This window comes from Nycticebus coucang, chromosome Y (genome assembly GCF_027406575.1).
Source record: "Nycticebus coucang isolate mNycCou1 chromosome Y, mNycCou1.pri, whole genome shotgun sequence".
Lineage (NCBI taxonomy): Eukaryota > Metazoa > Chordata > Mammalia > Primates > Lorisidae > Nycticebus > Nycticebus coucang.
The window spans coordinates 22,457,953-22,602,131 of record NC_069805.1 but is presented as its reverse complement, the minus strand read 5'-3'; the positions used below and the strand labels follow the sequence as shown (position 1 = coordinate 22,602,131).

General features: G+C 38.8%; 1 pseudogene; it reads right to left on the bottom strand.

Moving 5' to 3' along the window:
* Positions 1 to 31,828: 31,828 nt before the first annotated feature.
* LOC128579031 (40S ribosomal protein SA-like) lies at positions 31,829 to 127,956 on the bottom strand (annotated as a pseudogene).
* Positions 127,957 to 144,179: the final 16,223 nt, after the last annotated feature.

The following is a 144,179-nucleotide window of genomic DNA, read 5'->3' as shown; positions in this document are numbered from 1 at the left end:
GCAGTGTACCTATAGACAATATGTTGTTAACATATGTCAACCCACTGGCCCGTATCTCTGAGAAAGGGCCGCATACCCTTGGATCTCAGGCTTCACGGGGTGTACTACTTCAGAGAAAAGGCCTAAGGAATTTTACAATTCCAAAAAAGCCTAACTCTGTGAGTAACCCAGGGGGGTCCAGGTCTCTTAAGCCTCTGGAAGAAAAGCAAGACATTTTAAACTCACACTGAATTTACTTTGTGTGATTGATGTAGGATAAGTTTATTTCTAAATATTATCCTACATAGATCAGGAATCAGGCCAGGATGCCCACTGTCTCCAGGATGCCCACTTTCAGGCCAGGATGCCCACTGTCTCAACATAGTAATGAAAGTCTCAGCTATTGCAATCAGGAAAGAGAATGCCATCAGGGGTACCAAATAGGATCAGAGGAGATCAAACTCTCACTCTTCAGTGGTGATATGATCCTCTACCTGGAAAATCCCAGGAACACAACATCAAAACTCTTAGAACTGACCAAGGAATACAGCAGCATCTCAGGATACAAAATTAATACTTACAAGTCAGTAGCTTTTGCATATGCCAACAAAAGTCAAGCTGAAAATATAGTCATGGATTCTACTGCCAAAGAAGACGAAATACCTGGGAATTTACCTGACAAAGGACGTGAAAGATCTCTAAAAAGAGAACTATGAGACTCTGAGAAAATAAATAGCTGAAGATGTTAACAAATGGAAAAATATACCATGCTCATGGCTGCGAAGAATCAACATTGTTAAAATGTTCATACTACCCAAAGCAATCTACAGATTTAATGCAATCCCTAATAAATCATCACTGTCATACTTTAAAGAACTTAAAAAATAGTACTTTATTTCATATGTCATGAGAAAAAAACCTCGAATAGCAAATATATTTCTCAGAAATAAGAACAAATCAGGATGTATCACTTTATCAGACTTCAAGATATACTATAAATCTATAGTGATAAAAAAACCGCATGGTACTGACACAAAAACAGGGAGATAGATTTATGGAACAAAATAGAGAACCAAGAGATGAAAATAGGTACTTATCATCATTTGATCTTCAACAAGCCTATGAAAAATATTCAGTGGGGGAAAGACTCCATATTTAACAAATGGTGCTGCATGAACTGGCTGGAGACCTGTAGAAGACCAAAACTGGACCCCACCCCCTTTCACCATTAACAAAAATTGATTCTCACTGGATAAAAAATTTAAACTTAAGACATGAAACCATAAAAAGGCTAGAAGAGCGTGCAGGAAAAACACTTGGAGAAATTGGCATGGGAGAATATTTATGAGGAGGACCCCCCAGGCAATTGAAGTAACACCAAAAATACATTACTGGGATCTGATCAAGCTAAGAAGCTTTTGCACAGACAGGACCACGGTAAGTAAAGCAAACAGACAACTTTCAGAATTGGGGAAGATTTTTGCAAGTTATGCTTCTGACAAAGGTCTGATAACTAGAATCTACAGAGAACTCAAACTAATCAATAAGAAAATAATAAATAACCCCATTTCTACATGGACAAGAGACTTGAACAGAAACTTCTCTGATAAAGATAAGAACATGACCTACAAACACATGAAAAAGTGCTCATCATCCTGAATCATCAGAGAAATGCAAATCAAAACCACTTTGAGATCTCATCTATCACCAGTAAGATTAGCCCATATCACAAAATCTCAAAAGTACAGATGTGGGCATGGATGTGGAAAGAAGGGAATGCTTCTACTGTGCTGGTGGGAATGCAAGTTAATAGGACCTTTATGGAAAGAAGTTGGGAGAACAATGAAGGAACTAAAAGTTGGCCTACCATTCGATCTTGCAATTCCTCTACTAGGTATATACCCAGATCATCAAAAATTATTTTACAACAAAGACACTTGCACCAGAATGTTTATTGCAGCCCAATTCATAATAACCAAGACATAGAAACAACCCAAGTGCCCATCAACCCATAAATGGACTAACCAATCATGGTATATGTACAACATGGAATCCTATACAAACATAAAAATGTTGGAGACTTCACATCTTTTATGTTTACCTGGATGGAGTTGGAACATATTATTTTTAGTAAAGTATCTTAAAAATGGAAAATAAAGTATCCAATGTACTCAATACTACTATGATATCAATATATAATCACCTACATATTCATATGAATGGCAAAACAACTATACTCCAGAAAGTAGAAGGGAAGAGGACAGACTGGTGTGGAGGGGGTATATGGGAGGAGGAAGAGTAGCTGGGAGGACCTCACCTAATGTGCATGATGCAATGGTACATTTTAAAACTATTAAGAAATTAGTATAATTGTGATGGATGTGTTACTTAGTTCAATGTAAGCATTTCACAGTGTATATTGAAGCAGTACCCTGAAATCCATAAATGCATCAATGTACAAAGTTATGATTTAATAAAAATCAATCAATCAATAAAATAGAAAAGTAGCCAAATGTGGCATGTGACTGTAGTTCCAGCTACACAAGAGGCGGAGGCAAGAGGCTCCCTTCAACGCAAGACTTGAATGTTGCTGTGTGGTAGGCTGAGGCCATGACACTCTAGCCTGGGCAGCAGAGTGAGAGTCTCATGAAACAAAAATGAATAAAAGGAAAAAAAAGGAAGGAAGGAAGGAAAGAAGAAAAGAAAGGAAAGGAAAGAAAGAAAATTTGCTGGGCACAGTTTTTAAGAGCAAAATTACGTGGACAGCTCAGTAGGCATATGGAATAGGGGACTACAAAAAGGAGGAGATTTATTGTGGGGTGTAGGGAAGAAGAAGTGAGTCAGGACAAGGGGGGTTGGGATTAGTTTGTTGGGATATTGTCAGTTGATCTTATGGGTAGGAGTTGTCCAGTGATGTCTGGTGCCTGACTTCGGAGTGATTAGGGCAAGAGAATACTGGTTTGTGTTAAAAGAGACAAACAAAGGAGGTGGAGGGTATACTCTGGATTCTTCAGTATACATATGAAAAGCCTGATGTGAGTCAGGAATTCACTGTGGAGGCAGTTTCCAGGGACTACAAGAATCTAGGATATCAAAGGGTCAGAGTTACGTAAAATAAAAAGGCTTGACTAATACAGATATTAGGAAAACAATTTTCCTATGAGAAAAAAATATCTCTAATTAACATCTAAGTGAGGGGTAAAATGTCAAAATAATATCCGTGGTAAAAAGTGAAAATGAGGGGTAAGTTCCCTAAAAATGGTTTTCTCAATTTAAGTATTAAGAAGGAGTCTCGTTTTGTTGCCCTCGGTAGAGTGCCCTGCTATCATAGCTCACAGCAATCTTCAAGTGTTGTCATCAAGCAAACCTATTCCCTCAGCTGGACCTCCAGGCACCTGCACAACATCTGATCTTTTTTTATTCTTCAGAGATGGGGATCTCACTCTTGCTCAGGCTGGACTCCAGTTCTGAAGCTCAGACAATCCAATTGACTGGGTCTACGAAACTGCAAAGAAAACAGGCATGCAGCATCACCGCTGGCCCCAAAACATAGTTTCAAAAATATCCCAACTTCAAGATCTGGAGTGGTGGCTCACACCAGTAATCCTAACACTCTGGGAGGCAGAAGTGGGGTGTCGAAAGTGACTGGGCACTGTGGGTAGGCACCTGTAATCCCAGATGCTCTGGAGGCTGAGGCAGTAGTATCTATTGAGCCCAGGAGATTTAGATTGTGGTTAGCTATGATGACATCAGGCCACTCTATTCAGGGGGACGTAGTTAGACTATATGTCAAAGAAAAAGAAAACAAAAATGTCATTAGGATGGAACAATGTGCCTTCCATGTCAATTAATGGTAGCCTGTGTGTGAGTAGGGAGATAGGGTTGACTGTCTTTCAGGCATTCTCAAGACCTGGGTACTTCATTTTGAGCACCTCAAGTTTTGGAAAACATCGTTAAGTAGCTTCATTGAAATAAGTAGTTCACCCTTTGAAAGTGTAAAATTCTGTATTTCTTAGTATAGTCACAGAATTTTACAGATATCATTACAGTCTAATTTTGGAACTCTATCTTTTCCCCACACACAAAGAATGTCGATACCTACTAGCAGTCACTTTCATCTTCCCCACCATCCTCCCCCACCTTCCCCCTACTCCTAGCAAACAATTGGCCTCATCTTGATGTTTTCTTCTAAGTTCAGTCATATTCTGCATGGTCTTTTGTAACTGCCTTGTCCCCTTATCGTAATCATTTTAATGTTCAATCCTATTGTAACGTAAATGTGCTCTTCATTCCTTTTGATTGTTGAAAATGTTCTATCATGTGAATATAGCACATTACATGTATTCCATCATCAGTAAATCCCCTTAATAGTATTGAAGAAGTTCCATTCTCATCTAAGAATTTTAAAACATTTTATCAACAAGATATCTTGCATTTGTATAAAGCCTTTTCTGTGTCTGTTGAGATGACCATGTGGTTTTTCTTATTGATTCCATTAATGTATTGTATTCTATTAGTTTATTTTTCCCCATATTGAGCCAGACTGGCAATCCTGATAATAAATCACATTTGGGATACATTTATAAAGTATTTTGTAGGTGACAGGACTTTTCCTGTACCTATACAGTATATGTATTAAAGATTTGAGACTGTGTTTCTCCTTTTTCCCAAGAAAATTACAGTGGTACTATCATAGCTCAAGGCAACGCAAGCTGCTGGCCTCAGTAGATCTTCCTGACTTTATCCTTCTCATCAGCTGAGAGTACAGGCCCATGCCACCACTGCTGAGGTCATTTTGCAGTTATTTGGTGTATAAGTGGGGTCTCATTTTCTTGCTTAGTTTGGTCTGAAACACCTGGCTTCAAGTGATTTTTCTGTCTTGGCCTCTGAAGGTATAGAAGAGAGAAATAGAGGAAAGAAAGGGATAAAGGAAAGAAAAGATTGGAGAGAGAAAGTAAATGAAAGAGAGAGAAACAATTGGATCAAGGTATAATAAAGGGAGTAAGGGGTGAAAGGAGGAAGAGAGGAAAGGAAACAAAGAAAGAGAAAATGACACAACTTGGTGGCTAAAACCTATAATCCTAGCCCTGTGGCAGGCTGAGATGAGTGGAGTTCTTGAATGAGGGAGTTCTGAGAATGGACTGAGCAAGTGTCAGACCCTGTCTCTACTAGAAGGTGAAAAATTATCTAGACATAAATGTGTACTTCATTCCTTTTGATTGTTGAAAAATATTCTATCATGTGAATATAGTACGCTTTATGTATCCAGTCATCTGTAAACCAATTAGTAGTCCTGAAGACGTTCCCTTCCCATTTATGAATTTTAAAAGATTTTTATCAACAAGATGTGTTGCCTCTGTCAAAAGCCTTTTCTGTGTCTGTTGAGGTGAACTTGTGGTTTTTCTTATTGACTCTATTAATATTGTATATTATATTAGTTGATTTTCCCATATTGAACAATAATTACAATCTTTGTAAGAAATTCTATTTCAGATACATTTATAAAGTATCTTGTAATCCTACCAGAGTTTTCTTGCACCTATACAGTATATATCATATAGATTTGAGACTGTTTCCCTCATTGCCTGAAAAAAATACAGTAGTACCTTCATAGCTCAAGGAAATGCAAAATGCTGAAAACAAGTGATCCTTCTGACTTTATTCATCTCAGCAACTGACAAGTTTCCATGAAGGTGTAGAAGAAAGAGAGATAGAGGTAAGAAAAGGATGAAGGATAGAAAAGAATGGAGAGAGCAAGTGAATGAGAGAGGGAGAATTGGAGGAAGGAAGAAAAAATGTGGGAGGGGTGAAGAGAGGAATAGAGGGAAGCAAAGAAAGAGAAAATGGCCATACTTTGTAGGTGACCAATAATCCTAGCCCTCTGGCAGACTGAAATGAGTGGATTTCTTGAACAAGAGAATGCTGAGAATGGACTGAACAAGAGTCAGACCCTGTCTCTACTAAAAAGTGAAAAATTCTAGGCATTGTGACAGGCACTTCTTGACCTAGTCATATGGGAGTCTCAGGCATGAGGATTACCTGAATCTTGTAATTTGTGTTTGCTATGATCTAGACTGATGCAATGAAAGAATAGCCTGAGCAACATATGGCAATCGTATCTTAAAAATATCCATACACATATACATGCACAGCCAAACCAACAAATAAACCAAGAAACATATTAATCATCCAAAAAGACCAGAATCACCTTGATGGTTGTAGGACAGTAGGCATGCTTAAGACCTATGAAGATTTGACCACATTGAGGCTGCAGCCATATATAGTAAATTGCTAAGCGTCAGTAAAATGGATGTCTGGGGGTAGGACTAAAACAGGTCCTTGAAATAGCATTCCACTTAAGTGACTCCATCCAGTTTTGTCAGCTGTGATGCCTCTTGAATCACACTGCTGTACAAACTCTCAACCTAGTGCCAGGAAACTCAACCATCAATAGGATCAATAAGGCACAAATGGGAGAACACTTCTCTCTCTGTGGATGGAGGGCTGAGAAGTTGCCTGGTCCAAACACTTGAGGGACACCAGCTCAAGTGAGCAAAAAAGGCCACTTAGTATCTTTCACCAGAAGCATGGATCCTAGAACATTACATGATGAAGTCACTACATGTCACCATTGATGACATCACAATGGATGTTTCCCTGAGTTACCATCTTCAATCTTAGTCTTATTCCTGCTAAGCATGTGTAGTGGCTGTCCGGGTTCATCTTTGGGTTCAAACTAATACAAAAGTGTGGGATTCTATTCTCTGCCCCAATTCCTTCTTTCTAAATTTTCTTTGTATTTGTGGCCAAGGGATTAAACAATCCTTCCTTTCCCATTCAAGTCATGGATTTGTAGTCAAATGGAAGAATGTGTTTTACACCTACTCCTGCCCTGGGATGTTGTAGACCAAGAATCTGAGCTCAAAAATCAGAGATTGATTTCACAGACATTACAGGTATATCACATATTTCTGAGTTCTACTTTTTATGATGATTTACTTCCTTCTCTAGAAATGGCTTCTTTTGGAAGCTGGTGTCTCACAGAAGGTCTGCTATCGAAATCTGGTTAGGTACTGTGTGCATTAGTGTAATCCATAGCTGCAGTTATTTATGACGGAAATGCTGGAAAATTCCAACATTCCTGGCATCTGTGCCAGTGGTGTCCAAACTTTTGGCTTTTTGGCCACTGAGGAAGTCTAAGAGCTATGGTGGGACACAAGTTCAATACACAAACACTAATGAAACCTGATAAGCAATAAAGAGATCTAATATAATTGTGGTGATATCTGCCACCAGCAATATGCAAAACAGTCCTGACATAATCCCTATGTATCAATGAGGCCTGGGGATTGGACACTCCTTAAAGGCTCTCATAAGGTTATTTCTTAAGTGGAACTCAATGACTTTTGTCACATATGACTAAATATTTTGATGATCTGGGAGGCCAAGGTCAGCTGATCCCCTGAGCTCAGGTGTTGGAGACAAAGCTGAGCAATAGCAAGACATCCTCTGTCCCAATCTCCCACCTGGTTTCTACTAGGACAGAAAAGGTGGCCAAGCACTGTGGCCCTTGCCTGTAGTTCCAGCTACTCCAGAGGCTGAGACAAAAGGATCCCTTCAACCCAAGAGTTGGATGCTGCTGTTTGCTAGGCTGAGGCCATAACAGTCTAGCCTGAGCAGCAGAGTGAGAGTCTGTCTCATGAAAAATAATAAAAGAAAAAGAAAGAAAGAAAATTTGCTAAGCACAGTTTCTAAGAGCAAAAGTACAAGGACAGGTCAGTAGGCAGAGGGAATATGGGACTACTGGAGAAGATTTATTGTGGCCTCTGTGGGGAGGAACAATGAGTCAGGACAAAGCGGGTTTGGGATTGGTTTGTTAGGATATTGCCAGTTGATCTGATGGGTAGGGGTTGTATAGACATGTCTGGTCCCTGGCCTCAGACTGATTGGGGCAAGGAAATATTGGCCCCTAATGAAGGACCCCTAGTGAAGAGGTGGAGGGTGTACTCTGAATATTTATTTTTTGAACCTGCCACCCTGGGTATATGGTGTTGGTGCTATTTCCACTGAGCCACAGGTGCTGCCCTATTCTGGATTTTTTAGTGTGCATAAAGAAGCCTGATTTTAGGCAAGAATTCACAATGGAGAAAGTTTCCAGTGACTACAAGAAACTAAGATATCAAAGGGCCAGACTTACATAAAATCCAAAGGCTTCACTAACACAGGTTTTAGGAAAATAACTTTCCCATGAGAGAATGATTTCTCCTAGTTGAAATCTAATCTAGGGTAAATTTTCAAAACTAGATCCATGGTCAAAAGTAAAAATGAAGGGTAAGTCCCCTAACAATGCTTTTCTCCATTTATGTGTTCTGAAAGACTCTTGTTTTGTTGCCCTTGGTAGAGTCCCCTAGTATCAAAGCTCACAGAAATCTTCAAGTGTTGTCATCAAGTGAACCTGTTTCCTCATCTGGGACTCCAAGCCCCTACACAACATCCAGACATTATTTATACTTCAGAGATGGGAATCTTACTCATGCTCAGGTTGCTCTACAATTCAGAAGCTCCGACAATCCAATTGACTGGGCCTCCCAAAGTACTAAGATGACAGGCATGAAGTAACACCACTGGCCACAAAGCATAGTTTGAATAACATATCAACTTCAAAGTCTGGAGTGGTGGCTCATGCCTGTAATCCTAACACTCTGGGAGGCAGAAGCCAGTGGTCCAAAGTAACTGGGTACTGTGGGGGGACACCTGTAATTTCAGATGCTCAGGAGGCTGGGGCAGTAGGATATGTTGAGCCCAAGAGTTTGAGATTGTGGTTAGTTATGATGTTGGGACACTCTACCCAGGGGGAAGGAGTCAGACTCTGTCTTAATGAAAAAGAAAATGACAACTTTGTTAGGATAGATCAATGTGCCCTTCATGTCCATTCATGGTAGCCTGTGCAAGAGCAGGGAGCAGGGAAATAGAATTGACGGTCTCTCAGGTACTCTCACTACCTGGGTACTTCTTATGCTGTGAGTCTTTTGAGAACCTTAATCTTTGGAAACCTTTGATAAGTAGCTTCATTGGAATAAGTAGTTAACCCTTTGAAAGTGTGTAATTCTGTATTTCTCATTATAGTCACAGACTTGTACAGCTATCATCACAATCTACTTTTAGAACTTTTTTCTACCCCCACACAAATAACATCAATACATAATAGCGGTCACTTTTATCTTCCCCACATGCTGGCCCACCTGCCCCCCACTCCTAGCAGACAATTGGTGTTGCCTTGATGTTTTCTTTTTAAGTTCAGTCATGCTCTGTGTTTTCTTTTCTATCTGGCCTTATAAGGATTTTAAGTTTCATTCCTATTGTATCATAAAAGTGCACTTTATTCCTTTTGATTGTTGAAAATTATTCAATCGTGTGATTATAGCACATTATATGTATCCAATCATCTGTAAATCCCATTAGTAGTCCTGAAGACGTTCCCTTCTCATCTAAGATTTTCAAAAGATTTTATCAACAAGATATGTTGCGTTTGTCTAAAGCCTTTTATGTGTCTTTTGAGGTGACCATGTTGTTTTTCTTATTGATTGTATTCATTTACTGTATTCTATTAGTTGATTTTCCCATATTGATCTAGACTGAAAATCCTGGTAATAAATCCCTTTTGGGAAACATGTATAAATATTTTGTACACCACCAAACTTTTCCTGCACATATACAGTATATGTTTTATAGATATGAGCCTGTGTTTCCCCCTTTGCTCCAGAAAAACAGAGTGGTACCAACATAGCTCAAGGCAATGCAAGCTTCTGACCTCAAATGAACCTACTGACTTTATCCTTTTCAGCAGCTAAGAGTGTAGGCCTGTGCCACCACTGCTGGGGAAGTTTTGCACTTATTTCTTAGACAAGTTGGGTCTCATTATGTTGCTAATTCTGCTTTTGAACCCCTTAGTTTCCAGTGATGTTTCTGCCTCGGCCTCTGAGATTGCTGGGATTATAGGTGTGAGCTAGAGTGCTCATACATGCTTATGCTTTGGTGAAGGTTTTTCTCTATTTTCCTCGTAGATAACAGCACACAGATTAAAAAATAACATCTCAATTCAGATATAATTAATACAATTCACAATTCACCCATAGCAAGTATAAAGATCAAGACTAGGCTCATCGCCTGTGGCTCAAGCGGCTAAGACTCCAGCCACATACACCTGAGCTGGCAGGTTCAAATCCAGCCCTGGTCTGCCAAAACAACAATGATGGCTGCAACCAAAAGTAGCTGGGCATTGTGGCAGACACCTGTAGTCCAAGATCCTTTGGAGGCAGATGCAGGAGATTTACTTGAGCCCAGGAGTTGGTGGTTGCTGTGAGCTGTGATGCCACAGCACTCTACCCAGGGTGACATCTTGAGGCTTTTTCTCAAAAAAAAAAAAAAAATTAGGCAGAGCAAGATGGCAGCCGAGTAACAGCTTCCTTGCATCTGGGCACCGTGAGTCTGGGGATATAGGACGCCAGGCATCTCTGGCTGGTGGGATCTGCCTACCATCACTCCTGAGAGGATACAGGGAGTCAGCGAGAGACTTCTGGACCCCAAGAGGAGGACTAAAACAGTGGAAAACCGGCAAGTGGTCGCGTGTGTTCAATCCTCTAAACCCGCCCGCAACTGTAAGTTCAGTAGCAGCGAGACTGCAAACCAGAAAGGCCTTACCTGTGAACTGTTTTGGTGTCTTTGGACTTGGCACTCAGCTGAACTGCCTTGGGGAGAGCCTGAGCGGGAGTGCGGAGAACTTTGGCCTTTGTCTAGGGCCCCAGTCTGAGCCACTGAGCCAGACGGAGCTAATAGTGTTTGGCTCTGGGTCACAGGCAGACATTGTGAGTGATCTGCCCCGGCAAGCCCCGCCCTCAGGGTCGCAGAGCTGGAATTGGGTGGTAGCTGGTAACCCAGTGACCAAGTAGCCTAAGGGCGGGGTCTGAGCCGCCTTGCAGCCCTAACCCTCGGGGGCAGAGGGAGACCAGTTTTGACACACAGGGTAAGTGGATAGCCACTTCAGCAGTGATTCCAGCGACAAGCACTTCCCTGAGAAAGCTTCTGCTCAGTAAGTGAACAAGTTCAAAGTGCCTTTCAAGTGGGCTGAAGAGAGATTTAGGGTGTCTACCTGCTGGGGTTTGAGAAACTAGCAGCCTCCAGTCGTATCAGAACTGTGATTAACATCTCATACCCCAGAAGACCACGTGTTGCCCAGACAATATTCAATAACATATACATACTGCTTTGTTTTTGGTTGTGTGTTTTTTTTTTTTTTTTTTTGGTTTGGTTGTTTTTTTTGTTTATTTTGATGTTGTGGATTGTTGTTTTGTTTTTTAAGTTCAACCTTTTCCATACAGATCCTTTTTCTTTCTCAATTTTTCTACTTTAATTATAATTTCCCATTGCTGCCTATTTCAATAATTAGAACTTCATTTTTGTTAATGTTTCTACCGCTATTATTTGGTTTTTCCAGCCAATTATATCCCGTAAAGTTTTCTGTTTGCTTGTTTTGGTTTGATTTATAGCATTTTTGTCTTTCCTCTCTGCTTGGTGGAGGTGGGGTACTGAGTCTGATCAGGTTAGCAAAGAGCTGCTGACCTCAAGGGAACCACCCAATTGGGCACCCCCAGAAGGTGTTTTTTTTTTGTAAGGTTGTATCAAATTACCCTACTGTACACCTATATTGCTCTGTCTCCCTCTTTCTGTGCCTCTCTTACTTTTGTCAATATTCCCTTTACCCACCCCCTCTCCTTTCTCTAATTTTTTTTTTTTTCCTTATCACTCGGTCCTCTTTTCTTTCATCCCTTTTTTGCTCTTAAACTTTCTCACCCTTCTGGTCCTGTAACCCTTAGTCCACAGGCACGAGAACTTAAAGAGTAAGAGGAAGTGAAAAGAAAATTAGGGCAAGGAAACAGATAAAAGAAATCACCCATGAGGAAAAATCAGCAGAAAACTCCAGGCAACATGAAGAACCAGTCCAGAACAACCCCGCCAAGGGACCATGAGGTAGCTACTGCAGATGATTCCACCTATACAGAAATGTTAGGAATGACAGAAAGGGAATTTAGAATACACATGTTGAAAACAATGAAAGAAATGATGGAAACAATGAAGGAAACTGCTTATAAAGTGGAAAATAACCAAAAGGAAATCCAAAAACAGAATCAAATCAGAGATGAACGATATGAAGAATATGAAAATGATATAGCAGAGCTGAAGGAAATGAAACAGTCAATCAGGGAACTTAAAGATGCAATGGAAAGTATCAGCAACAGGTTAGACCATGCAGAAGAAAGAATTTCAGAGGTAGAAGACAAAGTTTTTGAGATAACTCAGATAGTAAAAGAGGCAGAAAAGAAGAGAGAGAAAGGAGAACGTTCCCTGTCAGAATTATGGGACTTTAGGAAGCGTTCCAACATAAGAGTTATAGGAATTCCAGAAGGGGAAGAAGAATGCCCCAGAGGAATGGAAGCCATACTAGAGAATATTATAAAAGAAAATTTCCCAAATATCACCAAAGATTCTGACATACTGCTTTCAGAGGGCTATCGGACCACAGGTTGCCTCAACTCTAACCGAACTTCTACAAGACACATTGTGATGAACCTGTCCAAAGTCAAGTCAAAAGAAAAGATTCTGCAAGCTGCCAGGAGTAAGCGCCAGTTGACCTACAGGGGCAAATCCATCAGAGTGACGGCATATTTCTCTAATGAAACTTTCCAAGCAAGAAGACAATGGTCATCTACCTTTAATCTACTTAAACAGAACAATTTCCAGCCCAGAATTCTGTACCCTGCTAAGCTAAGCTTCAAAATTGACGGAGAAATCAAATCATTTACGGATATACAAATATTGAGGAAATTCACCACAACAAGACCAGCTCTACAGGAAATACTTCAACCTGTTCTGCACACTGACCACCACAACGGATCAGCAGTAAAGTAAGAACTCAGAAATTAAAGGACAGAACCTAACCTCCACACTGATGCAAAAGATAAAACTAAGCAATGGACTCTCACAAAATAAGATGAATAGAATACTACTACACTTATCAATTATCTCAATAAATGTTAATGGGTTGAATACCCCACTGAAGAGACATAGATTGGTTGACTGGATAAAAAAACACAAGCCATCCATTTGCTGCCTGCAAGAAACACACCTGGCTTCAAAAGACAAATTAAAGCTCTGAGTTAAGGGTTGGAAGACAATTTTTCAGGCAAATGGAATTCAGAAGAAAAGAGGAGTTGCAATCTTATTTTCAGATACATGTGGATTTAAAGCAACTAATGTCAAAAAAGACAAAGATGGTCACTTTATATTGGTCAAGGGAAAAATACAACAAGAAGACATTTCAATTCTAAATATCTATGCACCCAATTGAAATGCTCCCAGATTCTTGAAACGGACCTTACTCAGTCTGAGCAATATGATATCTGATAATACCATAATAACAGGGGACCTTAACACTCCTCTTACAGAGCTGGACAGATCCTCTAAACAGAAATTAAACTAGGATATAAGAGACTTAAATGAGACCCTAGAACATCTGTGCTTGATAGACACATATAGAACACTCCATCCCAAAGATAAAGAATATAAATTCTTCTCATCTCCCCATGGAACATTCTCCAAAATTGATCATATCCTGGGACACAAAACAAATATCAACAGAATCAAAAGAATTGAAATTTTACCTTGTATCTTCTCAGACCATAAGGCACTAAAGGTGGAACTCAACTCTAACAAAAATGCTCGACCCCACACAAAGGCATGGAAATTAAACAATCTTCTGTTGAATAACAGATGGGTGCAGGAAGAAATAAAACAGGAAATCATTAACTTCCTTGAGAATAACAACAATGAAGACACAAGCTACCAAAACCTGTGGGATACTGCAAAAGCAGTTTTGAGAGGAAAATTCATCGCTTTAGATGCCTACATTTGAAAAACAGAAAGAGAACACATCAATAATCTCACAAGGGATCTTATGGAATTGGAAAAAGAAGAACAATCTAAGCCTAAACTCAGTAGAAGAAAAGAAATATCCAAAATCAAATCAGAGATCAATGAAATTGAAAACAAAAGAATCATTCAGAAAATTAATGAAACAAGGAGCTGGTTTTTGGAAAAAATAAATAAAATAGATAAACCATTTTCCAGACTAACGAGGAACAGAAAAGTAAAATCTCTAGTAACCTCAATCATAAATGATAAAGGGGAAATAACAACTGATCCCACAGAGATACAAGAGATCATCTCTGAATACTACCAGAAACTCTATGCCCAGAAATTTGACAATGTGAAAGAAATGGATCAATATTTGGAATCACACCCTCTCCCTAGACTCAGCCAGGAAGAAATAGAGCTCCTGAACCGACCAATTTCAAGCACTGAGATCAAAGAAACAATAAAAAATCTTCAAACCAAAAAATGCCCTGGTCCAGATGGCTTCACTCCAGAATTCTATCAAACCTTCAAGGAAGAGCTTATTTCTGTACTGCAGAAATTATTCCAAAAAATTGAGGAAGAAGGAATCTTCCCCAACACATTCTATGAAGCAAACATCACCCTGATACCAAAACCAGGAAAAGACCCAAACAAAAAGGAGAATTTCAGACCAATCTCACTCATGAACATAGACGCAAAAATTCTCAACAAAATCCTAGCCAATAGATTACAGCTTATCATCAAAAAAGTCATTCATCATGACCAAATAGGCTTCATCCCAGGGATGCAAGGCTGGTTTAACATACGCAAGTCCATAAATGTTATCCAGCATATTAACAGAGGCAAAAATAAAGATCACATGATCCTCTCAATAGATGCAGAGGATCTGCATTTGATAAAATCCAGCATCCTTTTCTAATTAGAACACTGAAGAGTATACGCATAGGTGGCACATTTCTAAAACTGATTGAAGCTATCTATGACAAACCCACAGCCAATAATTTACTGAATGTAGTAAAACTGAAAGCTTTTCCTCTTAGAACGGGAACCAGACAAGGTTGTCCTCTGTCACCTTTACTATTCAACGTAGTGCTGGAAGTTCTAGCCAATACAATTAGGTAAGACAAGGAAATAAAGGGAATCCAAATGGGAGCAGAGGAGGTCAAACTCTCCCTCTTTGCTGACGACATGATCTTATACTTAGAGAACCCCAAAGACTCAACCACAAGACTCCTAGAAGTCATCAAAGAATACAGTAATGTTTCAGGATATAAAATCAATGTCCACAAGTCAGTAGCCTTTGTGTACACCAATAACAGTCAAGATGAGAAGCTAATTAAGGACACAACTCCCTTCACCATAGTGTCAAAGAAAATGAAATACCTAGGAATATACCTAACGAAGGAGGTGAAGGACCTCTATAAAGAAAACTATGAAATCCTCAGAAAGGAAATAGCAGAGGATATTAACAAATGGAAGAACATACCATGCACATGGATGGGAAGAATCAACATTGTTAAAATGTCTATACTTCCCAAAGCTATCTACCTATTCAATGCCATTCCTATCAAAATACCAACATCGTACTTTCAAGATTTGGAAAAAATGTTTCTGCGTTTTGTATGGAACCGGAAAAAACCCCGTATAGCTAAGGCAGTTCTCTGTAACAAAAATAAAGCTGGGGGCGTCAGCATACCAGATTTTAGTCTGTACTACAAAGCCATAGTGCTCAAGACAGCATGGTACTGGCACAAAAACAGAGACACAGACACTTGGAATCGAATTGAAAACCAAGAAATGAAGCTAACATTTTACCACCACCTAATCTTTGATAAACCAAACAAGAACATTCCTTGGGTGAAAGACTCCCTATTCAATAGATGGTGTTGGAAGAACTGGATGTCTACATGTAAAAGACTGAAACTGGACCCACACCTTTCCCCACTCACAAAAATTGATTCAAGATGGATAAAGGACTTAAACTTAAGGCATGAAACAATAAAAATCCTCCAAGAAAGCATAGGAAAAACACTGGAAGATATTGGCCTGGGGAAAGACTTCATGAAGAAGACTGCCATGGCAATTGCAACAACAACAAAAATAAACAAATGGGACTTCATTAAACTGAAAAGCTTCTGTACAGCTAAGGAGACAATAACCAAAGCGAAGAGACAACCTACACCATGGGAAAGGATATTTGCATATTTTCAATCAGACAAAAGCTTGATGACTAGGATCTATACAGAACTCAAATTAATCCACATGAAAAAAGCCAACAATCCCTTATATCAATGGGCAAGAGACATGAATAGAACTTTCTCTAAAGACGACAGACGAATGGCTAACAAACACATGAAAAAATGTTCATCATCTCTATATATTAGAGAAATGCAAATCAAAACATCCCTGAGATATCATCTAACCCCAGTAAGAATGGCCCACATCACAAAATCTCAAAACTGCAGATGCTGGCATGGATGTGTAGAGAAGGGAACACTTTTACACTGCTGGTGGGACTGCAAACTAGTACAACCTTTCTGGAAGGAAGTATGGAGAAACCTCAAAGCACTCAAGCTAGCCCTCCCATTTGATCCTGCAATCCCATTACTGGGCATCTACCCAGAAGGAAAGAAATCCTTTTATCATAAGGACACTTGTACTAGACTGTTTATTGCAGCTCAATTTACAATCGCCAAAAGGTGGAAACAGCCTAAATGCCCACCAACCCAGGAATGGATTAACAAGCTGTGGTATATGTATACCATGGAATACTATTCAGCCATTAAAAAAAAAATGGAGACTTTACATCCTTCCTATTAACCTGGATGGACGTGGAAGACATTATTCTTAGTAAAGCATCAGAAGAATGGAAAAGCATGAATCCTATGTACTCAATTTTGATATGAGGACAATTAATTACAATTATGGTTATGGGGGGGAAAAGAAAGAGGGAAGGAGGGAGTTGGGTGGGGCCTTGGTGTGTGTCACACTTTATGGGGGCAAGACATGATTGCAAGAGGGACTTTACCTAACAATTGCAATCAGTGTAACCTGGCTTATTGTACCCTCAATGAATCCCCAACAATAAAAAAAAAAAAAATCTCACGGCATGCATGAGCCTATAGTTAAACTTAAATTATGTTGATAAAAAAAGATTTAAAAATAAAAAAAAAATCAGGACTGCGCTTTCAGGGATCACTTGTATACTTTGTTTTTTACTAGACACATTTCCCTTAAGGTGTAGAAGAGAGAGAGATAGAGGAAAGAAAGGGATGAAGGAAAGAAAAGAATGGAGAGAGCACATGAATGAGAGAGACAGAATTGGAGGAAGGAAGGATAAAGTGACGGATGGGCAGATAGAGGGAGGGAGCGTTTGAAACCAAGAAAGAGAAAATGACCTAATTTGGCAGCTCCCAAGTATAAACCTAGCCCTCTGTCAGGCTGAGATGAATGGAGTTCTTGAATGAGGGTATCCTGAGTACGTACTGAGCATGTGTCAGATCCTGTCTCTATTAAAAAGTGAAAAACTAACTGGCATTGCAAGAGGCCCCTGTAGTCCTAGAGACATGGGAGTCTCAGGCACTAACATTGAATCCTAGAGTTTGAGATTGCTATGATCTAGCTGAGACCACGAAAGACTAGCCTTGACCACATAAGTAAACTGTACTTCAAAAATACATACACAAGCACATAGATAGACAAACCAACAAACCAACCAACAAACATTTTCATTATCTAAAAACACAAGAATTTTCTTGATGGCTCAAGCAAAGTAGACATGCTTAAAACCTGTGAAAATTTTACCAAAATGAGGTTGTAGATAGGCATAGTAAATTTGTAAGCTTCTCTCAAATGGATGTTTTGTGGTAAATGTCAAAACAGGTCCTTGAAATGCATCCCAATTAAGTGACTCCATCCAGTTTTGTCAGCTGTGATGCAGCTTGAATCACACTACTGTACAAAATCTCACCTATTGTGTTATCCTAGTGCCAGGAAACTCAACCATCAAAAGAATCAATAAGGCATAAATGGGACAACACTTCTGTGTCTTTGAATGGAGGGCTAAGAAATGTCCTGGTCCAAACACTTGATGGACACCAGCTAAAGTTAGCAGAAAAGGCCACTTAGTATCTTTGACCAAAACCCTGGATCCCAGGAATTACAGGACAAAGTCACTACATGGTCACTGTGGATGATATCACATTGGGTGTTTCCCTGGGTTACCTACCATCTTCAAGCTTAACCTTTTTTCTGCTATGCATGTGTAGTGGCTATCCAAGTTTGTTGTTGGGTTCAAACTGTTACAAAAGAGTGAGTTTCTTTTCTCCACACTCAATTCATGCTTCCTAAAGTTTCTTTGCATCTGTGGCCAAGGGAATCAATAACCCTTACTTTCCTTTTCAAGTTATGGATGTGTAAGGAAATGGAAGAGTGTAGTTTGAACCAACTGCTGCCCTGGGATGTTGTAGGCCAATAACCCAAGCCCAAAGATCAGACAATGATTTCACAGACCTGACAGGTACATCACAAAATTGTCATTTATACTTTCTGTGATGTTTTACTTATTCGTCTAGCCTAAGCTTGTTTGGGAATGTAGATGTCTCACTTAAGGTCCTCTCTCAACATCTGGTTAGGCAATGTATCCAGTTCTATACTCCATAGCTGCAGTAACTTATGATGATCATGGGAAATAGCCTATCTAGAAAATTCCAACATTCTTGATGTCAGTGCCAGAGCTGTCTAAACTTTTGTCTTCTTGGCCAAAAGAATGTAGATGTACATTCTTGGCCAAGATGTAGAAGAGTTATATTGGGCAACACGTTAAATACACAAATACTATTACAACCTGATAAGCAAAAAAGAGATGCATGCATAATTGTGCTGATATCTGCCACTACAGATATGCAATAGAGTTCTGACATATTCCCTATGTTTCACAGTGACCTGAAAATTGGACATTACTTAAATCCCCAGATAAGGTCATTTCTTAAGTAGAGCTCAGTAACATTTACCACACATTGACCCGGCCCACGGGTCAGTCGACAGGGATACCTGGAGGAGGGGGTGAGGATGAGAAGGGGCAAGGGGCACGAAGAATGGAGACAAGACAGGAGTCTGATCAAGTCTCATTTATTGCAAAGTTCTTCCAGGGTATATAAGGGTAGGTGAAGGAGGAGGTTTACGTCACCAGGTATCCAAGTAACCTGGCCTTGGTGGAGATAAGTTCCAAATGGCAAGCTTCCAAGTTTTGCTCACGTGATTTTCGAGAAGAGGCCTGGCGTTTGCAGGGAAATAGAAACTTAAGTCTGTTAGTACCGGAAATAGCACTTGGCCTACAAAATAGATGCTGTGGTGTCAGCCTTCCACAGGTCCCCCTTTTTATAATATTTTTAAATGTACATTTTACCCTTAAAGTTTTGCCAGCTCTCAACCGAGAGGGCAGGGTGACTGTCTGTCTTAGGTTGGGACCGCCTTACCATCTCAGCTGATCCTCCTTACCCGTCATGGGATACACGGTAGCTATCTGACTGGGCTCCTGTCTTAGGTTGGTAGGATAAGCAAAGTCTGAGATGAGGGTCCTCGTTACCCATCCTTGACTAGCCAGTCCCCTAAGTAGTTATGGTTATGCATTCATTTTCCATAGCAAGTCTGTGATAATGAAACTGGAGGGGCTGCATTTTAATAGCATCATTTTGTTGTTTTATAAAGGCCATGTCTTTGTTAAAAAGAAAAGGTCCTAGCGACAGTAATATTAGTAAGCCAAGAAGGGGCCCTAAAAATGGAAGGAGATAAGGCAGAAAGCCATCTAGCCCACTCCAAAATGTGTTGTCAATAATTTTTCTTTTTCTTTCTTCTAGATTATCTTGTAATTTCTTTATTTTGTCTCAAACAATTCCTGATTTATTTGCATAAAAGCAGCATTTTTCCTGTAATGCTAAGCAGATGCCTCCTTGGTTAGCCGTTAGAAGATCTAAACCCCTTCTATTCTGCAGTATTACTTCAGCTAAGGAATCTAATTGATCTTTAAGATCTTTAAGTGTGCCTGATAGGGCTTGTAGATCTTCTGCCATAATTTGAGATAGTTCAGTATATTTATATACAGCAATGCCCATACCGGCGGTACCAGTGGCCATGCCAGCAGTGATTCCCAGAGTGGCCAAGAGAGGGAGAAATTGGACAGCCCTTCTAGAATGGCCAGATACATAATCAAAGGATGGTATAGGTAAAGATTCATTTCCATTGACTCTATCTATATCACGTAGCAAAAGGGCGATAGTACATAATCCTGCCCAATTAGTGGGCAGAACAGTATATGCCAAGTTATTGCCATAAACAAATACCATATCATTGGGAGCACACAGGGAATAAGTAATATTGATGATGTCAGTGCAATTGGTCAAAGAGAGTATGCCAATATCAATAGCATAACTGTCATCTTTATAACGGGAGACAATACAGGGTGCTTCAGAAAAGATACGTTGTACTGGTAAAGGCATGATGGGCATGTAGTTATTAGATGATAATTCAATGGAATTAACATTGATAGCAATAGGCATAGATAGTCCTAAATGAAGGCATAACCAGCAATTTTGAGCCAAAGAAGGGTTGGATTGAAGGGTCTAGATTCGCATCCCTATTTTTGGGTAAAGCTATTGGATGGTAGTTAAATTTAGGAGATATGTGGTTTACAATGTTTTCCAGTTGCTTTTGGACTATATTCTGTCTTACCTGATCTTGGGGTCCACCTCCATCAGAAACGTGCACAGGTGGAGTCTTATTCCAGCCAACTGTTTTTCCTACTGTATCGGGACAGCCAGATTGGGCATATTTATTTGAGGTCCCCTGAACCTGAGGGACTGTGTCCCACTCGCCTCCAAATGTCCCCGAAAAATGTCTGGTCAAGATTGCTGTAAAATAGGTATTATTATCTATACCAGTGCATAGTTGAACCTGCTCATAACAGGTATTATGTACAGATGGATGGAATTCTATACAAGGGCATGGTCCAGGCTTGTTATTAAAGGTGGGCATAATTTTAGCCTTTTTGCTACAGATCCATGCCTGTGCTCCATGAATATTTTGTCTCATTATTAAGTATGCTGTTTTATCACCACAATCTACATTTATTAGAGGGGTTGTCTCACTGTTCCAGGTGCCACCACGGTACTCGCAAGGAGTACCAGTTAATTTTTGTAAGAGTGCCCGAGCGTCATGGGGATTACCGAAACCACCTTCATTTTTTCGTATCAGGAGATTCCCAGCAGTAGCCACATCCAGGTGCTCATAGTTACCTGCAAAGGAAAGAAAAGAAAGACTTCTCAGGGGGCCTCTTGCTCCCTGGATTTAGAGGTGATGATGTTATCTACTTGTTTGAACAGTCGTTCAGGTAACCATCGTGCTGCTTCCATCTTCTGTGAATATATGCATACTGCACCTCTACCAAAATTAAAACTGGATCGGGGCCGTACCACTTATTATCTAATGGATGTTTCCATAGGGCAGTGGCAAAATCCCGTTGAGTATCTGGGTGCCAGAAGCGGTCTGCTGCAGACCGGCTGTCTTGGTCCAGTGTAAAAAAAAATTAAATGAGTAATGAATGGGATAAGAGATTTCTTGGGGAACCCTTAACAGGGTAGCATTCCCCTTCTTTATTTTTTTCTAGAGTGTTTTTAAGAGATAAGTGGGCACGTTCTACTATGCCCTGCCCTTGTGGGTTAAATGGCATACCAGTGACATGTTTGATACCGAGGTGTTTACAGAAGGTGTTAAATGCATGTCCTGTGTATCCTGGACCATTATCAGTTTTAATTTGTTTAGGGGTGCCTAGTACAGCCATGGTGGCTAGTACATGGGCAAAGACATGTTTGCCAGCCTCCCCTGACTGGCCAGTGGTATAAATAAATCCACTGAAGGTATCTATGTTTACATGAACATACTTGAGTTTTCCAAATTCAGGTAGGTGAGTAACATCTGTTTGCCAGATGGCATTAGGTATGAGACCTCGAGGATTTACTCCTAGATGAGGAGTAGGGAGCAGAATTACGCAAGAAGGGCATTGCTTTACGATGTGGTGGGCTTGTTCCTGGGTAATTTGAAACATTAGTCTAAGGGTGTGAGCGTTTAGATGATGTAATTGGTGAGCAGCGGAGGCTAATGCAATCTGATCAGGCTCTGTGGTGGTTTGGGCAGTATAGACTGAGTGGCTTTGTCTGCTCTGTGGTTACCATCAGTTAGGGGGCCAGGTAAATTGGAATGAGCTCTAAGGTGTCCAATGAAAAATGGGAGGGTCCCCTTTTTGGAGTTGCAAGAAAAAGGTAGCAGTTTCTGATACATGTTTTATTTGCACTGCTGTCCCTAATAAGGGAACTGAATGAGCTAAATAAGCACTATCAGTATAAATATTTAAAGCTCGATTGGGAAATGCGGAGAAAACTGTGATAACTGCTTGAAGTTCTACAATTTGTGCAGAATTTGATTTTACCTGAAATTGCACAGTCTCTGTATTAAAGGTGTAAGCTGCATGACCAGAAGAGGAGCCATCTGTGAAAACTAATAAGGCATTGGGCAATGGGGAATTGGAGGTTCTTGTGGGAAATACAAACTCTTGTGTACTAATAAAGTGTAATAATTTATTGGGTGGATAATGATTGTCAAGTTTACCTGAATAAGAAGCACAAGCAATAGGCCAATGTTCTGTAGTTTGAAATAACCAATTAATTTGTGCCTGAGAATAAGGCTGTATAATGATATCTGGTTCTTTACCAAAGAATTTTTTACTATTTGCCCTTCCAATAATGATGATATCTGCGACAGCCTTATAATAGGGATAAATAACTTTCGAGGGAGAAGCAGGTAAGTGAATCCACATTATGGGGGCAATTTTCCAAAATACTGCTGTGGGTATAAGAGAAGTTTTACAAATGATGTAACTCAGGGGCTGAGTGTAATCTATGGTTGTAACAAATTGTGAATGAATAGCTTGTTGTACTAATACTAAAGCCTGACGGCCTTCTTTTGTTAATGTTCTAGGAGACTTGGGGTTGCTATCGCCTTGTAAAATAGCAGATAAAGATTTTAAATCACCTGTGGTTAGTTTTAAGTAAGGTCTAAGCCAGTTTGTATCCCCTAAGAGCTTTTTAAAATCATTTAGTGTTTTTTTTTTTAATTTTTTTTTTTTTTGTAGAGACAGAGTTTCACTTTATGGCCCTCGGTAGAGTGCCGTGGCGTCACACAGCTCACAGCAACCTCCAACTCCTGGGCTTAGGCGATTCTCCTGCCTCAGCCTCCCGAGTAGCTGGGACTACAGGCGCCCACCACAACGCCCAGCTATTTTTTTGTTGCAGTTTGGCCGGGGCTGGGTTTGAACCCGCTACCCTCGGTATATGGGGCCGGTGCTCTGCTCACTGAGCCACAGGCGCCGCCCCATTTAGTGTTTTTAATTTGTCCAATCTGAGGGCAGCTTGAGTATTAGTAATTCTGGGTCCAGTTAGGTGGAAACCAAGATAAAGGTAGAAATCTTTTAGCTGAACTTTTTCTGGGGCTACTTGAAGTCCCTGGTTTATGAGGGAGGATGATAAATCACTGTAACATGATAAAACCTGCTGAGCATTCTGTCCAGCAATAAGAATATCATCCATATAATGAATGATGTACATGGAGTTCCAGCGAAGCCTAGTTTCCTGAATAGCTGCAGCAACAAATTTTTGGCATAAGGAGGGCCTTTGGCCATGCCCTGTGGTAAAACTTTCCATTGGAATTTTTTCATAGGTTCCTTGAAGTTGATAGAGGGGAGACTGAATGCAAATCTTTTTTGATCTAATGGATGGAGTGGTATAGTGAAAAAACAGTCTTTAAGATCAATGATAATTTTATAGTAACCAAGAGGGATGGTCACAGGAGTGGGTAGTCCTGGTTGCAACACCCCCATGAGGACCATACTGGAGTTACAGCTCTTAAATCTTGTAACAGTCTCCATCGCCCTGATTTCCTTTTTATGACAAAGATTGGAGTGTTCCATGGGGAGTTGCTTTCCTCTATATACCCAGATTTTAATTGTTCCTGCACTAACTGCTGAGCGGCTTCTAATTTTTCTTTTGAGAGGGGCCATTGATCAACCCATACAGGCTCGTCACTTTTTCAAGTGATCCAATCTGCATGGCATGCAGGAATGTCAATAGCCCTTAAGATAAATTTTCTACCCTTTTTTGTCTGTTTTTCTGGTAATGTATAGAGGGCTGGGAATACCTGATTCCTCTTTGTTTGATTCCTCATCACTCTCTAGTGAGATAAGTTCTTCTTGCTCATTAAGCCGACAGTTAGGAGGAGTGCCTCCAGCAGCCCCAAAATCCTGGGACAGATCTTGGGATTTAATATCCTTTTCTTTTTTTTTTTTTTTTAAAGCAGTTAAAACAGATTTTATTCAGAAACTATGGCATCAGTAGAAAAGAGACCTCAGTGTAGAACTGGGATCAATTCAGAGAAGGCTGAATGAAGTCCGGTCAGGGAGAGAGTTTGTCAGTCACAGGTGTAGGCACTACGGCAAGCAGTAAGGAAGCAATTGCCTTCAATGTTAGAAACACATTAAGACGGCTCCCACTGAAAGGTTGCAGGTAAAGGAAATTTTTTAGGCATAATAACAGTGGAAAGAATTTGGGTTAATTGGAAAGTCAAATCGAAGGAGGTGGCATAAGATCTATTAAAGTCTGACCTCACAGATGAAATGGCCAAAGGCTTACCCGTGTCAGTGAAAAGAAAGTTTTCCTGGTTTTGATGGTTTATGGTTTCAAGAAGATATCTAAGTGCTGTTAAAAGATAAGCTTTGATAAATTAAAATTTTAAAGAACTTATCTGAGCAGACCACAATTTGTGAATCAGGGAGCTCCATACCACAAGGGTTCAGAATAGGGAGTACCAGGATTTTTTTTTTTTTTTTACTGTTGGGGATTCATTGAGGGTACAATAACCCAGGTTACAATGATTGCAATTGTTAGGTAAAGTCCCTCTTGCAATCATGTCTTGCCCCCATAAAGTGTGACACACACCAAGGCCCCAACCGCTCCCTCTATCCCTCTTTCTGCTTCCCCCCAATAACCTAAATTGTCATTAATTCACCTCATATCAAAATTGAGTACATAGGATTCATGCTTCTCTATACTTGTGATGCTTTACTAAGAATAATGTTTTGCAATTCCATCCAGGTTAATACCAACGATGTAAAGTCTCTATTTTTTTAATGGCTGAATAATATTCCATGCTGTACATATACCACAGCTTGTTAATCCATTCCTGGATTGGTGGGCATTTAGGCTGTTTCCACATTTTGGCGATTGTAAATTGAGCTGCAATAAACAGTCTAGTACAAGTGTCCTTATGATAAAAGGATTTTTTTCCTACTGAGTAGATGCCCAGTAATGGGATTGCAGGATCAAATGGGAGGGCTAGCTTGAGTGCTTTGAGGTTTCTCCATACTTCCTTCCAGAAAGGTTGTACTAGTTTGCAGTCCCACCAGCAGTGTAAAAGTGTTCCCTTCTCTCCACATCCACGCCAGCATCTGCAGTTTTGAGATTTTGTGATGTGGGCCATTCTCACTGGGGTTAGATGATATCTCAGGGTTGTTTTGATTTGCATTTCTCTAATATATAGAGATGATGAACATTTTTTCATGTGTTTCTTAGCCATTCGTCTGTCATCTTTAGAAAAAGTTCTATTCATGTCTCTTGAACTTGATATATGAGATTGTTGGCTTTTTTCATGTGGATTAAATTGAGTTCTCTATAGATCCTAGTTATCAAGCTTTTGTCTGATTGAAAATATGCAAATATACTTTCCCATTAGGAAAAGGGAAAGTATAGGTTGTCTCTTTGCTTTGGTTATTGTCTCCTGAAAAGCTGTACAGAAGCTTTTCAGTTTAATGAAGTCCCATTTCTTTATTTTTGTTGTTGTTGCAATTGCCATGGCAGTCTTCTTCATGAAGTCTTTCCCCAGGCCAATATCTTCCAGTGTTTTTATTATGCTTTCTTGGAGGATTTTTATTGTTTCATGCCTTAAATTTAAGTCCTTTATCCATCTTGAATCAATTTTTGTGAGTTGGGAAAGGTGTGGGTCCAGTTTCACTCTTTTACATGTAGACATTCAGTAATCATAACATCATTTATTGAATAGGGAGTCTTTCCCCCAAGGTATGTTCTTGTTTGGTTTATCGAAGATTAGGTGGTTGTAAGATGTTACTTTCATTTCTTGGTTTTCATTTCCATTACAATTGTCTATATGTCTGTTTTTGTGCCACTGCCATGCTGTCTTGACCACTATGGCTTTGTAGTACATACCAAAATCTGGTATGCTGATGCCCCCAGCTTTATTTTTGTTACAAAGAACTACCTTAGCTATACAGGGTTTTTTCCGGTTCCATACAAAACGCAGGATCATTTTTTCCAAATCTTGAAAGTACGATGTTGGTTTTTTGATAAGAATGGCATTGAATAGTTATGTTGTTTGGGAAGTATAGACATTTTAACAATGTTGATTCTTCCCATCCATGAACATGGTATGTTCTTCCATTTGTTAATATCCTCTGCTATTTCCTTTCTGAGGATGTCATAGTTTTCCTTACAGAGGTCCTTCACCTCCTTCATTAGGTATATTCCTAGGTTTTTCATTTTCTTTGAGACTATGATGAAGGGAGTTGTGTCCTTAATTACCTTCTCATCTTGACTGTTATTGGTGTATACAAAGGGTACTGACTTGTGGACATTGATTTTATATCCTGAAACATTACTGTATTTTTTGATGACTTCTAGGAGTCATGTGGTTGAGTCTCTGGGGTTCTCTATGTATAAGATCATGTTGTCAGCAGAGGGAGAGTTTGACCTCCTCTGCTCCCATTTTTATTCACTTTATTTCCTTGTCTTGCCTAATTGTATTGGCTAGAACTTCCAGCACTACGTTGAATAGTAAAGGTGACAGAGGACAACCTTGTCTGGTTCCAGTTCTAAGAGGAAAAGCTTTCAGTTTTACTCCATTCAGTAAAATATTGGCTGTGGGGTGTCATAGATAGCTTCAATCAGTTTTAGAAATGTGCCACCTATGCCTATACTCTCCAGTGTTCTAATTAGAAAAGGATGCTGGATTTTATCAAATGTTTTACCTGCATCCACTGAGAGGATCATGTGATCTTTATTTTTGCCTCTGTTAATATGCTGGATAATGTTTATGGACTTGCATATGTTAAACCAGCCTTGCATCCCTGGGATGAAGCCTACTTGATCATGATGAATGACTTTTTTGATGATAAGCTGTAATCTATTGGCTAGGATTTTGTTGAGAATTTTTGCATCTATATTCATGAGTGAGATTGGTCTGAAATTCTCCTTTTTGTTTGGGTCTTTTCCTGGTTTTGGTATCAGGGTGATGTTTGCTTCATAGAATGTGTTGGGGAAGATTCCTTCTTCCTCAATTTTTTGGAATAATTTCTGCATTACAGGAATAAGGTCTTCCTTGAAGGTTTTATAGAATTCTGGAGTGAAGCCATCCTGACCAGGGCATTTTTTGGTTGGAAGATTTTTTATTGTTTCTTTGATCTCAGTGCTTGAAATTGGTCTGTTCAGGAGCTCTATTTCTTCCTGGTTGAGTCTAGGGAGATGGTGTGATTCCAAATATTGATCCATTTCCTTCACATTGTGAAATTTCTGGGCGTAGTGTTTCTTGTAGTATTCAGAGATGATCTCTTGTATCTCTGTGGGATCAGTTGTTATTTCCCCTTTATCATTTCTGATTGAGGTTTCTAGAGATTTTACTTTTCTATTCCTTGTTAGTCTGGCCAATGGTTTATCTATTTAATTTATTTTTTCAAAAAACCAACTCCTTGTTTCGTTAATTTTCTGAATGATTCTTTTGTTTTCAATTTCATTGATCTCTGATTTGATTTTGGATATTTCTTTTCTTCTACTGAGTTTAGGCTTAGATTGTTCTTCTTTTTCCAATTCCATAACATCTCTTGTGAGATTGTTGATGTGTTCTCTTTCTGTTTTTCGAATGTAGGCATCTAAAGCGATGAATTTTCCTCTCAAAACTGCTTTTGCAGTATCCCACATGTTTTTATAGCTTGTGTCTTTGTTGTTGTTATGCTCAAGAAAGTTAATGATTTCCTGTTTTATTTCTTCCTGCACCCATCTGATATTCAACAGAAGATTGTTTAATTTCCATGCCTTTGGGTGGTGTTGAGCATTTTTTTAGAGTTAAGTTCCACCTTTAGTGCCTTATGGTGTGAGAAGATACAAGGTAAAATTTCAATTCTTTTGATTCTGTTGATATTTGTTTTGTGTCCCAGGATATGATCAATTTTGGAGAATGTTCCATGGGGTGATGAGAAGAATGTATACTCCTTCTCTTTGGGATGGAGTGTTCTATATGCGTCTATCAAGCACAGTTGTTCTAAGGTCTCATATTAATCTCTTATATCTTTGTTTAATTTCTGTTTAGAGGATCTGTCCAACGCTGTAAGAGGAGTGTTAAAGTCCACTGTTATTATGGTATTTTCAGATATCATATTGCTCAGACTGAGTAAGGTCTGTTTCAAGAATCTGGGAGCATTTAAATTGGGTGCATAAATATTTAGAATTGAAATGTCTTCTTGTTGTATTTTTCCCTTGACCAATATAAAGTGACCATCTTTGTCTTTTTTGACTTTAGGTGCTTTAAATCCACATGTATCTGAAAATAAGATTGCAACTCCTCTTTTCTTCTGAATTCCATTTTTCTGAAAAATTGTCTTCCAACCCTTGACTCAGAGCTTTAATTTGTCTTTTGAAGCCAAGTGTGTTTCTTACAGAAGCAAATGGATGGCTTGTGTTTTTTAATCCAGTCAACCAATCTATGTCTCTTCAGTGGGGAATTCAAGCCACTAACATTTATTGAGATAATTGATAAGAGTGCTAGTATTCTATTCATCTTATTTTGTGAGAGTCCATTGCTTAGTTTTATCTTTCACATCAATGTGGAGGTTAGGTTCTGTCCTTTTATTTCTGAGTTCTTACTTTGCTGCTGATCCATTGTGGTGGTCAGTGTGCAGAACAGGTTGAAGTATTTCCTGTAGAGCTGGTCTTGTTGTGGCGAATTTCCTCAATGTTTGTATATCCGTAATTGATTTGATTTCTCCGTCAATTTTGAAGCTTAGCTTAGCAGGGTTCAGAATTCTGGGCTGAAAATTGTTCTGTTTAAGTAGATTAAAGGTAGATGACCATTGTCTTCTTGCTTGGAAAGTTTCATTAGACAAGTCTGCGGTCACTCTGATGGATTTGCCCCTGTATTTCAACTGACGCTTACTCTTGGCAGCTTGCAGAATCTTTTCTTTTGTCTTGACTTTGGACAGGTTCATCACAATGTGTCTTGGAGAAGCTCGGTTAGAGTTGAGGCGACCTGTGGTCCGATATCCCTCTGAAAGCAGTGTGTCAGAATCTTTGGTGATATTTGGGAAATTTTCTTTTATAATATTCTCTAGTATGGCTTCCATTCCTCTGGGGCATTCTTCTTCCCCTTCTGGAATTCCCATAACTCGTATGTCAGAATGCTTTATAAAGTCCCATAATTTTGACAGTGAACCTTCTGCTTTCTCTCTCTTCTTTTCTGCCTCTTTTACTATGTGAGTTTTCTCAAGAACTTTGTCTTCTACCTCTGAAATTCTTTCTTCTTCATGGTCTAACCTGTTACTAATACTTTCCATTGCATCTTTAAGTACCCTGATTGAATTTTTCAGTTCCTTCAGCTCAGCTATATCCTTTTTATATTCTTCATATCGTTCATCTCTTATTTGATTCTGTTTTTGGATTTCCTTTTGGTTATTTTCCACTTTATTAGCAATTTCCTTCATTGTTTCCATCATTTCTTTCATTGTTTTCAACATGTGTATTCTAAGTTCTCTTTCTGTCATTCCTAACATTTCTTTACAGGTGGAATCATCTGCATTAGCTACCTCATGGTCCCTTGGCAGGGTTGTTCTGGACTGGTTCTTCATGTTGCCTGGAGTTTTCTGCTGGTTCTTCCTCATGGGTGATTTCTTTTATTTGTTTCCTTGCTCTAATTTTCCTTTCACTTCTTCTTGCTCTTTAAGTTCTCGTGCCTGTGGACTAAGGGTTACAGGACCAGAAGTGTGAGAATGTTGAAGAGCAAAAAAAGGGATGAAAGAAAAGAGGACCGAGTGGTAAGAAAAACAGAGAAAAATGAAGAAAGGAGAGGGGGTGGGTAAAAAGAATATTGACAAAAAGAAGAGAGGTAAAGAAAGAGGGTGACAGAGCAATATAGGTGTACACTAGGGTACTTTGACACAACCTTAAAAAAAACCCACCTTCCGTGGGTGCCAGTTGGATGGTTCCCTTGAGGTCAGCAGCTCTTTGCTAACCTGATTAGACACAGTACCCCACCTCCACCAAGTAGAGAGGAAAGACAAAAATGCTATCAATCAAACCAAAACAAGAAAACAGAAAACTTTATGGGATAAAATTGGGTGGAAAACTAAATAATAGCCATAGAAACACTAGCAAAAATTAAGTTCTGATTATTAAAAAATACAGCAATGGGAAATTATAATTAAACTAGAAAAATTGAGAAAGAAAAAGGATCTGCATGGAAATAGTTGAAGTTAAAAAACAAAACAATATCAACAACATCAAAATAAACATAAAAAACAACCAAACCAAAAAAACCACAACCAAAAACAAAGCAGTATGTATATGTTATTGAATATTGTCTGGGCAACACGTGGTCTTCTTGGGTATGAGATGTTAATCACAGTTCTGATACGACTGGAGGCTGCTGATTTCTCAAACCCCAGCAGGTAGACACCCTAAATCTCTCTTCAGCCCACTGAAAAGGCACTTTGAACTTGTTCACTTGCTGAGTACAAGCTTTCCCAGGAAAGTGCTTGTCGCTGGAATCACTGCTGAAGTTGCTATCCACTTACCCAGTGTGCCAAAACCGGTCTCACTCTGCCCCTGAGGGTTAGGGCTGCAAGGCGGCTCAGACCCCGCCCTTAGGCTACTTGGTCGCTGGTTTATCAGCTCCCGCCCGATTCTAGCTCTGCGACCCTGAGGGCGGAGCTTGCCGGGGAAGATCGCTCACAATGTCTGCCTGTGACCCAGAGCCAAACACTATTAGCTCCGTCTGGCTCAGCGGCTCTATCTGGGGCCCTAGTCAACGGCCAAAGTTCTCCGCACTCCCGCTCAGGCTCTCCCCAAGGCAGCTCATCTGAGTGCCAAGTCCAAAGACACCAAAACAGTTCACAGGTAAGGCCTTTCTGGTTTGCAGTCTCGCTGCTACTGAACTTACAGTTGTGGGCGGGTTTGATGGATTGAACACACATGACCACTTGCCGGTTTTCCACTGTTTTAGTCCTCCTCTTGGGGTCCAGAAGTCTCTCGCTGACTCCCTGTATCCTCGCAGGGGTGATGATAGGCAGATTCCACCAGCCAGAGATTCCTGGAGTCCTATCTCTCCAGACTCACGGTGCCCAGATGTAAGGAGACTGTTACTCGGCCGCCATCTTGCTCCCTAGTTCCTTTTCTTTGTGGTGATGTAACAGTTCTTCTCCCTTTTTATGACATCCACAACCACGGGACAAACAGTACGATAGCTAATAATATCATTAATGAGATTCCAGTACGAGGAAGCAGTGACTGGTATTTTTTCAGGTCCAAATATCTGATAAAAATCATTTAAAGCATCACCTACTCTTTTCCATCCTTTCTCATGTATTTTTCCTTCTTTAGGAAACCAAGGACAGACTTCTTTTAAGAAGTCAAAAAATTGAAATAGCTGTTTAATTTTGACCTTTACTCCTCGCGTCTTGAGTGCATCTCTTAACTGTTCCACAAATAACTCATGCAGACTAACTTCTTGCCCCATGATCACTACTACTCACCGAGATCCTTGTTCCAGCGCAGCAGGCTACTACGTGGCCAGATTCTGATGTTTCTCTGAGCTGGCTGGCTGCCTCCCGTAGCTTCTTCACCTTTTCCCTTGTATCCAGATCCCTGGTCAGGCGCCATGTGACCCGGCCCGTGGGACAGTCGACAGGGATACCTGAAGGAAGGGGTGATAATGGGAAGGGGTGTGAAGAATGGAGACAAGACAGGAGCCTAATCAAGTCTCGTTTATTGCAAAGTTCTTCCAGGGTATATAAGGGTAGGTGAAGGAGGAGGTTTATGTCACCAGGTATCCAAGCAACCTGGCCTTGGTGGAGATAAGTTCCAAATGGCAAGCTTCCAAGTTTCACTCACGTGATTTACGAGAAGAGGCCTGGCGTTTGCCGAGAAAGAGAAACTTAAGCCTAGCGTTTGCAGGGAAAGAGAAACTTAAGTCTGTTAGTGCAAGAAATAGCACTTGGCCTACAAAATAGATGCTGTGGTGTCAGCCTTCCACAACAAATGACTGGGATATTTGGATGCTCTGTGAGGCCAATGTAGGCTGATCCCCTGAGCTCAGGTGTTAGAGACAAGGCTGAGCAACAGCAAAACACTCTCTGCCCTGATCTCCCACCCATTTTGTACTAAAATAGAAATGTAGCCAAGTGTTGAGGCACTTGTCTGTACTTCCAGCTATTCCAGAGGCTTAGGCTAGAGGATCACTTCAACCCAAGAGTTGGATATCACTGTGTGCTAGGCTGAGGCCTTGATACTGTAGCCTGAGCAACAGACTGAGAGTCTGTCTTATGAAAAATAATTAAAGAAATAAAGAAAAAGAAAGAAAGATAGAAAGAGAGATTGAGAGAGAAGAAAGAGGAAAGAAGGAAAAGGGGAAAAAAGAAAAGAAGGAAGGAAGGAAGGAAGGGAAAGGAAAGAAAGAAAGAAAGAAAGAAAGAAAGAAAGAAAGAAAAAGAAAGAAAGAAAGAAAGAAAGAAAGAAAGAAAGAAAGAAAGAAAGAAAGAAAGAAAGAAAGAAAGAAAGAAAGAAAGAAAGAAAGAAAGAAAGAAAGAAAGAAAGAAAGAAAAAGAAAGTTTTCTAGGCACAGTACAAGGACAGTTCATTAGCAGATGGATTATGGGACTACATAAAGGAGGAGATTTATTGTGGCCTCTGTGGGGAGGAACAATTGAGTCTGGTCAAGTGGCTTTTGGATTGCTGCATTGGGATATTATCAGTTGATCTGATGGGTAGTTGTTGTCTTGAGATGTCTGGTCCCTAGCCTCGGAGTGATTGGAGTAAGGGAATATTGGCCTCGATTTAATGAGCCCAACAGGGAAGGTAGAGAATATACTCTGGATTTTTAAGTGGGCATATGAAAAGCTTGATTTGAATCAAGAATTTAATGTGGGGGAAGTTTCTAGGGACTACCAGAATCTAGGATATCAAAGGGTCAGAGTTACATAAAACCCAAAGGCTTGACTAATACAGGTTTTAGCAATACAATTTCCTATGAGAGAATAATTACTCTAGTTGACATCTAATTTGGGGTAAAATTTCAAAACTAGATCTGTGTTTAAAAGTAAAAATGAGGGATAAGTCCTCTGACAATGTTTTTCTCTATTTATGTATTGACACAGAGTCTCATTTTGTTGCCCTTGGTAGAGTGTCCTGATATCATAGCTCACAGCAATCTTCAAGTGGTGTCATCAAGTGAACCTATGCCCTCAAATGGGCCTCCAGGCACCTGCAGAACATCCGACAGGTTTTTATTCTTCAGAGATGGGGATCTCACTCTTGCTCAGGCTGGTCTCCAATTCAGGAGCTCACACAATCCAACTGACTGGGCCTCCCAAAGTACCAAGATGACAGGCATGATGCACCACCTCTGGCCACAAACCATAGTTTGAATAACATCCCAACATCAAGGTCTGCAGTGGTGGATCACAATTGTAATCCTAACACTCTGAGATGCAGAAGCGGGTGGTCAAATGTAACTGGGCACTGTTGGGGTGCACCTATACTCCTAGATGCTCAGGAGGCTGAGGCAATAGGGTCTGTTGAGCCCAGGAGTTTGAGATTGCAGTTAGCTATGATGACATATGGGCACTCCACCCAGGGGGAAGGAATCAGACTCTGTCTAAACGAAATAGAAAATGACAACTTCAGTAGGATGGAACAATGTTCCTTCCATATCAATTCTCATGGTAGCCTTGTGTAATCAGGGAAATAGGTTTGATGGTCTGTCATGCACTCTCACAACCTGGGTACTTCTTATGCTGTGAGTCATTTGAGCACCTCAAGCTTTGGAAAACATCGTTAAGTAGCTTCATTGAAATAAGTAGTTCACCCTTTGAAAGTGTACAATTCTGTGTTTCTTAGTATAGTCACAGAATTTTACAGCTAGCATCACAATCTAATTTTAGAACTTTGCTTCTACTCCACATGAAGAAGGTCAATACCTACTAGCAGTCACTTACATCCTCCCCACCATCTCCCCCACCTATTCCCTACTCCTAGTAAACAATTGGCCTTGTCTTGATGTTTTCTTCTAAGTTAAGTCATACTTTGTGGGGTCTTTTGTAACTGGCCTTGTTCCCTTATCATAATGATTTTAACATTCAGTCCTATTGTAACATAAATGTGCACTTCATTCCTTTAGATTGTTGAAAAATATTCCATTGTGTGAATATAGCATATTATATGTATCCAATCATCTGTAAATCTCATTAGTAGTCCTGAAGATATTTCCTTCTCATCTATGAATTTTAAAAGTTTTTATCAAGAAGATATGTTGCCTCTGTCAAAACCTTTTCTGTGTCTGTTGAGGTGAACATTTGGATATTCATATTGATTCTGTTAATATAGCGTATTGTATAAGTTGCTTTTCCCATACTGAGCTAGAATGGCAATCCTGATAATAGATCCCATTTCACATACATGTGTACAATATTTTGTAATTCTACCAGACTTTTCCTGCACTTATACAATATATCTCTTATATATTGGAGACTGCATTTCCCCCTTTGCCTGAGAAAACTACAGTAGTTCCATCATAGTTCAAGGCAAAGCAAGCTGTTCACTTCAAGTGAATTTTTTGACTTTATCCTTTTCAGCAGCTGAGAGTACAAGCTGATGCCACAACTTCTGGGGAAGTTTTGCACTTATTTCTTGGACAAGTAGCGTCTTACTATGTTGATCAGTCTTGTCTGAAACCCCTTAGATTCCAGTAACGTTTCTGCCTTGGCCTCTGAAAGTGCTAGGATTATAGGTATAAGCTATGGTGATTATCCATGCTTGTTTTGGTGACGGCTTTTGTCTGATTTCACCATAGATATCAGCCCGTAGATTAAAAAATAACAAGTCTCTCACATGAAAGCTATAACCCAGTTACAACCTAACAATAGGGGGAAGTGGGAAAGGGAGGGGAGGGAGGGGGGTGGTGGGTAGAGGGAGGGGGATTGGTGGGATCATACCTGTGGTGCATCTTAAAGGGGTATTTGCGAAACTTGGTAAATGTAGAATGTAAATGTTTTGGCACAGCAACTGAGATAATGCCAGGAAGGCTATGTTAACCATTGTGATGAAAATGTGTCAAATGGTCTATGAAGCGAGTGTATGATGCGCCATGATCAAATCAATGTATACAGTTATGATTTAATAAAAAAAGACCAGAAAAAAGTAACAACTCTATTCAGATATAATTCACACACTCCACAATTTACCTATTAGTGGGTTAAAGTAGGTTAGAAAATGGAAAACAGAGTATAGATATTTTTCATATGAATTATAATATGTATTGAAAAGTGCATAGGAAGTAAATGTACAGTTTAATGTATTGTGACAAAGTCATTACAAACAAATTCATAACCACCACCCAGGGCCTCATCAGCACCTCAGATATTCCTCCATGCCTTCTCCCAATTATTACCTCTTTCTTCTTCACCAAAGACCAGTATCATCCTTTTTTTAAAATTTCAGAATATTAGGAATACACATTTTGTTTACATACTTAGTTTTTGCACCAATTGAATCAAGGTTATAAGCTTCCCTCCACCAACCATGTTCATCTTTTCCTTCAAACTCAGAGATTAGTTTCATTTGAATTGAATCAAACAGGATCTGCTCTTTTTCTGTCTTGTTTCTTTTGTTTCACTTTGTAATGGTGAAATTCGTTCATATAGTTATATGCATAATACTTGTGCATACTATGCTATTCTGAAGATTGCACATTGATTTTTTCATTCTACTATTCATAGAACTTTGGATGTCTTTCATTTTGACATATTACAGATACTGCACTGAATATTCTTGGTGCACATATACATACATATCTGTTCAGTATATGCTTAAGTGTAAAATCACTAGATCACAGGGTATATATATATATCCATATATGCTCAATTTTATTAGATAATGCCAACTTGTATTCTAAAGTGTTTGTACGAAAATGCCTTTTCACAAGCAGTGTTTGTGACTTCCTATTGTCCTTCATCCTTTACCAACACTTGGTATTGCACATCTTTTTAGTTTTAGCTATTATGAGGAGTATGTAGTAGTATTGCATTGTTTTAATTTGCATATTCCTAATTACAAATGAGGTTGAGCACTTGTTCATATACATTATTTGCCATTTGGGTATCTTCTTTGGTGAAACACATGTGTATCACTTGCCCAATTTCCATTTTTTCCTAAATTTTCACTCTTTTGTTTTATCTCCTCAAGCATATGGAGGATGGTTACTTTGAAGTTCAATTATGATATCTCTGTTATATGGAATGCTTATGAGACTATTTCTATTGTCCATTACTTTTCTTAGCTTTTGTTTACAGCATTTTGTGTTTTCTTGTATGTGGTTATTTCTGAGTGAGTGATGAACATTGTATATGAACAAAGCAAAAATAATTAGAGGACTATAATGAGTTTGCCTTACTCAGATAGTCTTCTTGCAAGTGCCTAGAGCCCCTAGCAATCTGTAATTATCTTAACTCAATTTCAATGACTGAGATTATGAGAAACAGGACATTAATTCCTATGAGATATTACTTTGAATAATATTCAAAATACTAGGATCAATACTACTATGAAATCAGTGTATAATCACCTACACATTCACAGGAATGGTAAAACATAACTATAATCAAGAACAAAGGAGGGAAGAAGGAAGAGAGGGGAGGGGTAGGGGGAGATTGGGAAGAGGGAGGATATTAAGGGGGATCCAAACTAATATGTATAATGCAATGATACATTTATATGCTATTAACAATAGAGTATGAATGTTTTTGCCACAAAAAAAAGTATGCAAGCAGATGGATTGATTATGCAAAAAAAAAGTATGCAAGCAGATGCAGTGATTATGTTAATCACTTAGATGTAAGAATTCCACATTGTATATGAAATCAGCACATTGTACCCCATAAATGCATTAATGTACACAATCATGATTTAATAAAGAATTAAAAAAAGAAATTCTAGACTTTATATGATTTCATCCATAAATATTCCAATACGTATCTCTAGAATATAAACTCTTAACACATTAAAGCTAACCACAACAACATTATCACACCTAGAAAAATTAATAATTCTTTAATATTTAAGATCATTGAATCTCTGGTGCTCCCATTTTTCCTGATTTTTCAACAAATTGTTTAAATCAGGACTCAAGTCCTGTATATTGAATTTAGTTAATGTTTCTCATCTACCTTTTAATTGATAGGCTTACCCATCCATCTTGCTTCCTTTGAAATTTTTTTGGTTGAATTTATTTGTCTTGTTGAGTTTCATGGAGTATGGACTTTGCAAATTGCATCTTTTTGGTTTCATTTTATTCAATCTCCACAAAACTAGCTATGTATAATCCTGAAAAAAAACAAAACGTGTAAAACAGGACATCAAAATTTATGCTTATTTTTCATTCAGAGGTAAACAAGGATGGCATCCTCTCCATCAAATGTGAAGTGCTGAGAGTCAGGTATCCTTTGTGCTCACTTAATGTTTCTTTATGTGTTTTATTAGTTTAGATATACCAAACATTGACTTAACTTACAACTTTTATTTATTTATTTTATTAATATTAAATCATAGTTGTGTACATTAATGTGATCATGGGTCACCATACACTGGTTTTATAAACAGTTTGACACATTTTCATCACACTGGTTAACATAGCCTTCCTAGCATTTTCTTTGTTATTGTATTAAGACCAATATATTGGGGCGGCGCCTGTGGCTCAAGGAGTAGGGCGCCGGTCCCATATGCCGGAGGTGGTGGGTTCAAACCCAGCCCCGGCCAAAAAAAAAGGAATCAGATTATAAAAAATATTTAAAAAAAAGACCAATATATTGTACATTTACTAAGTTTCACATGTTCCCTTGTAAGATGCACCGCAGGTGTGATCCCACCAGTCACCCTTCCTCTGCCCATCCTTCCTCCTCCCTCCCCTCCCTCTAACCCTTTCTCCATATTCTTAGGTTATATCTGGGTTATAGCTTTAATATGAAAGCCATAAATTAGTTTCATAGTAGGGCTGAGTACATTGGATACTTTTTCTTCCATTCTTGAGATACTTTACTAAGAAGAATATGTTCCAGCTCCAACCATGTAAACATGAAAGAGGTAAAATCTCCATCTTTTTTAAGGCTGCATAATATTCTATGGTGTACATGGAAAAAGGCCCATTGCCCATCAATCCATGAATGGATTAATAAATTGTGGTATATGTACACTTACATCTTTTAAAATAAAAATTTCAGGTATCAGAACAGACGGGCAATTTAACTAAAAAGTGTGAATAACATTAAATATTGTGAGAAATGTGTTAACATGGGGAAGGGTAGATAAGAATTTGAAATATTTCATTGAAACATAATTCTCTCAGAAATTGAGGAAAAGTAAATTCTTGAATTCCATTGCTAAAAATGGTAGTTTTTTAAATGATATCATGAAGTACTTAATCTGAATTTTCTTAGGCTTTTAAAAGGTCATATTCCCAGTGAAAAAACTCTTTTAGTAACAGTCTTAGACATACTAATAGCATACTGATTTCAAGGCAATTTTCTGAATGCACATGAGATAAATGGAGTTAATACCACCAAGTATACAAAATATTTTTGTTATATTGTGATCATAAATGAATGACAAGGTAAAACAGTTAATCACAAATCAATATTAGTAGGCCCACTTAAAGGCTATTCTTCCCTTTCAAGGCAGTTAGAAGGTCTAAATTTTTAAGGTAATGAATTTATTGTAAGCTATAAGCAGATACAGGCATGAGAGTGTAGGATAAAATTATGGAGAAATAGACAAAAGTGATGACCCCTTACACACATTTTGGCACATCTTTATCCTATGGGTATTGTGCAAATATTCAAAATGATCATGTATTCCAGATACATTTTGGATAATGTAATACTAAGAGAAATTGAATTTGTATACACATCAGTGATACATTTAAATATCATAAATTGTTTTTATTTCATCAGCCTTTAAATAGCTTCCCTTTGTTTTGCAATGACTAGAACATGGAACTTTATCTTTTTTTTTCAAAGGCAGAGTCTCACTATGTCACCTTAGGTAGAGTGCCATGGTGTCAGAGCTTACAGCAACCTCAAACTCTTGGACTCTAGTGATTCTCTTGCTTCAGCCTCCCAAGTAGCCAGGAGTACAGGAGCCCGCAACAATGTCCGGATATTATTTGTTATAGTTGTTGTTTTCACAGGCTATTGTGCCAAGGTTGCACTTCCTCCCAAGCTTTTGGCCAGAGGCCTCCCTTGGATCATTGCCTATGTCCTTCTCTACAGACCATCTCACAGCATAGCATCTTGCTTTCTTGGAGTGAGCACCAAGAAGCTGGACGAGAGTGCCAGCCAATGAGAACATAAGCAAATCAACAGTCATCACCTTCTGTAATATAAATAAAAAAGTGATACCCTGTAACTTTTGCTGTATTTTATTGATTAGAAGCATTTAGTTAGGTCCACCCCTTTCCCAAGGGAGAAGGATTACACAAGGGCATAAATTTCCATGATCATTGGGAGCCACATCAGAAACTGCACACCACAAATGGTGAGTAGATGGGTTAGTTTGAATGCAAGGTAAATGCAGAATTGCACTGATGATGAAACTGGGTAATATAATGGGGCCAGACTGACCATGGAGGCTCCTTGTTCTGATCCTTACTCCCACTTTAAGTGTGTTTCATGGATAGACAGCATACCTTTCATCATTTGCTACCCTGGATACAGAATCTGGGGTCTTACCACAGACATACTGGACCAGAATCTGCATTTTGACTAGAGCTTATGTACATTAAAGTTTAAGAAGTGGTGCTCTAGATCTTGAGGTGGAGAAAACAGCTTTGGTGAAAAGATCGAACATAAAGGGTAAAGGAGGGGCAAGAATGAATCAAAGATGGCTAAATTCTTTGAGGATACAAGAATTTGATCTGATCATAGAATTAGGAGATCTACAAAAAAGGACAGTCCAACCTCACTATTAGTGGTTCCCACGTTTTCTAAATGAGAATCACCTGAGCAGTTTTTCAAAAGTGGTGCTCAGCTTCTTGTAGAAATAGCTATTTATAGGGCTGGAGCATCATGTAGTACCAAAAAGTAAAGAAGTGCTCCAAATGCATAAAGATGAGGATAGGGCATAGGGACACTGGAGCCAAAGTTTATGAGCTCCCAATTTCCAAGGATGGAAAAATGTAAGGAAGAAAATAAATAACAGAATTGTGTTATAACCCAAAGTACAAAGTAACTGTCCATGAATCTATCCTGATATTAATGAGTGAATAAATAGAAGAGATAAATATTCAAAGCATAAGAACTCGAAATAATGTGTGTACATATACCACTCTTTACTAAGTACAGCCTAAATACCCCTCTATTTTTTGTGTGTGGCCTGGATCCAGTGACTTGCTTCTAGATCAAAAAGTATGGTAATGGAAATCCAGTAACTTCAGAGAAGGCGGACAAACACTACTTTAGCCAGGGGATCAAAGTCAGCATGACAAATACTGAGAAACATTGATAGCATATACCCTCTTTTAATTAAATCAGAACTGTGCACATTCATTCATTAATGGGGTAAAATGTGCTGATTTTATGTACACTTTGGAATGCTTACATCAAATTGGTTAACATAGCCTTCACCTCACATACTTGTTGGGTTAAGACATTTATACTCTACTCTTAATAGATTCGATATGTACCTTATTTTTCCTTTTTTTTTTTTTCTTTTTTTCTGTTTTTGGCTGGGGCTGGGTTTGCACAAGCCACCTCTGGCATATGAGACTGGTAAAGTACCCCTTTGAGCCACAGGTGCTGCCTGACATGGACCCTTTCAATGTACACAATAAATGAGGTCCAGCTGATTACTCTTCCCCAACCTGGCCTCCTTCCTCACTTACCCTCACCCTCCATGATGTGATGAAAATGACACTTCATCTTTGTAGTAATCTTTCCGAAACTCATAAGTTCCAATCTAAGCATGAGAAAAACATCAAAGAAACAAAAGATGACTGATGACATTCCCAGAAGACCTGACCAAATCTATTTATCAAGATCATAAAAAAATAAGGACCAGGATTTTCTAAAATAGATAGATAAATTGAAAAAATATTTAGATTTCGAGATGCAAGCATGATGGCGGCCAGGTAACAGCTTCCTTGCAACTGGGCACATTGAGTCTGGGGAGATAAGACTCCAGGCATCTCTGGATGGTGATATCTGCCTATAATCATCCGTTTGAGAACAGACAGAGTCAGCAAGAGACTTCTGGAATCCAAAACAGGACATAAGCAGTGGAAAACTGGCATGACAAGTTAAAGAGTAAGAGGAAGTGAAAGAAAAATTAGGGCAAGGAAACTGATAAAAGATATCACTCATGAGGAAGGATCAGCAGAAAACTCCTGGCAACATGAAGAACCATTCCAGAGCAACCCCTACAAGGGACTATAAGGTAGCTACTGCAGAGGATTCCACCTATAAATAAATGTTAGGAATGACAGAAAGGGAATTTAGAATACACATGATGAAAACAATGAAGGAAACGATGGAAATAATGAAGGAAACCACTAATAAAGTGGAAAATAAACAAAAGGAAATAAAAAAGCAGAATCAAATAAGAGAAGAACAATATGAATATAGAAAGGATTTACTAGAGCTGAAGGAAATGAAGCAGTTAATTAGGGAACTTAAATATGTAATAGAAAGTATCAGCAACAGATTAGACCATGCAGAAGAAAGAATTTAGGAGGTAGAGGACAAAGTTCTTGAGATAACTCAGATAGTAAAAGAGGCAGAAAAGAAGAAAGAGAAAGCAGAATATTCAATGACAGAATTATGAGACTTTATGAAGCATTCCAACACACAAGTTATAGGAATCCCAAAAGGGGAAGAAGAATGCCCCAGGGGAATGGAAGCCATACTAGAGAATATTATGAATGAAAATTTCCCAAATACCACCAAAGATTCTGACACACTCCTTTCAGAGAGATATCAGACCCCAGGTCGCTTCAACTCTTCTCCAAGACACATTGTCATGAACCTGTCCAAAGTCAACAAAACAAAAGATTCTGCAAGCTGCCAGGAGTAAGCGCCAGTTGACCTACTGGGGCAAATCCATCAGAATGACTGCAGACTTCTCTAATGAAACTTTCCAAGCAAGAAGATAATGGTCATCTACATTTAATCTACTTAAAAAGAAAAATTTCCATCCCAGAATTCTATATCCTGCTAAGCTAAACTTTAAAATTGATGGAGAAATCAAATAATTTACTGATATACAAACATTGAGGAAATTCTCCACAAGACCAGCTCTACAGGAAATACTTCAACCTGTTCTACACACTGACCATCACTAAGGATCAGCAGCAAATTAAGAACTCAGAAACTAAAGAACAAAACCTAACTTCCACAATGATGCAAAAGATAAAACTAAGCAATGGACTCTCACAAAATATGATGAATAGAACACTACCACACTTATCAATATCTCAATAAATGTTAAAGGCTTGAATTCCCCACTGAAAAGGCATACATTGGCTGACGGATAAAAATACACAAGCCATCCATTTGCGGTCTGCAAGAAACACACCTGGCTTCAAAAGACAAATCAAATCTCTGAGTCAAGGGTTGGAAGACAATGTTTCAGGCAAATGGAATTCAGAAGAAAAGAGGAGTTGCAATCTTATTCTCATATACATGTGGATTTAAAGCAACTAAAGTCAAAAAAGATAAAGGTGGTCATTTTATATTGGTCAAGGGAAAAATACAACAAGAAGACGTTTCAAATCTATATATTTATATACCCAATTTAAATGTTCTCTGATTCTTCAAACAGACCTTACTCTGTCTGAGCAATATGATATCCGATAATACAATAATAACAGGGAACTTTAACTTTAACTCTTATAGAGCTACACAGATCCTCTAAAGAGAAATTAAATGAAGATATAAGAGATTTAAATGAGACCCTAGAACAACTGTGCTTGAAAGACACAGATAGAACACTCCATATCAAAGATAAAGAATATACAATATTCTCATCACCCCATGGAATATTCTCCAAAATTGATCATATATTAGGCCACAAAACAAACCTCAAAAGAATCAAAAGAATTGAAATTTTACCTTGTATCTTCACAGACCATAAGGCACTAAATGTAGAACTCAACTCTAACAAAAACGTTCAACCCCACACAAAGGCAAAGAAATTAAACAACCTTCGGTTGAATAAAAGATGGGTGCAGGAAGAAATAAAACAGGAAATCATTAACTTCCTTGAGCATAACAACAATGAAGACACAAGCTACCAAAACCTGTGGGATACTGCAAAAGCAGTTTTGAGAGGATAATTTTTCACTTTAGATGCCTACATTCAAAAAACAGAAAGAGAGCACATCAAAAAACTCACAACCATCTTAAGGAATTGGAAAAAGAAGAACAATCTAAGCCCAAACCCAGTAGAAGAAAAGAAATATCCAAAATCAAATCAGAGATTAATGAAATTGAAAACAAAACAATCATTCTGAAAATTAATTAAAGGAGTTGGTTTTTTTAAAAAATAAATAAAAGAGTTAAAACTTTGGACAAAATAACTAGAAATCGAAAAGTAAAATCTCAAGTAACCTCAACCAGAAATGATAGAGGGGAAATAACAACTGATGTCACCGAGATACAAGAGATCATCTCTGAATACTACCAGAAACTCCATGCCTAGAAATTGGACAATGTGAAGGAAATGGATCAATATTCGGAACCGCACCTTCTCCCTAGACTTAGCCAGGAAGAAATAGAGCTCCTGAACAGACCAATTTCAAGCACTGAGATTAAAGAATCAATAAAAAAGCTTCCAAAAACAACAACAACAAAAAAAATGCCCTGGTCCAGATGGCTTCACACCAGAATTCTCTCAAACCTTGAAGGAAGAGCTTATTTTTGTACTGCAGAAATTATTCAAAAATATTGAGGGGAAAGGAATCTTCCCCAACACGTTCTATGAAGCAAACATCACCGTAATACAAAACCAAGAAAAGACCCAGGTAAAAAGGAGAATTTCACTCATGAATATAGATGCAAAAATTCTCAAAAAAATCTTATCCAACAGATAACAGCTTATCATCAAAAAAGTCATACATGTTGATCAAGTAGGTTTCATCCCAGGGATGCAAGGCTGGTTTAAGTTACACAAGTCTATACATGTTATTCACTGTATTAACAGAAGTAAAACCAAAGACTATATGATCATCTCAACAGATGAAGAAAAAATATTCAATAAAATCCAGCATCCTTTTCTAATTAGAACACTGACTAGTATAGGTATTGGTGGCACATTTCTTAAACTGATTGAAGCTATCTATGACAAACCCACAGCTAATATTTTACTGAATGGAGTAAAACAGAAAGATTTTCCTCTTCGAAATGGAACCATACAAGGCTGTCCTCTGTCACCTTTACTATTCAACATAGTGCTAGAAGTTCTAGCCAATACAATTAGGCAAGACAAGTAAATAAAGGGAATCCAAATGGGAGCACAGGAGGTCAAACCCTCTCTGTTTGATGATGACATGATCTTATACTTAGAGAATCCAAGAGATTCAATGACAAGAATCCTGGAAGTCATCAAAAAATACAGTAATGTCTCAAAATATAAAATCAATGTCCGCAAGTCAGCAGCCTTTGTATACTCCAATAACAGTCAAGATGAGAAGCTAATTAGACACAACTCCCTTCACCATAGTTTCAAAGAAAATGAAATACCTAGGAATGCACCTAACAAAGGAGATGAAGGACCTTGATAAGGAAAATTATGAAATCCTCAGAAAGGAAATAGCAGAAGATATTAACAAATGGAAGAACATACCATGCACATGAGTGGGAAGAATCAACATTGTTAAAATGTTCATACTTCCCAAAGCAATCTACCTATTCAATGTCATTCCTATCAAAATTCCAACATCGTACTTAAAAGATTTCAGCCCCGGCCAAAAAGCACAAAAAAAAAATATATATTTGGAAAAAATGATTCTGCATTTTGTATGGAACCAGAAAAAAACCCGTATAGCTAAGGCAGTTCTTAGTAATAAAAATAAAGCTGGGGGCATCACCATACCAGATTTTACGTTGTACTACAAAGCCATAGTGGCCAAGACAGCATGGTCCTGGCACAAAAATAGAGACATAGACATTTGGAATCAAATAGAAAACGAGGAAATGAAGGTACCTTCTTACAACCACCTAATCTTTGATAAACCAAACAAGAACATACCTTGCGGTAAAGAGTCCCTATTAAATAAATGGTGTTGGGAGAACTGGATATCCACATGTAAAAGACTGAAACTGGACCCACACCTTTCTCCACTCACAAAAATTGATTCAAGATGGCTAAAGACTTAAATTTAAGGCGTGAAACAATAAAAATCCTCAAAGAAAATATCAGAAACACACTGGAAGATATTGGCCTTGGTAAAGACTTCATGAAGAAGACTGCCAGGGCAATTGCAACAACAACAAAAATAAACAAATGGAAAGTCAGTGGGGAAGAGGGTGGGTAAAAGAAACTAGCATGGCTGTGATGAAAGAGTTTAAGTACAAATGGGTATGTGGGGATTCATTTTATTTTCTCTGCTTGTAATTTTTTATGACATAATGATGAAAATACAAAAATCTAGTTGTCTGCTATTAAGAGTGGGAGAAAAAGCATGTAACAGGATCTTGGTGACTAAATGAGTAAAGTGTAATGTTAAAAAACATCTACTCATTTCAAAGGGAAGTAATGATGTATCATAATCTAGTATCCACCAACCTATTACTAGGAAATATGGATAATATAAACATGCCAATTACCATAAGATCCAAACTGATGGTGAGAAAGTAGAGGACGGTCAGATCCAAGTAACAGTTATTCTATGAGGACTCTCACAAAAATATAGAAACATTCTAGGGTAAGTATCTGAAATTCACATTTCTAATTATTTGTAAGGATAGTTTTTTTTTTTTAAATCTTGAATCTTTACAATAAAAACAAGACACTGGCCCCAGCTTTCACACATTATTCATGCATTACATCTTATCCATAGTTAAATGAAATTCTCACTATTTGAGAGATTTACTAGAGAATTTTTCCTGAAGGTGTAGAAGAGAGAGATAGAGGAAATCAAGGGATGAAGGAAAGAAAAGAATTAAGACTGCAAGCAAACGAGAGAGAGAGAGAATTGGAAGAAGGAATAATAAAGTGAGGGAGGGATGAAAGGCCGAAGGGAAGAAGGGAAACAAAGAAACAGACAATGACCAAACTTGGTGGCTGACACCTATATTCCTAGCCCTGTGGCAGGCTGAGATGAGTGGAGTTTTTGAACGAGGGGGTGCTGAGAAAGGACTGACCCAGGCTCAGACCCTGTCTCTACTAAAATCTAAGCATTGATAAAGGCACTTGTAGTTCTAGCCCCAAGGGAGTCTCAGGGAGGTGGATTGCTCAAATCCTGGAGTTTGAGTTCCTTTGATCTAGGCATACGTCACGAAATACTGGTCTGGGCAAAATATGGCTACTGTATCTCAAAAATACCCATACACACATACATGCACAGACAAACCAACAAATCAACTAACAAATATCTTCATCTTCTAAAAAGACCAGAATTACCTTGATGGTTCAAGCACAGTAGACATGCTTAAGACTTGTGAAGCTTTGAACAAATTGAGGCTATAACGGGGATAGTAAATTTGTAAGCTTCTCTCAAATGGATGTTTTGGGGTAAGTGGCAAAAGATGTCCCACTAAAATGACTGCATCCAGTTTTGTCTGCTATGGATATTTTGGGGTAGGTGGCAAAAGATGTCCCACTAAAATGACTCCATCCAGTTTTGTCTGCTATAATGCAACCTGAGTCACGCTGCTGTACAAAATCTCAGCTGTAGTGTCAACTTAGTGACAGGAAACTCAACTAGTCAATAAAGTGCAAAGGGGAGAAAACTTCTCTGCCTGTGGATGGAGGGCTATGAAGTGTCCTGGTAGAAACACTAGAGGAACAGCAGCTGAAGTGAGCAGAAAAGGCCACTTAGTATCTATGACCACAAGCATGGAACCCAGGACATTACAGGATGAAGTCACAACATGGTCACCATGGGTATTGCCATGGGTTGCCATTTTCAAGCTTAGCCTTATTTCTGCTAGGCATGTGCATAGTGACTGTCTGGTTGTGTAGTTGGGTTAAAACTGTTATGAAAGAGTGAGTTTATTTTCTTCACACTCAATTCCTACATTGTAAGTTTCTTTGTACATGTGGCCAAGGGATTCAACAACCCTTCCTTTCCTTTTCAAGTCACGGATTAATAAGGACATGGAAGAGTGCAGTTTACACCTACTGCTGCCCTGAGATGTTGCAGACCAAGAACCAGAGCCCATTGATCAGACAGTGATTTCATCCACCTGACAGGTATATCACACAATTCTCAGTTATACTTTTATGATGTTTTACTTATTTTTCTAACATAGGCTTGTTTGGGAAGGTAGGTGTCTCAGTGAAGGTCCTCTCTCAACATCTGGTCAGGCAATGTGTCCATTAGTGCACTCCATACCTTCAGTTATTTATTATGATCACGGGAAATATCAGCCTATCTGGAATATTCCAATATTTCTGACCTCAGGGCCAGGGGTGTCCAACCATTTGGCTTCTCTTGCCACATAGGAAATAGAAGAATTATGTTGGGCCGCATGTTCAATACCCAAACAATAATGAAACCTGATGAGCACAAAACAGATCCATGCATAATTGTGGTGATATGTGCCCCCACAGATATGCAAAACAGTCCTGACATACTCCCTATTTGTCATAGTGGCCTGAGGATTGGACACTACTCAAAGCTCCTGATAAGATTATTTCTTAACTAGAGCTCAATGCCTTTTGCCACACATGACGAGAATATTTAGAGGCTCTTGCAGAACAAGATGCGCTGATCCACTGAGTTCAGGAGTTGGTGACAAGTCTGAGCAAAAACAAGGTACATTCAAGCCTAATCTCCTACCTGGTTTCTACTAAATTGAACAGAGTAGCAACATGTTGTGTCACTTACCTGTAGTTCTAGATAATTCAGAAGCTGAGGCAAGAGGATCATTTCAACCCAAAAGTTGGATGTTGCTGTGTGTTAGGCTGAGGCCATGACACTCTGTCCCAGGCAACAGAGTGAGAATCTGTTTCATGAAAATAAAATGGAAAAAAGAAAGGGGGGGCGGAGAAAGAAAAAAAAGGAAAGAAAAGAAAACAAAGAAGAAAGGAAAGGACAGGTAAGAAAAAGGAAAGGGAAGAGAAGGGAAAGGAAAGTAGAGGAGAGGGAGAAAGAGCAAAAGATAAAGAGGGAATGAGAGAAAGAGAAAGAAAGGAGAAAAAAGAGCAAAGGAAAGGAAAGGAAATAAAGGAATGAAAGCAAAGAATAAACAACAAAGACAGGAGAAAGGAAAGAGAAGAAAAAGGAATGGAAAGGAAGCGAAGGAAAGGGAAAAGAAGTCAAGGTAAGGGAAGGGAAGGAAATGGAAAGGAAGGGAAAGGAAAGGGAAGATAGAAAGAGGGAAAGAAAGAAAGAAAGACAGACAGACATGGAGTTGGAATATATTCTCTTCCACAAAGTATGCTAGGAATGGAAGAAAAATATCCAATTTACTCAGCCCTACTGTCAAACCAATATATAAACACCCACATTATGGTATGAAAGCCATAACCCAAGAAAAGGCAAAGGTGAAGGGGAAAGAGGACGGGTAGTGGAGTGGATTGGTAGAGGAAGGGTACTTGGTGGGATCACAACAAAGGTGCATTTTACAAGGGTACATGTTAAATCTGCAAAGTGTGGAGTATAAATGTCTTAACACAATATTTAAGAAACACTTGTGAAGACTATGATAACGAACTCGATGCAAGTATTTCAAATTGTATATAGAACCAGAACTTTGTACCCCCAAATTGCATAAATGTACACAGTTATGATTTTCTTAAAGAAAGGAAAGAAAAAAAAGAAGAAAAGAGAGAAAGCAAGAAAGGAAGAAGGAAGGAAGGAAGGAAAGAGAGAGAGAGAAAGAGAGAGAAAGTCAGAAAGAAAGAATAAAGGAAAGAGAGAGAAAGAAAGAGAAAAGAAAATAAGGAAAATAGGAAAGAAAGAAGAAATTAAGGAAGGAAGGAAGGAAAAAAGAGAGAGAAAAAGACGTGAAGGTGGAGCACATTCTTCTCAGCAATGTATCTCAAGAATGGAAGAAAAATATCCAAAGTACATAGACATACTGTGAAACTTATAAACAAGCATTCAAACTTAAAAACGAAAGCTATAACTAAACACAAAGCTCAAGGTGAAGGACAAAGAGGAGCGGGAGGGTAGGGGAGAAGATGGGTTAAGGGAAGGGTAATTTGTGACACCCCACAAATTGTGCATTATACAAGAGTACAAATAAATATGCAAATTGTAGACTATAAATGCATTATAACAAGAACTAAGATGGCAGTGAAGGATATGTTAACAAATTGGATATATTTTAAATTGTATATAGAAACAGCACATTGTACCTCTACTTGCAATAATGTGCAGAGATGTAATTTAATAAAAAAAAAAGAAAGCAAGGAAAGAAAGAAAGAAGTTAAGGGAAAAATGAATGAAAAGAAACAAAAGAAATGAAAAATGAAGGAATGAAATGAGGAGAAAAACAAAAGGTTAGGAAAGGTAACTCAAAGGAAAGGAAGAGAAGGAAAGGGAAGGGAAGGGATGGTAAGGGAAAGAAAGGAAAACAAGACAAAAAGAAAAGACCAAGAGAAAGAAAGAAGAAAGAAGAAGGAAGGAAGGAAAGATGGAAGGATGGAAGGAAAGAAAGAGAAAGAAAAAAAGGCAAGAACGTATGAAAGAAAGCAGAAAAGACAGCACAACAGAAAAAAGGAAGGAAGGAAAGAAGAAAGCAAGGACGAAAGGAAGGAAAAGGAAGCAAAGAAAGCAAAAAAAGAAAAAAAGGAACCAAAAGAAAAATGAAAGTAAAGGAAAGGCAAGGTTAGGGAAGGGAATGGATGCGAAAAGAAAAAAAAACAAAGAGAGAGAGAAAAGAGAAAAAGAAAAAAAGAAAGAAAAGAAAGGAAGGAAGGAAGAAAGAAAACATACAAGTGGAAAATATTTTTCTTACCAAAGTATGTCAAGAATACAAGAAAATTATCCAATGTACTCAGTACTACTGTGAAACCTATATAGAGGTTGAAGGGATGGTAATTTTTTGCTCTACACCAATTCTACATTTTAAAAGGGTACATGTTAAATATGTGAATGTACAATATAAATGTCATATCACGACATCTAAGAAACAGTGGTGAAGGGTATATAAACACGTTTGGTGTAACTATTTCAAATTGTACAAAGAACAATGACATTGTATACCATAATTGCATTAATGTACACATCTACGATTTAATGAAAAAAGTGGAAGGAAAGAAAGAAAGGAAGAAAGAAAGAAATGCAGAAAGGAATAAAAAACAAAGGAAGGAAGGAAAGGAAAGGAAGAAATAAATGAAAAAGGAAAAGAAAGGAACAAAAAGAAAAATGAAAAGTAAGGTAAGCAAAGTAAGGCAAGAGATGGGAAGGAAGGCAAGGGACTTGAAGGGAAAGGAACAGACGAGAAGGGAATGAAAAGAAAGAAAAAAACAGAAGGAAAGAAAAAGAAAGAAAGAAAAAACAAAGAAGGAAGGAAGGGAGGAAGAGAGGAGGAAGGAAAGAAGAGAGAAAGAAAGGAAGGAAGGAAAAAAGAAAAAGAAAAAAGGAAAATGACAAGAAGGTGCAACATATTCCTCTTAGCAAAGTGTATTAGGAATGGAAGAAAAATATCCCATATACTCAGTACTACTGTCAAACCTATATAGAACCACCATACTTCAATATGAAAGCTACCAGGCAGCAACAGCCCATGGTGATGAAGAAAGCAGTGAGACAGTAGTGGGGAGGATGGGTGAAGGGACGACAATTGCTTGCTCCGTATAATTAGTGCATTTTGCAAGGCTACATGTTAATATGTGAATTTTAAAAAATAAATGTCATATCACAAAATGAAGAAACAGTGGTGAAGGGTATGTTAACGAGTTTCATATAAGTATTTCAAATTGTGTATGGAACCATGACATTGTACCCTATAATTGCATTAATGCACACATCTAAGATTTAATAATAACTAAAAGAAGTAAAGAAATGAATGAAAGACAGGAAAAAAAAAGAAGGAAGGATGGAAGGAAGGAAGGGAAAGGAAGAAAAGAAAGGAATAAGGAAAGCAAAGGAATGAAAAGCAAAATGAAAGGTAAGGTAAGGCAAGGGAAGCAAAGAGAAGGGAAGGGATGGGAAGGGAAGGGAAAGGAAGAAAGAATGAAAGAATGAAAGAAAGAAAATGACAAGGAGGCAGAACATATTCTTCTTAGCAAAGTGTATCAGGAAACAAAAATATTCCATGTACTCAGTACTACTGTCAAGCCCACACTTCAGTATGGAAGTTACAACCAAACAACAGGCCAAGGAGAATAAGAAAGAGGAGCAAGGGGATACAGGGGAGGACGGGTGAACGGATGATAAGTCTTTGAGCTGTACCAATAGTGCATTTACAAGGCTACATGTTAAATATTTGAATTGTAAAATATGAATATTATACAACAAGACTGAAGAACTGTGGGGAAAAATATGTTAATGAGATTGATGTAAATATTTCAAATTTTGCATGGAAGCATGACATTGTACCCCACAATTGCAATAATGTACACATATCAGATTTAATTTAAAAAATAATGAAGAAATAAAGAAAAAAAAGACAGGAAGAAAAAAAGGATGATATTTTGGAAGGAAGGGAAGGAAAGGAAAGAAAACAAAGAGGAAATCAAAGGAATGGAAAAAACATGAAAGGTAAGTTAAGCCAAGGTAAGTCATTGAAAGTGAAGGAAAGACAAGGGAAACAAAGGGAAAAGATGAGAAGGGAATGAAGAGGGAAGAAATACAAAAAGAAAAGACAAAGAGAAAGAAAGAAAAGAAAGAAGAAAGAAAGAAAGAAAGAAAGAAAGAAAGAAAGAAAGAAAGAAAGAAAGAAAGAAAGAAGGAAGGGAAAAAGAGAAAAGAAGGGAAAAAGGAAAGCAAAAGATGAAAAAGAAAATAAAAGGTAAGATAAGGCAAACTAAGTCAATGAAAGAAAGGGAAGATAAGGGGAGCATAAAAAAAGGATAAGAAGAGAAGGAAAGGCAGAAGAAAGACATATCTGGAATGGAAGAAAGATAACCAATGTACTCAGAACTACTCTCAAACCTATATACAACAAGTACACTTAAATATGAATGCTACAGCTTAGCAAAAGCCCAAGGTAATTAAGAAAGAGGAGCCAGATAGTAGCGGGGAGGATGGGTGAAGAAATGATAATTGTTTGCTCCATACCAATTGTTCATTTTACAAGGCTACAAATTAAATATGTGTATTGTAAAATATGAATATCATACCAAAAGACAGAAGAAACTGTGGAGAAGGATATGTAAGCGAGATTGATGAAAATATTTCAAATTGTGCATGGAACCATGACATGTACCTTATAATTTCATGAATGTACACATATAAGATTTAATTAAAAACTAAATAGTAAAGAAAGAAATGAAGAAAAAAGTTAGAAAAAAAGAAAGAAGAAAGGATGAAAGGTTGGAAGGAAGGGAAAGTAAAAAAAAGGAATGAAAGGAAAGGTATGGCAAGGTAAGTTAATGAAAGGGAAGGGAAGACAAAAAGCAAAGGGAAGGGATAGGAAGAAAAAGACAGAATAAAAAGAAGAAGAAAGAAAGAAAGAAAGAAAGAAAGAAAGAAAGAAAGAAAGAAAGAAAGAAAGAAAGAAAGAAAGAAAGAAAGAAAGAAAGAAAGAAAGAAAGAAAGAAAGAAAGAAAGAAAGAAAGAAAGAAAGAAAGAAAGAAAGAAAGAAAGAAAGAAAGAAAGAAAGAAAGAAAGAAAGAAAGAAAGAAAGAAAGAAAGAAAGAAAGAAAGAAAGAAAGAAAGAAAGAAAGAAAGAAAGAAAGAAAGAAAGAAAATGACAAAGAGGTGGAACATATACTTCTTAGAAACGTGTATCAGGAATGATAGAAAAATGTTTAATGTACTCAGTACTACAATGAAACCAATATAGAACTACTACACTTCGATATGAACGCTACAACACAGCAAAAGCCTAAGGTAATGATGAAAGAAGAGCAAGAGGGTATAGGGGAGGATGGGTGAAGGGACAATAATTCTTTGAGCTGTCCCAATAGTTCATTTACAAGGCTACACGTTAAATATGTGAATTATAAAATATGAATATCATACAACAAGACTGAAGAACTGTGGGGAAGTACATGTTAATGAGATTGATGTAAATATTTCAAATTTTGCATGGAACCATTACGTTGTACCCCATAATTGCATTAATGTACACATATCAGATTTAATTTAAAAAGTAATAAAGAAAGACAGAAAGAAAAAAAAGGATGAAAGTTTGGAAGGAAGGTAAAGGAAGAAAAGAAAGCAAAGAGGAAAGCAAAGGAATGAAAAAGCATGAAAGATAAGTTAAAGCAAAGTAAGTCATTGAATGCGAAAGAAGACAAGGGAAACAAAGGGAAAGAAGAGGAAGAAAAAATACACAGGGAAGAGAAAGAAGGTAGAAAGGATGTAAGGTTGGAAGGAAGGAAAAGTAAGAAAAGAAAGCAAAGAGAAAAGCAAAGGAATGAAAAGAAAAATGAAAGGTAAAGTAAGGCAAGGTAAGTCATTGAAAGTGCAGGGAAACAAAGGGAAGAGATGAGAGCTAAAGGAAAAGGAAGAAGAAACACAGATGGAAAGAGAAAGAAAGAACAAAAGAAGAAAGGATAGAAGGTTGGAAGGAAGGAAAAGGATGAAAAGAAACAAAAAAGCAAAGCAAAGAAATGACAAGAAAAATTAAAAGGTAAGGCAAGGTAAGTCAATGAAAGAAAAGAGAAGCAAAGGCAGGGATGATAAAGGAAAAGACAAAATGAAAGAAAAAGGAAGAAAGAATAAAGTATGGAGGTTGGAAGGAAAGGAAAGGATGAAAAGAATGGCAAAAAAAGCAAAGGAATGAAAAGAAAAATGAAAGGTAAGGTAAGGCAAGGTAAGTCAATGAAAGGGAAGGGGAGACAAGGGAAGCAAAGGGAAGGGACAGGAAGGGAAGGGAAAACAAGACAAAAGACAGAAAGAAAGAAGCAGATAGAAAGAAGGAAGGAAGAACGGAAGAAAGGAAGGAAAGAAAGAAGGAAATAGGAAGGAAGGAAAGAAAGAAAGAATGAAAAATGGATGGACTGTTGGAAGGAAGAAAAGAAAGGAAAAATAACAGCAAAGGAATGAAATGTAAGGGAATGCATGGTAAGTCAATGAAAAGGAAGAAAAGACAAGGGTAGGAAAGGGAAGGGATGTGAAGTGAAGGGAAAGCAGAAAAAAAGACAAAAGGAAAGAAAAAGAATGGGGAAGGAAGGAAGGAAAGAAAGAAAGAAAATTTCAAGGAGGTGAAACATATTCTTCTTAGCAATGTGTATCAGGAATGGAAAAGTAGCCAATATACTCAGTGCTACTATAAAACCTATACAAACCCACTACACTTCAATACTTACGCAAAGAAAGAAAGAAGAATGGGAGAGAAAGAGGGAGGGAGAAAAAAAGTATGGGAGTTTGGAAGAGAGGGAAAGAGAAAGGAAAGAATGTAAAGAACTGAAATAGGAAATTTAAGAAAAGGAAAACGAAAGAAACAGAGAGAAAGAAAAAAGGAAAGAATGAGAGAAAGAAGAAAGGAAGAAAGAAAGGAACAAAGGAAGGAAGGAAACAAGGAAGGAAGGAAGAAAGAAAGGAAGGAAAACAAGCAAAAAATAATAAAAGGATTGAATAGAAAAATGAAAAGTAAGGAAAGGAAAGGAAGGAAAAGAAATAAGGACAGAAAGAGATATAAAGAAAGAAGAAAGAAAAAATAAGGAAAGAAATGAAGTTGGAGCATATTTTCCTTAGCAAAGTATCTCAAGAATGGAAGGAAAATATCCAAGGAACTCAGCCCTACTGTGAAAACAATATACAACGACCCACAATCCATATGAAAGCTATAACCCAACAATAGCCCCACGTGAAGGAGAAAGAGTATGAGGAGGGCAGGGTGTCCATACGTGAATGGAGATTAATTGGCGGGACCACAACAATGGTGTATTTTACAAGGGTACATGGTAAACCTGAGAAGAGTAGACTATAAATGTTTTAACACAAGAACTAGGAAACAGCAGTGAATGCTATGTTAACTAGTTTGATATGAATATTTCAAATTGTATAGAAAACCAGCACATCATATCTCATAATTGCATTAATGTACCCACCTATCTTTTAAGAAAAAGAGAAAAAATGAAAAAGAGAAAGAAATGATGAAAAGAAAGAAAAAATATAGGGAGGGAGAGAGGAAGGGAGAAAGACCTACCTGGAATTGGAACATATTCCTCTTATCAAAGTACCCCAAGCATGGAAGAAAAAAACCCAATGTACTCAGCTGTTTTGTGAAATCAAAATATAAGCAACCACACTTCCATATGGAAGGTTAACCCAACAACAATCCGAGGAGAGGGAAGGAAGCAGGAGGATGGATGTAGGGAGGGTACTTCTTGGAAGCACACTGATTGTGCATTTTATATGGGTTCATGTTAAAACTGCAAAGTGTAGTATATAAATTTCTTAACATAATAACTAAGAAATAGCAGTGAAAGCTATGATATCCAGTTTGACAAAAGTATTTCAAATTGTACATAAAACCATCACATTGTACCCCATAATTGCTTTAATGTACACAACTATGTTTTAATGGGAAACAAAGGAAAGGAATAAAGAAAGAAGGAAAGAAAGAAAGGAGGGAGAGAGGGAGGGAGGGAGGGAGGGAGGGAGGGAGGGAAGGAAGGAAGGAAGGAAGGAAGGAAGGAAGGAAGGAAGGAAGGAAGGAAGGAAGGAAGGAAGGAAGGAAGGAAGGAAGGAAGGAAGGAAGGAAGGAAGGAAGGAAGGAAGGAAGGAAGGAAAGAAAGAAAGAAAGAAAGAAAGAAAGAAAGAAAGAAAGAAAGAAAGAAAGAAAGAAAGAAAGAAAGAAAGAAAGAAAGAAAGAAAGAAAGAAAGAAAGAGACACAAATGGGACAACTATTTTTTCTCTGTGGATGGAGGGCTAAAAACTTTCCTGGTCTAAATACTTGAGGGACACCAGCTATAGGGAGCAGAAAAGGCCACTTAGTATGTTTGACAGAAGGCTGGATCCCAGGACATTACAAGATGAAGTCACTACATGGTCACCGATGACATCGAAATGGGTATTGCCCTTGGTTACCAACTTCAAGTTTAGCCTTATTTGTACTAAGCATGTGTAGGGGCTGTCCAAATTTATTGTTTTGTTGTAGGGTCTCAAAATGTTACCAAATAATGGAATTTTTTTCTCCACTCTCAATTTCTTCTTCCCGAAGTTTCTTTGTATCTGTGGATTCAACAACCCTTACTTTCCTTTTAAAGTCATGGATTTGTAAGCAAATGGAAGAGAGTGGTTTACACCTACTGCTGCCCTTAGATGTTGTAGACCAAGAACCCGAGCCCAAACTTGAGATAGTGATTTCACAGACCTGACAGGTAGGTTACACTGTTCTTAGTTTCTACTTTCATGGTTTTTACTTTCTTTAGAATAGGCATGTTGGCAATGTAGGTGTCTCACTTAAGGTCCTCTCGACATCTGGTTAGGCACTGTGTCCAGCAGTGAACTCCATAGCTCCAGTTATTTATGGTGATCATGGGAAATATAAGCCTATCTGGAAAGTTCAATATTCCTGACTTCAGGGCCAGGAGTGTCCAACCTTTTGGCTTCTCTTGCCACATATGAAGTAGAAGAGTTATGTTGGGCCACATGTTCAATATACAAACACTAATGAATCCTGATAAGCAAAAGAGAGATCCGTGCATAATTGTACTGATATCTGCCACCACAAATATGCAAAACACTTCTGACACAATCCCTATATGTAACAGGGACCTCAGGATTGGACACTCTTTAATGCCCGTGATAAGGTCATTTCTTAAGTAGAGCTCATTGACTTTTGCCTTGCATGACTACAATATTTGTGGGCTCTGGCAGGCCAAGGTGGGCTGATCCACTGAGCTCAGGTGTTGAAGGCAAGGCTGAACAGTGAGAAAACTTCTCCCCAGATATCCTACCCGGTTTATACAAAAATAGAAAAAATAGTCAAGCCTTGTGTTACTTGCCTATAGTTCCAGCTACTTCACAGGCTGAGGCAGCAGGATCCCTTCAATCCAAGAGTTGCACATCACAGTGTGCAGGCTGAGGCCATTACACACTAGCCTGCTTGGGCAAATAGTGAGAGTCTGTCTCATGAAAAAGAAAAAAAAGGAAGAAAGAAAATTAGGCACAGTTTCCAGGAGAAAACGATAGTTCAGTAGGCAGATGGTATAGGGGACTACATAAAGGAAGAGCTTCATTGTGGCCTCTGTGGGGGAAGAACAAGTGAGTCAGGACAACAGGTTTGGGATCCGTTCCTTGGGATATTATCAATTTTCTGAAGGATAGGGGTTGTCCAGAGACGTCTGGTCTCTGGACTTGGAATGACTGGGGCAAAGGAATATTGGCCCAGATTGAAAGAGCCCTACAGTCGGCTGTGCCTGTGGCTCAAAGGAGTAGGGCAATGGTCCACATGCCAGAGGTGGTGGGTTCAAACCCAGCCCAGGCCAAAAACTGCAAAAAGAAAAAAAAAATGAGGAAATAGCCCTACAGTGGAGGTGGAGGTCATATTCTGGATTTTTTAGTGTGCATATGAAAATCCTGGTTTTAGGCAAGAATTGACTGTAGGGGCAGTTTCCAGAGGACTATAAAAATGGATCAGAGGGGTCAGAGTTACATAAATTCTAAAGACTTGATTAGTACAGGTTTTAGGAAAACAATTTCCATATGAGGTAATAATGTCTCTAGTACACAAATGATATAGAGGTAAAATTTTGAAACTACATCTGTGGTAAAAAGTAAAAATGAGGGGTAAGTCACCAAAGAACGGTTTTCTCCATTTATGTATTGAGACAGAGTCTCATTTTGTTGCCCTCAGTAGAGTGCCTGGTATCATAGCTCACAGCAATCTTCAAGTGTTGTCATCAAGTGAAACTATTCCCTCAGCTGGGACTTCAGGCATCCGCATAATGGCCAGTTGTATTTTTATTCCTCACAGGTGGGGCTTTCATTCTCTCTCAGGCTGGTTTCCAATTCAGAGGCTCAGACAACCTAACTGACTGTTCCTTCCAAAGTGCCAAAATGACAGGCATGAAGCACCACCGATGACCACAAACCATACTTTTAAAATATACCAACTTCAACGTGTGGATGGTGGCTCACACTTGTAATCCTAACACTCTGGGAGGCAGAGGCGGGTGTTTCAAAGTAACTGGGCACTGTGGTGGAGCACCTGTCCTCCCAGGTGTTCAGGAGGCTAAGGCGATAGGATCTGTTGAGCCCAGGAGTTTGAGATTGCAGTTAGCTGTGATGACATCAGGGCACTCTACCCAGGGGCAAGGAGTCAGACTCTGTCTCAAAGAAAAAGAAAATGACAAATTCTGTAGTATGGAACAATGTGCCTTCCCAAGTCAATTCATGGTAGCCTGTGTTTGAGTAGGGAGATAGTGTTGACTGTCTCTCAGGCACTGTCACTACCTGGGTACTTCTTATGCTGTGAGCCTTTTGAGCACCTCAAATTTTGGAAAACATAGTTAAGTAGCTTCATTGAAATAAGTAGTTCACCCTTTGGAAGTGTACAATTCTGTGTTTCTTAGTATATTCACATAATGGTACAGCTATCATCACAATCTAATTATAGAACTTTTACTTCTTCCCTACCTAAAGAAAGTAAACACTATTAGTAGTCACTTTCATATTATTCTCCACCCTTTCCCACTTGTCCCCTACTCCTAGCAAACAATTAGCCTTGTCTTGATGTTTTCTTCTAAGTATAGTCACACTCTATGTGGCCCTTTGTAACTGGCCTTGTTCCCTTACCATAATGTTTTTAAGGCTCATTTCTGGGTGGAACCTTTGGTTCAGAGGGGTAGGGCACCAGCCCCATACGCCACAGGTGGCTGGTTCAAACCCAGGCTGGCTAAAAAAAAAAACTGCAAAAAAAAAATAATAGTAAGGTTCATTTCTATTGTAACATCTATGTGCACTTCATTCTTTTTGATTATTGAAAAATATGCCATCGTGTGAATATAACACGTTATATGTATCCCATCATCTGTAGATTTCATTAATAATACTGAAGACATTCCCTTTTCATCTAACATTTTTAAAAGATTTTATCAACAAGATATTTTGCCTCTGTAAAATGCCTTTTCTGAGTTTGTTGAGGTTAACATGTGGTTTTTCTTATTGAGTCTATTAATGTAGTGTATTCTGTTAGTTTATTTTCCCGTAGTGAGCTAGACTGACATTCCTGGACATAATTTTCATTTGGAATACATGTATGAACTATTTTGTATGCTACTAGAATATTGCTCACCTATACAGTATATCTCTTATAGATTAGAGACTGTGTTTCCCTCTTTTTCCCAGGAAAGTATAGTGGCAAGATCATAGCTCAAGGCAATGCAAATTCCTGACATCCAATGATCTCTCTGACTTTATCCTCAGCAGCTGAGAGTACAGGCTCATGCCAGCACTGCTTGTTACCTTTTGCACTTATTTCATAGACAGGTGGGGTCACATTATGTTGCTCAGTCTGGGATGAAACACCTAACATCCAGTGATCTTTCTGCCTTGGCCTCTGAAAGTGCTAGGATTATACATGTGATCTATGGTGCTCATCCATCCTTATGTTTTGGTGAAGTTTTTTCTCTATTTGCATCATAGGTAATAGCCTGTACATTAAAAAATAACAATTCAATTCAGATATAATTCACACACTCCACAATTCACCCATTTCAAGTATGGAGTTGATTACGACATTCAGGGATAACTTGTATAGTTTGTTTGTTATGAGAGAAGTTTCCTTGAAGGAATAGAAGAGAGAAAGTGAGAGTGAGTGAAAATAGAGGGATGAAGGAAATAAAAGAATAAAGAGAGTCAGTAAATGAGAAAGAGAGAATTGGATGAAGGAAGGAGAAAGTGAGGGAGGGACAAATGGAAGGATGGAGGGAGGGAAAGAAAGAAAGAGAAAATGACCAGATTTTCTGGCACACGCCTATAAGCCTAGCCATGAGGCAGGCTGAGATGAGAGGAGTTCTTGAACAAGGGGGTGCTCAGAATGGACTGAGAAAGTGTCAGACCCTGTCTCTACAAAAAAGTGGAAAATTATTTAGGAATTGAAACAGCCAACGTCTGTCCTAACCACATGGGTGTCTCAGGCAAGAGGATTTCCTGAATCCTTGAATTTGAGGTTGCTATGATATAATCTGAGGCTATTAAAGACTTGCCTGGGACATATAGGTAAACCGGACCTCAAAAATACCCATACACACACACATGCACAGACAAACCAATAAACCAACCCACAAATATTTTCATCATCTGAAAAGACCAGAATTACCTTGGTGGTTCAAGCAAAGTAAACATGCTTAAGACCTGTCAAGCTTTGACCAAATTGACCAAATTTTGGGAAGGTGTCAAAACAGATCCTTGAAACAGAGTCCCACATAAGTGACTCCATCCAGTTTTGTCGGCTGTGGTGAAGCTTGAGTCACATTGCTGTACAAAATCTCAACTGTTCTGTCAGCCTAGGGCCACGAAACTCAACTGTCATTAGAATCAATGAGGCACAAATGTGAGAACACTTCTCTGTCTGTGTATGGAGGGCTAAGAAGCGTCCTGGTACAAACATTTGAGGGACACCAGCTGAAGTGAGAAGAAAAGGCCATTTAGTATCTTTGACCAGAAGCCTGTGTCCCAGGACATTACCGGATGAAGTCACTACATGCTCACCGTGGATGACATCACAATGTGTGTTGCCCTGGGTTACCATCTTCAAGCTTAACCTTATTCCCGCTAAGCATATGTAGTGGCTGTCCATGTTTGTTGTTGTTAATGTTGTTGTTGTTGTGTCTTAAACTTTTACAAAAGAGTGGGGTTCTTTTATCTACACTTAATTCCTGCTTCCTAAAGTTTCTCTGTATCTGTGGCCAGGGGATACATCAACTCTTCCTTTCCTTTTCAAGTCATGGATTTCTAAACGAATGGAAGAGTGTGGATTATACCTACTGCTGCTCTAGGATGACTGCTGCCCTAAGTACCCAAGTCCACAATTCAGACAGTGATTTCACAGACCTGATAGTTATGTCACAAAATTCTCAGTTCTACTTTCATGGTGTTTTTCATCTTTATCTAGAATAACCTTGATTTAAAAGGTGTGTGTCTCTCTGAACATCCTGTCTTAATCTTGGGATAGGCACTGTGTCTACTTATGTACTTGAAGCTCCAGTTATTTATGAAGACAATGGGAAATAGACTATCTGGAAACTTGTAACATTTCTGACCTCAGTGCCAGGGGTGTCCAACCTTTTGGCTTCTCTTGGCCACATAGGAAGTAGAAGAGTTATCTTGGGGTATACATTGAATACAACAACAATAATGAAAATTGAAAAGCAAAAAAAGTTAAGTGCATAATTTTTTAAAATTTATTTTCATGTATTCATTGAGGGTACAATAGGCCAGGTTATACTGATTGCATTTGTTAGGTAAAGTCCCTCTTGCAATAGTGTCTTGCCCCCAAAAGTTGTGGCACACACCAAGGCCCCACACCCTCCCTCTTCCCTCTCTCAACTCTTCTTTCTTAACACTCCCTACTTCTTTCTCTCTCTGCTCTCCCTTTCTCCAACCCCCACTGTGACCTTAATTGTCATTAATTTTCCTTATATCAAAATTGAGGACATAGGATTCATGCTTCTCCATTCTTTTGATGCTTTACTAAGAATAATGGCTTCCACTTCCATCCAGGTTAATATGAAGGATGTAAAGTCTCCATGTTTTATAATGGGTAAATAGATTTCCATGGTGTACATATACCACAGCTTGTTAATCCGTTCCTGGGTTGGTGAGCATTAAGGCTGTTTTCACATTTTGGCGATTATAAATTGAGCTGCAATAAACAGTCTAGTACAATTGTCCTTATGATAAAAGGATTTTTTTTCCTTCTGGGTAGATGCTCAGTAATGGGATTGCAGGATCAAATGGGAGGTCTAGCTTGAGTGCTTTGAGGTTTCTTTAATCCTCCTTCCAAAAAGTTTGCACTAGTTTACAGTCCCATCAGCAGTGTAAAAGTGTTCCTTTCTCTACACATCCATGCCAGCATCTGCAGTTTTGAGATTTTGTGATGTGGGCCATTCTCGCTGGGGTTAGATGGTATCTCAGGGTGGTTTTAATTTGCATTTCTCTAATAGATAGGGATGATGAGCATTTTTTCATACTTTTGTTTTTCATATGTTTTCATACGTTTCAGCCATTTGTCTGTCTTCTTTAGAGAAGGTTATATTCATGTCTCTTGCCCATTGAAATATGGGATTGTTGGCATTTTTCATGTGTATTAATTTGAGTTCTCTATAGATCCTAGTTATCAAGCTTTTGTCTGATTCAAAATATACAAATATCCTTTCCCATTGTGTATGTTGTTTAATTGCTTTGGTTGTTGTCTCCTTAGCTGTACAGAAACTTTTCAGTTTAAAGAAGTCCCATTCGTTTATTTTTGTTGTTGCAATTGCCATGGCAGGTTTCTTCATGAAGTCTTTCCCCAGGCCAATATCTTTCAGTGTTTTTCCTATGCTTTCTTTGAGGATTTTTATTGTTTCATGCCTTAATTTTAAGTACTTTTTCCATTTTGAATCAATTTTTATGAGTGGGGAAAAGTGTGGGTCCAGTTTCAGTCTTTTACGTGTGGATATCCAGTTCTCTCAGCACCATTTATTGAATAGGAAGTCTTTCCCCCAAGGTATGTTCTTGTTTGGTTTATCAAACTTTAGGTGGTTGTGAGATGTTAGTTTTATTTCCTGGTTTTCTATTCAATTCCATGTGTCTATGTCTCTATTTTCGTGCCAGTACCATGCTGTCTTGACCACTATGGCTTTGTATTACAGCCTAAAATCTGGTATGGTGATGCTCCCAGCTTTATTTTTATTACTAAGCACTGCCTTATTTATACAGTTTTTTTTCTGGTTGCATACAAGATGCAGAATCATTTTTTCCAAATCTTAGAAGTACGATGTTGGTATTTTAATAGGAATGGCATTGAACAGGTAGATTGCTTTTAGGGTATAGACATTTTAACAATGTTGATTCTTCCCAGCCATGAGCATGGTATGTTCTTCCATTTGTTAATATCCTCTGGTATTTACTTTCTTAGGATTTAATAATTTTCACTATAGTGGTCCTTCACGTCCTTCGTTATGTATATTCCTAGGTATTTCATTTTATTTGAAACTTTGGTGAAGGGAGTAGTTTTTTTAATTAGCTTCTCATCTTGACTTTTATTGGCGTATACAAAGGCTACTGACTTGTGGACATTGATTTTATATCCTGAGACATTACTCTATTTTTTGATGACTCCTAGGAGTCTTGTGGTTGAGGCTTTGGGATTCTCTAGGTATAAGATCATGTCATCAGCAAAGAGGGAGAGTTTGACTTCTGCTCCCATTTGGGTTCCCTTTATTTCCTCGTCTTGCCTAATTGTATTGGCTAGAACTTCCAGCACTATGTTGAATAGTAAAGGTGACAGAAGACAATCTTCTGTGGTTCCAGTTCTAAGAGGAAAAACTTTCAGTTTTACCCCATTCAGTAAAATATTAGCTGTGGGTTTGTCATAGACAGCTTCAATCAGTTTTAGAAATGTGCCACCTATGCCTATACTCTTCAGTGTTCTAATTAGAAAAGGATGCTGAATTTTATCAAATGCTTTTTCTGCATCTATTGAGAGGATCATATGATTTTTATTTTTGCCTCTATTGATATGGCAGATAACGTTTATGAACTTGTATATATTAAACCAGCCTTGCATCCCTGGGATGAAACCTACTTCATCATGATGTATGACTTTTTTGATGAAAACCTGTAATCTATTGGCTAGGATTTTGTTGAGAATTTTTGCATCTTTATTCATGATTTAAATTGGTCTGAAATTATCCTTGTTAGTTGGTCTTTTCCTGGTTTTGTTATAGGGTGATGTTTGCTTCACAGAACGTGTTGAGGAAGATTCCTTCCTCCTCAATTTTTTTTAATAATTTTTGCAGTACAAGAATAAGCTCTTCTTTGAAAGTTTGATAGAATTCTGGTGTGAAGCCATCTGGACGAGGACTATTTTTGGTTAAAAGCTTTTTTGTTCTTTTAATCTCAGTGCTTAAAATTGGTCTGTTCAGTTGCTCTATTTCTTCCTGGATAAGTTTAGGGAGAGGCTGTGATTTCAAATATTGATCCATTTCCTTCACATTGTCAAATATCTGGGCATAGAGTTTCTGGTGGTATGCAGAGATGATCTCTTGTATCTCTGTGTGATCAGTTGTTTTTTCTTCTTTATCATTTCTGATTGAGGTTACTACAGGTTTTACTTTTCTATTTCTATTCAGTCTGGACAGTGGTTTATCTATTTTATTTATTTTTTCAAAAAACCAACTCCTTATTTCATCAATTTTTTGAATGATTGTTTTGTTTTCAATTTCATTGATCTCTGCTTTGATTTTCGATATTTATTTTCTTCTACTTGGTTTAGGCTTAGATTTTTCTTCATTTTCCAATTTCTTAAGATGCCTTGTGAGTTTCTTCATGTGCTCTCACTATATTTTTTGAATGTAAGCATCTAAAGCGATAAATTTTCCTCTCAAATCTACTTTTGCCATATTTCACAAGCTTTGGTAGCTTGTGTCTTCATTGTTGTTATGCTGAAGGAATTTAATGATTTCCTGTTTTATTTCTTCCTGCACTCATCTGTCATTCAACAAAAGGTTGTTTAATTTCCATGCCTTTGTGTGGGGTCAAAAGTTTTTGTTAGAGTTGAATTCCACATTTACTGCCTTATTGTCTGAGAAAATACAAGGTAAAATTTCAATTTTTTGGATTCAGTTGATATTTGTTTTGTGTCCCAGGATATGATCTATTTTGGAGAATGTTCCATGGGGTGATGAGAAAAATGTATATTTTTTACCTGTGGGATGCAGTGTTCTATATGTGTCTATCAAGCACAGTTGTTCTAGGGTCTCATTTAAATCTCTTATTTCTTTGTTTAATTTCTGTTTAGAGGATCCGTTGAGTTCTGTAAGAGGAGTGTTAAAGTCCCCTGTTATTATGGTATTATGAGATATACTGGTCAGACTGAGTAAGGTCTGTTTCAAAAATCTGGGAGCATTTTAATTGGGTGCATAAATATTTAGAATGGAAACGTCTTCTTGTTGTATTTTCTCTTGACCAATATAAAGTGACGATCTTTGTCGTTTTTGACTTTAGTTGCTTTAAATCCACATGTATCTGAAAATAAGATTGCAACTCTTCTTTTCTTCAGAATTCCATTTGCTTGAAAAATTGTCTTCCAACTCTGGACTCGAAGTTTTATTTTGTCTTTTGAAGCCAGGTGCGTTTCTTGCAGACAGCCAATGGATGGCTTGTGCTTTATTAATCCAGTCAGCCAATCTATGTCTCTTCAGTGGGGAATTCAAACCATTAACATTTATTGAGATAATTGATAAGTTTGATAGTATTCTATCCATGTTATTTTGTGAGAGTCCATTGCTTAGTTTTCTTTCTTTCTTTCTTTTTTTTTTTTTTTTGTAGTTTTTACCCGGGGCTGGGTTTGAACCCGCCATGTGCAGCCTTACTTTGCCTCAACCCACCTTACTTTGTTGAGCCACAAGCACCTCCCCAATTGCTTAATTTTATCTTTTGCATCAGTGTGGAAGTTATGTTTTTTCCTTTAATTTCTGATTTCTTACATTGCTACTGATTCATTGTGATGGTCATTGTGTACAACAGGTTGACCAGTATTTCCTGTAGAGCTGGCCTTGTTGTGGCAAATTTCCTCAATGTTTGTATATCTGTAAATGATTTGATTTCTTTGTCAATTTTAATGCTTATCTTAGCAGGATATAAAATTCTGGGCTAGAAATTGTTCTTTTTAAGTAGATTAAAGGTAGAAGACCATTGTCTTCTTGTTTGGAGTTTTTCATTAGAGAAGTCTACAGTCACTCTGATGAATTTGCCCCTGTAGGTCAACTTGTGTTTATTCCTGGCAGCTTGCAGAATCTTTCATTTTGTCTTGACTTTGGACAGGTTCATCATAATGTGTCTTGGAGAAGCTCAGTTAGAGTTGAGGTGACCTGGGGTCCGACATTTCTCTGAAAGGCATGTGTCAGAATCTTTGTTGATATTTGGAAAATGTTGATTTATAGTATTCTCTAGGATAGCTTTCAGTTCTCTGGGGCATTCTTCTTCTCCTTCTGGGATTCTTATCACTCATATGTTGGAGCACTTCATAAAGTCCCATAATTCTGTCATTGAATGTTCTGCTTTCTCTCTCTTCTTTTCTGCCTCTTTAACTATCTGAGTTATCTCAAGAACTTTGTCCCTTTGTCCTCTACCTCTGAAATTCTTTCTTCTGCATGGTCTAACCTGTTGCTGATACTTTCTATTGCATCTTTAAGTTCTATAACTGACTGCTTCAGTTCCTTCTGCTCTGCTATATCTTTTCTATCTTCTTCATATCTTTCATCTTTTGTTTGATTCTGTTTTTGGATTTCCTTTGGTTATTTTCCACTTTATTAGCAGTTTTCTTCATTGTTTCCTTCATTTTCTTCATTGTTTTCATCATGTGTATTCTAAATTGCCTTTCTGTCATTCCTAACATTTATTTATAGGTGGAATCCTCTATAGTAGCTACCTCATGATTCCTTGGTGGGGTTGCTCTGGACTGGTTCTTCATGTTGCCAGGAGTTTTCTGCTGATTCTTCCTCATGAGTTATTTCTTTTATCTGCTTCCTTGCCATTATTTTTCTTTTCATTTTTTTAATTTAATTAATTAATTAATTTTTTTACTGCTGGGGATTCATTGAGGGTTCAATAAGCCAGGATACACTGATTGCAATTGTTAGTTAAAGTCCCTCTTGCAATCATGTCTTGTCCCCATAAAGTGTGTCACACACTAAGGCCCCACTCCCATCCCTCTGTCCCTCTTTCTGCTTTTCCTTCCCCACTATAACCTAATTGTCATTAATTGTCCTCATATCAAAATTGAGTACATAGGATTGATGCTTCTCCATTCTTGTGATGCTTTACTAAGAATAATGTCTTCCACTTCCATCCAGGTTAATACGAAGGATGTACAGTCTCCATTTGTTTTAATAGCTGAATAGTATTCCATGGTATACATATACCACAGCTTGTTAATCCATTCCTGGGTTGGTGGGCATTTAGGCTGTTTCCACATTTTGGCGATTTTAAATTGAGCTGCAATAAACAGTCTAGTACAAGTGTCCTTATGATAAAAGGATTTTTTTCCTTGTGAGTAGATGCCCAGTAATGGGATTCAGGATGAAATGGGAGGTCTAGCTTGAGTGCTTTGAGGTTTCTCCATACTTCCTTCCAGAAAGTTTGTACTAGTTTGCAGTCCCAGCAGCAGTGTAAAAGTGTTCCCTTCTCTCCTCATCCAGGCTAGCATCTGCAGTTTTGAGATTTTGTGATGTGGGCCATTCTCACTGGGGTTAGATAATATCTCAGGGTGGTTTTGATTTGCATTTCTCTAATATATAGAAATGAACATTTTTCCATGTGTTTGTTAGCCATTCGTCTGTCATCTTTAGAGAAGTTTCTATTCATGTCTCTTGCCCATTGATATATGGGATTGTTGGCTTTTTTCATGTGGATTAATTTGAGTTTTCTATAGATCCTAGTTATCAAGCTTTTGTCTGATTCAAAATATGCAAATATCCTTTCCCATTGTGTAGGTTGTCTCTTTGATTTTGTTATTGTCTCCTTAGCTGTACAGAAGCTTTTCAGTTTAATGAAGTCCCATTTGTTTATTTTTGTTGTTGTTGCACTTGCCATGGCAGTCTTCTTCATGAAGTCTTTCTCCAGACCAATATCTTCCAGTGTTTATCTTATGCTTTCTTTGAGGATTTATATGCTCTCCTTCCTTAAATTTAAGTCCTTTATCCATTTTGAATCAATTTTTGGGAGTGGGGAAATTTGTGGGTCCAGTTTCAATCTTTTACATGTAGACATCCAGTTCTCCCAACACCATTTATTGCATAGGGAGTCTTTCCCCCAAGGTATGTTCTTGTTTGGTTTATCGAAGATTAGGTGGTTGTAAAATGTTAGGCAAGACAAGGAAATAAAGGGAATCCAAATGGGAGCAGAGGAGGTCAAACTCTCCCTCTTTGCTGATGACATGATCTTCTACTTAGAGAACCCCAAGACTCAACCACAAGACTCCTAGAATTCATCAAAAAATACAGTTATGTTTCAGGATATAAAAGCAATGTCCACAAGTCAGTAGCCTTTGTATACATCAATAACAGTTAAGATGAGAAACTAATTAAGGACACAACTCCCTTCACCATAGTTTCAAAGAAAATGAGATATCTAGGAATATACCTAATGAAGGAGGTGAAGGACCTCTATAAAGAAAATTATGAAATCCTCACAAAGGAAAGAGCAGAGGATATTAACAAATGGAAGAACATACCATGCTCATGGATTGGAAGAATCAATATTGTTAAAATGTCTATACTACCCAAAGCAATCTACCTTTTCAATGCCATTCCTATCAAAATACCAACATCGTACTTTCAAGATTTGGAGAAAATGATTCTGCGTTTTGTATGGAACTTGAAAAAACCCTGTATAGCTAGGGCAGTTCTCAGTAATAAAAATAAAGCTGGGGGCATCAGCATACCAAATTTTAGGCTGTACTGCAAAGCCATAGTGGTCAAGACAGCATGGTCCTGGCACAAAAACAGAGCCATAATTTTTCTTTCACTTCCTTTTTCTCTTTAAGTTGCTGTGCCTGTGGATGAGGGTTTTTATGAGTCCTTTTGGTACAGAACCAAAACAATGAGAAGGTTGAAGATAAAGAAGGGATAAAAGAAAGAAAATGAAAGAAAGAAAAAAGTAAGCAAGAAAGAAAAGAAAATAGAGAAAGGAGAGGGAGTGGGTAGAAGGGAATATTAACAAAAAGCAGAGAGGCCCAGAAAGAGGGAGACAGAGCAATATAGGTGTACAGTAGTGTACGCTGGCACAACCTTAAGAAATACCCAACCTCTGAGAGTGCCCAGTTGGTGGTTCCCTTGAGGTCAGCAGCTTTTTGCTAACCTGATTGTACACAGTGCCCTACCTCCACCAAGTAGAGAGGAAAAAGAAAAATGCTATAAATTTAACCAAAAGAAGAAATAAGAAAACTTTACTGGATAAAATTGGGTGAAAAACCAAATAATAGGGATACAATCACTAGCAAAAATGAAGTTCTAATTATTCAAGAAGGCAGCAATGGGAAATTGTATTTAAACTAGAAAAATGGATAAAGAAAAAAGATAAAAAATAAAAAATCTGTAGGGAAAAGTTTGAAATTAAAAAACAAAAAAATAAACACAAAGCATACAAACAAAAACCTAAAACAAAGCAGGATATATATCTTGTTGAATATTGTCTGCGCAACAGGTGGTCTTCTGGGGTATGAGATGTTAATCACAATGCTTATATGACTGGAGGCCTCCGCTGATTTCTCAAACCCCAGAGGGTGGAGACCCTAAATCTTTCTTCAGCCCTCTTAAAAGGCACTTTAAACTTCTAAACTTGGTTAAGCAGAAGCTTTCCCAGGAAAGTGCTTGTCTCTGGGATCATTGCTGAAGTGGCTATCCACATATCCAGTGTGCCAAAACCGGTCTCACTCTGCCCCTGAGAATTAAGGCTGTAAGGTGGCTTAGTCCCCACCTTTAGACTGCTCAGTCACTAGATTACTAGCTCCTCCCCAATCCTTGCTCTGCGACTGGAGCTTGCCAGGGCAGTTCTCTCACAATGGCTCCCTGCTGCCCACAGCCGAACACTATTCCCTCTGTCCAGCTCAGTGGCTTCGTATGGGGCACTAGACAACACCCAAACTTCTCCACACTCCTACCCAAGATCTCCCCCAAGGCAGTACAACTGAGTTCCAAGCCCAAAAACACCAAAAGAGTTCATAGGTAAGGCCTTTCCAGGTTGCAGTCTCACTGCTTCTGTACTTACAGCTGCTGGAGGGAGTAACATGCAACCGCTTGCCAGTTTTCCACTGTTTTTGTCCTCCTCTTGGGCTGCAGAAGTATCTAGCTGACTCCCTGTGTCCACAAAGGGATGACTATAGGCAGATCCCACCAACCAGAGATGACTGAAGTATTATCTCCCCAGACTCTTTGTGCCAATTTGCAGGTAACCTGTTACTCGACCACCATCTTGATAAGTGCATAATTTTGGTGATATCTGCCACCACAGATTTAAAAAATAGTCCTGACATAGTCTGTATGTGTCCTAGGAGCCTGATTATTAGACAGAACACAAATCTCTATAAAGGGTCATTTTTTAACTAGGGCTGAATGACTTTTGATAAGCATGATTAAAATACTTGGATTGGCTGGCAAGCCAAAGTGTGTTGATCTCTTGAGCTCAGGTGTTGGACACAATCCTGAGCAACAACAAGACACCCTAACCCCTGATTCCCCACCTGGTTTACACTAAAATAGGAAAGGTAACCAAGCCTTCTGGAACTTCCATCTACTCTAGAGGCTGTGACAGGAGGATCCATTCAACCCAGGAGTTGGAGGTGGCTGTGTTTTAGGACGTTGCCATGATCCTTTAGCCTAGGCAACAGAGTTAGAGTCTGTCTCATTAAAAAAAAAAAAAGAAAGAAATAAGGAAAATATATATATATGTGTGTGTGTATATATATATGTGTGTGTGTGTATGTATGTATGCATATAGAAAGGAAGAAATTTTTATATTCATAGTTTCCAAGAGCAAAACTACAAGAATGTGTCAGTAGTCAGGTGGAATAGAAAACTACATAAGGGAGTAATTTATTGTGGCCACTGAGTGGAGGAATGAGTGAGTCAGGACAAGTAGTTTTAGGACTGGTTAGTGTGGATACTGTCAGTGGATCTAAAGTGTAGGAGTTGCCCAGAGATGTCTGGTAACTGACCATGGAGTGACTGGGCATGGTAACATTGGCCCTGATTGAAAGAGCCCAAAACAGTTGGTACAGGGACACTATGGATTGATTAGTGTTCATATGAAAACCTGATTTTAGGCAAGAATTCACTGTGGGGGCAGTTTCCAGGGAAGTATAAAAATCTAGTTTGTCAAAGTGTAAGAGTTGGGATAAATCAAGAGGCTTGATTAATATAGCTTTTAGAAAATAATTCCTTTCTTATATAGTGTTTTGTCTAATTGACATTCAGTCTAGGTTTAAAATTTTCAAACTATGTCTGTAGAAAAAAAGTAAAAATGAAGGGGAAGTCCCATCAAAATGGTTTTCTTCATTTCTATATTGAGATAGTGTCTCCTATTGTTGCCCTCATTAGAGTATCCTGGTATTACACCTCACAGCAAACAGTTTTGTTTTTTTTTATTTTTCTTTTTTGAAACAGAGTCTCACTATGTCGTCCTCAGTAGAGTGCCCTGGCATTACAGATCACAGCAATCTTAAACTCTTCTGCTCAAGCTATTCTCTTCTATCAGCCTTCCAAGTAGTTGGGACTACAGGCACCCACCACAATGCCCAGTTATTTTTTGTTGCAATTGTCATTCTTGTTTGGCTTACCTGGGCCAATTTATAATCTGCCACCCTTGGTGTACATGGCTGGCACCGTAAACGCTGTGCCACGGGCACCCAACCATCTCACAGAAATCTTCAAGTGGAGACATCAAGCGAAATTATTCCCTCAGTTGGGACTACAGGTGCATATAAGCGCTGAACCAACAAGTGGAATTCTTGAAATAGGGAGAGCCTAGGACCAATTTTCCAACAGTCAGACCCTATCTCTCCTACAAAATTGAAAAATCATCTAGGCATTGTGGCAGGCATCCGTAGTCCTAGATACTTTGGAGCCTGAGGCAGGAATATTCCCTGAATCCTAGCATTTGCATTTGCTTTGACCTAGGCTGAGGCCACGTAAGTCTAGCCTGGGCAACATAGGGAAATTTTATCTCAAAAATACCCATACGCGCACACACACATGCATAGACAAAAAAACAAACCAACAAACATTTTCATCATCTAGAAAGACTAGAAGTACTTTGGTGGTTCAATCAAAGTAGACATGCTTTAAGACCTATGAAGCTTTTAGCAAATGTAGACCATTGCCAGGGATAGTAATTTTGCAGAGTTCTATAAAATTGACCTTTTTTGATGTGTGTCAAAATGGGTCCTTGAATAGCTTCCCACTTATTTGATGGCATCCACTTTTGTCAGCTTTGTTGCTGTTTGAGTCACAGTGCTGTATAAAATCTCAACTTTTGTGTCAATCCAGTTCTGGGAAACTCACCTGTCATTAGAATCAATAGGCAGAAATGAGAGAATATTTTTGACTTTTTTGGATGGAGGGCTAACAATTTTCCTTTGCCAAACACTTCCTGAATGACAGCTGAAGTGAGCTTAAAAGGTCACGTGGTATCTTTGACCACGAGCCTGGATCCAAGGCCATTACAGGATGAAGTTACTACATGGTCACAGTTGATGACATCACAATGGGTGAGGTCCAGATGATCCTCAAGTTTAGCCTTATTCCTGCTAATCATGGATAGTGAATGTCAAGGTTTCTTGCTGGTGTTGTTCTTGTGTTTCTAATTGTTTCAAAAGAAGAGGTTCTTTTCTCCACACTCAATTTCTGCTTCCTGAAATTCTCTGTATCTGTGGCACAGATATCCCACAAACCTTTCTTTCCTTTTCAAGTCATGGTTTTCAAAGAAAATGGAAGAGTGCAGTTTGCACCCACTGCTTCCCTGGGATCTTTTAGACCAAGAATCCAAGCACAAATATCAGAAAGTGATTTCACAGACCTTACAGGTATGTCACAATCCACACAATCCAATTTCTACTTTCGTTGTGATTGACTTCTTTCTCTAGAAGAGGCTTGTTTGGGAAGTTAGGTGTCTCACTTATTGTCCTCTCTTAACATCTGATCAGATAGTGTGTCCAGTGGTGTACTCAACAGCTCCATTTATTTATGACGATCATGGTAGATATCAGCCTATTTTGACAGTTCCAATATTCCTGACCTCAGTTCCGGGAGTGTTCAATGGCTATGTGGTGTTGCCAGTGTGTGTTGTCCCAACTTCTGAGGAGGGTAAGACAAAAGAATCACCTGAGTGTACCAGTTTTATGTTGCTGTGAGCTTCAATGCTATGGAACTCTACAGAGGGCATTAAGTGAGACTCTGTCTCTAGAAAAAGGCACGGCACCTGTTGCTCAGTGATGAGAACTCTTGCCAACATACACCAGGACTTGCAGGTTTGAACCTGGTCTTGGCCTGCCAGCAAAAAAGAAAAAAAAAAATAGCCAGTTGTTGTGTTGGGTTCCTGGTGCCTGTATTCATAGCTACTGGGGATGCCAGGGCAAGAGAACTGCTAAAGCCCAAGAGGTTCAGGTTGCTGTGATTTATGACACGATGCCACTCTACTGAGGACATAGTGAGACTCTGTCTCTAAATAAATAAATAAATAAATAAATAAATAGAGCTTCCCCCACTCATTTGCAGGTGTGATCCTGTGACAAAGCTTTGAGCTATAAATGTCATCTTCCCCTCTCTGAATTCTCCCTGTTTTTCTCTTCTTTCACTTCAGGGAGTAATGGCCATTCCTTCTTGGAGAGAACCAATTCACAGCCTTTTTTGTGTACCTTCCCTAGGCAGACACAGATTCAGTGAGTACTCATTGTACATTTCAAGGAGAAAAGAATTAAAGTTAAAGCAATAAATCAATACATGTACAACATTCGTTGGTTTGACTCAAAAAGGTGGGACACCTCAAAGCAGACGCCCACGGGTTATATGCCAGTTTAAATATTCTTTATCTGTCAATTGGCTAAAAGAGGTAGGCTCTGTCTAATATAACAGTGTTAACAGACAAAGAGGGTCTGGCTGCCTGTCACTCTCAGGCACTATACAAAATCCAGGTATGAAGAATAAAATAAATATATACACACACCCATTTCTTTCTTTTTTTTTTTTTAATTTAGAGGAGATAAGGTCTTGCTATGTTGCCCAGGGTGGTCTTAAATTCCTGGGTGCAAGCAATCCTCCCATCTCAGTCTGCCAAATTGCTGGGTGAGCCACTGCTAAAGGCAAGAAATCTCACTCATTTAAAGATCCTATATGCAAAACTATCAAACTACTTGTTTCAAAAAATACCATGACAATTTTCTTTAACATTCAAGTAAAAATAATTATATTTATCTAATGATTAGATTAGCTCCCTCTACTCACTGTCAGTAGATACAGTATAAAGTGGTGGTAAATTGAAATTATTATGTATAAAGTGGTTAAAAAATAGTTGTGAGAGTTTAATTATTATTGTTCTCAAAGTAGTTCTCTGAAAAAATTATATTATCTCCAATATTAAGTGTTCCTTTATAAATTATTAAATGTACTTAGTATGGATGGCTAGTGAAGTACTGTATATTCTCAACATTTTAAAATTTTTTTAGAATATATAACCATAGGAAATAGTACTAATGAAGGTAGAAATATTTCTGATATACCATTTGGATATAAATGGGCTCTGACCCTTAAAAAATTAAAACACTCTTTTCTACTATTCAAATTCCTTCCACTTCACAAAAAGGTTTTTCTTAAATTCTATTATTTTTTTTAAAAAATTTTTGATTGTTGGGGATTCATCAAGGGTACCAAAAAAAACAGGTAACACTCATTGCTTGTGTTATATAAAGAACCTCTTACAATAGTGTTCCTCCCCCAAAATGTGAACACCTTCTGTGATCCACCCAACACCCTTCCCTTCCCTCTCTCTGCTCTGCCCACCCCCCACAGTGTGCTAGGACATTCATTGTCTTTGTATCAGAATTGATTACATAGGATTCTTGTTTCTCCATTCTTGTGATGCTTTCATAAGAATAATGTGTTCCACTTCCATCCAGGTTAACACAAAAGATGTGAAGTCTGCACCTATTTTAATGGCTGAATAGTATTCCATGGTACACACATATTTCAGCTTGTTAATCTATTTCTGGGTTGGTGGGCATTTGGTTGTTTCCACATTTTGGTGATTGTAATTTGAACTGTATTAAACAGTCTAGTTCAAGTGTCCCTATGGTAAAAGGATTTTTTTTTTCTTCTGGGTAGATGCCCAGTAATGGGTTTGAAGGATCAAATGGCGGTCCTAGTTTGAGTTCTTTGAGGGTTCTCCATACTTTTCTCCAAAAAGGCTGTACTAGTCTGCATTCCCATGAGCAGTGTAAACGTGTTCCTTTCTCTTCACATCCATGCCAGCATTTGCAATTTTGAGACTTTTTGATGTTGGCCATCTCACTGGGGTTAGAATCAGGCGTCCTCAAACTTTTTAACAGGGGGCAAGTTCGCTGTCCCTCAGACTGTTGGAAGGATGGACTATATTTTCAAAAAAAAATAAGTATGTAGAAATTCCTATGCACACTGCACATATCTTATTTTGAAGTAAAAAATCACAACAGGAACAAATACAGTCACACCGCCTCATGTGAGGCACCTCATGTAGTTTGAGGACCCCTGGGATATCTCAGGGTGCTTTTGATTTGCATTTCTCTAATTATTAGGGGCAATAAGCATTTTTTGATATGTTTGTTAGCCATACTTTTGTCTTCTTTAGAGAATGTTCTATTCATCTCTCTTGCCCAGTGATGTATGTTGCTTAATTTGATTTCTCTGTAGATTCTGGTTATCAAGCTTTGGTCTGATTCAAAATATACAAATATCCTTTCCCACGGGGTAGGTTGTCCATTTGCTTTGGTTGTTGTCTCTTTAGCAGTACAACAACAAAGAAGCTTTTCAGTTTCATTAAGTCTCACATGTTTATTTTTGTTGTTGCAATTGCCATGGGAGTATTCCTCATAAAGTCTTTTCCCAGGCCAATAACTTCAAGTGTTTTCTCCACACTTTCTTTGTTGATTTTAATGGTTTTGTTGCTTAGATTTAGGTCTTTTATCCATCTTGAATCAATTTTAGCTAGTGGACAAAGTTGCAGGTCCACTTTCAATCTTTTACATATGGATATCCAGTTTTCCGCACACCATTTATTGAATGGGGAATCTTTCCCCCAGTGTATGTCTTTGATTGTTTTATCAACAATTAGTTGGCTGAAAGAGTTCAGTTTTATCTCCTTTTTTTATATGTTTTTCCAGTTTTCCATGTCTCTATTTGTGTGCCAATACCATTTTGTTTTAATCACTATGGCTTTATTTTCACTACTACTCACTATGTAGTACAGCTTAAAATCTGACAGGTTGATGGCTCCAGTTTTTTTTTTTTTTTTTGAGATGTAGTCTCACCATGTCATTTTGGGTAGAGTGCCCTGGAGTCACAGCACAAAGCAACCTCGAACTCTTGATATTAAGTGATTCTTTCCCCCAGCCTCGCAAGTAGCTGGGACTGAGGCACCTAACACAATGGCTGGCTATTTTTTGGTTGTAGTTGTCATTGTTATTTGGCAGGCCTGGGATGCATTCAAATCCGTAAGCTCTGGTGTATGTGGCTGGCACCCTAGCTGCTGAGCAATAGGCACTAGGCCAACCTCCAACTTTGTTTTTATTACTAAAAACTGCCTTGGCTATATGAGGTCTTTTCTGATTCCATACAAAACAAAGACTTTTTTTTCCAATTCTTGAAAGTATGATGTTGGTATTTGAAAAGGGATGGCATTGAATCTGTAGATTGTTTGGGGGAAGTATAGACATTTTAACAATTTTAATTCTTCCCAGCCATGAGCATGGGATGTTCTTCCATTTGTTACTATCTTCTGCTATTTCCTTTCTTAGAGGTTCATAGTTTTGTGGACAGAAGTTCTTCACCTCTTGTGTGGCATATTCCTAGATGTTTTATTTTCTTTGGAGCTACTGAGAAGGCAATTGTGCCCTTGATTACCTTATCATCTTACTTGTTATTTGCATATACAAAGGCTACTGTTTTCTTTTTCTTTTTTTTTTATTAAATCATAACTATATACAATGATATCATTATGGGGCATCATACACACACTTCATAAACCATTTGACACATTTATATCACAGTGGTTAACATTGCTTTTCCGGCGTTATCTCAGTTACTGTGCCAAAACATTTACATTCTACATTTACCAAGTTTCGCAAATACCCCTGTAATATGCACCACAGGTGTGATCCCACCGATTCCCCTCCCTCTACCCACCCCCCCCTTTCCCACTTCCCCCTATTGTTAAGTTGTAGCTGGGTTATAGCTTTCATGTGAGAGTCCCAAATTAGTTTCATAGTAGGGCTGTGTACATTGGGTATTTTTTCTTCCATTCTTGGGATACTTTACTAAGAAGAATATGTTCCAGCTCCATCCATGTAAACATGAAAGAGGTAAAGTCTCCATCTTTCTTTAAGGCTGCATAGTATTCCATGGTATACATATACCACAATTTATTAATCCATTCGTGGATCGATGGGCACTTGGGCTTTTTCCATGACTTAGCTATTATGAATTGGGCTGCAATAAACATTCTGGTACAAATATCTTTGTTATGTTGTGATTTTTGGTCTTCTGGGTATATGCCCAGCAGAGGAATTACAGGATTGAATGGCAGATCTATTTTTAGATCTCTGAGTGTTCTCCATATCTCTTTCCAAAAGGAATGTATTAATTTGCATTCCCACCAGCAGTGCAGAAGTGTTCCCTTTTCTCCGCATCCACGCCAACATCTCTGGTCTTGAGATTTTGTGATATAGGCTAGTCTCATTGGAGTTAGATGATATCTCAAAGTAGTTTTGATTTGCATTTCTCTGATGATTAAAGATGATGAGCATTTTTTCATATGTCTGAAGGCCGTGCGCCTGTCTTCTTCAGAGAAGTTTCTCTTCAAATCCCTTGCCCAGCCTGCGATGGGATCCCTTGTTTTTTTCTTGCTGATGCATTTGAGTTCCCTGTGGATTCTGGTTATTAAACCTTTGTCAGAGTTATACCCTGCAAATATCTTCTCCCATTCTGAGGGCTGTCTGCTTGCTCTGCTTACTGTGTTCTTAGCTGTGCAGAAGCTTTTTAGTTTGATCAAGTCCCAGTAGTGTATTTTTGAAGCTGCTTCAATTGCCCGGGGGGTTCTCCTCATGAAATACTCACCCAGACCAATTTCTTCAAGGGTTTTCCCTGCATTCTCCTCTAGTATTTTTATAGTTTCATGTCTTAAGTTTAAATCTTTAATCCAATGAGAGTCTATCTTAGTTAATGGTGAAAGGTGTGGGTCCAATTTCAGTCTTCTGCAGGTTGCCAGCCAGTTCACCCAGCACCATTTGTTAAATAGGGAATCTTTTCCCCACTGAATGTTTTTAATTGGCTTGTCAAAAATCAAATAGCGGTAAGTAGCTGGATTCATCTCTTGGTTCCCTATTCTATTCCAGATATCTACTTCTCTGTTTTTGTGCCAATACCATGCTGTTTTGATCACTATCGATTTGTAGTAAAGTCTGAGGTCTGGTAGTGTGATTCCTCCTGTTTTGTTTTTATTTCTGAGTAATGTCTTGGCTATTCAAGGTTTTTTCTGATTCCATATAAAACGAAGTAATGTTTTTTCAAGATCTTTAAAATATGACAGTGGAGCTTTAATAGGGAGTGCGTTGAAATTATATATTGCTTTGGGTAGTATGGACATTTTGATAATGTTGATTCTTCCTAGCCATGAGCATGGTATGTTTTTCCATTTGTTAACATTTTCAGCTATTTCTTTTCTTAGAGTTTCATAGTTCTCTTTATAGAGATCTTTCACGTCTTTTGTTAGGTAAATTCCCAAATATTTCATCTTCTTTGGCACTACTGTGAATGGGATAGAGTCCTTAACTGCTTTTTCAACTTGACTGTTGTTGGTGTATATAAAGGCTACCGATTTATGAATGTTGATTTTGTAACCTGAGACGCTGCTGTATTCCTTGATCACTTCTAGGAGTTTTGTAGTAGAGTCCCTAGTGTTTTCCAGATACACAATCATATCATCTGCGAAGAGCGAGAGTTTGATCTCTTCTGACCCTATAAGGATACCCTTGATCACCTTTTCTTCCCTAATTGCGGTGGCTAAAACTTCCATTACAATGTTGAAAAGCAATGGAGACAATGGGCAGCCTTGTCTGGTTCCTGATCTGAGTGGAAATGATTCCAATTTAACTCCATTCAATATGGTATTGGCTGTGGGTTTGCTGTAGATAGCCTCTATCAGTTTAAGAAAAGTCCCTTCTAGACCAATTTTCTTAAGTGTTCTGATCATGAAGGGATGCTGGATATTATCAAAAGCTTTTTCTGCATCAATTGAGAGAATCATATGGTCTTTGTTTTTTAATTTGTTTATGTGCTGAATTACATTTATAGATTTACGTATATTGAACCAGCCTTGAGACCCTGGGATAAAACCAACTTGGTCATGATGTATAATTTGTTTGATGTGTTGCTGGATTCTGTTTGTTAGGATCTTGTTGAATATTTTTGCATTTATATTCATTAGTGATATTGCTCTATAATTTTCTTTTCTTGTTGGGTCTTTTCCTGGTTTGGGGATCAGGGTGATGTTTGCTTCATAGAACGTGTTGGGTAGTCTTCCTTCTTTTTCTACATTTTGGAACAGGTTGAGTAATATAGGTACTAATTCCTCTTTAAAGGTTTGGTAGAATTCTGACGTGAAACCATCTGGTCCCGGGCTTTTCTTTTTAGGGAGGTTTTGTATAGTTGATGCTATTTCTGAACTTGATATGGGTCTGTTCAACATTTCCACTTGATTCTGGTTAAGTCTTGGAAGGTGGCGTGCTTCCAAGTATCGGTCAATTTCCTTCAGATTTTCATATTTCTGAGAATAAAGTTTCTTCTAATATTCATTAAGGATTTTTTGGATTTCTGATGAGTCTGTGGTTATTTCGTCTTTGTTGTTTCTGATGGATGATATTAGAGATTTTACTCTTTTTTTCCTGATTAGGTTGGCCAGAGGTTTATCTATTTTATTGACCTTTTCAAAAAACCAGCTTTTTGATTTATTGGTCTGTTGTATTATTCTTTTGTTTTCAATTTCATTTAATTCTGCTCTAATTTTGGTTATTTCTTTTCTTCTACTGGGTTTGGGGTTGGAATGTTCTTCCTTTTCCAGTTGCGTGAGATGTCCCATTAAGTTGTTAACTTCCTCTCTTTCCGTTCTCTTGAGGAAGGCTTGCAGTGCTATAAATTTCCCTCTTAGAACTGCCTTTGCAGTGTCCCAGAGGTTCTGATAGCTTGTGTCTTCATTGTCATTTTGTTCCAAAAAATTGGTGATTTCTTTCTTAATCTCATCTCTGACCCAGCTATCATTCAGCATAAGGTTATTTAACTTCCATGTTTTTGTATGGGTATGCAGATTCCTGTTGTTACTCAATTCAAGTTTTATTCCATGATGGTCCGAGAAGATGCATGGAATAATTTCTATTCCTTTAAATTTACTGAGGTTAGACTTGTGACCTAAAATGTGATCAATTTTGGAGTAAGTTCCGTGGGCTGATTAGAAGTATGTGTATTCAGTTTTGTTGGGATGAAATGTTCTGTAGATGTCTGCTAAATCTAAATATTGGATGGTTAGGTTTAAATCTAAGATTTCTTTGCTCAGCTTCTTTCTGGAGGATCGATCCAACACTGCCAAGGGACTGTTGAAATCTCCAACGATTATGGAGCTGGAGGAAATCAAGTTGCTCATGTCTGTTAGAGTTTCTCTTATAAATTGAGGTGCATTCTGGTTGGGTGCATAGATATTAATAATTGAGATCTCGTCATATTGAGTATTACCCTTAACAAATATGAAGTGACCATTCTTGTCCTTCCTTACTTTTGATGGTTTAAAGCCTACTGTATCTGCAAATAAAATTGCAACACCTGCTTTTTTCTGATTACCATTTGCCTAAAATATGGATGACCATCCTTTCATCCTGAGTCTGTATTTGTCTTTTAAGTTGAGATGTGACTCTTGTATGCAACAAATATCTGGCTTGAGTTTTTGTATCCAGTCAGCTAACCTATGCCTCTTTAGAGGACAGTTTAAGCCATTCACATTGATGGGGAGTATTGATAAGTCTTGTGGAATTTTGGGTATCGAGTTTTTCAAAGGTCCAGTGGACATTTTTAATCCTTTTGCCAGTGTGGAAGTTGGAGTTTGATCCGAAGTTTCTGAGTGAGTTTACTTTTGTGGTATAGGATTGGGTTGGTCATTGTGGAGGATAGGTCTGAGAACATCCTGAAGAGCTGGTTTACTTATGGCAAATGTTTTCAACATATGAATGTCATTGAAGTATTTAATTTCTCCATCATAGATGAAACTCAGTTTAGCTGGATACAAGATCCTGGGTTGAAAGTTTTTTTGCTTTAGGAGATTAAAAGTTGATGACCAGCCTCTTCTTGCTTGAAAAGTTTCAGCAGAGAGATCTGCAGTTATTCTATTATTCTTACCTTTGTACGTTATAGTTTTCTTTCACCGGGCTGCTTTGAGAATCTTCTCTTTCATGTTAACTTTAGTGAAGCTAATTATGATATGTCTGGGAGATGGCTTATTGGGGTTGAATCGTGCTGGGGTTCTGAAGCTGTCTGCTATCTGAATTTCAGATTCTCTAGGCATGTCTGGAAAATTTTCTTTCATAATTTCATGTAGAAGGGCCTCTGTGCCCTTGGCAGCCACTTCATCGTTCTCCGAAATTCCTATAACCCTTATGTTGTTTTTTTTTTCCGAATTATCTGAGAGTTCTCTGAGTGAGTGATCCGTTTTTGCTCTCCATTTGTCTTCCTCTTTGAGAGATTGGGAGCGTTCGAAGACTTTATCTTCAATGTCAGAAATCCTTTCTTCTGCTTGCTCCATTCTGTTACTGAGGGATTCTACTGTATTTTTCATATCTTTGAGGGCTGTAAGTTCTTGTTTCAGTGTGTCTAAGTCTTTGGTGGTTTTGTCTTTAAATTCGTTAAATTCTTGAGACAATTTTTGAATTTCTCCTAAGATTCCTAATTCCATTTTATTAATCTTGTCTGTAAACCAAATTCTGAATTCGACTTCTGACATCTCAGCCAGTTGTTTATGAATGGGATCTTCAATCACATCTGCCGTATCTTTTCTTGGGGGGGTTGATCTATTCTGGTTATTCATGTTACCAGAGTTTTTCCGCTGATTCCGCCCCATGGTTTACTCCCTTTGGTTTTTCCCCTGGGGTTTTATCGAGGGCCCGTACAGTGTTGTGGCCTGAGAAACTGGGGCCCTGTCTGGTGTGGTGGAGCAAAGTGGTTCTGTCTTGTTTTCAGCTGGTTTCTGTTCGATCCTATTGCAACTTCTACTCTGGCTTGAAGTCTCAGCTGTGTGGAAAAATCAGCAATTAATTCACCCCGCCTGCCCACCTCTGGCCCCAGTTGGAAAAGGAGAATCAAACCTTCCTACAATCGCACACCCAGGGCACCGCCTGAAAAGTCCTCAGTCTATTAGCCCAGTTCAAAAGGTCCGAATCAACTGTCTCAATCGGCACTTGTCTCGGGTGGAAGCGTTCAAGAGGTCTCTGTTTACTGGATCACAGGGGCCTGGTGACTCCTCTGACACAGCTCACCCCAGTGCAGCGTGGGGTCAGGAGGAGCCACCCAGCAAACAGAGCAGTCTGGGAAGGTTGACGTCTCCTTCCCCACTTAGCCCCTTAGTTGGACCCAGTCACTGGTATCTCTGCAGATGGCTAACCCAGTTGCCTGCAGTGAACAGACACTCCAGGGGTTTGCACCTGCCTGAATCGCAAGGAAGTCTGCCAGGCCCCTGCAGACTGCCGCTATCTAGCAGGAGGAGATGGGGCCTGACATCTTTGAGTGTTTGATGCAGGTGATGGGAAGGAGGTGTTCACTCAGGCTTAGCCCCGTCCCTGATGGATGCTGCTAACAGAACAGAACAGAACAGACAACTTTGTGAGGTTCTGTCTCTGTTCCTGTCGTCGCCTACAGAAGACGGGCTGTTTTGAGTTCAAACGTCTTTGCTGTTGGAGAATTGCGTCTGAACACCTCTCTGGGTTGGCCCCGCCCTGGAAGCTTCCGGGTTTGTGAGCCGTGTCGCGGTGGCCTCCTCTGGTTGCCCAGGGAGACAGGGGGTGTGGCCTCAGAATATCCAGAAGTGAGAGTTCTGCCGTTAAAGAAAAAACGGCTGTTGATCTACCTCCAGGGAACTGCTGCTCTGGTGTGGGCACTCAGGCGACACTTTTCTCCTCTGTCCTGCACCCCAGAGTCAGCACTGAGCGGCCGCAGTTTGTGCTGGGTCCACACCCCTCAAGAGATCCCCCAAGAATCAGAACTCTTGGGGGATGGGCCCCCAGAGCCTGATTGGGAGTGGGGGGGGAAGCTAGAGTTTCTTTCAGTTTTACGCAATACTACGGTCCAGGGAGGGCTCCTGCACTGCGCCGCAGGGAAGTGCCGCCAAGGCTTGATTTCCCCTCAGCAGAGTGCCCTCTCCTCGCTCACGTATCCCAGAGTCAGCGCTGACCTGAAGCAGCTCAGGCACTGTGCACTCCCCTCGAGAAATCACCCAAGGAGCCGAACTCCTGGGGTATAGGCCCTCAGACCCCGAGTGAGAGTAGGGGTTCTCAGCTCTCAGCAGGGAGGCCAGAGTCTTATTCAGTCTTGGACCCCGTATGCCCGGGGAGGGTTGGTGCACTGCACCGCAGGGAAGTGCCGCGAGGCGTGACTCCCCCTCAGGCCGGTGCCCTCTCCTCACTTGCGCGCCTCAGAGTCAATGCTGACCAGTCGCAACTCGGGGACTGTCCACTCCCCTTGAGAAATCACCCAAGGATCCGAAGTCCTGGGGGACAGGCCTCCAGACCTCAGTGGGCGGGAGGTGAGCGCCGGGGATTCAGGGTTGCCAGCAAAGGATTCCCAAAGTTTTATTCAGCCCTATGTCCGGCAGGAGAATGCCACAGCACTCCAGTAGGGGAGGTAAGTCCAGTTTTTAGAAGGTCTCTCCCGTGGAGTGTAGTGGGAGGGCCTTTAATTTCTGCCCGCTTGTTCAATAGTGGGGCTCTTGAGCCGGTCTCATGGGGGAGGGGGACTCCCGTCCGCTTGGTGGTGGATTTTGTACCTTTTGTTTGCGTCCTTGTGATCACAACTTGCCTCAGCGGTGTTGAAGTGCGTTCTTCAGCCTTTTCTCTTGGTGGGGCTCAAGTCCACCAGGATACTTACTAAATTCCTGTCCCTTAACTCTCCTTCTGGACGGGAGCCTTTCTTGAAAGCTGGCTTCAGTCTGCCATCTTGTCCCAACGTCGCTACTGTTTTCTTGACATTGATTTTATATCCTGGGATGTTACGGTATTTTTCCATAACTTCCTGGAGTGCTGTGGTTGAGTCTTTGGGGTTTTCTAAGTGTAAGATCATATCATCAGCAGAGAGCAAAAGTGTCACTTCCTCTTCCCCCATTTGGCTGCCCTTTATTTCCTTCTCTTGCCTGATCATATGGGCTAGAATTTCCAGCACTATGTTGAATAAAAGTGGTGATAGACGACACCCTTGTCTTCTTCCAGATAGGCATAGAAAAGTTTTCAATTTTACTCCATTCAGTATAATATTATCTGTGGGTTTCTCATACATGAATTAAATCAGTATAAGGAATTTGCCAAAAATGCATATATTCTTCAGAGTTCTAATTAAAAAAAGATACTGAATTTTATCGAATGCTTTTTCTGCATCTATTGAGAGGATCATGTGGTCCTGTTTTTGCTTCTGTCGATATGGTGAATTAGGATTATGGATTTGCTTATGTTAAACCAGCCTTGCATCCCTGGAATGAAACCTACTTGTTTGCTGTGCATGACTTTTTTTAATGATAAGCTATCATCTATTGGCTAGATTGTATTGAGAATTTTTGCATCTATGTTAATTAGCGAAATTGGTCTGTAGTTCTTTTTTTTCTAGTTGGATCTTTTCCTGGTTTTGGTATCAGAGTGATGTTCGCTTCATAGAACATGTTGGGGAAGACTCCTTCTTCCTCAATTTTTTGAACTAATTTTTGCCATAAGGGAATAAGCTCTTCCTTGAAGGTTTGATAGAATTCTGGTATGAAGCCATCTGGATCAGGGCATTTTTTTGTTGTTGTTGTTGTGAGTTTTTTATTTTTATTTTGTTTTTGTCTCATTCCTTGAAATTAGTATATGGAGAGACTTATTTCTTCTTTTTTAAGACTAGGGAGAGGGTGTGATTCCAACTATTGATCCATTTACTCTACATAGTCAAATTTCTGTGTGTAGAATTTCTTATACCCTGTGTCTTATTTTAAGGTGTGCTCCCAAAGGTGCGCTAGGTCTTATTTTCAGGGGACTTCTTATCTTTCCTGTAAATAGGTCTTATTTTCGGAGGATGTCTTATTTTCGGGAAAACGGGGTAGTATTCAGAGAAAATCTCTTGAATCTCTGTGGCATCTGTCATTTCCCCTTTAATATTCCTGATTTAAATTAATAGAGCTTTTACTTTTCTGTTTCTAGTTAGTCTGACCAAAAGTTTATCTATTTTATTTTCTTTTTCAAACCACAAACGTTTTGTTCCATTAATTTTCCTAATGATTTGTTTTCAATTTATTAATCTCTGTTTTAATTGTCGCTGTTTCCTTTCTTCTGCAGGTTTAGGGTTAGATTGATCTTCTTCTTCCAATTACTTAAGATGGTTTGTGAGTGTGCTGAAGCACTCACTCTCTGTTTTTCAAAGGCAGGCATCTACCTGAATAAATTTTCCTCTCATGGCTGCTTTTGCTGTATTCCAGAGGATTAGGTTAATTGTGTCTTCATTGTTGTTATGTCTGAGAAAATTAACAATTTTTTTTTTTTTTACCTCTTCCTGAACCCAACTATAATTCTAGCATAATGTTGTTTAGGTTACAAGACCGTGTGGGGATGAACATTATTGTTGGAGTTTAGCTTCACCGTTGTAGCTTTGTGGTCTGAGATGAGACCTGGAATAATTTCTATAACTTTGATTTTCCTGAGGTTTGATTTGTATTTTAGGATGTGATGTATTTTGGAGTATGTGCCATGAGCTGATGAGAAAAAGCATATTCTTTTGTTTTGAAATTGTGTGTTCTGTGTATGTCCACTTATCCCATTTGTTCTAGGTTCACGTTTAAGTCATTTCTATCCTTGTTTAGTTTCTGTTTGGAGGATCTATCCAGTTCTGTCATAGGGGTGTTGAAATTCTTGACTATTAAGGCGTTTTAGGATATCTCATTGCTCAGTTACCTAAAGGTCTGTTTCATGAATCTGGTAGCATTTAAGTTGGGTGAATAAATGTGTAAAATGGAAATGTCTTTTTGTCTTTTGTTGTATTGTTCCTTTAAAGTTCAAAAAGGAGTCTTTTATTAACTGCAGGGCTGTTTCAGCAAAGTCTAAGGCAGACTAAGTGAGAGAGCATTGAGGGGTCTGACACTGGGGTATTTCTAGTCTGAAAGTTGGCAAAGGGACAAACAGGTGGGCTGAAAGTTAGCAAAAGAAGCAAAAAGCAAGTACAGGGTCATGATGACCTCTTTTACAGAAGCAAACCTTGCAATTTAGTGGATTAGCAGATAGGTAACATAAAGCAGATCTGGAAAAACATCAAGCAGCTCTAGCAATTAGCGAATAAGTAAAGCAATTTGTCATAGCACTTAGCATGTTAACTCTTATCATGATAGCACTGAGCTGGTTAGCTCTCATCTTGTTTTGTTCAGGCCCGATCTAAGACCAATCTAAGAGTGATGGTACTTGGCATCATTTTATTTACCTCTTTCTTAATTAAAGTTGCTCTGAATGCACTTGTATCTGGGAATAACATTGCAACTCCTCTTTTCTTCTGATTTCCATTTTCTTTAAACACTGTTTTCCATCCCTTCACCCTGAGTCTTGATTTGGCTTTCAGGGCAAGGTGTATCTCCTGCTGATGGCTTTTTTTTTTTTTTTTGTATGTGTGTGTGTGTGTTTACTTTTTTTTTTGAGACATAGTCTCACTATGGCACCCTCAGTAGTGTTCCATGTGTCACAGTTCACATTTACCTCAATGCCTTGGCTAAGCAATTACATTATTTCAATCTGCCACGTAGCTTTGACTAAAGACAGCCACCACAATACCTGGCTTTTGTTGGTTGTAGTTGTCATTGTTGTTTGACAGTCCTGGGCTGAATTGGAACCTGCCAGTTTCAGTGTATGAGCTCTGGCAACCTAGCTGCTAAGCTATAGGTGCTGAGCTTGCTTAGTGTTTTTTTATCCAGTTAGCCAGCCTTTGCCTCTTCATTGGGGAATTCAATCCATTGACACTTATTGAGAGTATTAATAAGTGTGGTGGAATTCTATTCATGTTATTAAAAGATAGTTTGTTGTGTGCTTTTTATCCTTTGTGCCACTGTGAAAGCTAAGCTCTGGCCTTTGACTTCTTGTTATCAACCATGGTGGTGTTCCATTGTGGTGTTCAGAACTGAGAATAGGTCTAAGTATTTCATGTAGAGCTGCTCTTGTTATGATGAATTTCCTGAGTGCTTGTATATCTGCAAAAAAATTGATTTCTCCATCAATTTTGAAGCTATGTTTAGCAGGATACAGAATTCTGGGATGAAAATTATTTTGTTTATGGATGTTGAAATTGGATGACCATGCTCTTCTGGCTTGGAAAGGTTCAGTTGCACAGTGTGCTATCATCCTAATGGCTCTTCCCTTGTAGGTTATTTGGAATTTATTTTTAGCTCTTGTAGAATATTCTCCTTCATCTTGACTTTGGACAGTTTCATTACAATGTGCCTTGGAGAGGCTTTTTTGGAGTTGATATGGCTTAGGTTTTGATATCCATCTGAAAGCAGTGTGTCTGGATTGTTTGTAAAAGTTGGGAAGTTCTTATTTATGATAGACTCTAGTAGGGCTTCCATACCATTGGGACACTCTTATTCCCCTTCAGGGCTACCTATTATTCATATATCTGAACACTTCGTGGCATCTCATATTTCTCTCAATGCCTGCTCTGCTTTCTCTCTCCTCTTTTCTGACTCTGTAACTACCCGTATTAACTCAAAGACTTTATCCTCAAACTCTAATGTTCTTTCTTCTCCATGATCTAATCTATTTTTGATACTTTCTACAGCTTTTTTATATTCCCTGATTGACTCTGCCATTTATTTAAGCTCATCCATATCTTTTCTACATTCTACACATTTCTCATGTGACTTTCAGTTCTGTCTTTCCATTTTCTCATCAAATGCCTGTATTGTATTAATTATCCTGATTTTAAATTACATTTCTGTCAGATCCATTAATTCTTTTTAAGAGAATACTTCTGTTAAAATTGTCTTGTGGTCCCTTGGAGGAGTTGCACTATTTTGTTTGTTCATGGTTCCAAAATTATTCTATTGGTTTCTCCTCAAAAGTGATTTCTTCTTGTTTACTTTTTTGTGCACCTTTTTCCTTCTCACTTCCTCCTCTCCTGCAACTTATTTTGTGCCAGAGTTTAGTTGATAAAGACACATCTTGGTATGGGGTTAGAAGGCAGAGAAGTGTTGGAGCAAGCAAGGAGAAGCAAGAAGAAATGAAACAAAAGGGAGGAAAAAGAAGGAAAGAGTAATGGTAAAGAAAAGGAACAAAAAAATAAAAATGGGGGAGGGAGAATTACAGAAGAAAATTGAAGAACAGGAGATAAGGAGGAGGTGAAGAAAGATGAGAGTAATAGAAGAAATGTTATTTTTCAGTCCAGTGCTAAAGTCATGTCTATAGCTCAAGGGTTTTAAGGAGCTGCACTGAGTGGGCTCCTCTAGATTAGCCATTCATAACCAGCCTGAACACATTCAGACTCTTTCTCTGCCAAAATTGGGAAGAAAAGGAAAAGAGCAAACACTTATCTCAAGAAAAAAAAACTTGCGCGGTGCCTGTGGCTCAGTCGGTAAGGCGCCGGCCCCATATACCGAGGGTGGCGGGTTCAAACCCGACCCTGGCCAAACTGCAACCAAAAAATAGCCGGGCATTGTGGCGGGCGTCTGTAGTCCCAGCTACTCGGGAGGCTGAGGGAAGAGAATTGCTTAAGCCCAGGAGTTGGAGGTTGCTGTGAGCTGTGTGAGGCCACGGCACTCTACCGAGGGCCATAAGGTGAGACTCTGTCTCTACAAAAAAAAAAGAAGAAAAACTTGAGTGGTGATAGAGGAAAAAGAAAAGAAAAGAAAGAAAAATGGAAAAGATCTCCAGAGAGGTCTTCCTAATACATTCTTCCTTGTGCCAATGGTATAGAATTCTCCTGGCCTACTTGAGCCACATTACCGCTGTGGTCTACATGCCAGACCACAATTGTGTCACATCTACCTTCAGGACAAAAAGGGTGAAGGAAAAAGGAGAAAGAAACAAAAAATTAAATAAAAATAAACATAAATAAATTAAAATGTGAAAATGTTGCTAAAAAGCATAGACCCTGGAAATGTCATGTACCATTCAATCAAATAAATGAGAGGGCTGGAAAAGGAATAAAGAAAGAAAAAAGAAAGACAACAATCCAGAAAGAAAGAACAAAAGAGGGGAGGGGAATATCTTAGCTGTTGCAGAAGTACATCATGTGGGAATGATAAGAAGAACAGAAAAGTCTCTATCATCTGAGAGAATGTTGAGGAGTTAAATAGGGAGGGAGAATAAATCAACTCAAAATTCTTCAACTAACAAAAAGAAAAATATACAAGGGCCCTTTCTCTTGTTAAATGTAAAAATGTGAATTAGGAAAAGAAACAACTGAACAAATTAGTAAAAAAAGAACACATCAAAAAAAGATTTAAAAAAAAAGCTGAAGTAGCCTAATATAAGCAATCTCAGAAACCAAAAGGTGAATGAAAGGAGACAGAATAAAAGTTAAACACGACTCCTACAAGAAATAAACAGAATAAAAAAAAGAAAAAAAATAAAGAAAGTAACAAAAAAGCATCAAAAAACTTCCAAATATTTCATTGTCTTTGGCTCTACAATAAATGGAATACTGTCCTTGATTGTTTTTTCAGCTTGGCTATTGTTGTTATATATAAAGGCTACAGATTCATGAGTGTTGATTTTGTAACCCGAGACATTTCTCTATTATTTGATCACTTCTAAGAGTTTTGTAGTAGAATCCCTGGTATTTTCCAGATATACAATCATATCATCTACGAAGAGTGAAAGTTTGATCTGTTCTTTCCCTATATGGATACCCTTGATCGCCTTTTCTTACCTAATTGCAATGGCTAAAACTTCTATTACAATGTTAAAGAGCAGTGGAGACAATGGGCAACCTTTCCTGGATCCTGATCTGAGTGGAAATGGTTTCAGTTTAACTCCATTCAATACAATATTGGCTGTAGGTTTTTTATCGATGATCTCTATTATTTTAAGAGATGTCCCTTCTATACCCATTTTCTTAAGTGTTCTGATCAGAAAGGGATGCTGGATATTATCAAAGGCTTTTTCTGCATCAGTTGAGAGAATCATATGAAACTCTAAGGAAAGAAATAGCTGAAGATGTTAACAAATGGAAAAACATTCCTTGCTCTCATTGCTGGGAAAAATTAACATTGTCAAAATGTCTATACTACCCAAAGCAATATACAATTTTAATGCAATCCCTATTAAAACTCCATTGTCATACTTTAAAAATCTTGAAAAAATAATACTTTGTTTATATGGGGTCAGAAAAAAAACCTCAAATAGCCAAGACACTACTCAGAAATAAAAACAAAGCAGAAGGAATCATGCTACCAGACCTCATACTGTACTATAAATCCATAGTGATCACAACAGCATGGTACTGGCACAAAAACAGAGGTAGATGTATGGAACAGAATAGAGTACCAAGAAATGAACCCAGCTACTTACCATAATTTGATCTTTGACAAGCCAATTAAAAACATTCAATAGAGAAAAGATCCCCTATTTACCAAATGGTGCTGGGTGAACTGGCTGGCAACCTGTAGAAAGGTGGACCCACACCTTTCATCATTAACTAAGATAGACTCTCACTGGATTAAAGATTTAAACTTAAGATATAAAACTATAAAAATATTAGAAGAAAGTGCAGTGAAAACTCTTGAAGGAATCGGCCTTGGCAAATATTTTATGAGGAGGCCCCCATGGGCATTTGAAGCAGGATCAAAAATACACTACTGGGACCTGATCAAACTAAAAAGCTTCTGCACAGCCAAAAATACAGTAAATACAGCAAGCAGACAGCCCTCAGAATGGGAGAAGTTATTTGCAGGTTATGTCTCTGACAAAAGTTTAATAACCAGAATCAACAGAGAACTCAAACATATACGCAAGGAAAGAACAAGTGATCCCATGTTAGGCTGGGCAAGGGAATTGAAGAGAAAATTCTCTGAAGAAGACAGGTGCATGGCCTACAGACACACGAAAAAATGCTCATCATCCTTAATCATCAGAGAAATGTAAATCAAAGCTACTTTGAGGTATCATCTAACTCCAGTAAGATTAGCCCCCATCACAGAATCCCCAAAGAAGAGATGTTTTTGTGGATGTGGAGAAAAGAGAACACTTCTACATTGCTGGTGAAAATGCAAATTAATATGTTCCTTTTGGAAAGATGTTTGGAGAATTCTTAGAGATCTAAAAATAGACCTGCCATTCGATCCTATAATTCCTCTAGTAGGTCTATATCCAGAAGACCAAAAATCACATTATAACAAAGATATTTGTATCAGAATGTTTATTGAAGCCCAATTCATAATTGCTAAGTCATGGAAAAATTCCAAGTGCCCATAGACTCACGAATGGATTAATAAATTGTGGTATATGTACACTATGAAATATTATGCAGCCTTAAAGAAAGATGGAGACTATATGTCTTTCATGTTTACATGGATAGAGCAGAAAAATATTCTTCTTATCAAGGTATATCAAGAATAAAAGAAAAAGTACCCAATGTACTCAGCCCTTATATGAAACTAATATATAACTCAATCTTAACACAAGAATATGGGGACAGGGGCAAGGGAGGGGAGGGGAGAAGGGAGTATGGGTGGAGGGAGAGTAATGAGTGGGTCCACACCTTCCGTGCATCTTAGAAGGATACAGGTGAAATTTACTAAATGTACAATATAAAAGTCTGAACACAATAACTAAGAAAATGCCATGAAGGCTATGTTAACCAGTTCAATAAAATTATTTCAACCTGTATATAAAACATGCACATTGTAACTCATGATTGCATTATTGTACACAGCTATGATTTAATAAAAAAATTTCAAATATATATTTATATACATAAAAATCTTTGTTGCATTTCTTCCCTTATTTTTTTTGCTTTTTTCCTTTATACATATATATGTATATTTATATACATAAAAATTTTTGATGCTTTCTCTTTTTTTGGCTTTTTTTCTCTTTCTTCTTTCTTGCAGGAGTTGTGATTATTTTTTTTTATATTTATATATTATATATATGTAAATATGCATATATATGATGTAGGGATCCTGATTCAGTAGGAATATATTTATGTTGCAATATATATAATTTTGACACTCAATGACCCTGGAAATTTGGGTGAAGAAAAGCGCAGCTACTAACTTCTGCCTTGTTCCTAGGGCTTATGCCTATTTCCCAGCTAAATTGGTCTTGGTGATCTCCTGATTACCTGCTTGTCACTCATCCCTGCCCATGTGTGATTCCACAGATCTCAAAAAATCTTCAGAGGCAGGTCTCACAGATTACCCCTATAATGGTTCACATGGAGTGCTGGAATCCTGGGCCTGTGCCATAGGATGGCTCCCTGCTGGCGGAGCTCAGACCTCAGTGCCTTAGGTCCGCAGAAACAGACCTGCCTACACAACTGTCTGGCAAATTTTATGACAACAGTGGACTCCAGTCTGGGAACTTTCCCCATATGGGTGTCTCACCTGCAGGCAAACTGTGGCACAGCCTCCAGACAGCACCCAACTCTAGCTAATAAATTCTGCTGGGGAGTGCACACTTCACCAATCTTTCCACTCAAGGCCTAGCTTTCCCCAAGCATGGAAAAGTGCAAGAGGCTTCTTCTGGGACCTCTGTGTTTGTGTGGGGGAATGGCTGTGGCCTCTACCCTGGTCAGGGCAGGATTGCAGGACTTGCCTGGCAGTCGCCACAGCTCCAGTTTTCACTACAAGTCCAGTAATCCAGCCACTTCAATGCATACCCCAAAGTATCATTCCATGGCAATATGCCAGGCCAGGTATGATTTAGCCCACTTGCTCTCAACTGTTGTTCTATGGGAGCTCAGCTAATTGTCTTTCCCATCCACCATCATGCTCCACCCCCTGTTAATCTTTATCTGAAATAATAATAATCAGCACAAACAATGACCCATGTAATAAACAATAGTCAGGATTACCCTTGATCCAAAACAACATTCCAATTCAAAGGTTAATCTCCTAAATCAATTGTTCTTAGTCACTCAAATATACATTTTTTTATGTTAAAGCTGAATTTGTAAAACAGCAAGAACAGGAGGCATGAGGTGAAGATCACATAGGACCTAAACTGACCAGACCAGCTGTATCATCTTGGCCCTAGATGGAATGACTGTACCTTGTTCTTATTACATGTGCTTTCATCAGGAGTCAGGGAAAAGGAATGCTTGAATTGATTTAAGAGTCTACTAATCACGGACAAGTTGCAAGACATATGCCCAGACTTAAGTGGTTAGTTGTATACATGGAAGATCTCCCAGGTAAGTCTTGAATAGACTTAGGCCTTTTAATGAGTCAGAAAGTCATCTCTAAGAAGGCAGAGGGACATGATGAAGGATGTCTGATCTCTTTTCTCATGGCTAGCAGCTCAGTTTTAGGGGATCCCCTTGGTCAAGGGGGATGGGGACCAGTCAGTCAGCTGCTTGAGGGGGATCCTTAAGATTTTATTTTAGTTCACACTAGGTAGTCTTTGAACACTGAGACTTTATTTGGCTTATGGTTCTGGAGACTGGGCAGTCCAAGAGCATGCTGCTGGCATGAAGAAGGGGTCTTCTTGCTATTTGTTCCCCTGGCAGAACGGTGAAAGGCAAAACCAGCATGTGAGACAGAGACAAAATTGGAACCAAACTTATGCTGTTATCAGGAGCCCACTACCTTGATAACTAATCCACTTCCATAATTAAGGCTTTAGCCCATTCATGAGGGCAGAACATAATCACCTCTTCAGGGTCTCCCTCTTTATATACATACAGTAGCCATTAAATTTTAATGAGTTTTTGAGAGGGCATTCAAATCATTGTACATAGAACCAATTCCATGAAGACTGAACTCTGATCTATGTTCCCACTTTTCCAAATTCCTTTATAAGAGGACTGTGACTCTCAATTGCAAATAACATCTCATTGAATGCATTTGTATTAACGCACTATAATGTGGCTTATTTTCCATCTTGAATCTAGTGTAGTTCGCCTGACAAATTCTTTTCTTCTGATTACAGGTCTTTAGACAAAGCTTTCCTCTCTCAACCAATTGCCAATTACAGAACCCCTAAAACCCACCTATGACTTGTAAGCCCCAGCTTCAAGATGCCCTGCTTTTTAGAGCTAATACAAGGTATTCTTTCCATGTATTGATTCATGGGTTTGTTACTGCGTGAAGAGGCTCTGGTCACCTGTCATTGTCAGCTAATTTGCAGAGACAGTGATAGATCCACCAAACTTTACTTGCCAGAAGGCTGGCAATTCTGGACAATAGTGAGAGTAGCCTCTCCGAGACTGCTGTTTTTCTATCTCCAAAATCACATTTTTATTCAAAAGAATTAAAATCGAAGACCATTTGACTCTTATTTTAAATAATAATCAACACAACTCAGTGAAAATCTATTACAGCACTTTCAATTGGAAAGTCAGTTTTGTTATTTTTTTAACAGTAATTTATGTATTAATTTTTATTTTAAAAATTTGTTTACTTATTTCCTTTATTTTTTTTTTTGAGAGAGAGAGTCTCACTTAGTCTCCCGCAGTAGAGTGCTCTGCCATCATAGGTCATAGCAACTTCAAACTCTTCAGCACAAGTGATCCTCTTCCCTCAGACTTCCTAGCATTTGGAAATATAGGCACCCTCCATAATTGCTGGGTAGTTTTTTTTGTAGAGATGGGGTCTCACTCTTGCTCATGCTGGTCTTGAACTCCTGAACTCAAACTATTCACCCTCCTCAGCCTCCCTGAGTGCTGGGATTAAAGGCATGAGCCACCGTGCCTGTCTTAGAAACCTTGAACATTTGCCTCAGCCTCACAGGTAGCTCAGGCTACAGTAGCCCGCCACAGCACCTGGCTATTTTTGGAGAAGGGGTCTTGCTCTTGCTCAGGCTGGTCTTGAACTCCTGAGCTCAAGAAACCTGTGGTATTGGCCTCCAGAATGTTGGGATTACAGGCATGTAAATTTCATTTCCTAAGCTGAGCATGGTGGCTCACTGGAATTCTAGCATTTTGTGAGGCAGAGGATGGTGGATTGCCTAAGCTCACCTGTTCCAGACTGGATCATCTGTTTCATGTCCACCCAAGCCAGACAGACTCCATCTTATTGTCACTTCATGTGCTTTAAATTTCACCTATATCTCCTGTCTCCATGGATGCATAAAAGCAAACTGTAGGCTAGGTGTGGTGGCTCTGACCTCTAAGCCTAGGATTTTAGGAGGCAAATGAAGAAGGTTTTTTTGAGCCTAGGAGTTCAAGACCAGCCTGAGCAACATAGTGAGACAGTGTTTTCACAAAATATTTGAAAATTAGAGGGTATGATTGGGCACACCTGTAGTATTAGCTGCTAGAGAAGCTGAGACTGGATGGTCAATAGAACCCAGAAGTTAGAGACTGAAGTGAGCTATGATCACACCACTTAACTCTAGCCCAGGAGACACATGAGACTCTGGCTCAAAAAACAAACAAAGAAACACCAGCAACAATAACAAAACAAACTAAAGTAAAGCATCCAAACCTATAACCTGAGCACCTGGGGCATATTTTCTCAAGACCTCTTGAGATCACATTCCCTTGGCTGCAGTCACACGTATTAGGATCAAAATAAACCACCTCAAATCATTCTTACACAGTTAGAGGTTTTCTGTTGATATCTACTTCCAAACTATCTATACTCAAAGCTTCTATACACCTTGTCCCAGCTTCAGGTCTAACTCCCATTCTCTGCTTCTGTCTAGTTTCAAGGGCAATAAAGGCAAATTCACTAGATGCCAATTCTTTTCTCAGCTAGAAGCCAAGATTATCTTGACTTCAGTTATCTTTTTCTCCTGCAATAGTCAATGACCAATAGAAAAGGACAATAGTGTCTGAAGGTGCAGAGAGATCAATGAAAGAGTTGCAATCAATTTCAAATGGCACAAAATAAATGGGGTATTTATACCTCTGCATTGCCTTTGTGTCTTGTCTCTCTCAGCTCTTCTCATTTATGGCAGAGACACTCTTCCATGCTTCATTGGTAATACTCTAAGCTTTCTCTTTGTGCTTAAATAACATTTCTCTTTCTTAAGAGTATATATATAAATTGCTCATGTGCTTTTCAGTTATGGCCTGATTCAGGTTCCTGAGCATTAGCTGTTCCCATGGTCCCAGTTTATAATCTGCATATAAATTTGGATTTCTCAAACTCCAGACACAGTGTATGAAGATTACTTCTCTGGGCTCTGCATCCTTTGAAACTTCCCAATTATCTCTAGCCCTCTGGAGCACAAATTGCAGCCTGTGGGTTCACCCAGGCTTTCAAAGACTTCCTGAATTACACATGCTCACCTTTAGTGCTCCCAGAAACCTGATACCGACATGTATCCCATCATAGTTTCAAGACAGATATCCGCAAACATTGTCATATAAGGTCAAGGCAAAGGGGCCTCTGCTTCAAGGTCATATAAAATCCTTTTGTGATGAAAAATTTGTTTTCCCATCAAAGTCAGAGTATTTCCCAAAAGTTTAAACAATTGCTGGCATCTTGAAATAGATGGATCTTTGTCAGTATTTCATCCAGTTCAAAAGGGTATGCTGGAGCTCTCTAACCATTGAACTCAATTTTATTTATTTATTTATTTATTCATTTAATTAATTAATTTATTAATTTATTTTTTTTTAAGACACAGTCTGACTATATCACCCTTGGAAGAGTGCCACGGCATCACAGCTCACAGTATCCTCAAACTCTTGGGCTTAAGCGATTCTCTTGCCTCAGCCTCCTGAGTAGCTGGGACTACATGTAGACGCCTGCCACAATGCCAAGCTATTTCTTGGTTGCAGTTGTCATTGTTGTTTAGCAGGCCTGAGCTAGGCTCCAACACCCCACCTTCTGTTATTTGGCTGGCCCCCTACTCACTGACTGATGGGAGCCAAGCCTGAACTCAATTTTAAATAAACTAGAAGCAATATGCAATTTGACCACTGGATGGCAGGACATCTTCAACATGAGTGTAACATGAAGCTGGCTTAGAAAACCCCTGAGTGTTCATAAGAGTCAAGTTACAAAGTAGAAAGACTCCACCAAGTTCAGTGTAAGGAGTTCTTCAGGTATGAATCTTCACAAGTTGATCTTTATTCTTGATAATGACGTTAGAAAATATAATTGTGATCATATGGATTGTTTGCAAATATAATTGTGATCATATGAATTGTTTGCATATACACAAGGTGTATAGACATTGTGGTATGTCTGTTCTTGTTATCACCTGTTCCCACACTTAAGAACTCTGTTAAAGAAAGCCATTTTAAACAGGAAAGAAAATCTGAGACATTTGATGGAAATACAGGGCAAATACAGAGATTCCACTTTTGTCCAAAAATGTTCTTTAGAGTTTGTCACTAGGAATCTTCAGCAAGTTTCCTGAGCATGGGTCATTTTGAACACAAAGAACTGATCTAAATTTCATTTAGAGAAATTATTCACAGGCCTTTAAAATAATGAATTTAATGCTAAGTGCACTGAACTCCTACCAATGGTGAAGTGTGTGTATTTCAAAATTACTTTTCTCTTTTGAAAAGATGAGAGATGAGGGAATGGACTAAAAGAAATGTAGAGAAGAGGATAGCAGTTCTGCACCTGTAGGGTTGAAACTTTGAGTCAATTTTCTCATTTTTCTTCATGCAAAATATTGGGAAATAGTCAAACAACACAACAGGCATCGCTATTATGAAACAATTGGACTTACTTCTCTTTTAAGGAACCATGTAGTACCTACAGGAAAGGATACTAGAACAGTCTTATTATGGGCAAGTGTGGTGGCTCACACCTGTAGTAATATCACTTGGGAAAGCTGAGGCAAGGAGGATGATTTGCGCTCAGGAATTAGAGGCCAACCTGGGCAGAACTATATCAAGACCCTGTCTCTACAAAAATAAGTAAATAAATAAATAAATAAATAAACAAAATATTAGCTAGATATGGTGGGATGCATGTGTAGTTTTAGAGAAAGTTGAGGTAGGAGGATCCTTTGAGCACAGGTGTTCCAGGATGCATTGAGATGTGATTGTGCCACTGAACTCCAGGCTGGGTGATAGAGAAGACCTTACTTTTGAAACAACAATAACAAATAAGGTTTTTTTGTGTGTGTGTGTGTGTGTTTGTGTGTGTGTGTGACAGAGTCTCACTTTGTTGCCCTCAGTAGAGTGTCGTGGTTTTCATAGCTCACAACAAAATCAAAGTTGTGGGCTCAAGTGATTCTCTTGCCTGTGCTTCTCAAGTAGCGGGACTACAGGCACCCACCACAACACGTGTATATTTGTAGAAATGAGCTGTCACTCTGGCTTAGGCTGGTTTTGAACCCCTGTGAGCTCAGGCTATCGACCCACTATGGCCTCCCACGTGAAGAAGTAAATAGAATAAAATTAAAAAGTAAAAGTAGAAAGGATTTATTTTAGGTTTGGGGTTTGTATTAAATTGTTTTAGAGAAGATACGAGTATTTTGCTTTGAAGCAGATGCTGTGAGGGATTGAGGATAATTCTAGGACTGGGAATCTTAAGAAGTCTATTTGGTAGGAGGCAAGAATTCAGAGTGTGGCTAGAGCTGTAACTGGTTAGAAAATCAAAATGCAGTAGTCATTCCTATTAGTTAGGATAGGGGAATGTTTTTCATGTCTGTACCTTACCCAAAGTTTATGTTTAGTCTATGTTAAGGAGAGCACAGTAGGAGAATAAGACGGAGTCATTCAGGCTAGGGCCAACATGACACAGCTGGCCTGGTCAGTTTTGGTTCTACATGACCTTAATGTCTTTTCCATCCTTGTTGTTTTGTAAATTCAGGTTTAAGCTAAAAGTATATGTTAAGTAGTTTGGGGCTTTTGATTTAGAAGATTAATTTTTGAATTAGAAATGTTGTTTTCGGTCATAGGTTATGTCAATTATTGTATGTTATGAGTTATGATTATCTTTGTTTAAAATAAGGGACTGGTTGTGCTCCCATAGATAACTGGTTAGGGCACCATCCACATGCTCTGGGGCTGGTGGGTTCAAACCAGGCCCTGCTAAACAAACAAAGAAACAACAACAAGAAAAATAGCTAAATGTTGTGGTGAGTGCCTGTAGTCCCAGCTAGTGGGAAGGCTGAGGCAAGAGAATTTCTTGAGCTCAAGAGTTTGACAATTCTGTGAGCTTTGAGACCATGGCACTCTACCCAGAGTGACAAAGTGAGACTCTGTCCCAATAAAAATAAATAAATACTAAAATGAAATAATATAAAATAAGTGATATTTACTGTTTAAAATGAGGGTTAACATGGTTTTGCTTTGAACTTTTATGTAGAAAACTGTAGTTTTAGAAACAGAAGGCCAGAACAGTCTTGAAGAGGCTACTTTCACTCTTCTGCAGAATTTCTGGCTTTCTCATAGTAAAGCTCATTGGACCTAATCCCTGTCTCTGTACTTGGCTGACAGTGACAGGCAGATGGACCCTCTTCATCTGCCATTAAAGTAGGATTATTGTGTGGTTTTGTTTTTGCCTGTGTCCATCACAGCCTTGTCTGTTGTTGCTGTTCTGTTAGGTTGCTTATGTTCAGCAGCAGATCACCATGGCCCAACTCTGAGTGCCAGGCCAGCACCTCACAACACCAAGATCTGGCTGACAGTACCAAGCTAGCTCTTGGAAGTCAGGGAATTTCTGACATCCCCTCTTCCTAGCTCTTCTTCAGGCCAAAGCCAAATGAAGTCAGCCTGAAGAACATTCAACCATAATATCCTGGTTTTCACCATAGCCAAGATTTTGCTTTAGAAACTACTTGAAGACAGTATATTCTAAATTTGGAGTTTCATTAGTTTCTCTTGCTCCTTTTGCTACAGGGGAGATTATTTAAATCCTCTGATTTGACAATGGTGTAGAAAGGCATTAAAGACGAATGGGGTCCAGGACATGCCAACCAAAAATATGTAAGAGGCTAGATTATGCCACCCCAAATTATGCCTGCGTTTGGCATAAAGATTATTTTGAGCCAATTATTTTGAAGAAAAATAGTCCCCCCAAAATTATTTTGATGAAAATATTTACATCTGTGAAAGAAATCTCCATTTGTTAAAGGTTTGTCTGGTTCTGTGTCAAGATGAGAAAATGGTTCTAAATTACTGAAGACTCTTATCAATAGAGAAGGCAGGTATTTAAATCTGTATAACACACCTTTTGTATTTTCTTAACTTCATCTGAGTTTATTTGTTTTTTAATTTGTAGGTGCTGCGAGAAGTGTTTGCTGTAGCATAAATTACCCCTTAGCAAGTTAAGAGGCAATAAAGGACTATGTAATTGCCCACAACAATCCTTGCTAATGACTTGAGAGTACTTTGCCTTTCAGAGTTGATGTTGTGCTCCTTAATTTTAGTGAGGGTCTGAGGTAAATTTTGGTCCCTGTTGCTCTTAAAGAGGGAATTGCAATTTACATAGTGTGAATGAAAAGGGAGTCAGTTATGCCTTTTGGGAGTTTGTTTCTTAAAGAAGCTTGTGTGTACTGCATTTTGGAGGTTTCTGGGTAGAATTTTTTTCCCCAGGGAAATATGAACATAATCCAGTAGAGGGATAATACTTTTAAATATCTGAAAAGGCCTCACAGTTACTGTGAATATACAAGATAATTTAGTCTTATACTGGTCTGCCACACACCTTTCATCATTCACTAAGATAGACTGTCAAGATAGTGAAAATCTATCTTAGTGAATGATGAAAGGTGTGTGGCAGACCAGTATAAGTGAGAACTCACGTAGTGAGAATGAGATGGAGTTCATCAGAGTAGGCCTGACATGACATAGCTGGTCTGATTGGTTTAGGTCCTACGTGACCAGAGTAGGATAGGGCTACTGATTTAGGAGATGAACTTTTCAATTGGAATGTTGTTGTATAAGTCAGTCATGTATTATGTCAATTATTATTTATTATGGGTGATGGATTATGGCAATAGCTGTTGTTGAAGATGAATGTTATTTACTGTTATTTAAGATAAAGATGAGTAAGGCTCTTGCTTTTAACTTTATGTATGAAACTGTGGTTTTAGAAATTGAAGAACAGAATAGTCTTGGATGCCCTCTGTCTCTGTTCTCCAGAATTGCTGCTGTTCTGATGAAAAAGCTTGTTAAACCTATCCCTGTATCTACATATTGGCTGACAGTGACAGGCTGCTGGACTCTCTTCATCTGGTTACATAAAGTGTCTGCCCCCATCCATGGACTAATGAGATTGGAGAATAACTCCTCATTGGCAAAATTCTTCAAAGCCAAATCATCACAGTCAAAGTAGTAACACATGGACAGATAGACATATGAGGTAGAGCTCCAGGTTGAGCTGGCAATTTATGTCAGTCGTATTACCACTACCAAGAGGTAGTACCCTAGTAGGGTGCAGAATGTATTGGTGTTGTCAGAATTTCTCCTCTTGAGAAAGGGTATAGAGAGAAATTCCTCTCCTCAGCTACTGGCATGACAACAGTGTCCCCCTTGTAGGTGGACCAGAACTACCACCAGGACTCAGAGGTTGCCATCAATTGCCAGCTCAATCTGGAGCTCTACACCTCTTATGTCTACCTGTCAATGTCTTACTACTTTGACTGTGATGAGATGGCTTTGAAGAATTTTGCCACTGAGGAGTTTTTCTTCAGTCTCGTGAGGAGTAGGCAGTGACAGGCAGCTGGTACTCTCTTCATCTGGTTACATGTGCATCAACCCAAAATCCATGGATGGTTGTAGTAACAATACCAAGTGGCAGTAACCGTGTAGGATTTAGAACGTGTTGGTGTGGTCAGAACCTCTCTCTATGCCAAGTCTCTGGTCTCAGGGTTTGAAAAATGGAACCATGTAATGTTCTTCACCAAGAGTCATCATGGTGTCTGGCTTCAACAGTGTTTGGAAAGAACCTGATGCTCATCCTGGCTGGCCACTCACAACCTGCCCCCAAACACCTCTTTACTGTGCCCTCCTACTGCCCCAAGGCTGGTATCAAATTCCTGGGCTCAAGCAAACTACCTGCCTTGGCCTCCCAAAGTGCTAGGATCACAGGCATGAGCCACGAAGTCCAGAATCACAGAGCTCTTAAGAGAGGTCCAGGACAAGGTGACATGGCTTATGACTGTAATCCTAGAACTCTGGGAGGCTGAGGTGGGTGGATAGCATGAGCAAACGGGTTGGAGACCAGTCTGAGCCAGAGAGAGACCTCATCTCTAAACAATAGCTGGGCTTTGCGCAGATCCCTATAGTCCCAGCTACTTGAGAGGCTGAGACAAGAGAATCACTTGAGCCCAGGAGTTTGAGATTGCTGTGAGCCACAATGCCAGGGCACTCTACCAAGGGTGACAAAGTGAAAGTCTGTCTCCAAAAATTTAAGAGAGAGGGCCTATTGTCATTCCACTGAAGTTAATGTCCCAATTCAGATCAAAACACAACTGTGATCTCTGATGCCTACATGGGAGCCAGCTCAGTATCTCAGCAGCTCAGCACCTCTGCCAATCAGCCAGATCCCAGCCTCCTGACACACCTTGCTAGTGCAAAATAACTAAAGACATTTTCCTGCCCCACTGGACTACTGGTAAAGGCAGGGATGCATATCTTGTTTCAAAAAGAGTTAAAGAGACAGAAAACTTTTTAGCTATATTTTCCGGGCACTTCCTCTGTGTTACATATTTTCCAGTCTAAATTTTATGTTTCCATATCTATTGGGGGGAGGGGTGCCTACTCTGTTTCAATATTAGTATTTGACAGCATACTGTAGTGTAATAATAGGTAACGTGTGTAGAAAGGTTAGTGACCTAGGATCTTGGTTCCCACCCTCTAAATGTTCTCTGAAAGGTTACTGACATGAGGCTGGGTGTGGTGGCTCACATCTGTAATCCTAGCACTCTGGGAGGCTGAGGGAGCTGGATCCCTGGAGCATGGGATTTTGACCTAGCTTGAGTAGGACTGGAGATCCTGGCTCTACTTAAAATAGAAAAAATTAGCTGGGTGTAATCTTGTTCTGTTTTCTTTGGTAGTACCCTGTTTCCCTGAAAATAAGACATCCTTCGAAAATAAGACCTACTTACAGGAAAGATAAGACGTCCCCTGAAAATAAGACCTAGCGCATCTTTGGGAGCATACCTTAAAATAAGACACTGTTTTATTTTGGAAACAGGGTAGTTCTAAAGGCAGAAGCTTGTTTCCTCTTATGTGGAAACTTTCCTCTTATACAAACAGTGGCTTTCAGTGGTTTGGCAGATTCCAAAAATCCTCAAGGTGAAGTGCTTTTGATGAAATGGTTGTCCCTTAGAGTAAGAGTGTTCTAGGTTCCGGGTACCAGTTCCTCAAACCCAGTTGCCCTGGTTCAATTATTGGGCTGAGCTCTAGTAAAGCTCAATCGAGGCACAGTGGTAACCAAGAGAAAAAGTGAATGGAAACAGAGAATAAACCCGGAGCACCTCAGGCAGTGTGGATAGAAGGGAAAGGTAACCTACGCAAGTTTCAGGGTAACAAAAAGAGATTTTGTTTCAGAAGAAGAAAGAGAAAGTTTAGAACACTTCCAAAGGGAATTGGAAGCAGGTCCCTCTTATAGAGGAGAAAAAGTGAGAGAGCCAGATAGGCAAAGACAGGAAAGGGTATAAATACTCTTTCTATTTGAAATTAGCTGCAAGACTTTCATAGGCTTCTATGGGCTTCAAGGCAGTATTTCCCTTTCCTATTGGTCACTGATGGTCTCTTTCTATTGGTCATTGGTTACTTAAGTGACTTCATGTAGACATTCTTTTTCTTTTCTTTCTTTCTTTTCTTTTCTTTTCTTTTCGTTTCTTTTTTTTTTTTTTTTTTTGATACAGTGTCTCACTTTGTCACCCTTGGTAGGGTGCTGTGGCATCACAGCTCACAGCAACCTCAAACTCTGGGGCTTAAATTATTCTCTTGCCTGAAACTCGAGAGTAGCCATGACTATATGGCTACAGTCACTGCCACAATGCCCAGCTGTGCATTTTGTTGCAGTTGTCATTGTTAACGGGCCCGGTTGGGTTGGAGCCCACCTGCTTTGGTGTACATGGCAGGCACTCTAGCAAGTGAGCTCTGAGTGCCTCTCATGTCCACATTCTTTTTTTTTTTTACTTTTTTTTATTTTCATTTTTTTAATTAAATAATAGCTGTGTACATTAATGTGAACCCGGGGAACCATATACTGGTTTTATATAACATTTGACATATTTTCATTACACTGGTTAACATAGCCCTCCTGGCACTTTTTTGGCCCTTGTGTTAAGACATTTATATTCTTATTAGTAAGTTTCACATGTACACTTGTAAGATGCACTGTAGGTGTTATCAAACAAATCACACTGCCTCTGCCCATCCTTTCCCCTCCCTCTCCTCCCTCACCCCTTCCCCATATTCTTAGGTTATAACTGGGTTAGAGCTTTCATGTGAAAGCCATAAATTAGTTTCATAGTAGGGCTGAGTACATTGGATGCTTTTTCTTCCATTGCTGAGATACTTTACTAAGAAGAATATGTTCCAGCTCCATCCATGTAAACATGAAAGAGGTAAAGTCTCAATCTTTTTTAAGGCTGCATAATATTTCATGATGTACATATACCACAATACATTAATCCATTCGAGATTGATGGGCACTTGGGCTTTTAACATGACTTAGCAATTATGAATTGGGCTGCGATAAACATTATGGTACAAATATCTTTGTTATGATGTGATTTTTTGTCTTCTGGGTATATGCCCAGCAGAGGAATTACAGGATTGAATGGCAGATCTATTTTTAGATCTATAAGTGTTCTCCATATCTCTTTCCAAAAGGAATGTATTAATTTGCATTCCCACCAGCAGTGTAGAAGTCTTCCCTTTTCTCCACATCCACACCAACATCTCTGGTCTTAGTATTTTGTGATAAAAGTTAATCTTACTGGAGTTAGATGATATTTCAAAGTAGTTTGATTTGCATTTTTCTGATGATTAATGATGTTGAGCATTTTTTCATATGTCTGTAGGCCGTGCACATGTCTTATTCAGAGAAGTTTCTCTTCAAATCCCTTGTCCAGCCTGTGATGGGAACACTTGTTCTTTCTTGCTTGTAGGTTTGAGTTCTCTGTGGATTCTGGTTATTAAACCTTTGTCGGATACATATCCTGCAAATGTATTCTCCCATTCTGAGGGCTGTCTGCTTGTTTTACTTACTGTGTTCTTGGCTGTGCAGAAGATTTTTAGTTTGATAAGGTCCCAGTAGTGTACTTTTGAAGCTTCTTCACTTGACTGGGGGGTCCTCCTCATGAAATATTTGCCCAGACCAATTTTTTCAAGAGTTTTCCCTGCAATTTATTCTCATATTTTTATAGTTTCATATCTTAAGTTTAAATCTTTAATCCAGTGAGAGTCTATCTTAGTGAATGATGAAAGGTGTGAATACAGTTTCAGTCATCTACAGGTCACCAGCCAGTACACTCAGCACCATTTGTTAAATAGGGAATAGTTTCCCCACTAAATAATTTCAATTGGCTTGTCAAAGATAAAATAAAGGTAAGTAGCTGGGTTCATCTCTCGGTTCTGTATCTGTTCCATATATCTACCTCTCTGTTTTTGTGCCAGTACCATGTGGTTTTGATCACTATCAATTTACAGTATAGTCTGACATCTGTTAGTGTGATTCCTCCTGCTTTGATTTTATTTCTGAGTAATGTCTTGGCTATACGAGGTTTTTTTCTGATTCCATATAAAATGAAGTATTATATTTTCAAGATCTTTAAAGTATGACAGTGGAGCTTTAATAGGTATTGCATTAAAATTGTACTTTGCCATTGAACGGATGTAATTGAAATAATTTCCACTCAGATCAGGAACTGAAAAAGGCTGCCCATTGTCTCCATTGCTCTTTAACATTGTAATGGAACTTTTAGCCACTGCAATTAGGGTAGAAAAGGTGATCAAGGGTATCCATATAGGGTCAGAACAGATCAAACTTTCGTTCTTTGCAGATGATATGATTGTATATCTGGAAAAAACTAGATATTATACTACAAAACTCTTAGAAGTGATCAAGGAATACAGCAGCGTCTCAGGTTACAAAATCAACATTCAGGAGAGAGACAAGATGGCGGACTGAAGCCAGCTTTCAACAGAGGCTCCCGTCCAGAAGGAGAGTTAAGGGACAGGAATTTAGTAAGTATCCTGGTGGACTTGAGCCTCACCAAGAGAGAAGGTTGAAGAACGCACATCAACACGGCTGAGGCAAGCTGCGATCATAAGGACGCAAACGAAAGGTACAAAATCCACCACCAAGCGGACGGGAATCCCCCTCCCCCATGGGACCGGCTCAAGAGCCCCACAATTAAACAAGCGGGCAGAAATTAAAGGCCCTCCCACTACACTCCACGGGAGAGACCTTATAAAAACTGGACCTACCCCCCCTACTGGGGTGCCGTGGCGTTCTCCTGCCAGGCATAAAACGGAATAAAACTTTGGGAATTCTTCACCGGCAACCCTCCTGGCGCTCCCCTCCCGCCCAATGAGGTCTGGAGGCCTGTCCCCCAGGAGTTCGGATCCTTGGGTGATTTCTCAAGGGGAGTGGACAGTCCCCGAGTTGCGACTGGTCAGCATTGACTCTGAGGCGCGCGAGTGAGGAGAGGGCACCGGGCTGAGGGGGAGTCACGCCTCGTGGCACTTCCCTGCGGTGCAGTGCAGCAACCCTCCCCGGGCACAAGACTGAATAAGACTCTAGCTTCCCCGCTGAGAGCTGAGAGCCCCTACTCTCACTCGGGGTCTGAGGGCCTATCCCCCAGGAGTTCGGATCCTTGGATGATCTCTTGAGGGGAGTGCACAGTGCCTGAGCTGCATCAGGTCAGCGCCGACTCTGGGACACGTGAGCGAGGAGAGGGCACTCTGCTGAGGGGAAATCAAGCCTTGGTGGCACTTCCCCATGGTGCAGTGCAGGAGCCCTCCCCGGGCCGTATTGTTGCCTAAAACTGAATGAAATTCTAGCTTCCGCACCCCATGCCCATTCGGGGTCTGGGGGCCTATCCCTTAAGAGTTCTGATTCTTGGGGGATCTCTTGAGGGGTGTGGACCCAGCACAAACTGCGGCCGCTCAGTGCTGACTCTGGGGCGCAAGACAGAAGAGAAAAGGGTTGCCTGAGTGCCCACACCAGAGCAGCAGTTCCCTGGAGGTAGATCAACAGCCATTTTTTCTTTAACGGCAGAACGCTCACTTCTGGATATTCTGAGGCCACACCCCCTGTCTCCCTGGGCAACCAGAGGAGGCCACAGGTGAGCGGGGGATTTCCTGACACGGCGAACAAACCCGGGAAGCTTCCAGGGCGGGGCCGACCCAGAGAGGTGATCGGACTCAAACCTCCAACAAAAAGACGTTTGAACTCAAAACAGCTCGTCTTCCGTAGGGGATTTCGACAGGAACAGAGACAGAACCACGCAAAGTTGTCTGTTCTGTTCTGCTCTGTTCTGTTAGCAGCATCCATCAAGGACAGGGCTAAGCCTGAGTGAACACCTCCCTCCCATCACCTGCATCAAACACTCATAGATGTCAGGCCCCATCTCCTCCTGCTAGATAGCGGCAGTCTGCGGGGGCCTGGCAGACTTCCTTGCGATTCAGGCAGGTGCAAACCCCTGGAGTGTCTGTTCACTGCAGGCAACTGGGTTAGCCATCTGCCGAGATACCAGTGACTGGGTCTGACGGAGGGGCAAAGTGGGGAAGGAGACGTCAACCTTCCTAGACTTCTCTGTTTTCTGGGTGGCTCCTCCTGACTCCACACTGCACTGGGGTGAGCCGTGTCAGAGGATTCACCAGGCCCCTGTGATCCAGTTCCCAGAGACCTCTTGAACTCTCTCACCCAAGATAAGTGCCAATTGAGACAGTAGATTCGGACCTTTTGAACTGGGCTAATAGTCTGAGGACTTTTCAGGCGGTGCCCTGGGTGTATGGTTGTAGGAAGGTTGATTCTCCTTTTCCAACTGGGGCCAGAGGTGGGCAGGCGGGGTGACTTAATTGCTGATTTTTCCACACAGCTGAGACTTCAAGCCAGAGTAGAAGTTGCAAAAGGATCGAACAGAAACAAGCTGAAAATAAGACAGAACCACTTTGCTCCACCACACCAGACAGGGCCCCAGTTTCTCAGGCCACAACACTGTACGGCCCCTCGATAAAACCCCAGGGGAAAAACCAAAGGGAGTAAAATAACCATGGGGCGGAATCAGCGGAAAAACTCTGGTAACATGAATAACCAAAATAGATCAACACCCCCAAGAAAAGATACGGCAGATGTGATTGAAGATCCCATTCATAAACAACTGGCTGAGATGTCAGAAGTCGAATTCAGAATTTGGTTTGCAGACAAGATTAATAAAATGGAATTAGGAATCTTAGGAGAAATTCAAAAATTGTCTCAAGAATTTAACGAATTTAAAGACAAAACCACCAAAGACTTAGACACACTGAAGCAAGAACTTACAGCCCTCAAAGATATGAAAAATACAGTAGAATCCCTCAGTAACAGAATGGAGAGGGCAGAAGAAAGGATTTCTGACATTGAAGATAAAGTCTTCGAACGCTCCCAATCTCTCAAAGAGGAAGAGAAATGGAGAGCAAAAACGGATCACTCAATCAGAGAACTCTCAGATAATTCGAAAAAAAGCAACATAAGGATTATAGGAATTTCTGAGAACGATGATGTGGCCTCCAAGGGCAAGGAGGCCCTTATGCATGAAATTATGAAAGAAAATTTTCCAGACATGCCTAGAGAATCTGAAATTCAGATAGCAGACAGCTGCAGAACCCCAGCACGATTCAACCCCAATAAGTCATCCCCCAGACATATCATAATTAGCTTCACTAAAGTTAACATGAAAGAGAAGATTCTCAAAGCAGCCCGGCGAAAGAAAACTATAACGTACAAAGGTAAGAATATTAGAATAACTGCAGATCTCTCTGCTGAAATTTTCAAGCCAGAAGAGGCTGGTCATCAACTTTTAATCTCCTAAAGCAAAAAAACTTTCAACCCAGGATCTCGTATCCAGCTAAACTGAGTTTCATCTATGATGGAGAAATTAAATACTTCAATGACATTCATATGTTGAAAAAATTTGCCATAAGTAAACCAGCTCTTCAGGATGTTCTCAGACCTATCCTCCACAATGACCAACCCAATCCTATACCACAAAAGTAAACTCACTCAGAAACTTCGGATCAAACTCCAACTTCCACACTGGCGAAAGGATTAAAAATGTCCACTGGACCTTTGAAAAACTCGATACCCCAAATTCCACCAGACTTATCATTACTCTCCATCAATGTGAATGGCTTAAACTGTCCTCTAAAGAGGCATAGGTTAGCTGACTGGATACAAAAACTCAAGCCAGATATTTGTTGCATACAAGAGTCACATCTCAACTTAAAAGACAAATACAGACTCAGGGTGAAAGGATGGTCATCCATATTTCAGGCAAATGGTAATCAGAAAAAAGCAGGTGTTGCAAATTTATTTTCAGATACAGTAGGCTTTAAACTATCAAAAGTACAGAAGGACAAGAATGGTCACTTCATATTTGTTAAGGGTAATACTTAATATGATGAGATCTCAATTATTAATATCTATGCACCCAACCAGAATGCACCTCAATTTATAAGAGAAACTCTAACAGACATGAGTAACTTGATTTCCTCCAGCTCCATAATCGTCGGAGATTTCAACACTCCCTTGGCAGTGTTGGATCGATCCTCCAGAAAGAAGCTGAGCAAAGAAATCTTAGATTTAAACCTAACCATCCAATATTTAGATTTAGCAGACATCTACAGAACATTTCATCCCAACAAAACTGAATACGCATACTTCTCATCAGCCCACGGAACTTACTCCAAAATTGACCACATTTCAGGTCACAAGTCTAACCTCAGTCAATTTAAAGGAATAGAAATTATTCCATGCATCTTCTCGGACCATCATGGAACAAAACTTGAATTGAGTAACAACAGGAATCTGCATACCCATACAAAAACATGGAAGTTAAATAACCATATGCTGAATGATAGCTGGGTCAGAGATGAGATTAAGAAAGAAATTGCCAATTTTTTGGAACAAAACGACAATGAAGACACAAACTATCAGAACCTCTGGGACACCGCAAAGGCAGTTCTAAGAGGGAAATTTATAGCACTGCAAGCCTTCCTCAAGAGAACGGAAAGAGAGGAAGTTAACAACTTAATGGGACATCTCACGCAACTGGAAAAGGAAGAACATTCCAACCCAAAACCCAGTAGAAGAAAAGAAATAACCAAAATTAGAGCAGAATTAAATGAAATTGAAAAAAAAAGAATAATACAAGAGATCAATAAATCAAAAAGCTGGGTTTTTGAAAAGGTCAATAAAATAGATAAACCTCTGGCCAACCTAATCAGGAAAAAAAGAGTAAAATCTCTAATATCATCAATCAGAAACAACAAAGACGAAATAACCACAGACTCATCAGAAATCCAAAAAATCTTTAATGAATATTACAAGAAAATTTATTCTCAGAAATATGAAAATCTGAAGGAAATAGACCAATACTTGGAAGCACGCCACCTTCCAAGACTTAACCAGAATCAAGTGGAAATGTTGAACAGACCCATATCAAGTTCAGAAATAGCATCAACTATACAAAACCTCCCTAAAAAGAAAAGCCCGGGACCAGATGGTTTCACGTCAGAATTCTACCAAACCTTTAAAGAGGAATTAGTACCTATATTACTCAACCTGTTCCAAAATGTAGAAAAAGAAGGAAGACTACCCAACACGTTCTATGAAGCAAACATCACCCTGATCCCCAAACCAGGAAGAGACCAAACAAGAAAAGAAAATTATAGACCAATATCACTAATGAATATAGATGCAAAAATATTAAACAAGATCCTAACAAACAGAATCCAGCAACACATCAAACAAATTATACATCATGACCAAGTTGGTTTTATCCCAGGGTCTCAAGGCTGGTTCAATATACGTAAATCTATAAATGTAATTCAGCACATAAACAAATTAAAAAACAAAGACCATATGATTCTCTCAATTGATGCAGAAAAAGCTTTTGATAATATCCAGCATCCCTTCATGATCAGAACACTCAAGAAAATTGGTCTAGAAGGGACTTTTCTTAAACTGATAGAGGCTATCTACAGCAAACCCACAGCCAATATCATATTGAATGGAGTTAAATTGGAATCATTTCCACTCAGATCAGGAACCAGACAAGGCTGCCCATTGTCTCCATTGCTTTTCAACATTGTAATGGAAGTTTTAGCCACCACAATTAGGGAAGAAAAGGCGATCAAGGATATCCATATAGGGTCAGAAGAGATCAAACTTTCGCTCTTCGCAGATGATATGATTGTGTATCTGGAAAACACTAGGGACTCTACTACAAAACTCCTAGAAGTGATCAAGGAATACAGCAGCGTCTCAGGTTACAAAATCAACATTCATAAATCGGTATCCTTTATATACACCAACAACAGTCAAACTGAAAAAGCAGTTAAGGACTTTATCCCATTCACAGTAGTGCCAAAGAAGATGAAATATTTGGGAATTTACCTAACAAAAGACGTGAAAGATCTGTATAAAGAGAACTATGAAACTCTAAGAAAAGAAATAGCTGAAAATGTTAACAAATGGAAAAACATACCATGCTCATGGCTGGGAAGAATCAACATTATCAAACTGTCCATACTACCCAAAGAAATATATAATTTCAACGCACTCTCTATTAAAGCTCCACTGTCATATTTTAAAGATCTTGAAAAAACATTACTTCGTTTTATATGGAATCAGAAAAAACCTCGAATAGCCAAGACATTACTCAGAAATAAAAACAAAACAGGAGGAATCACACTACCAGACCTCAGACTTTACTACAAATCGATAGTGATCAAAACAGCATGGTATTGGCACAAAAACAGAGAAGTAGATATCTGGAACAGAATAGAGAACCAAGAGATGAATCCAGCTACTTACCGCTATTTGATTTTTGACAAGCCAATTAAAAACATTCAGTGGGGAAAAGATTCCCTATTTAACAAATGGTGCTGGGTGAACTGGCTGGTAACCTGCAGAAGACTGAAATTGGACCCACACCTTTCACCATTAACTAAGATAGACTCTCATTGGATTAAAGATTTAAACTTAAGACATGAAACTATAAAAATACTAGAGGAGAATGCAGGGAAAACCCTTGAAGAAATTGGTCTGGGTGAGTATTTCATGAGGAGAACCCCCCGGGCAATTGAAGCAGCTTCAAAAATACACTACTGGGACTTGATCAAACTAAAAAGCTTCTGCACAGCTAAGAACACAGTAAGCAGAGCAAGTAGACAGCCCTCAGAATGGGAGAAGATATTTGCAGGGTATATCTCTGACAAAGGTTTAATAACCAGAATCCACAGAGAACTCAAACGCATCAGCAAGAAAAAATCAAGGGATCCCATCGCAGGCTGGGCAAGGGACTTGAAGAGAAACTTCTCTGAAGAAGACAGGTGCACGGCCTTCAGACATATGAAAAAATGCTCATCATCTTTAATCATCAGAGAAATGCAAATCAAAACTACTTTGAGATATCATCTAACTCCAATGAGACTAGCCTATATCACAAAATCTCAAGACCAGAGATGTTGGCGTGGATGCGGAGAAAAGGGAACACTTCTGCACTGCTGGTGGGAATGCAAATTAATACATTCCTTTTGGAGAGAGATATGGAGAACACTCAGAGATCTAAAAATAGATCTGCCATTCAATCCTGTAATTCCTCTGCTGGGCATATACCCAGAAGACCAAAAATCACAACATAACAAAGATATTTGTACCAGAATGTTTATTGCAGCCCAATTCATAATAGCTAAGTCATGGAAAAAGCCCAAGTGCCCATCGATCCACGAATGGATTAATAAATTGTGGTATATGTATACCATGGAATACTATGCAGCCTTAAAGAAAGATGGAGACTTTACCTCTTTCATGTTTACATGGTTGGAGCTGGAACATATTCTTCTTAGTAAAGTATCTCAAGAATGGAAGAAAATGTACCCAATGTACACAGCCCTACTATGAAACTAATTTGGGACTCTCACATGAAAGCTATAACCCAGCTACAACTTAACAATAGGGGGGTAGGTAGAGGGAGGGGGATCGGTGGGATCACACCTGTGGTGCATATTACAGTGGTATTTGCGAAACTTGGTAAAGGTAGAATGTAAATGTTTTGGCACAGTAACTGAGATAACACCGGAAAGGCTATGTTAACCACTGTGATAAAAATGTGTCAAATGGTTTATGAAGCGAGTGTATGATACCCCATGATCATATCAATGTATACAGTTATGATTTAATAAAAAAATATCAACATTCATAAATCGGTAGCCTTTATACATACCAACAATAGTCAAGTTGAAAAAACAGTTAAGGACTCTATCCCATTCACAGTAGTTCCAAAGAAGATGAAATATTTGGGAGTTTATCTAACAAAGGACGTGAAAGATCTCTATAAAGAGAACTATGAAACTCTGAGAAAAGAAATAGCTGAAAATGTTAACAAATGGGAAAACATACCACGCTCATGGCTGGGAAGAATCAACACTGTTAAAATGTCCATACTACCCAAAGCAATATATGATTTCAATGCAATCCCTATTAAAGCTACACTGTCATACTTTAAAGATCTTGAAAAAACAATACTTCGTTTTATATGGAATCACAAAAAAACCTCGAATAGCCAAGACATTACTCAGAAATAAAAAAAAAAGCAGGAGGAGTCACCCTCCAGACTTCACACTATACTACAAATTGATAGTAATCAAAACAGCATGGTACTGGCACAAAAACAGACAAGTACATGCCTGTAAAAAATAGAGAACCAAGAGATGACTCCAGCTACTTACCATTATTCAATCTTTGACAAGACAATTAAAAACATTCAGTGCGGGAAAAGATTCCCTATTTAACAAATGGTGCTGTGTGAACTGGCTGGCAACCTGCAGAACACTGAAACTAGACCCAAACCTTTCACCATTAACTAAGATAGACTCTCACTGGATGAAAGATTTAAACTTAAGACATGAAACTATAAAAACACTAGAAGAGAGTGCAGAGAAAACCCTTGAAGAAATCGGTCTGGGTGAGTATTTTATGAGGAGGACCCCCTGGGCAATTGAATCAGCTTGAAAAATACACTACTGGGACCTGATCCAACTAAAAGCTTCTGCACAGCCAAGAACACAGTAAGTAAAGCAAGCAAATAGCCCTCACAATGGGAGAAGATATTTGTAGGTTATGTCTCTGAGAAAGGTTTAATAACCAGAATCCACAGAGAACTAAAACGTATAAGCAAGAAAAGAACAAGTGATCCCATCGCAGTCTGGGCAAGGGATTTGAAGAGAAACTTATCTGAAGAAGACAGGCACATGGCCTACAGACATATGCAAAAATGCTCAACATCCTTAATCATCAGAGAAATGCAAATCAAAACTACTTTGAGATATCATCTAATTCCAGTAAGATTAGCCTATATCACAAAATCCCAAGACCAGAGATGTTGGTGTGGATGTGGAGAAAATAGAGCACTTCTACACTGCTAGTGGGAATGCAAATTAATGCATTCCTTTTGGAAAGATGTATGAAGAACACTTAGAGTTCTAAAAATAGACCTGCCATTCAATCCTACAATTCCTCTACTTGGTATATACTCAGAAGACTAAAAATCACATCATAACAAAGATATTTGTACCAGAATGTTTATTGCAGCCCTATTCATAACTTCTAAATCATGCAAAAAGCTCAAGTGCCCATCGATCCACGATTGGATTAATAAATCGTGGTATATGTACACCATGGAATGTTATGCAGCCTTAAAGAAAGATGGAGACTTTACCTCTTTCATGTTTACATGGATGGAGCTAGAACATATTTTTCTCAGTAAAGTATCTCAGGAATGAAAAAAAAAACTAGCCAATGTACTCAGCCCTACTATGAAACTATTTTTTGTCTTTCACATGAAAGCCATAACCCAGTTACAACCTATGAATAGGGGGATGGGGGAAAGGGATCGCAGGGATTGGGGAGGTGGGCAGAGGTGGGGGGTTGGTAGGATTACATCAGTGGTGCCTCTTACAAGGGCATATGTGAAACTTAGTAAATGTGGAATGTAAGTGTCTTAACACAATAACAAAGAAAATGCCAGGAAGCTATGTTAACCCGTGTGATGAAAATGTGTCAAACAGTCTATGAAACTAGTTTATGGTGCCCCATAATCACATTAATGTACGCAGCTATGATTTAATAAAAAAAAAAAAATGTATATTCCTTTGGGTAGTATGGACCTTTTAACAATGCTGATTCTTCTCAGCCATGAGCATGGTATGTTTTTTATTTGTTAATATTTTCAGCTATTTCTTTTCTTAGAGTTTCATAGTTCGCTTTATAGAGATCCTTCACGTCTTTTGTTAGATAAACACGAAAATATTTCATCTTCTTTGGCACTACCGTGGATGAAGTAGAGTCCTTAACTGTTTTTTTCAGCTTGACTATTGTTGGTATATATAAAGGCTACCAATTTATGAATGTTGATTTTGTAACCTGAGATGCTGCTGTATTTTTTGATCACTTCTAAGAGTTTTGTAGTAGAATCCCTTGTGCTTTCCAGATATACAATGATATCATCTATGAAAAGTGAAAGTTTAATCTGTTCTGACCCTATATGAATACACTTCATCACCTTTTCTTTCCTAATTGTTATGGCTAAAAGTTCCATTACCATGTTAAAGACAAATGGAGACAATGGGCAACCTCGCCTGGCTCCTGATCTGAGTGGAAATGATTTCAATTTAACTCCATTCAATATCATATTGGCTGTGGGTTTGCTGTAGATGGCCTCTATCAGTTTAAGAAATGTCCCTTGTACACCAATTTTCTTAAGTGTTCTGATGAAGTGATGCTGGATATTATAAAAAGCTTTTTCTGCATCAATTGAGAGAATCATATGATCTTTGTTTTTTAATTTGTTTGTATGCTTAATTATATTTATAAATTTATGTATATCGAACCAGCCTTGAGACGGTGGGTTAAAACCAACTTGGTCATGACATATTTGTTTGATGTGTTGATGGATTCTGTTTGTTAGGATCTCGTTGAATATTTTTGCATCTGTATTCATGAGTAATATTGGTCTAAAATTTTCTTTCCTTGGTTTGGGGATCAGGGTGATGTTTGCTTCATAGAACATGTTGGATAGTCTTCCTTCTTTTTCTATATTGTGGAACAGGTTGAGTAATATAGGTACTAATTCCTCTTTAAACGTTTGGTAGAATTCTGACGTGAAACCATCTGGTCCCGAACTTTTCTTTTTAGGGAGATTTTGTATGATTGATGCTATTTCAGAACTTGATATAGGCCTGTTCAACATTTCCACTTCATTCTGACTAAGTCTTGGAAGGTGACGTGATTCCAAGTATTCATCAATTTCCTCCAGATTTTCATAGTTTTGAGAATAAATTTTTTTGTAATATTCATTAAGGATGTTTTGAATTCTGAGGAGTCTGTTTTTGTTTCATCTCTGTCATTTCTGATTGATGAGATTAGAGATTTTACTCTTTTTTTCCTGATTAGGTTGGCCAAAGTTTTATCTATTTTAATGACCTTTTCAAAAAAGCAACTTTTTGATTTATTGATCTGTTGCATAATTCTTTTGTTTTCAATTTCATTTAATTCTGCTCTAATTTTTGTTATTTCTTTTCTTCTACTGGGTTTGGGGTTGGAGTATTTTTCCTTTTCCAGTTGCTTGAGATGTCCCATTTAGTTGTTAACTTCCTCTCTTTTCGTTCCTTTGAGGAAAGCTCGTAGTGCTATAAATTTCCCTCTTAGGATTGCCTTTGCAGTATACCAGAGGTTCTGATAATTGGTGTCTTCATTGTCATTTTTTTACGAAAATTTGACAATTTCCTTCTTAAACTCATTTATGACCCAGCTATAAGGTTATTTAACTTCCATGTTTTTGTATGAGTATGCAGGTTCCTTTTGTTACTGAGGTCAACTTTTATTCCATGCTGGTGCAAGAAGAGGCAACGAATAATTTCTATCCCTTTAAATTTACTGAGGTTAGACTTGTGACCTATGATGTAGTTGATTTTTGAGTATGTTCCATGGGATGATGAGAAGTATGTGTACTGAATTTTTTTGAGATGAAATGTTCTGTAGATGTCTGTTAAATCCAAATGTTGGATGGTTAAGTTTAAATCTAAAATTTCTTTGCTCAGCTTCTAAGTGGAAGATCTATACAACACTGCCAAAGGAGTGTTAAAATCTCTGACTATTCTGGAGCTGTGGGAAATCAAATTACTCATGTCTATTAGAGTTTCTTTTATAAATTGAGGTGCATTCTGGTTGGGTGCATATATATTAATAATTGAAATCTCATCATATTGAGTATTACCCTAAACAAATATGAAGTGACCATTCTTATTCTTCCTTACTTTTGTTTGTTTAAAGCCTATTCTATCTGAAAATAGAATTGCAAGAACTGCTTTTTTCTGATTTTTATTTGCCTGAATTATAAACAACCATTTTTCCATCCTGAGTCTATATTTATCTTTTAAGTTAAAATGAGATACTTGTATGCAGAAAATATCTGGCCTGAGTTTTTGCATCCAGTCATCCAACCTGTGCCTCTTTAGAGGAGATTTTAAGCCATTCACCTTAATGGAGAATACTGATAAGTCTGGTAAAATTTTGGGTATCAAGTTTTTCGAAAGTCGAGTGGACATTTTTAATCCTTTCAGTGCCTTGGATGTTGGAGTTTGATCAAAAGTTTCTGAGTGAGTTTACTTTTGTGGTAGAGGACTGGGCTGGTCATTACGGAGCATCGGTCTGAGAATCTCCTGAAGTGCTTGTTTGGTTATGGCAATGTCTTCAACTTGTGAATGACATTAACGTATTTAATTTCTCCATCATAAATGAAACTCAGTTTAGCTGGATACAGAATCTGGGGCTGAAAGTTATTTTGTTTTAGGAGATGAAAATTTGATGACCACCCTCCGGTCCTCTGTGAGGTCAGGAGGAGCCACCTAGCTAATAGATTAGTCTGGGGAGGTTGATGCCTCCTTCCCCACTTTTCACCTCTGTCACACCCAGTCACTGATAACCCCGCAGGGCTGTGACCCAGTGGCCTCCAATGAGCAGATATTCCAGGGGTTTGCACCTACCTGAATCACAAGGAGATCTATGTCTCCTCACCCAGGCCACTGCTCAATGCCACTATCCAGCAGGGGGAGGTGAGGCCTTACAACCTTGGGTGTTTCATGGAGGCTGAGGGTGTTCAATCAGTTCCAGCCCTGCCTGATTGATGTTACTGATAGAACAGAATAACTTTGTGGAATTTGTTTCTGTCCCTGCTAACTTCCCCTGCAGAAGAGAAGCTGTTTTGAGTTCACAGAACCTGTGAAGTCTTGTCCAATTTTTAAAGGAATTTAAAAAGTAAATGTTGTTGTAAAATACATACTTTTTTTGAGACAGTGTTTCCTTTTTTTTTTTGGCCAGGGCTGGGTTTGAACCCACCACCTCCATCTTACGGGACCGGTGCCCTACTCCTTGAGCCACAGGTGCCGCCTTGAGAAAGTGTTTCTATGTTTCTTTAGTTAGTGTGCTGTGGTGTCATCACAGATCATTGCAACCTCAAAGTCTTCGGAGCCACCTATCTTCTTGCCTCAACCTCAAGTCACACTTTAAGTTATTTTTTCCCTGGTGTGGCAATGGACAAAAGGTTTCATCCCTGCTAAGTGTCTCATTGATAGTTACAGGTTTTATATATGATTAGCAGAAAAAGAAAAATGAAAACAATTTAATAATGGCTCAAGATGACTATATTGGACACATTAATGATAAATTTAGGCCTCTAACTAAAGATGACATCTTCTCTTTGTAACGGGACTTTGTTAAATATCTCACTGAGAGGTACTGGTTATAAACCTGTTTATCAGATGTAGAACTGTTAAGGTGAAAAAGCTCAGTATGTGCTGTACACAGACAAAAATGAATTTGTCTAAGCATAGATTAGGATATAAAAGTATAATTCATAGTTTAGAAGGGGGGAGAGGAAAGGGAGAGAGAAGAGAGCAGAGAGATGAGATGGTATCCTGAAGAAGGGTGGGGGAAGGAAAAAATGTCTGCTTAGAGGTTCAACAGGTACCTGAATATAAGGGGGAGAAGGAAGGTAAATGTATCCATTTACAGGGTATTATGAGTGTGAATGCTGTGTCCACTTTTCTTTTAACAAGACTGCAGACACATATTTTTCCAGGTTTTTCCAACCGCAAGGCATGATAGTTCATATTCCATTGTTGTTAGGAGTCACTGAGGAATCATTTGAGGCTATGGAAACAAATTCTAAAAGACCAATGAGCTGGCGAAATGTAAAAAGTAGTAACTTACATGTCTTATGGATCTACTGGTCTCCTCAAAGTTTTATGAAAACAGAAATCTATTTTTGGGGGGTGCTGCTATCGAGATAGGGAGAAGGCAGAACGAGATCTCAATCCCTATTAAATGTAATGAGGTAGGCTGGGCACATTTTCTCAGGTCTGTAATCCTAGAATTCTGGAAGGTGGAGTGGGATGTATCACTTGAGCTCAGGAGTTCCAGACCATCCTGAGCAAGAGTGAGACCTTGCCTCTACTAAAATTAGAAAAATTAGGTGGGTGCTGTTGCAGGTGTCTGCAGTCCCTGCTACTTGGGAGGCTGAGGCAAGAGGATTTCTTGAGCCCTGTAGATTCATTTTGTTGTGAGCTAGGCTGTGGCCACATTGTTCTGTAATCTGGGCAACACAGGGAGACTGTATCTCAAAGAAGGAGGAGGAGGATGAGAAGAAGAAGAAGAAGAAAGAAAGAAAGACAAAAGAAAAAGAAAAAGACTGAAGAAAAACTATGAGCTAATAATGTTTCTTTTTCTTTCTTTCTTTCTTTTTTTTAACACGGTCTCAATCTGTGGCACTGGTAGAGGTCCATGGTGTCACAGCTCACAGCAACCTCAAACTTTTGGGCTCAAGCAATCCTCTTGCCTCAGCCTCCCATGTAGCTGGGACTACAGCCACCCCTCCCCCCAACCAGTTAGTTTCTCTATTTGTAGTAGAGACATGGTCTCGTTCTTGCTCAGACTGATCTTGACCTCCAGATCTCAAGTTTTCTACCTGCCTTGATCTACCACAGTTCTGTGATTACAGGGATGAGAAAAAAAAAACAGTTTAATAATTTTTTTTTGAGACACAGTCTCACTTTTTTGTCCCCCGTAGGGTAGCATGGGCTCCAACTCTTGAGCTCAAGTGATTCTCTTGCCTCAGCCTCCCGAGTAGCTGGGATTAGAGGTGCCCACCACAGCCCTGGCTATAATTTTTCTACTCTTCCATTATAAAGATCAACCATCTTTATAAGAAAGAAGATAGGATGAAATCAATCAGCCTCTACCAGATGTTAAAACACCTATCTTCCCACACACTCAACTTCACATTTACCTTATCTTATGCATAGAGTCACTGAGAACCAATCAGAATCACAAGAATGTAATCGTTGCTTGAAGGAGCTAAGGAAATTTTGCCCCCAAATATGACTATTTGGTATAAAGAATGCTTTGAATTGAAAATCACTGAAGGCTCATCACCCCTGGCTCAGTGGTTAGTGCAGTGGTCACATGCACTGAGGCTGGTGGGTTTGAAACTGGCCAGGGCCTGCTAAAAAACAATAACAATAAGAAAAAAAAACAACAACAACAACCAGGTGTTGTGGTAAGCACCTGTATTCCCAGCTACTGGGAGGTTGAGGCATGAGAATCACTTAAGCCCAAGAGTTTAAGGTTGCTGTGAGCTGTGATACCATTGTACTCTAGTGAGTGTGAAATAGTGAGAATCTGTCTCAAAAAATAAATAAAATAAATAAATAAATAAATATCACTGGAGATGAGAAAGTATTAGAAGGGTCTTTACCTCTAACTAGTTAAAACTTCACCAACTGGATCAAAATGTCTATGGTAGGCAAATGAATTCCCTTCCTCCTCCTGAATGCTAGCAGAACTGGCCCAAATGATTTATTTATTTATTTTTCTTTTATTTAGTTCAAATTAATATGAGGGTTTAATTTTTAGGCTACATTGTTTTCCCTTCCAGGGTAAAGTTCCACTTGTAGAAGAGCCCCTCACCCAGAGGTCATGTTATACACCCTCACAATGTGCACTTTAGTTGAGATCCCACCTCATGCCCTTTCTCTTTCTTCCTTATTTCTTACCCCCTCCCTCTCCCAAGTCCCTATACCCCCAAACTGCACTATATTTGTGTTTTATTGTTCCTATGAACATGTAATTGTTTACATATTGATTTCATAATAGTATAGAGTACATTGGATTTATCTTTTCATTCATGTGATCCTGTACTAAGAAGAATGTATTTCAACTCCATCCAGGTAAATGTAAACGATGTAAAATCTACATCTTTTAACAGCTGAATAATATTCCATGGTATAAATATACCACAGTTGATGGGCCCTTAGGTTGCTACCACAACCTGGCAATTAGGAATTGAGCTGCAATCAACATTCGAGTGCAAATCTCTTTGTGGTAAAATGATTTTGTTCTTCTGGCTTGATAACTAGTAACGAGTATGCAGGATCAAATGAAAGCTCTACTTTTAGATCTTTGAGGATTCTCTATACTTTTTTCCAAAAAGGCTGTATTAGTTTTCAACCCCACCAGTAGTGTACAAGTCTTCCCTTCTTTCCACATTCACACTAGCATCTGGTGCTTTGGGACTTTGGCAGGTGGGCTAATCTTGCTGGGATTAGGTGATATCTTAGAGTGGTTTTGATTTGCATTTCTTGGATGATTAAAGATGAGGAGCATTTTTTCATGTGTTTGTCCCTGGCCCAAATAATTTACAACACAATACATGTCTTTCAGCTTAATTTGCAAGTCAACTTGTTTACCCCCATCTATCCATCCCCTTAGCAAGCACTAGCTGCACCTACACTTTGAGTTATTTCCCCTCCCTTCTAAAAGAAATCTATAAAGGTATTTGACCATGACTGAGACATTGGTTAACCCCTCTTGTGGTTCTCCCACGAATGTGGTATTTGGAAATAAACAGTTCTTTTATTAATCTGCCTTAATTGTGATCTTTCAGTCAACTTCTGAGGTGAAAAGGGCAAGTTTACCTTTGCTTTTATGTAGTACTCACTTCTCCCACCTTCTGGGCCGTACATATCCCACCTACACTCTCCCCCACCCCCTGTTAGAAAGTACATATACACAGTGCTTCATGTAACCTATTTCCAGTTACAATTTCTGTCTGTGCTGAGTCAATCTGTATTCCCAGGCTTATGTTCTTAAATTTGGCTCAGAATATGTTCACCCATGATTTCTCTAAATTCTAGAGAACTGTTATTTCATCTTTCTGTAGATAGTCTTAGGTATCAATTTATTGGAGTTTTATTGGTATGTGAACTTGAAAACACTACTGACAAGATATTTCTTAACAAGATCAGGGAAGCTTTATTTTTGTTGCATATTCCAGAAGATGAATCTCCAGATTACAGACCATGCAGAGAATGTTTAGGTATGTACTTTGAAAATGCACCTTTTATCTTTTAGTCATAAGGCAGTAGGCATTGTTTGACTCTCTTGGAATATTCAGTCAAATCAGATTGTACTAAAGTAGAATCTGGGGTTGGAAGTGAAATTCCCAAATGCAGGCTGGGCACAGTGGCTCATGCGTATAATCCCAGAACTCTGGGAGGCCGATGGAGGATTGCTTGAGCTCAGGAGTTTGAGACCACCCTGAGCAAGAGCGAGACCCAATCTCTCCTAAAAATAGGAAAACGGCTTGGGTGTAGTGTTGGGAGCCTGTAGTCCCAGCTACTGGGGGAGCTGAGAGAAGAAAATCTCTTGACCACAAGAATTTGAGGTTTCTGTGAGCTATAATGACATCATGGCACTCATAGTTTGGCAAGAGTGAGATTCTCTCAAAAAATAAAAAATTCCCAAGTGCACAAGACAGCCATTTATTAAATATAAGAGATTACCTTTGGATCCTTAAGAGTTTTATCTTATTGTCAAGTGGGCTAATGGCAGTTCTTTGGGCCTTCTTGAGAAGTCCAAGGTTTTTTGAAAGCTTTTGATAATTATGATTTGAGAATTATATTAATTCTTTCATGAATTTGAACATGGTAAATATAAAGGAATTTCTGAATAAAATGTAATATACAAAAAAATTAAAAAATAATGTTACAAGCAAAATGTGTGTTCCTTTCCTAGAGAGATACCTTGGGATTTCCCACCTCAGAAGTGTAAAATCAAGCAATTAAAAAATCACCTTCAGAGTGGGGCCTGTGGCTCAAAGGGGTAGGGTGCTAGCCCCAAATGCCAGAGGTGGTGGGTTTAAACACACCCCGAGTCAAAAAATAATAATAATAAATAAATAAAACTGCAAAAAAAAAATCACCTCCAGCTTTCCAGCAAGAGAGGCCTCAATTTACCCTTATAGTCGACAATGATAACCAGACTACACACTTAGCCCATTTGGAGAAGTCTGAAAAGGGCCTTGAGGCTGTGCTTCCTGCTCATGCCCTGCTGTCAATGGAAGATAAGCCACGTTCTATAAAGTAATTTTTTTTTTTTTGAGATAGAATCTCAATCTTTGCCCTAGCTAGAGTGATGTCGCTTCAGTCTAGCTAACAACAACCTCAAACCCCTGGGCTTCAGCAATCCTCCTGCTTCGGCCTCCCAAATATCTGGGACTATAGGCAGGCACCACTTTAGCAGGTTACTTTTTCTATTTTTTTTTTTAGTAGAAATGGGGTCTTTCTCTTACTCATGCAGGTCTCCAGCTCCTAAGATCATGGGATCCTCTCTCTTCATCCTCCCAGAATATTGGGCTTACAGACATGATCCACCACACCTGGCCTCCAGAAACAAAAATGAAAATGGTTTGTGAATCTAGAACCCTGGAAAACTTTTTGGGAAACAGTCATTGCATCAGTCTTTTGTTTAAACATGAGTATTTTTATTGTAACTTGAAAAATATTCAACCATTGAAAGATATTTAATTACCACATTTTCTTTGTATATAACTAACTTTGGAACTTAAACTTTTAAAATATGTCAAGAATTTTATTGTCATCATCATTATTATTACCAAGTTTGGCTGACAAATGCTCACCCAACAGTTTTGACTTAAAAATTGGAGAATCACAGGATGTAAGCGGCAAAATTAAAAAAAGTAAATAAATAACTTGTATAAATTTACTTACTGTCTTTTCTAGGATTGAGGATCAAATGTTTGTGTTATTGTCTCAATGAGGGCTGATATAACAAAGTACAATGGACTGGGTGGTTTATAAACAGCATAAATTTATCTCTCACAGTTCTGGAGGTTAAGGTTCGAGATTAAGTGCTGGTATGGTTGGTTCTGCTGAGGTCTTCTGGGGTGCATTATGCTGACTTATGCTGTCTTCACATGGCAGAAAGAGGATAAGAGTGTTCTCAGAGGGGGAACCCTTTTATAAGGGCACATATGTTATTCTTGAGGGCTCCACCCTCATGATCCAACCACAGGTCCAATTTCCTTATGCCATCATATTGGGGTTAGTATTACAAAATGAATTTTGGAGTACACAAACATTCAGTCCATTGCTATTACCAATAACCATTTTGGGAATGCCAAATACAGTTTAGTATAGGCCACGCCAGGCGGCTCACACCTGTAATCCTAGCACTCTGGGTAGCCAAGGCAGGTGGATTTCTTGAGCTCTGGAGTTCAAGACCAACCTGAGCAAAAGCACACTCCATCTTTACTAAAAATATTAAAATTAGGGGGACACCTATAGTCCCACCTACCAAGGAGGCTGAGGCAAGAGGATTACTGTCACCCAAGAGTTTGAGGTTGCTGTGAGCTATGATGCTGGGGCACTTTAGAGGATACCAGAATGAGACTCTGCCTCAAACAAACAAACCAACCAAAAATATAGTTTAGGTGTAATAGATAACTTTTTCTTTTTCTTTCCTTTTTTTAGAGACAGAGTCTCACTTGCTCATCCTGTATAGAGTGCTGTGGCATCACAGGTCACAGAGACTTCCAACTCATGGGCTTAGGTGATTCTCTTGCCTCAGCCTCCTGAGGATCTGAGAGACTACAGCCACCTGCCACAACTACCAGCTATGTTTTGTTGCAGTTTGCCAGCCACATTCGTTATATGGGGCTGGCACCCTACACACTGAGCCACAGGCTCTGCACATAAAAGATATCTTTATAGTCTTATAATTCTGAATTTAGGTCCTGAATTTGGAAAAGGCAAAATCAAGAATAAGTGTCACAGGAGATATGGTATAAGTCAGAAAACAAGAGATATTTACAATAAATGCTGTAAAACCAGAACAGATAATACCGAAGAGAAACCTGTAATTCACACAGACACACACACACACACCACAAATTCACACACACTATAATTCACTGGTGCATTCTAAAAAGAAAGGTAAAAACAATAGCAATTACTTGTTTTAACCAGGAGATCTGTTGGATAATGTTTGTGTTTTGTCTGTGTCCAGACCTGATAAAGAAGTGGCTTTGCTTTTTCTCTCATATTCTTAACTGTTCCTGAGGGACCTGGTCAGAGGTTGGCACTCTGTGAGATTGATTGCCAGGTCAGTTCCCATGTGCCTGGGTTTATTTTTCTCTTTCTCACCACTATTACTAGGCTATGGTAGGGCAACATATTGACGATGTTTCCATAAATGTCATATACATATATATCCGGTGTAATCTGTCAGGCCTAACAAGGAGAACCTTCCATGAAATCTAATGAACACAACACAGTTTTAGAATAGAATTTTGAAACTAGGTGGCAAACCAGACTCAAATCTGGACATAATGAAAAATCCTGTCTGCCCAGCATGTTGGGTCATACTTGTAATCTCAGGACTTTAAGAGGCCTAGATGGAGGATCACTTGACGTCAGGAGTCCAAGACAATCCTGAAGAACATAGCAAGACCCAAATCTCTACAGAAAAATAAGAACAATTGTCCAGTCCAATCTAGGTTTGTCACACCTTTAATCCGGAAGGCTGAAGCAGGTGCATTGCCTAAGCTCAGGAGTTTGAGAGCACCTGAGCAAGAGCAAGACCTTGTCTCTAAAAATATCCAGGCAGTGTTGTGGGTACCTGTAATCCCAGCTACTCAGGAGGTTGAGACAATAGGATCACTTGAACTCAAGGGTTTGCAGTTGCTGTGATCTATGATGCCATGGCACTCTACCGAAGGCAACTAAACAAGATGCTGTCTAAACAAAAAGAAAAAAAATTAACAAAGAGTGGACATGTTCCCCTTAGTCCCAGCTACTTGCAAGGATGAGGTAGGAGGATCACCTGAGCCCAGAAGTTGAAGACTGCCAGGAACTATGATGATGCCACCGTACTCTAGATTGGGTGACAGAGTGAGACCTTGTCTCAACAAATAAATAAATAAATAAGTAAAATGTCTGCAGGAATTGTTTCAACCTCTTTATTGGGTCTTATTTGCTCCAATAAAAATTGTGATATACTTAATCCTGTATTTAAGTACTTTTTTTCATTTGTATCTTGGTCATTATTGATTCTTGGATCAGTAACCACTAGAAGACGTGACTCCTGAAATGCTGCCTGGACCTGGCTGGTGATGGTTCCGGGAGTGAAGCCACCATCAATAAGAGTGGCTCCAGTGGCAGCAGAAAACTTCTGCACAACTGCTGGCCAGTATTCCTGGAAGATATGACACTGACATCAGCAGGATTTTCAATGGCAACAATGGCATTAGCTGCCAACAGAAGCCTTTCCCAGGTCCTCTTCAAATTTATGATGGAGATGCCATCACTTTTCCTTTTGTAGATGTACTGTTTCATTTGGAAGTCTAGGTTGGTGCCACCTAAGTGGGTTCCTACTGCAAGGAATTTGAGGACATCCTCCTCCTTCATTTGCAGGACTTGAAGCATTCTGGACATTGTGAAAGTTTCCCTTTAAGTTACCTTGGGAATCCAAAACAATGGTGTATGGACCCTCCATGAATAGTGCTGAAAGAAGGCTACAATATTTTAAACCGAGACTGTAGGAAATAAATGTTAAATGTAGGAAAGACCTATGATAGAATTTCAATCCTGTGGCATACTGGGGGAAAGGAGAGGAAGCTACTGAGATGTATGTACACGGAGAGAGGAGATAAAGAAAAATTGTATCAATTCTGCCAATATGTCTTGTCAGCAGCTAGTCTACGAAGGAACTCAATCTCTGTATTGTTTCCTGAAAACAAGCCTCTTAAGGCACCAGTGGGTACTACTGGGGAGCCTTTATTGTTTATCCTTTAGTCTAAAAACTATCCCCTAAAGAACATCTTGTTTCTGAGAAGTGGGTGCCCCTGTAAAGTGCTCTATGGATATAACTGTGCCTCCAGGAGTCCAGGTGTACCTTGTCAAGGCTACAAGACTTGGTTAGAAAATCATATGGTAGAAGCTACTGGTTGGCCAGATCTATTTGTGGCCTTAGCAATTTTTCCTTCTTTTGTCTCTCTGGGTATTAAGTTAAATCTAGTGTAATCAAGGAGACTGTTTGGATGACAATTTTTCTTAAAGAATATGGGGAAAAGTGAAAGAGAGGGGAGGGGAGGCAGGAGGATGAGTGGAGGGAAGGTAACTGGTGGGACCACAACTATGGTGCTTCTTACAAGGGTACATGTGAAACTTAATAAATGTAGAATATAAATATCTTAACACAATAACTAAGAAAATTGTATGAAGGCTATGTTAACCAGTTAAGAAAATATTTCAAATTTTATATAAAACAAGCACATTATACCCCATGACAGCATTAATGTACACAGCTATGGTTTAATTAAAAAAAAAAATAATCACAGATTTGCCTTAAGGCATAATAATAAAATTTTTAACTTGAAAGGCAATGGAAATGGACAGCCAACCAGGAATTGGCAAAGCACCTTTTTTCTATGCAGTACTGTTCTCTGTGCTGTGTCTCTTTCCCCTAGCAGGTCCCTTTGCTAGCAACGGATGGCTGCCTCTTACTCTTGTCTTTTAACATCAAGCTTCGTTTTTCACTCCTCAGTATTTCCGAAGCTTAAGTGACCCATTCACCAATCACTCCTCATCACATTACCTGATTTTATATCCTCATAATGGTTTCGAGTAGTTGAACTTATATTTGTTTTCTGTCTCACTTCCCCTCTCCTTCTTTCTGTCTCTCTCTGTCTGCTTCCAACTCCCTTTAATGTAAGCTCCATTAAGAAAGCTTGTCTCATTTTCCTTGCTCATTTCTGTATCCCTAGTGAGCCAGTGAGTAGCCACTCAATAAGCATCTGTGGATAAATGAGTAAGACACTTGGATACAAATAATTTTCTCTTTCCTTTTCTTTCTTTCTTTCTTTCTTTCTTTCTTTCTTTCTTTCTTTCTTTCTTTCTTTCTTTCTTTCTTTCTTCCTTCCTTCCTTCCTTCCTTCCTTCCTTCCTTCCTTCCTTCCTTCCTTTCTTTCTTTCTTTCTTTCTTTCTTTCTTTTATTTTCTTTTCTTTTTTTTTTTTGAAGCAGAGTCCACTATATCACCCTCAGTGGAGTGCTATGACATCACGGCTCACAATAACATCCAGCTCTTGGGCTTAAGAAATTCTCTTCCTCAGCCTCCCAAGTAGCTGTGACTACAGGCATCAACCACCAGCACTCAGCTATTTTTTGTTGTTGTAGTTGTCACTGTTCCTTATCTGGCCTGGGAAAGGCTCAAACCCACCAGCCTGAGTGCATGTGGCTGGCATCATAATCCCTGTGATGAAGGTGCCGAGACAAAAAAAAAAAAAAAATAGAAATCATTAGCCATGTCTTAATGGATCAAAAGAAGATATGGCTTTTCAGATAAGAGAGTAGAGTAGAAGAATTAAAAACCTATGTGTCCTGGGGCTCTGTGGGGAGCAGCCACCTCATAGCCCTGGGGCCAGGTTAGAGAGCAGTTAAGTGCTCTCATTAGAACGATGGGAACGTATGGAGAGAACAAAAGCAGGTAGCATGGAAAGCCACAGATGCAAGGATGAGGATCAACATGATCTAAGAAGCAGTGAAATAAATCATCTGGTTATTGAATGAGAAGAAATAATGAAAACAACATTTAATAGAGTTTACCCCAAAAGGCCATGCAAGAGAAAATAATTGCTGCTCAAGAAAAACCCTGGAAAACACAACCTGAAAAAGAAAAACACCTTTGATTCTCATGATTCTCTTTCCCATTCTATACGATAGAAATTTATGATACAATAACAGTTTTATTTTCAGGCACTCATCAATACAGCAACCTCATAAGAGGTAGGGTAGGAACTGTTATTAGCCTCATTGAGCACGTTAAGAAATGAAGCCGATAGGGGTGGAGAGCAAGATGGCAGCCAAGTAACAGCTTCCTTGCATCTGGGCACTGTGTCTGGGGAGATAAGACTCCAGGCATCTCTGGCTGGTAGGATCTGCCTATAATCATCCATTTGAGGATACAGGGAGTCATCAAGAGACTTCTGGACCCCAAGAGGAGGACAAAAACAGTGGAAAACTGGCAACTAATCATGTGTGTTTGATCTGTCTAATCCCGCCAGCAGTTCTAAGTACAGTAGCAGCGAGACTGAAAACAGGAAAGGCATTACCTGTGAATTGTTTTGGTGTTTTTGGACTTGGCACTCAGTTGAACTGCTTTGGGGAGAGCTTGAACAGGAATGCAGAGAACTTTGGATGTTGTCTTGGACCCCAGACTGAGGCACTGAACCAGACGGATGGAGTGTTTGGCTATGGGATACAGGGAGCCATTGTGAGAGAACTCTCCCAACAAGGTCCGCTCTAGGGGTTGCAGAACAAGGATCAGGTGGGAATTAGTAACCTAGTGACTGAGCAGCCTAAAGGCGGGGTATGAGCTGCCTTACAGCCCTACCCTTCAGGGGCAGATTAAGACCAGTTTTGGCACACTGAGTAAGTGCATAGCCACTTCACCAGTGATTCCAGCAATAAGCACTTTCCTGGGAAAGCTTCTGCTTAGCAAGTTTAGAAGCTTAAAGTGCCTTTTAAGAGGACTGAAGAGAGACAATGTGTCTACTGTGTGGGGTTTGAGAAATCAGCGGAGGCATCCAGTTGTATCAGCAATGTAATTAACATCTCATACCCCAGAAGACAACCTGGTGCCCAAACAATATTCCACAAGACATATATAGTGCTTTGCTTTTGTTGTTTTGTTTGTTTGTTTTTGTTTATTTTGATGTTGTTGTTTTATTTTTTAATTTCAACTTTACATGTACAGATTTTTCTTTTCTTTCTCCAGTTTTGTAGTATAAATACAATTTCCCATTGCTGCCTTTTTCAATAACTAGAACTTTATTTTTGCTAGTGTTTCTACCCCTATTTGGTTTTTCACCCAATTTTATCCAATAAACTTTTATATTTGCTTGTTTTGGTAAGATTTATAGCATTTTTGTCTTTCCTCTCTACTTGGTGGAGGTGGGGTACTATGTCTGATCAGGTTAGCAAAGAGATACTGCCCTCAAGAGAACCACCCAAATGGGCACCCCCAAAGGTTGGGTTTTTTTAAGGTTGTGTTAAAGTACCCTATGGTACACCTTTATTGCTCTGTATGCCTCTTTCTGTGCCTCTCTTCTTTTTGTCAATATTCCTTTTGCCTGCCCCCTCTCCTTTCTCTATTTTCTTTTTGGTTTTTCCTTATTTATTTTATCCCTTCTTGCTTTTCAACTTTCTCATCCTTCTGGTCCTATACCAAAAGGACTCGTCGAAATCTTAGTCCACAGGCATGGGAATTTAAACAGCAAGAGGAAGTGAAAGGAAAATTAGGGCAAGGAAACAGATACAAGAAATCACTCATGAGGAAGAATCAGCAGAAAACTCCAGGCACCATGAATAACCAGTCCAGAACAACCCCTCCAAGGGACCAAGAGGTAGCTACTGCAGAGGATTCAACCAATAAAGAAATGTTAGAATCAACAGAAAGGGAATTTACAATACACATGATGAAAACAATGAAGGAAATGATGGAAACAATGAAGGAAACTGCTAACAAAGTGGAAAATATCCAAAAAGAAATCCAAAAACAGAATCAAATAAGAGATGAATGATATGAAGAATATAGAAAGGATATCGCAGAGCTGTAGGAATGGAAGCAGTCAATAAGGGTACTTAAAGATGCAATGTAAAGTATCAGCAAAAGGTTAGACTATACAGAAGAAAGAATTTCAGAGGTAGAAGATGAAGTTCTCGAGATAACTAAGATAGTAAAAGAGGTAGAAATAAGAGAAAGAAAGCAGAACGTTCACTGCCAGAATTATAGGACCTTATGAAGCGTTCCAACATACGAGTTATAGGAATCCCAGAAGTTTAAGAAGAATGCCCCAGAAAAATGGAAGCCATACTAAAGAATGTGATAAAAGAAAATTTCCCAAATATCACCAAAGATTCTGTCACACTGCTTTCAGAGTGATATCGGACTCCAGTTGCCTCACTCTAAACGAGCTTCTCCAAGACACATTGTGATGAACCTGTCCAAAGTCGAGACAAAAGAAAAGTTTCTGCAAGCTGCCAGGAGTAAGCGTCAGTTCACCTACAGGGGCAAATCCATCAGATTGACTGCAGACTTCTCTAATGAAACGTTCCAAGCAAGAAGAAAACGGTCATCTACCTTTAATCTACTTAAACAGAACAATTTCCAGCCCAGAATTTTGTACCCTGCTAAGCTAAGCTTTAAAATTGATGGAGAAACGAAATAATTTACAGATATATAAACATTGAGAAAATTCACCACAACAAGACCAGCTCTACAGGAAATACTCCAACCTGTTCTACACACTGACCATCACAATGTATCAGAAGCAAAGTAAGAACTCAGAAATTAAAGGACAGAACCTAACCTCCACACTGATGCAAAAGATAAAACTAAGCAATGGACTCTCACAAAATAAGATGAATAGAATACTACCACACTTATCAATTATCTCAGTAAATGTTAATGGCTTGAATTCCTCAATGAAGAGACACAGATTGGCTGACTTGATTAAAAAACACAAGCCATCCATTTGCTGTCTGCAAGAAACACACCTGGCTTCAAAAGACAAATTAAAGCTCTGAGTCAAGGGTTGGAAGACAATTTTTCAGGCAAACGGAATTCAGAAGAGAAGGGGAGTTGCAATCTTATTTTCAGATACATGTGCATTTAAAGCAACTAAAGTCAAAAAAGACAAAGATGGTCGCTTTATATTGGTCAAGGGAAAAATACACCAAGAAGACATTTTGATTCTAAATATTTATGCACCCAATTTAAATGCTCCAAGATTCTTGAAACAGACCTTACTCAGACTGAGCAATATGATATTCGATAATACCATACTAACAGGGGACTTTAACACTCCTTTTAAAGAGCTAGACAGATCCTCTAAACAGAAATTAAACAAAGATATAAGAGATTTAAATGAGACCCTAGAACAACTGTGCTTGATAGACACATATAGAACAATCCATCCCAAAGATAAAGAATACACATTCTTCTCATCACCCCATGGAACATTCTCCAAAATTGATCATATCCTGGGACACAAAACAAATATCAACAGAATCAAAAGAATTGAAATTTTACCTTGTATCTTCTCAGACCATAAGGAACTAAGGGTGGAACTCAACTCTAACAAAAATGTTGAACCCCACAGAAAGACATGGAAATTAAACAATCTTCTGTTGAATAACAGATGGGTGCGGGAAGAAATAAAACAGGAAATCATTAACTTCCTTGAGCATAACAACAATGAAGACATAACCTACCAAAACCCATGGGATACTGCAAAAGCAGTTTTGAGAGGAAAATTGATCGCTTTAGTTGTATACATTCGAAAAAATAGAAAGAGAGCGCATCAACAAACTTACAAGCCATCTTATGGAAGTGGAATAATAAGAGCAATCTCAGTCTAAACCGAGTAAAAAAAAGAAATATCCAAAATCAAATCAGAGATCAATGAAATTTAAAACAAAAGAATCATTCAGAAAATCAATGGAACAAGGATTTGGGTATTTTAAAAAATAAATAAAATAGATAAACCATTGGCCAGACTAACTAGAAACAGAAAAGCAAAATCTCTAGTAACCTCAATCAGAAATGATAAAGGGGAAATAACAAATGATCCCACAGAGGTAAAAGAGATCATCTCTGAATACTACCAGAAACTTTATGCCCAGAAATTTGACAATGTTAAGAAAATGGATAAATATTTGGAATCACACCCTCTCCCTAGACTTAGCCAGAAAGAAATAGAGCTCCTGAACCAACCGATTTCAAGCACTTAGATTAAAGAAACAATAAAATATCTTCCAACCAAAAAATGCCCTGGTCCAGATGGCTTCACACCAGAATTCTATCAAACCTTCAAGGAAGAGCTTTTTCCTATACTGCAGAAATTATTCCAAACAATTGAGGAAGAAGTACTCTTCCCCAACACATTCTAGGAAGCAAACATCACCCTGATACCAAAACCAGGAAAAGACCCAACCAAAAAGGAGAATTTCAGACCAATCTCACTCATGAATATAGATGCAAAAATTCTCAACAAAATCCTAGATTTTGATAAGCCAATAGATTACAGCTTATCATCAAAAAAGTCATACATCATGATCAAGTAGAATTCATCCCAGGGATGCAAGGCTGGTTTAACATACACAAGTCCATAAACATTATCCATGATATTAAGAGAGGCAAAAATAAAGATCATATGATCCTCTCAATAGATGCAGAAAAAGCATTTGATAAAATCCAGCATCCTTTTCTAATTAGAACACTGAAGAGTATAGTTGTCACATTTCTAAAACTGATTGAAACCATCTATGACAAACCCACAGCTAATATTTTACTAAATGAAGTAAAACTGAAAACTTTTCCTCTTAGAACTGGAACCCGACACGGTTGTCCTCTGTCACCTTTACCATTCAATGTAGTGCTGGAAGTTCTAGCCAATACAATTAGGCAAGACAAGGAAATAAAGGGAATCCAAATGGGAGCAGAGGAGGTCAAACTCTCCCTCTTTCCTGATGACATTCTCTTATACTTAGAGAACCCCAAAGACTCAACCATAAGACTCCTACAAGTCATCAAAAAAAAAAATACAGTAATGTTTCAGGATATAAAATCAATGTACACAAGTCAGTAGTGTTTGTATATGCCAATAACAGTGAAGATAAGAAGCTAATTAAGGGCACAACTCCCTTTACCATAGTTTCAAAGAAAACGAAATACCTAGGAATATTCCTAATGAAGGAGGTGAAGGACCTCTATTAAAAAAAAATTATGAAATCCTCAGAAAGAAATTAGTAAAGGATTTTAACAAATGGAAGAACACACCATGCTCATGGATGGGCAGAATCAACATTGTTAAAATGTCTATACTTCCCAAAGCAATCTACCTATTCAATGCCATTCCTATCAAAATACCAACATTTTACTTTCAAGATTTGGAAAAAAGATTCTGCGTTTTGTATGGAACCAGAAAAAACCCCGTATAGCTAAGGCATTTCTTAGTTATAAGAATAAAGCTGGGGGCAAAAGCATACCAGATTTTAGTCTGTACTACAAAGCCATAGTGGTCAAGACAGCATGGTACTGGCACAAAAACAGAGACATAGACACTTGGAATCGAAGTGAAAACCAAGAAATGAAACTAACATCTTACAACCACCTAATCTTTGATAAATCAAACAAGAACTTACCTTGGGGGAAAGATTCAATATTCAATAAATGGTGTTGGGAGAACTGGATGTCTACATGTAAAAGACTGAAACTGGACCCACACCTTTCCCCACTCACAAAAATTGATTCAAGATGGATAAAGGACTTAAATTTAAGGCATGAAACAATAAAAATCCTCAAAGAAAGCATAGGAAAAACACTGGAAGATATTGGCGCGGGGAAAGACTTCATGAAGACTACCATGGCAAGTGCAACAGCAACAAAAATAAGCAAATGGGACTTCATTAAACTGAAAAGCTTCTGTATATCCAAGGAGACAACAACCAAAGCAAAGAGACAACCTACACAATGGGAAAGGATATTTGCATATTTTATATCAGACAAAAGCTTGATAAGTAGGATCTATAGAGAACTGAAATTAATCCACATGAAAAAAGCCAACAATCCCATGTATCAATGGGCAAGAGAAATGAATAGAACCGTCTCTAAAGAAGACAGACGAATGGGTAACAAACATATGAAAAAATGTTTATCATCCTTATATATTAGAGAATCGCAAATCAAAAGCATTCTGAGATACCATCTAACCCCAGTGAGAATGGCCCACATCACAAAATCTCAAAAATGCATCTTAAAACTGCAGATGCTGGTGTGGATGTGGAGAGAAGGGAACATTTTTACACTGCTGGTGGGACTGCAAAGTAATACAACCTTTCTGGAAGGAAGTATGGAGAAACCTCAAAGCACTCAAGCTAGACCTCCCATTTGATCCTGCAATCCCATTACTGGGCATCTACCCAGACGGAAAAAAATCCTTTTATCATAAGGACACTTGTACTAGACTGTTTATTGCAGCTCAATTTACAATCGTCAAAATGTGCAAACAGCCTAAATGCCCACCAACCCAGGAATGGATTAACAAGCTGTGGTATATGTATAGCATGGAATACTATTCAGCTATTAAAAAAAATTGAGACTTTAAATCCTTTGTATTAACCTGGATGGAAGTGGAAGACATTATTCTTAGTAACGCAGCACAAGAATGGAGAAGCATGAGTTGTATGTACTCAATTTTGATATGAGGACAATTAATGACAATTAAGGTCATCGGGGGTGAAGGAAATGCAGAGAGAGGGAAGAAGGGAGAGGGGTGTGGCCTTGGTGTGTGGCACACCTTCCGGGGCAAGACATGATTGCAAGAGGGACTTTACTTACCAAATGCAATCAGTATAACCTGGCTTGTTGTACCTTCAATGAATCCCCAACAATTAAAAAAAAAAAAAATTGAGCCTTAGGGAGGAAGTCACATAATTCAAACCCAAATCTGTCCCAGAGCTCTTTTAACTACCATCTATAACACGGAAGTTTCAAAGTTAAAATCCCATTTGTAAGCTTACTCGTAGGGTGTGCCACTTATAAAAGGCAAATATACAACATTATAATAGTTTTCTTGACACAGAACTCTGAAATAAATATGGTGTATTTATATGCTTCCCTAACAGAAGGCAATCAAAGTGTACCATGAAGCTTTGTGATGCACTGTTGAGTGAAGGATTTAAAAATGAGGCAAAACGGGCAGTGCCTGTGGCTCAAAGGGTTAGGGCGCTGGCTCCATATGCCAGAGGTGGCAGGTTCAAACCCAGCCCCAGCCAAAAACTGCAGAAAAAAAAAAAAAAAGAGGTAAACCTGAATTTTAATCACAGCTCAACTAGTTTCAGGGACTGTGATCTTGAACCTCACTGAGCCTCAGCTTCAGCATCTGTAAAATGGGGATGATACTAGTGATACGATGAAGAAAATGTAGTGAAGATTAAGTAATCTGCCACTGCAAAGGACAGAAGCAACTCTAGAATCAGATGGATCTGGATCCAAACCTAGCTCAACAATTAACTATCTGCATGACCCTAGGCAGAATACTTTACCTTTCTGAGTATTGGTTGCTTTACGTGCAAAATGGGAAAAATCACACTTAGAACTCATTCATTCTGCTGGGCACTCACAGCACAGTGGTTATGGCACCAGCCACATACACCGAGGCTGACGGGTTCAAACCTGGCCCTGACCAGCTAAAACAATGAATGATAACTTCAACAAAAAATCCCCGCTATGGGGAGCCTGAGGCAAGAGAATCGCTTAAGCCCAGGTGTTTGAGGTGGCTGTGAGGTGTGACAACATGGCACTCCATCTAGGGTGACAGAGTGAGAATGAGTCTCAAAAGAAAAAAAACAAACAAAAAACTTATTTATCCAACAAATATTTTGTAAATGCCTGTGGTGCTAGGCACTATACTCAGTTTTGAGATAAAAAAGCCCAATAATGCTTTCCAGCGAGTGGGAAGGGTAGCAGGGAGGGGGGATAAAGTGGGTGGTTAATGGGTGCAAAACTATAGTTAGAATGAACAATATTTGTTAACACAACAAAGTGACTCTAATCAACAATACATCAGGTGGTACTCTAAAGTAGAATAACTAAAAGAGTGGAACTGGAATGTTCCTAACACAATATATTATAAATGCCTCCAGTGATAGATACCCCAGTTATTCTGATTTTATTAATATGCATTGTGTGCCTTCATCAAAACATCACATGTAATATATTTCATTTTGATATATTACAGAAAATAATGCACTGAATATTCTTGGTGCACATGTATGTACATACCTGTTCGGTATATGCTTAAGGGCAAAATAACTAGGTCACATGGCATGTATATATGCTCAACATTAGTAGATAATACCAACCTGTTTTCTACAGTAGTTGCACCAAAATGCCCTTTCACAAGCAGAGTTTGAGATTTCCTAATGCCCTTTATCCTTTACCAACATTTGGTATTGTCCATCTTTTTAGTTTTAGCTATTCTGAGGAGTATGTAGTAGCATTACATGGTTTTAATTTGCATGTTCCTAGTTACAAATGAGTCTGAGCACTTGTTCATATGCTTATTGTTCATTTGGGTATCTTCTTTGGTGAAGCATGTGTTTGTTTCTTGCCCAATTCAAGTTTTTTTTTCCTAAATTCTCCATCCTTTGTTTTATCTCTTCAAGCAAAAGAAGAATAGTTATTTTGAAGTTCAGGTCTGATATCTCTATTATATGAAGTGCTTATGAGATTGTTTCTATTATCTATTCCTTTTCTTATTTTTTGTTCACAACATTTTGTGTTCTCTTGTATTTGCTTATTTCTGAGTAAGTGATGAACACTGTATATGAAAAATGCAAAAATAATTAGAGAGCTAGAATGAAGTCTCCTTACTCGGACAGCCTTCTTGCAAGTGGCTAGAGCCCCTAGCAATCTGGAATTATCTTAACCCAATTTCAATGACTGAGATTAGGAGAAACAAGACTTTAATTCCTATGAGAGATTATTTTGAAGGATCAATACTACTATGAAATCAGTATTTAATCACCAACATATTCCTAAAAATGGTAAAACATAACTATAATCCAGACAGAAGGAGGGAAGAGGAAAGTTGGGGGAGCAGGAGGGAAGTCCAGAGGTGGGAGGTTTTGGGGTGCATCCAACATAATGTGCATAATGCAATGAAACATTTCTATACTACTAAGAAAAGAATATGAATACTTTCGCCACAACGAATAAGTAAGTAAGGAGACGGTTTTGTGAATCAATTAGATGTAAGCGTTCCATATTGTATATCAAATTAGTACATCATACCCAATAAATGCATTAATGTACACAGTTAAGATTTAATAAAGAATTAAAAAGAGAAATTCTAGAATTTATATGATTTCATTCATAAATATTCTAACATGTATCTCTAGAATATAAACTCTTAACAAATTAATGATAACCACAATAAAATTATCACACCAGGAAAAATTAATAATTCTTTAATATTTAAGATCATTTAATCTCTAGTGTTCCCATTTTCCCCTGATTTTTCAAGAAATTGTTTGAATCAGGACTCAAGGCCTATATATTGAAATTAATTAATGTTTCTCATCTATCTTTTAATTGATAGGCTTCCCCCTGCATCTTGTTTCTCTTTTAAGTTTTTTTGAGAAATTTATTTGTCCTGTTGAGTTTCATGGAGTATGGATTTTGCAGATTGCATCCTTTTGGTTTCATTTTACTCAAACTCAGCCAGACTAGTTATGTACAATCCTTAACTAAAGAACACATATAAGCTAGGCCATCAAATTTTATGCTAGTTTTTCTTTCAGAGGTATGTAAACAAGGATGGCATCCTTCCCATGAACAGTGATTTCCTAGGAATTAGGTATCCTTTGTGCTTAATTAATGTTCCTTTATGTGTTTTATTAATTTAGATATACAAAATATTGACTTAACTTACAACTTTTAGAACAAAAATTTCAGGTATCAGAATAGATGGGCAATTCAACTAAAAAGTGTGATTAACATTAAATATTTTGAAAAATGTGTTAACATGGGGAAGGGTAGATGGAGAATTATAAATAATTAATTGAAATATAATTCTTTCAGAAATTGAGGAAAAGTAAATTGTTGGATTCCATTGCTGCAAATGGTGGTACTTTAAATGATATGATAAAGTACTTTGTCTGAATTTTCTTAGGCTTTTAAATGGTCATATTCCCAGTGTAAGTAATTCTTCTAGTAACTGTCTTAAATATACTCATAGTGTACTGATGACCAGGCAGTTTTCTGGATGCGTATGAGATAAATGGAGTTAATACCACTAGGTATACTAAATATTTTTGTTGTACTGTGACCATAAATGCATCACAAGGTATAATGGGTAATCACAAATCAATGATAGTAGGCTCACAGAAAGGCTATTATTCCCTTCCAAGGCAGTTAGAAGCTCTAAATTTATAAGCCAATTAGTTTATTCTAAGCTATAAGCAGACATAGGCATCAGAGTGTAGAAGGAAATTATGGGCAATTCGACTAAGGTGATGATCCCTTATGTATATATTGGCACATTTTTTATCTTATGGGTATTGTGCAAATATGCAAAATAATCATGTATTTCAGATACATTTTGGATAATGTAATACTAAGAGAACTGGAATTTTAATAAATGTCAGTGAGATATTTAAAAAGTATAAATTGTCTTCATTTCATCAGTCATTAAATAACTTTCCTTTATTTTACAACGGCGAGAACTCATAACTTTAATAAGGACCTTTACCATGTTGTATATAATTTTGGGCTTTTAAAATATTTTTTCACTTAGGATTTTTCAAAAATACAATATATTTTTATTAACTACATTTACATTTACCATGTTACATGAGAAATTTCTTGAACTTATTCCTCCTATGTAACTGAAACTTTGTATCCTATGCCCAACATCTTTCCTAGGTCTCCAATGTCCCAGGGGTTCAGGGCTCGCATGATATTGCATAGCTTTGAAGGCCTATGAACTATTCTGTATTCTAGCAATGTGGACTAGAGAGAAACCAGCATGATTTCCACTAGGTTTCAGAGTGTACATTAGTCTCATGCTGCTTGAGAGATGTTGACACACCCCCATTGTTGACACATCCCAAGTAGACAAGCAGTAACATCTTTTTTCCTTCATGTTTTTATAGCAGGAAATAACAAGGTCCTAGGCTAGCCAAGAGAAATTAGTCTTCTCTACCTCCCACTCTGGACATAAGAGTAATCCTGAAAAGTGAAGATTTTAGCCTCCTTGATGAATCATTTAGAAGCACACAAATGACCTACCAGTGAGAATTTAAATTATTGCAATAAATCATTTCTATTTGTAACATTAATAATCCATGTCTCTGATCCTTCCCAGGAGAGCATACAAGAAACTGGATTAATAACTGGTTTGGGGTTTCACTTTCTCTAATTTTTTTCTAACTTCTGTAATGTGTCCTTTTTTAGAAGACAGGGTGCTATTTTAAGTAGCTAGAGAATGACCGGGGCATACATTCATTCCACAGCTCATACAGGCATGAAACTACATCCTGTAGGTGTATTTAAATCTATACAAAATTTCAGAAAGGGTTCATTCTTTATTTGACAGTTGCTTTGGAAAAGCTGTCTCCTTGGAAATAGTCTCTATAATTGATACTTAGATATGAGTATAAGTTTGAACAGATCAGGAGATAACTCTCATGTTTTACAAAAAACCTGTTCAGACTTTGCCTAAAAATGCATAAATGTATTCATGGTCTATGAGTATATGAATTCATAAATGTAAAAAAAAAAAAGTAAAAAAAAAATAAATCTACTAGAAATGCCTCTACTTTTATAGATCTAAATAATTTTGAAAGGAACAGGCTTTTACAAAGAAGCAAACAGTATTCATGCTTTCAACAAATACTCCCTTAAAACAGGAGGTAATGAAGAGTTATGGTGCTAGTTTTTTTTTTTTTTAAATGACTCTATCTGGGGTTGGAGCAAGATGGCGGCCGTGTAACAGCTTCCCTGCCACTGGGCATAGTGAGTCTGGGGAGATAAGACTCCAGGCATCTCTGGCTGGTGGGATCTGCATATAATCATCTCTTGGAGGATACAGGGAGTCAGCAAGGGACTTCTGGACCCCAAAAGGAGGACAAAAGCAGTGAAAAACTGTCAAGTGGTTGCTTGTGTTCAATCAATCTAATCCCACTGGCAATCATGTGTACAAGTAGCAGTCAGACTGCAAATCAGAGAAGCCTTACCAATGAACTACTTCGGTGTTTTTGAACTTGGCAATCAGTTGAAATGCCTTGGGGAGAGCTTGAGCAGAAGTGCGGAGAACTTTGGGCATTGTCTTGGGCCCCAGACTGAGCTGCTGAGCCAGACGGAGCTAATAGTGTTTGGCTGTGGGCTGCAGGGAGCCATTGTGAGACAACTGCCCAGCAAGCTCCGCTCTCAGGGTCACAGAGCAAGAATCAGGCGGGAGCTAGTAACCTAGTGACTGAGCAGCCTAAAGGTGGGGAATGAACTGCCTTACAGCCTTAACCCTCAGAGGCAGAGTAAAACCGGTTTTGGCACACTGGAGCATCAGGCTGTTGCCCTGGGTAGAGTGTTGTGCTGTCACAGCACATAGCAACCTCAAACTCCTGGACTGGGCACCCACAAGACCTCCATAAGAGCTGTGCCTTAACCCATGACCCATACCCTGCGACCACCTCTGCATGCCCTGAATAGGAACTGCTGGAGCCAGGCAAAACAGCATCTTCCCTTTTATACCCTCCCTACCTCCACATTGGACCACTAGTCTTGCCAGGAACTCTGGTAGCCATGTTCCCTCCCTGCCTCTGCTCAGAGTCCTTCCCCTGGCCAGAGACTGCTGGAGCCTTATGCTCACTGTTCCAAAGTCACTGGGTGACAAGCACTCAAAGAACTGTGCGCACCACTTCCCACCCTGTTGCTGGATGTAGGTGTGTCACACTCCGGAGCTACTTCCACAACCAGAACTCCCTGGCTGGGTCAGTCCCAGAAGAACTACACAGGGTCGCTCCCTACAATGATCCAGCAAAAATAGAGTGATCCTGCTGGCATCTAATCTTGGACAAACACCTCCACAACTCTGAGGCAAAATCAACAGAAAAATGAAATGGGTTTCTTATGCACCCAACAGAAAATATGAATAATCAGAGTAGATCAACTCCCCCAAGGATCAAAGGGGCAGACACAGCACAAGATCCCATGCACAAACAAATAGCTGAGATGTCAGAAATCGAATTCAGAATCTGGATAGCAAATAAGATTAAATTGGAATTCCAAGCAGTACTCCAAAAGATATCTCAAAAATTCAATGAATTCAAAGACCAAATGAACAAAGATTTTGACACATCGAGACAAGAAGTTGCAGCCCTCAAAGATCTGAGAAACACAGTAGAATCCCTCAGTAATCCCTCAGAATCCCTCAGAATGGAGCAAGCAGAAGAAAGAATTTCTGACATTGAAGACAATGTTTTTGGATGCTCCAAAACTCTCAAAGAGGAAGAGAAATGGAGGGAGAAAACAGATCACTCTCTCAGAGAGCTCTGGGATAATTAGATGAAAACCAATATTCGTCTTATAGGGATCCCCAAAAGCAACAAAGTGGCTTCACAAGGCACAGAGTCTCTTCTCTATGAGATTATGAAGGAGTACTTTGCAGACATGCCAAGAGATTCTGAAATTCAGATAGCAGACAGTTTCAGAACTCCAGCATGACTCAAGCCAAATAAGACATCTCCCAGACACATCATAATCAATTTCACTAAAGTTAATATGAAGGAGAAAATTCTGAAAGCAGCCAGATGAAAGAAAACCATCACCTACAAGGGCAAGAATATTAGAATAACTGCAGATCTCTCTGCTGAAACCTTTCAAGCAAGAAGAGGATGGTAATCGACTTTTAATCTCCTAAAACAAAAAACTTTCAACCCAGGATCCTGTACCCAGCTAAACTGATTTTCAATTATGATGGAGAAATTAAATACTTCAATGACATTCACATGTTGAAGAAATTTGCCATAACTAAACCAGGTCTCCAGGATATTCTCAGACCTATCCTTTATAAAGACCAGCATAATCCTTCA